The sequence below is a fragment of the Vitis vinifera genome, chromosome 1 (genome assembly GCF_030704535.1).
Source record: "Vitis vinifera cultivar Pinot Noir 40024 chromosome 1, ASM3070453v1".
Lineage (NCBI taxonomy): Eukaryota > Viridiplantae > Streptophyta > Magnoliopsida > Vitales > Vitaceae > Vitis > Vitis vinifera.
This window is the reverse complement of record NC_081805.1, coordinates 18456246-18600424: the sequence shown is the minus strand read 5'-3', so window position 1 is coordinate 18600424 and position 144179 is coordinate 18456246.

The window sequence follows — 144179 nt, the reverse complement described above, 5'->3', positions numbered from 1 at the left end:
CTATACAATGGATAACCTTAAGTATGCAATGCTATGTGTTAAACCAATTATTTGCTTTATTATAGGAATAATGAGTGGATATTGGTTTATTTCCTAATTAAAGCTTTGATAGGATGTTAAACATATACTCTAGTATCTTTGGAGAATGAGGGATTATATGTTTGTGAGACTTTGTGATGATTTAGTACTCCTTTTGTACCAAGAAATTGGACTTTAGTCTAATAAGGACTCTCATAGGTCTACCTTTGGGGGTATATGTACACTTTAAGTGGTCTTTTGTTGTTTCCATAGCAATAAAGAAAGCCTTTTAGCTTATGGGTAGTTCCCTTGGCTATATCATCTAAGATGTTGTTATGTGATAACAATGGGATAGTGGAATGGTCTAAAGAACTGAAGTACCATTAGAAGAAGAAACGCATAAAGAGAAAGTGTTGCCTTATTGTGAGATGGTACAAAGAGGTGATATGACTATGAAGCATATTCTTTTTGTAGTGCCCAGTCTACTTTTAGAGCTAGTGAGAGTTTCTTGGGAATGAGCCCCTAAAAGTAAAACATGATGTAACGAAGTTAGACTTAACTACCCTCTTGCTATCCCTTTGGTGTATTGACATTTATTTGAGCATTCCACCCATGTCTCTTACATTGTACATGACTTAGGTGCATTAGGAGTTGGACAAAAGAGTCATGGGTTCCTTGTAAGTAGATAAGTTGTCCACAGTTGGTTCATGGATTTGGGTAATCCAGTAGAGACTGTAGTGCACCACCTCCTAATTTGACTTGTCTTGGTTGTCGAGATGGATTTTCCATGGTGAGTGTACTAGTGTATGTGATGCACATTGGACATAACCTATAGTGAATCATTATGCAAGGCTATTAATTGTCATGATCCACCAAGCGATTATACTGCATGGACTCTCAACCTTGAGAGGATATTGAGCCTATGCTAAAATCAATAGGAGGCTTTGACCTATGGGTGAGACCCTAAAATGGTCATATATTCCTATGGATTTGGTTACTATTGATGGAGGCTGGTGGTAATAGGTATTCTCAATAAAGGCACCATGATATCTCATGGGATTAAGATAGTGTGTCCCCTTGGGTGATCCAAAGGACATGTGATCATGAAATCTATGGCCACAATAATTCCTTTAATGGAATTTGACATACGCTCCTTGGGGCTAGAGTATGTCATTTGATCACATAATGTGAGATCTGTAACTCAAGGATTTGAGAGGTAATCTTGATAGGTGATAGCACTACCTTGTTAGATTATGGAAACCAGTTCATAAGGAGTTTGCATGCAGTGGATAATAGGTCACGAACCTAAACACTTAGTGTCTTGTTGTAATATACATAAGGTACTGAGTGTAATTAACTCTTTATAATGGGATGTTGAGTCAATTTTAGAATTTGATTTTGAGAAATCCAGTACTCCTATGGGTCCTAATGGTCCTCGCTTTGAGCTCATATTCCTTGGTGTCACAACTTATGAGGGTTAGATGGGTTTTTAGTTCATTTTTGTGAATAAGGACATTTTGGTAATTACATAATATTGCACAGGGATAAGTGGGTAATATCTTTGGACTGGGTTAATTGATTAATTAGGCCTTATATGGTTAATTAATCAATTAAAAACATTTTTCGGCCAGATTAAGTGACCTAAGCCCATGAGACCGTACACTGTCCGATTGATCTTGATAGTTTAGTATCGTATTCTGTAGAGATCAAACTTGTACAATCGGTCACGTCGTTGTCTTGTTTACTTTTCATGATAGACCGCATCCTGTCTGATTGGTCATGAGAGTTCAATTTTAATTTATGCGTAGATCGCATCGGTACAATCAATCACGTCATTGTCCTATTTAGTCTTTGTCATAGATTGTACTTTAGTGGAATGATAGTTTAATTTCATTTTCGACATAGAGTGGACCTGTACTATCAGTCACGTCATTGTCATGTCTCGTCTTCATCATAGTCCGCACATTATCCGATCGATCTTGATGGTTTAGTATCTTATTCTTCAGAGAACATACCTATATGATCGGTCATGTCATTATACTGTCTGGTTTTCGTGATAGACCGTATCCTATCTAATTGGTCATGACAGTTCAGTTTTGATTTTGATTTAGACCACACTAGTATGATCAGTCATATCATTGTCTTGTTTGGTCTTCATCCTATATGGTACCCTATCAGATTAATCATGACAGTTTAGTTTCATTTTCACTGTAGAGCGGACTTGCATGACTGATCACGTCATGGTCCTATCTTGTCTTCATCATAGACCACACATTGTCTTATCGATCTTGACAATTTAGTACCATATTCTACAAAGATCAAACTTTTTCAATCTGCCACGTTGTTGTCTTTTCTGCTTTTCATGATAGACCGTATGTTGTCCAATTAATCATAACAGTTCAATCCCAATTTCGACATAGATCACATTTGTATAATTAGTCATGTCGCTATCCTATCTAGTTTTCATCATAGACCGTACCCAATCGAATCTATCATATCAATTTAGTTTTGTTTTCGGCTTAGAGTATACTTATACGATTGGTCACGTCATTGTCCTGTCTCTTCTTCAACATAGACTGCACACTGTCTGATCGGTCTTAACCATTCAGTAGCGCATTCTATGGATATCAAACATGTACGATTAGTCAAGTCATTATTGTGTTTGTTTTTCGTGATAGATTGCATCTTGTCCAATTAGTCATGACAATTCAGTTTTGATTTCTATGTAAATCATGCTTGTGCAATTAGTGACATCATTATCCTCTTTGGTCTTCATCATAGACCATACCCTGTCAGATTAGTCATGATAGTTCAATTTCTTTTTCGGCGTAGACCGGACCCATATGATTGACCACGTCTTTGTCCCGTCTTATCTTTGTCATAGACTGCATATTGTCTTATCAGTCTTTACAATTTAGTATTATATTATGGGGAGATCACACCTCTACAATCGGTCGCATCGTTGTCTTATCTGCTTTTCATGATAGACTACATCCTGTCAGATTGGTCAAGATAGTTCAATTCCGATTTTGGCATAGACCACACTTGTATGATTAATCATGTCGTTGTCTTATCTGGTCTTCATCATAGACCGTACCCTATCGGATTGATCATAACGATTCACTTTCGTGTGCAGCGTAGAGTAGACCTGTATGATTGGTCACATTGTTGTCCATGTGTCATCTTTGTCATAGACTGCACACTATTCGATCTGTCTTGACAGTTTAGAATCATATTCTACAGAGATCACACTTGTATGATCAGTCCCATCATTATCCTGTTTGCTTTTCATTATAAATCGCATCCTTTCTGATCAATCATGAGAGTTTAGTTCTGATTTCTGCGTAGACCACACCTGTATGATCAGTTGTTTCGTTGTCCTATATTGTCTTTGTCATAAACCATACCCTGTTGGATAGGTTAAGACAATTCAGTTTCATTTTCAATGTAGACCAGATCTGTACAATTGGTCTTGTTGTTATCCTGTCAATTCTTCATCATAAACTACACATTGTTTGATCAATCTTGATAGTTTATTATCATGTTCTATGGAGATCACACTTATATGATTGGTGATGTCATTGTCTTGTCTACTTTTTGTGATAGATCGCATCTTATCTGATCGATCATAATTATTAAGTTCTGGTTCCAGTGTAGACCGCACTTATACAATCAGCCATGTTGTTGTCTTGTCTGGTCTTCATCGTAAATTGTACCCTATCAGATTGGTCATGATAGTTCACTTTCCTTTTTGGCTTAAAGGGGACTTGTACCACTGGTCACATTGTTGTCTAAGTCTTATCTTTGTCATAGACCGCACACTGTCTGATCGATCATAACAGTTCAATATCGTATTCTATGGAGATCAAACCTATACGATGGGTCATGTTGTTGTCTGATTACTACTCAAAAAGTGCTATTTGATAGCTTGTTATTAACTCTTTTAAACACTTTTGAGTAGTAGTTATTACCTTTTAACTCAATTAACATATTAAGGACCTTTGCAATCATTTCTAATCAAATTGTGTAAGTTTTGGTGTTTTTGATAGTAATTTGATTACCAAAGCAATCCAAGATTGAGGAGAGTTCTTTGGAATCCATGGCAAAGCAATGGGAAGCTCAGTAACATGAAGAACAAAAGCTTTGAAGCTTTATAATCCTTTGCTATAAGCAAATCATTAATGCAAGGAGGGAAAGCAAAGAGAGAAATCTAACATGAAGCATTCAAGAGGATAGCAACTGTCAGCCACTTTTGGAGTACTTCCTGGAGCTCAATTTATGTATACTATATGTCGTTTCGAAGCTTGGGAAGTCAGCAATCCAACGCTTCAAACGATGTGCGATTCAGAGTTGAATTGAAGGAGTTAGAGCCATTGGAAATCGATCACACCAAGTTGAAGGCTAATTTCGCGGGCTACGAAATAAGCCTTTGGCTGCAAAATCACAAGAGGATGGCTGCGAAATCAGCCTTTGGCTGTGAAATGGTATCCTTCAGGTTGTGAAATTTCGCAGCCATCTTGCACGCCTGCGAAATTCTCCTGAGTGCTTCCCGATATTTGCGACCGACATTTTTAGATTTTTTGCTCTAGATATTTGATGTCTAAATCCCCATTCTCTCCTTGTAATCCACCTATCATAGGATTCCTTAGTTATTAAGCAAGAACAAAGGGTAAATAACCTCATATATATTGTTTGTAATTTCCATTACAGTGAGAGGTCGGGGAGCTTGTTCTCAGACACAACTTTTGTATAGTTTTGAAAGGAAGTAAAATACAAAGCTTTGCTCTGCCTTACCTACTTCTTTTGATTGTATTTATATTTTTCTTACTAGCCAAACAAGCTCTTAGGATGTTTCCTCAGAGAATGAGTGGCTAGACTTTTAGTTCCTTGGAGCTAAGGTAGCCGAGTAAGGCCCCAAATGCAAGAATTGGTAGTTCTGTTGTTTCAACTGTTAATAAAGAGAAAGTGTGACCCAAGAATGATTTCTATGTTTTTAGTTAACTTAAAACGCCTTCAATTCACTTGGGCCAACACTTGGTAAGGCGAGTGATCTTCGTCCATGGAGATGCATTAGTTTATCTCTTGTGAGCCTTTGAGAGGTGACTTGAAGGTAGGATTTTCTAGAATTGCCAACACTTGGTAAGCTTTTGAACTCTAAGGAGACATCCATTAGTTATCTCTTGCGAGCTTGAGAAGGGAAGTCCAAGGTTAATGATCACCTTGAATGGGAAATGCTAGGTGAGAGGCACGAGCCATTGCAAGTTGCATCAGTGAGAGGGAATTAGTGCTTAAATCTATTAAAGGGAAACATCTATACAACACCGGTTAGAGAATTAACTATATGTTAATTCTCTAATGCGAGGAAAAGATTCAAGTGACCGGAGCTTTATTTTTGCATGAGGAGACTCCCCAGTGAACCTAAAACTCCAAGGAACGCTTTTCTTCATAAGTAATTCCCATTACTTTCTTTTTAGTTAGATTAAAACAAATCCTTTTTCAATCAAAGTTTATGTTTTCTTCTTAAGCTAACCTTGAAATGAAAGAGCACCAATTCAACTTTGAATTGGTATCAATTGTAAGTTGAAAACCCTTCCCAGTGAACGATCCTAGAGCCACTTTGCTATATTAGCTAAGGCTATCCTAGTGCATGGTGATATAGGTTATAAATTTTGTTGATTACTCCCGTTTGAGGACCAAACTCATGATACAGCAATTGGGAACGAATCAAATGGTGTCGTTGCCGGGGAAGGTGCCAACTTCACAGTGATATTATTTCATATTACTTGTGATTTTCATCACAAGTTTGATGATTTTTCTTTCATTTTACTAACTCTTTTAATTGTTTCTTTTACTTGTCCATATTCTAACATATCTTTTAATTTAGTTTTAGTTAATCTAAGTCTTTTTGTAGTCTTGTTTTCTTTTGTTTTTGTTTTTGTTACAGTTGATACTAGTTGTGTATGCCAAATTGGATACGAGATAGTGGAGGAAGGCATGTTAAACATGAAACACCTCATAACAAGGAATTGGAATTGAGCTTGAATATCATGGAAACTACACCTGAAGATCAACATGGTCACCATGGTCATCAGGACAATCCTAATGAATTCAGATCAATGAGGGACCGCATGCATCAACCTCATATGAGTGCATCATCATGTATAGTGCCCCTTACAGAGTAGCTAGTGATCAGACCACATATTGTTCCACTTCTACCAACTTTCCATGGGATGGAAAGTGAGAATCCCTATGCACATATCAAGGAATTTGAAGATGTTTGTAATACATTCCAAGAGGGAGGAGCTTCAATCGACTTGATGAGGCTTAAGCTATTTCCTTTTACTTTAAAGGATAAGGCTAAGATTTGGCTTAATTCTTTAAGGCCAAGGAGTATCCGTACTTGGACTAATTTACAAGCTGAATTCCTTAAGAAGTTCTTTCCTACTCATAGAACAAATGGCTTGAAAAGGCAAATTTCAAACTTCTCAACTAAAGAGAATAAGAAATTCTATGAGTGTTGGGAAAGATACATGGAAGCCATCAATGCTCGTCTTCACCATGGTTTTGATACATGGTTGTTGGTGAGTTATTTCTATGATGGGATGTCTTCCTCAATGAAGCAACTCCTCGAGAAAATGTGTGGGGGAGATTTCATGAGTAAGAATCCGGAGGATGTTATGGATTTCTTGAGTTATGTGGCTGAAGGTTCAAGGGGATCGAATGAACCAAACAAGGGAGAAGTGGGGAAGATGAAGTCTCAACGGAATCCTTTCAATGCTAAGGCTGGGATGTACACCTTGAATGAAGATGTTGATATGAAAGCAAAATTTGCAGCTATGACAAGAAGATTGGAGGAGCTAGAACTAAAAAAGATACATGAAGTGCAAGCTGTTGCTGAAACACCAGTGCAAGTAAAGTCATGTTCTATTTGTCAATCTTATGAACACTTGGTGGAGGAATGCCCTACAATTCCAGTTGCTAGAGAAATATTTGGAGATCAAGCAAATGTCATTGGACAATTCAAGCCCAATAGCAATGCTTCGTATGGAAACACTTACAACTCAAGTTGGAGGAACCATCGAAATTTTTCATGGAAGCCAAGAGCACCTCAATACCAACAGCCGGCTCAAACATCTCCACAAGTTTCAAGTCTTGAACAAGCAATAGTGAATCTCAGCAAGGTTGTGGGAGATTTTGTTGGAGACCAAAAATCCATCACTGCTCAACTTAGTCAAAGAATTGACAGTGTAGAGAATACATTGAATAAAAGGATGGATGAGATGCAAAATGACTTATCTCAAAAGATAGATAATCTCCAATACTCAATCTCAAGGCTCACTAATTTGAACACAATGCAAGAGAAGGGTAGATTTCCTTCTCAACCTCACCAAAACCCCAAGGGTATCCATGAAGTGGAAACTTATGAGGGAGAATCTTCACAGGTGAGAGATGTCAAAGCCTTGATCACTCTAAGGAGTGGTAAAAAGGTTGAGTTGCCAACACCCAAGCCACATGTTAAAGAGGAAGAAGAAGAAGAGACAAAGAAGAGGGAGGAAATCAAAGGAAAGAAGAAAGATATCAGTGAAGGGAAAAAAGACCATGATTCAACAATGAATGCAAATCTGGAGAAAGAGCTTATTGATTCGTGCCCAATTGGTGTCTTAGCTGATTCATGTCTAGCTAGTGCTCCTTGATTGAGGGAGTAATCAACAAAATTTATAACCTATTACACCATGAACTAGGGTAGCAAAGACAAAGCTACTATAGCATAATGGCTCTAGGATCGTTCATTGGGATGGGTTTTCACTTCACAAATGATATTAATTCAAAGTTGAATTGGTGCCTTTTCATTCAAGGTTAGCTTTAAAAGAAAACATAAACTTGAGTTGGAAAAGGTTTGGTTTTAAACTAACCACAAATAGTAACTGATTTTACTTACAAAGAAAAGTGTTTCCTGGAGTTCAAATCACTAGGCTCAGGTTCCTCATACAAAAAGGAGAGTTCCGGTCACTTGTTTCTTTTCCTCGCATTAGAGAATTAACATATAGTTCCTTCTCCAACCGGTGTTGTACAGATGCTTCCCATTAATGGGTTCAAACACTAAATCCCTCTCACTGATACACCTTGCAATGGCTCGTGCCTCTCACTTAGCACTTGCCATTTAAGATGATCTTTAACCTTGGATTACCCGTCAAAAGCTCGCAAGAGATAAACTAGTGCATCTCCATGGACAGAGATCACTTGCCTTACCAAGTGTTAGCCCAGGTGATTTAAAGGTGTTTTAAGTTAACTAAAAAGATAAAAACCATTAACGGGTCACACTTTCTCTTCATTAAAAACTAAAACAACAAAACTTCCAATTTATGCATGTGGAAACTTACCCGGCTTTCTTCACTCCAAGAGACAAAGAGCTTAGCCTCTCATCCTATGAGGAAAAATCCTCAGATTTTGGTTGGCTAGAAATAAAAAGTAAATAATATACAATACAATCAAAACGAGAAGGTAAGGCAGAGCAAAGGCTTTGTATTTTACTTCCTTGCAAAACTGTACAAAGGATGCGTCGTCCTCCTTCCTTCCTCCCGAGAACAGGCTCCCGAGAGCTATTTATATGAAAATTACAATAATCATAATTATATGGTTATTCACCCTTTTTCCAAACTTAATAACTAAGGAATCCTATAATTGGTGGGTTACAAGGAGAAAATGGGGATTTAGACATCAAAAATCTGAAGCAAAATATCCAAAAGTGTCGGTCGCAAATATCGGGAAACTTTAGGAGAAATTTCGTTGCACTGTGCAAAATGGCTGCAAAATCATTTCGCAGCAAAAGGGTGATTTCGTCGCCGTGCAAAATTCTTCCTTCAATTTGGAGTGATCGGCTTGTAATGGCTGTAACTCCTTCATTTTAACTCCAAATTGCACACCGTTTGAAGCATTGGATTGTTGACTTCCTGAGATTCGAAACGACATATAGTATGCATAAATTAGACTCCAGGAAGTACTCCAAAAGTGGCTGACATGACTGTCATCAAGAATGCTTCATGGCAGATTTCTCTTTGCTTCCCCTCCTTGCATTCCGGATTTGCTTATGGCAAAGGACTTCAAAGCTTCTGTTCTTCATGTTTCTAAGCTTTCCATTGCTTTGCCATGGATTCCAAATAACTGTCCTCAATCTCAGATTGCTTTGGTGATCAAAAAGCTATCAAAACACCAAAACTTAACACAATTTGATTAGAATTGATTGCAAGGGTCCTTAACATGCCAATTGAGTTAAAAGGTAATAACTACTACTCAAAAGTGTTTAAAAGAGTTAATTACAAGCTATGAAATAGCACTTTTTGAGTAGTAATCACTTATTAAGGAATAAATGATGAAGAAACACATCTCTCCACCTTTTCCTCAAGCTTTGCATGGGAAAAAGGGGATTAGAAACGCATCAGAAATCCTTGAAGTATTGAGACAAGTGAAATTAAATATTCCATTGCTAGATATGATTAAACAAGTTCCAACACATGCAAAATTCCTAAAGGACTTGTGTACTATCAAAAGAGGGTTGAATATGAACAAGAAAGCCTTCTTGACTGAGCAAGTAAGTGCTATCATACAATGCAAGTCTCCTTTGAAGTACAAAGATCCAAGATGTCCTACCATTTCAGTCATGATTGGGGGAAAGGTAGTGGAGAAAGCTTTGTTAGACTTGGGAGCAACTGTGAATTTGCTACCATACTCTGTCTACAAGCAATTGGGACTTGGTGAATTGAAGCCAACATCAATCACTCTATCTTTAGCTGATAGATCAGTGAAAATTCCAAGAGGGATAATTGAAGATGTCTTAGTTCAAGTTGATAATTTTTACTATCCAGTATATTTTGTTGTTCTTGATATGGACCCCTTTGTTAAGGAATCTAATTATGTTCCTATCATCCTTGGAAGGCCATTCCTTACTACCTCAAATGCAATCATCAATTCTAGGAATGGACTTATGCAACTCACAAGTGTCAACAATATCTTTTATTTGTCCAAAAAGCTAATCACTCCAGAAGAAGAAGAAGGTCCAAAAGAGGTATGCATTATTGACACTCTAGTGGAGGAGCACTATGATCAGAATATGCAAGACAAGTTGAATGAAAGTCTTGGGGATCTTGAAGAAGGGTTGTCTGAACCCTCTGATGTGGGTGCTACTCTACAAGGTTGGATTAGGAGATAAGAGATCCTACCTTTGTTCAATAAAGAGGAGGCACAAGAAGCTGCTAAGGAAGAGATGCCAAAGCTCAATTTGAAACCTCTGCCCATGGAGTTGAAATACACGTACCTAGAAGAAAATAAACAATGCCCTGTTGTTATTTCTTCATCTCTTACTACTCATCAGGAGATTTCTCTACTTGAAGTTCTTAAGAGGTGTAAGAAAGCAATAGGATGGCAAATATCTGACTTGAAAGGCATCAATCCTTTGGTTTGTACACATCATATATATATGGAAGAAGAAGCTAAACCAATTCGTCAACCTCAAAGAAGATTGAATCCTCATTTGCAAGAGGTGGTGCGAGCTGAGGTGCTGAAGCTAGCAGGTATTATTTATCCCATATCTGACAGGCCTTGGGTGAGTCCTACTCAAGTGGTACCAAAGAAGTCAGGGATTACTGTGGTTCAAAATGAAAAGGGAGAAGAAATTGCCACACGCCTCACTTCAGGTGGGAGGGTGTGTATTGATTATAGGAAATTGAATGCCATGATAAGGAAAGATCATTTTCCACTGCCATTTATTGATCAAGTGTTGGAGAGAGTCTCTGGCCATCCTTTCTACTGTTTCTTGGACGGGTACTCAGGGTATTTTCAAATTGAAATTGATGTTGAAGATCAGGAGAAGACCACTTTCACATGTCCATTTGGAACATACACCTACAGAAGAATGCTTTTTGGTTTATGCAATGCACCTGTAACATTCCAAAGATGTATGCTTACTATCTTCAATGATATGGTGGAGCGAATTATGGAGGTTTTCATGGATGATATCAGTATATATGGAGGTACATTTGAAGAATGTTTAGTCAACTTGGAAGCGGTTCTTAACAGATGCATTGAAAAGGACTTGGTGCTCAACTGGGAGAAATGCCACTTTATGGTACATCAAGGAATTTTCCTTGGCCATATCATCTCCAAGAAAGGCATTGAAGTTGATAAAGCAAAGGTGGAACTTATTGTCAAATTGCCATCCCCAACAACTGTAAAAGGAGTAAGGCAATTCCTTGGCCATGCAAGGTTCTACAAGAGATTTATAAAAGACTTCTCTAAGCTTTCAAAGCCTCTTTGTGAACTTTTAGCTAAGGATGCTAAGTTTATATGGGATGAAAGATGTCAAAAATTTTTTGATCAATTGAAGCAATTCTTGATAACTGCTCCAATAGTGAGGGTTCCCAACTAGCAACTACCCTTTGAAGTAATGTGTGATGCCAGTGACTTTGCTATAGGAGTTGTGCTTGACCAAAGAGAAGATGGGAAGCCCTATGTGATCTACTATGCAAGCAAGACATTGAACGAAGCTCAAAGGAACTACACAACTACAGAGAAAGAATTGTTAGCTGTGGTGTTTGCCTTAGACAAGTTTCGTGCTTATCTAGTAGGGTCTTTCATCATTGTTTTCACTGACCATTCAGCCTTGAAGTATTTATTGACGAAGCAAGATGCAAAAGCAAGGTTGATTAGATGGATTCTTTTATTACAAGAGTTCGATCTCCAAATCGGAGACAAGAAAGGAGTGGAGAGTGTGGTAGTTGACCACCTTTCAAGGTTGGCTATAGCACACAATTCTCATGTCTTACCTATTAATGATGACTTTCCTGAGGAATCACTCATGTTGCTAGAGAAAACTCCTTGGTATGCTCATATTGCTAACTATTTGGTTACTGGTGAAGTTCCAAGTGAGTGGAAAGCACAATACAGGAAGCACTTCTTTGCAAAGATTCATGCTTATTATTGGGAAGAGCCTTTTCTTTTCAAGTATTGTGTAGACTCTTTGATGTTTGGGGTATTGACTTCATGGGACCTTTCCCAATGTCTTTTAGTAACTCTTATATCTTGGTGGGGGTGGACTATATTTCTAAATGGGTTGAGGCAATCCCCTGTAAACACAATGATCACAGGGTGGTTCTTAAGTTTCTTAAGGAGAACATCTTCTCAAGATTTGGGGTGCCTAAGGCCATAATCAGTGATGGAGGTACTCATTTTTGCAACAGACCTTTTGAAACCCTATTAGCCAAGTATGGAGTGAAGCATAAGGTAGCTACACCTTATCACCCTCAGACTTCCGGACAAATTGAGCTATCAAACAGGGAAATCAAGAACATATTGATGAAGGTGGTGATTACGAGCAGAAAAGATTGGTCTATTAAGCTTCATGATTCGCTATGGGCATATAGAACAACTTACAAGACTATTCTTGGCATGTCTCCCTCTCGCCTAGTATATGACAAAGCATGCTATCTCCCTGTGGAAGTTGAACATAAGGCTTGGTGGGTAATCAAGAGGTTAAAGATGGACTTGATAAGAGCCAGGGCAAAGAGGTGCTTAGACCTTAATGAGATGGAGAAATTAAGAAATGATACTTACATCAATTCCAAAGTTGCAAAACAGAGGATGAAGAGGTGGCATGATCAATTAATCTTCAACAAAGAATTCCGGAAAGGACAAAGAGTCTTACTTTATGATTCAAGGCTCCATATCTTTCCTGGGAAGCTCAAGTCAAGGTGGATAGGCCCTTTAATTATTCACCAAGTACATCTCAATGGAGTGGTGGAATTACTGAATTCCAATAGCACTGACACTTTTAAAGTCAATGGTCATCGTCTCAAGCCATTCATTGAGCCATTCAAGCAAGAAAATGAGAAAATCAACCTCCTTGAGCCACAAAAAGCTTAATCAGAAAAGGGTTAGATGGACTTGGTTTCACCAAAGTCCATATTTTTTGTTTAATTGTGTTAACTTATAAGATTTATAAATTGTTTTGATTTTAATTTTGGTCTTAAATTATCTTATTTATATGTAACTTTATCTTTTTGAATGATCAAAATCAGGAGGAATTGCAAAGAAATTGAAAGAAGGTATCTAGGAATCAAGAGGAGCTCAAAAGCAAGGAAAATCCATGGTCTGCGAAATTTCACAGCTTAAAAAGGGCCCCTACGAAAATGGCCCTTGGCTATGAAATAATTTTGCAGCCCCCAGCTAGCCGCTACAAAAACGCCCATTTTGTAGCCTCATACCCCCCTCTACGAAAATTTTCGCAGCTGTGAAACACCCCTTTGGCACACGAGTGCCATTTCACAGACCCCCCCCCCCCCTTTCTCATTTCGCAGCTGCAAAATGCTTGCGAAATCCTCCACACCTAAAAATTCCCATTTTCGTAGCCGAACCCCCATTTCGCAGGTGGTTTCGCAGCTGCGAAACCACCCCTTGGCACATGAGTGCCATTTCGCAGCCCTCCACCCCTATTTCACAGCTGAAAAATGGGTTGCGAAATGGCTACGAAAATGTCCCTCCTCTGCGAAATCTGTCTCCTGCTGTGAAATTACCCATCTGCTGCGAAAATGAAAAGCGTCCCTTGGCATCCTTTTTAAACATTATAAATTCTCTATTTCATTTTTTAACCGGTCATTTGAACTTCAAATAGGTGCCAAGAGGAGCCAAACCAGAGCAACTCTCTGTCTAACCCCTCCACCTGAGCCAAGCCGCGCGCACCTCTGGTCGCCTTCTCTGAGACAGCCATGGCTAGAACCCGAGGAGTTAAGTCCTCATCCCCATCATCTCACCTAAGAATCCCAAGAGAGACCCCTATCCATGTTGCCACACCCGAGCCTCCGTGGCCACCAATCGTCTCACCTCTGATTGAGGACGCACCCATGAGTCCTCCTGTGAGGCGCTATCAGACACAGAGGTCACTCACCATGGCCGAAGCCAGCTCTTCCCAAGCCCAAAAGTCGGGTAGCGGTCCCTTAAAGAAGAAAGCCAAGGTATCAGAGCCAATTGATTTAACAGAGCTATCTTCAGAGCCTGAATCAGAGCCTCGCCCATCTTAATCACCTATCCAAAAGCATCAACTGTCTCAGCCACCAACCAACGAGTCTCAGATTCCCTCAAGCATGACTCCTGAGGTAGTTATCAAACGTCTCATGGTTACTCAACCACCAATTGAGGGTAATTTGAATTGCAGGGCAAGGCCATTCCACTCCGAGCTCTATTTTGACACAACCACTTTCAGACTTCAGCCTGAGCTTAAGGATTCCTTCCATCTACTACAAAGGTACCATATCGAGCACTTGTTGACTCCCAGGGATTTTTTCTATCCCCACGTGGCATTGGACTTCTATCAGTTCATGACTAAACACCAAGTCCGGGATCCTATAGTCATCCACTTCACCATAGACGGATGCCATGGTATTCTGGGAGCCCGACATATAGCAGAGGCACTCCGTATTCCTTATGAGCCAACACGTCCAGAGGATTTTCGAGTTTGGACTCATCCTACACAGAGCGACATAGTTCATATTCTGTCCAGAGGGGCATCCTCACGCCAGTATTCGTTGAGGAAGGAACTCCCTCCCAACATGTTCTTCATTGATGCACTCCTGCGCCATAACATCTTCCCACTTCAGCATTGGGTGCAGAGAAGAGGAGTTTTGCTGGAGGCATTGTTCAGGATATCTGAGGGATACTTCTTTGGCCCTTATCATCTCATCATGGCCGCTCTTCTGTACTTTGAAGAGAAGGTCTATAGGAAGAAGCTACTCCGAGCGGATGCTATTCCACTTCTCTTTCCCAGATTGTTATGCCAGATTTTGGAGCACTTGGGATACCCAGCAGAGTCTCAACTTGAGCGTAGACGCATTTGTCGAGAGATATTCACTCTCAAAAAATGGACGAGTATGACAGCCTATGGTGCAGACCAGGGAGCCCCAGTTGGACCAGAGCATCTAGACCAGCCAAAGGAGCTAGTTGAGACACCAACTAGGCACGCAATCAAATGGCGTTGTTGCTGGGGAACAGTGGCATTTGATTCATTCCCAATTGGTGCATCATGAGTTTGGTCCTCAAACGGGAGTAATTGATTACTACTCAAAAAGTGCTATTTGATAGCTTGTAATTAACTCTTTTAAACACTTTTGAGTAGTAGTTATTACCTTTTAACTCAATTGGCATGTTAAGGACCCTTGCAATCAATTCTAATCAATTTGTGTTAAGTTTTGGTGTTTTGATAGCTTTTTGATCACCAAAGCAATATGAGATTGAGGAGAGTTATTTGGAATCCATGGCAAAGCAATGGAAAGCTCAAAAACATGAAGAACCAAAGCTTTGAAGTCCTTTGCCATAAGCAAATCCGGAATGCAAGGAGGGGAAGTAAAGAGAATATCTGCCATGAAGCATTCTTGATGACAGTCATTTAAGCCACTTTTGGGGCACTTCCTGAAGTCCAATTTATACATGCTATATGTCGTTTCGAAGATCAGGAAGTCAACAATCCAATGCTTCAAACAGTTCACAAATCGGAGTTGAAATGAAGAAGTTAGAGCCATTGGAAGCAGATCACTCCAAGCTGAAAGCCAATTTCGCAGGGCTGCGAAATCAGCCTTTGGCTACGAAATGATTTTGCAGCCATCTTGTTTGTCTGCGAAATTTCGCAGCCATTTTGTGCGCCTGCGAAATTCTCCTGAAGCTTCCCGATAGTTGCAACCGACACTTTTGGATATTTTTCTTCAGATATTTTTGTATAAATTTTCATTCTTCTCCTTGTAACCCACCAATTATAGGATTCCTTAGTTATTAAGTTTGGAAAAGGGGTGAATAACCTCAGATATTTTTTTTTGTAATTTTTTTTATATATAGCTCTCGGGAGCTTGTTCTAAAAAAAATCATGTAATCCAACGGAATATATAGATAGATAAATATATAGAATATAAAGAGCCTTGCTCTATTTTTCCTTCTCTTTCATTTTCATTTCTTTTTATTTCTAGCCAACCAAACTCTGAGGATTTTTCCTCAGAGGATGAGAGCCTAGGCTCTTTGTCTCTTGGAGTGAAGAAAGCCGGGTAAGTTTCCGAATGCATAAATTGGAAGTTTTATTGTTTTAGTTTTTAATGAAGAGAAAGTGTGACCCGTTAATGGTTTTTATCTTTTTAGTTAACTTAAAACGCCTTTAAATCACCTGGGCTAACACTTGGTAAGACAAGTGATCTCCGTCCATGGAGATTCACTAGTTTATCTCTTGCGAGCCTTTGGGAGGTGGTTTGAAGGTAGGATTTTCTAGAATAGCCAACACTTGGTAAGCTTTTGGACTCCAAGGAGACATCCATTAGTTATCTCTTGTGAGCTTTTGACGGGTAATCCAAGGTTAAAGATCACCTTGAATGGCAAATGCTAGGTGAGAGGCACGAGCCATTGCAAGATGCATCAGTGAGAGGGATTTAGTGTTTGAACCCATTAATGGGAAGCATCTGTACAACACCGGTTAGAGAATTAACTATATGTTAATTCTCTAATGCGAGGAAAAGAAACAAGTGACCAGAACTCCCTTTTTGTATAAGGAATCTGAGCCTAGTGATCTGAAACTCCAAGAAACATTTTTCTTTGTAAGTAAAATCAGTTACTATTTTTGGTTAGTTTAAAACCAAACCTTTTTCATTCAAAAATCTTTATGTTTTCTTTTAAAGCTAACCTTGAAATGAAAAGGCACCAATTCAACTTTGAATTAATATCATTTGTGAAGTGAAAACCCATCCCAGTGAACGATCCTAGAGCCACTATACTATAGTAGCTTTTTCTTTGCTACCCTAGTATATGGTGTAATAGGTTATAAATTTTGTTGATTACTCCCTCAATCAAGGAGCACCAGTTGGACACGAATCAGCTGAGACACCAAGTGGGCACGAATCAGTAATCAACAAAATTTATAACCTATATCACCATGCACTAGGATAACCTTAGCTAATATAGCATAGTGGCTCTAGGATTGTTCACTGGGAAGGGTTTTCAACTTACAACTGATACCAATTCAAAGTTGAATTAGTGCTTTTTCATTTCAAGGTTAGCTTAAGAAGAAAACATAAACTTTGATTGAAAAAGGATTTGTTTTAAGGTAACTAAAAAGAAATGGGAATTACATATGAAGAAAAGCATTCCTTGGAGTTTTAGGTTCAATGGGGAGGCTTCTCATCCAAAACTAGAGCTTCGATCACTCGAATCTTTTCCTCGCATTAGAGAATTAACATATAGTTAATTCTATAACCGATGTTGTACAGATGTTTCCCTTGAATGGATTTTAGCACTAATTCCCTCTCACTGATGCAACTTGCAGTGGCTCGTGCCTCTCACCTAGCATTTGCCATTCAAGGTGATCATTAACCTTGGACTTCCTTTCTCAAGCTCGCAAGAGATAACTAATGGATGTCTCCTTAGAGTCCAAAAGCTTACCAAGTGTTGGCAATTCTAGAAAATCCTACCTTCAAGTCACCTCCCAAAGGCTCGCAAGAGATAAGCTAATGCATCTCCATGGACGTAGATCACTTGCCTTACCAAGTGTTGGCCCAGGTGAATTGAAGGCGTTTTAAGTTAACTAAAAACATAGAAATCATTAATGGGTCACACTTTCTCTTCATTAACAGCTGAAACAACATAACTACCAATTCTTGCATTCGGGGCCTTACCTAGCTACCTCAGCTCCAAGGAACTAAAAGCTTAGCCACTCATTCTCTGAGGAAACATCCTCAGAGCTTGTTTGGCTAGTAAGAAAAATATATATACAACCAAAATGAGTAGGTAAGGCAAAGCAAAGCTCTGTATTTTACTTCCTTTCAAAACTATACAAAAGTTGTGTCTGAGAACAAGCTCCCCGACATATCACTGTAATGGAAATTAAAAACAATATATATGAGGCTATTTACCCTTTGTTCTTGCTTAATAACTAAGGAATCCTATGATAGGTGGATTACAAGGAAAGAATGGGGATTTAGACATCAAATATCTAAAGCAAAAAATCTAAAAATGTCGGTCGCAAATATCAGGAAGCACTCATTAGAATTTCGCAGGCGTGCAAGATGGCTACGAAATTTCGCAACCTGAAGGACACCATTTCGCAGCCAAAGTCTGATTTCGCAGCCATCCTCTTGTGATTTCGCAGCCAAAGGCTGATTTCATAGCCCGCAAAATTGGCCTTCAGCTTGGTGTGATCGGTTTCCAATGGCTCTAACGCCTTCATTTCAACTCCGAATCGTGCACTGTTTGAAGCGTTCGATTTTTAACTTCCCGAGCTTCGAAACGACATATAGTATGTATAATTTGAGCTCCAGGAATTGCTCCAAAAGTGGAATTTATCCCAGTTGAGCACCAAGTCCTTTTCAATGCATCTGTTAAGAACCGCTTCCAAATTGACTAAGCATTCTTCAAATGTACCTCCATATATGGTGATATCATCCATGAAAACCTCCATAATTCACTCCACCATATCACTGAAGATACTAAGCATACATATTTGGAATGTTGCAGGTGCATTGCATAAACCAAAAGACATTCTTCTGTAGGCGTACGTTCCAAATAGACATGTGAAAGTGGTCTTCTCCTGATCTTCAACATCAATTTCAATTTGAAAATACCCTAAGTACCCATCCAAGAAACAATAGAAAGGATGGCCAGAGACTCTCTCCAATACTTGATCAATAAATGGCAGTGGAAAATGATATTTCCTTGTCATAGCATTCAATTTTCTATAATCAATACACACCCTCCAACCTGAAGTGAGGCGTGTAGCAATTTCTTCTCCATTTTCATTTTGAACCACAGTAATCCCTGACTTCTTTGGTACCACTTGAGTAGGACTCACCCAAGGGCTGTCAGATATGGGATAAATAATACCTGCTAGCTTCAGCACCTCAGCTCGCACCACCTCTTGCAAATGAGGATTCAATCTTCTTTGAGGTTGACGAATTGGTTTAGTTTCTTCCTCCATATATATATGATGTGTACAAACCAAAGGACTGATGCCTTTCAAGTCAGATATTTGCCATCCTATAGCTTTCTTACACCTCTTAAGAACTTCAAGTAGAGAAATCTCCTGATGAGTAGTAAGAGATGAAGAAATAACAACAGGGCATTGTTTATTTTCTTCTAGGTACGTGTATTTCAACTCCATGGGCAGAGGCTTCAAATTGAGCTTTGGGATCTCTTCCTTAGCAGCTTCTTGTGCTTCCTCTTTATTGAACAAAGGTAGGATCTCTTATCTCCTCCTCCCACCTTGTAGAGTAGCAACCACATCAGAGGGTTCAGACAACCCTTCTTCAAGATCCCCAAGACTTTCATTCAACTTGTCTTGCATATTCTGATCACAGTGCTCCTCCACTAGAGTGTCAATAATGCATACCTCTTCTGGACCTTCTTCTTCTTCTGGAGTGATTAGCTTTTTGGACATATAAAAGATATTGAGCTCAAGTGTCATGTTACCAAAAGTGAGTTGCATAAGTCCATTCCTAGAATTGATGATTGCATTTGAGGTAGCAAGGAATGGCCTTCCAAGAATGATAGGAACATAATTAGATTCCTTAAAAAAGGGGTGCGTATCAAGAACAACAAAATCTACTGGATAGTAGAAATTATCAACTTGAACTAAGACATCTTCAATTATTCCCCCTTGGAATTTTCACTGATCTATCAGCTAAAGATAGTGTAGACAAAGTATGGTAGCAAATTCACACTTGCTCCCAAGTCTAACAAAGTTTTTTCCACTACCTTTCCTCCAATCATGACTGAAATGGTAGGACATCCCTGATCTTTGTACTTCAAATGAGACTTGCATTGTATGATAGCACACACTTGCTCAGTCAAGAAGGCTTTCTTATTCACATTCAACCCTCTTTTGATAGTACACAAGTCCTTTAGGAATTTTGCATATGTTGGAACTTGTTTAATCATATCCAGCAATGGAATATTTACTTTCACTTGTCTCAATACTTCAAGGATTTCTGATGCATTTCTAATCCCCTTTTTCCTATGCAAACTTGAGGAAAAGGTGGAGAGATGTGTTTCTTCATCATTTCTTCCTTAATAAGCTCTTTCTTCGGATTTGCATTCACTGTTGAATCATGGTCTTCTTTGCCTTCACTGATATCTTTCTTCTTTCCTTTGATTTCCTCCCTCTTCTTTGTCTCTTTTTCTTCTTCCTCTTCAACATGTGGCTTGGGTGTTGGCAACTCAACCTTTTTACCACTCCTTAGAGTGATCAAGGCTTTGACATCTTTCACTTGTGAAGATTCGCCCTCATGAGTTTCCACTTCATGGATACTCTTGGGGTTTTGGTGAGGTTGAGAAGGAAATCTACCCTTCTCTTGCACTGTGTTCAAATTAGTGAGCCTTGAGATTGAGTATTGGAGATTATCTATCTCCTGAGATAAGTCATTTTGCATCCCATCTATCCTCTTATTCAATGTATTCTCTACACTGTCAATTCTTTGACTAAGTTGAGCATTGATGGATTTTTGGTCTCCAATAAAATCTCCCACAACCTTGCTAAGATTCACTATTGCTTGTTCAAGGCTTGAAACTTGTTGAGATGGTTGATTCGGCTGTTGGTATTGAGGTGCTCTTGGCTTCCATGAAAAATTTGGATGGTTCCTCCAACTTGAGTTGTAAGTGTTTCCATACGAAGCATTTTTATTGGGCTTGAATTGTCCAATGACATTTGCTTGATCTCCAAACATTTCTCTAGCAACTGGAATTGTAGGGCATTCCTCCACCAAGTGTTCATAAGATTGACAAATAGAACATGGTTTTACTTGCACTGGTGTTTCAGCAACGGCTTGCACTTCATGTATCTTTTTCAGTTCTAGCTCCTCCAATCTTCTTGTCATAGCTGCAAATTTTGCTTTCATATCAACATCTTCATTCAAGGTGTACATCCCAACCTTAGCATTGAAAGCATTCGGTTGAGACTTCATCTTCTCCATTTCTCCTTTGTTCGGTTCATCCCATCCCCTTGAGACTTCAACCACATAACTCAAGAAATCCATAGCTTCCTCTGGATTCTTACTCATGAAATCTCCCCCACACATTGTCTCGAGGAGTTGCTTCATTGAGGAAGACATCCCATCATAGAAATAACTCACCAACAGCCATGTATCAAAACCATGGTGAGGACAAGCATTGATGGCTTCCATGTATCTTTCCCAACACTCATAGAATTTCTCATTCTTTTTAGCTGAGAAGTTTGAAATTTTCCTTTTCAAGCCATTTGTTATGTGAGTAGGAAAAAAATTCTTGAAGAATTCAGCTTGTAAATCAGTCCAAGTACGCATACTCCTTGGCCTTAAAGAATTAAGCCAAATCTTTGCCTTATCCTTTAAAGTAAAAGGAAATAGATTAAGCCTCATGAAGTCGATTGAAGCTCCTCCCTCTTGGAATGTATTACAAACATCTTCAAATTCCTTGATATGTGCATAGGGATTCTCACTTTCCATCCCATGAAAAGTTTGTAGAAGTGGAACAATATGTGGTCTGATCACTAGCTGCTCTATAGGGGGCACTATACATGATGGTGCACTCATACGAGGTGGATGCATGTGGTCCCTCATTGATCTAAATTCATTGGGATTGTCCTGATGACCATGGTGACTATGCTGATCTTCAGGTGTAGTTTCCATGATATTCAAGCTCAATTCCAATTCCTTGTTATGAGATGTTTCACGTTTAACAAGCCTTCCTCCACTATCTCGTATCTAATTTGGCATACACAACTAGTATCAACTGTAACAAAAACAAAAAGAAAACAAAACAAAACTACAAAAAGACTTAGATTAACTAAAACTAAATTAAAAGATACCAACTGACATGAGAGCACCAGCCCATGTAGCCCTTGTAGTGGCCTCTCCAGAGCCTAGTCCTGAGGTTGCACCCTCTGCTCCTCAGGCCACACCATGCACTCCTCCTGTTATTCCACCCATATCAAAGCCATCTCCTTCATCTGAGCCAAGGATTGCTATACCCATTATTGAGTATAGAGGCCTATGCCACACCTTCTAGGCATTGGCCACTTCTCAGAGCATCCTCACTCAATAGATCACAGCTTTTAGTGCTCATCAGGAGCAGATTATCGGCACTTAGACCGAGTACACTGCCATCCTGAGGTAGATTCAGCACCATTTGGGTATTATATCACCTCTTGAGCACCCCATTCCTATCCCACCAGAGCCATCACAGGCCCCTCCTTTCGTACATCAGACTATGCCTCCTGAGGAGCCAACTACAGGAGAGGCAGAGGGAACTTAGCCATCATCTCCACGTCATCCTCCAGCCACCATCTGATCATTTGCATAGTTTCCTTTATATATTTTGTTTATGTATTTCCCTTATGTTTTCCCTAGTTTAGTAGCACTTATAATCCCATGCTTTTGATATATTATATATTGGGATTAGTTGTATTACTTGTTCTCTTTTTGTACTTTCATGAAATGAAGTAATACAAATCTACCAATTTGAGTACTCTTAGCATTATTTTATCCTAATTCCTCTACTCATATCTTTTATTGTTTTTGAAACATGTGGTTTCTCCAATCAATACTCGAAATTTATATCACTCAGGAGGTACCACTTCCTTCCTATAATCTCAATCGCTCATGCCACATTGAGGACAATGTTCAGCTTGGTTGAGGGGAGAGTTGAGGAAGGAAGTTTTTGTTATTTATACTAAGTTATTTTGGTAATTTAGTTGATTTTTTTTTAATTCTAAAATTTTTTAAAGTTTTTTATTCTACTCTCCATGGTTATTAAGGAAAAATTTTCAAATTGAAATGGGAGAAATTTAGAGTTTGTATTATGCTTACTAAAGTTGATGTATTGCTGAAACTTCTATTGAATTCAAGCTTAGTTCTTCCACTTTAAGCTATTCACACACTGTGCACAATAGGTTCCGATTACAAGATGAGAAACTATTTCCCTCTTGACTTAGGAAAATTTAGACTTGGTACCTTTGACCTTATTTTAATAGTGTTGGGACACCTTATAAAATGCCAATGAGCCTTTGAAAAAGAAAAGAAAAGAAAGAGAAAAATGTTTGCTTACCTTGAAACCTGAGCAAGGTATGAGGGGTATATGGTGAAAATCTTTAAAACCTAGTGCCCTAAGCCTTCGTTGGTTGGGAGTCACTGACCTCAATGCTCGTTACAAGGGTGAATAGGTGAAGTTTAACATACTGTAGGTGCTTGGGTATTAAAATTCATTCTCAAAAGTCGAGGGTAAAATCCGAGGAGTTAGTGGTTGAAAGATCCTTAAAGCTTGATGCCCTAAACCTTAATTAGTTGGGTGTCATCGATGGACCCCCGTTACATGGACAATTTAGAAAAGAATACCCTTAAGCCTTGTACTCCTACAATGAAAAAAATTGTGAAACAAAAGGGTGCGTTCTTAGCCTATTAAATTTGGTCAGTTTGCTAAGTGTTGAAAAAGAACTAGGTTGGGGGGAGAGATTAGTTTAGCATACTATATTGGGAAACTATCAACTAACACTTAGATTTTTATGGAAGAGTAAGGTTTGGTCCTTTGGACGTGGAAATGATTTTAAAGCTTCAATTTGCATAATGTCTTCTCTTCATGAATTGTGATTAGCAAGATTTTTTATAACTTTTGTTGAAATTTGAGTTTATATTTCTTTAATGTTCCATTTGAGAGTTTGATCATCATGCCACTTAAAATTTTTTGGAAGTGATAAGCATGATCTTGTAAAGTATATTACTTTTTAGTTTACTTTTTCTCTCCTTTATTACTAAGGGACTAGCAATATGTTGGTTGGGGGGAGTGATTACTACTCAAAAAGTGTTATTTGATAGCTTGTAATTAACTCTTTTAAACAGTTTTGAGTAGTAGTTATTACCTTTTAACTCAATTAACATATTAAGGACCTTTGCAATAATTTTTAATCAAATTGTGTAAGTTTTGGTCTTTTTGATAGTAATTTGATTACCAAAGCAATCCAAGATTGAGGAGAGTTCTTTGGAATCCATGGCAAAGCAATGGGAAGCTCAGTAACATGAAGAACCAAAGCTTTGAAGCTTTATAGTCCTTTGCTATAAGCAAATCATGAATGCAAGGAGGGAAAGCAAAGAGAGAAATCTAACATGAAGCATTCAAGAGGACAGAAACTGTCAGCCACTTTTGGAGAACTTTCTGGAGCTCAATTTATGCATACTATATGTTGTTTCGAAGCTTGGGAAGTCAGCAATCCAACGCTTCAAACAGTGCACAATTCGGAGTTGAATTGAAGGAGTTAGAGCCATTGGAAGCCAATCACACCAAGCTAAAGGCCAATTTCGCGGGCTGCGAAATCAGCCTCTGGCTACGAAATCACAAGAGGATGGCTGCGAAATCAGCCTTTGGCTGCGAAATGGTGTCCTTCAGGTTACGAAATTTCGCAGCCATCTTGCACGCATGCGAAATTCTCCTGAGTGCTTCTTGATATTTTCGACCGACATTTTTAGATTTTTTGCTTTAGATATTTGATGTCTAAATCCCCATTCTCTCCTTGTAATCCACCTATCATAGGATTCCTTAGTTATTAAGCAAGAACAAAGGGTAAATAGCCTCATATATATTGTTTGTAATTTCCATTGCAATGAGAGGTCGGGAAGCTTGTTCTCAGACACAACTTTTGTATAGTTTTGAAAGGAAGTAAAATACAGAGCTTTGCTCTGCCTTACCTACTCGTTTTGATTGTATTTATATTTTTCTTACTAGCCAAACAAGCTCTGAGGATGTTTCCTTAGAGAATGAGTGGCTAGGCTTTTCGTTCCTTAGAGCTAAGGTAGTCGGGTAAGGCCCCAAATGCAAGAATTGGTAGTTTTGTTGTTTCAGTTGTTAATAAAGAGAATGTGTGACCCAATAATGATTTCTATGATTTTAGTTAACTTAAAACGCCTTCAATTCACCTGGGCTAACACTTGGTAAGGCAAGTGATCTCCGTCCATGGAGATGCACTAGTTTATCTCTTGCGAGCCTTTGGGAGGTGACTTGAAGGTAGGATTTTCTAGAATTGCCAACACTTAGTAAGCTTTTGGACTCTAAGGAGACATCCATTAGTTATCTCTTGTGAGCTTGAGAAGGGAAGTCCAAGGTTAATGATCACCTTGAATGGCAAATGCTAGGTAAGAGGCACGAGCCATTGCAAGTTGCATCAGTGAGAGTGAATTAGTGCTGAAATCCATTAAAGGGAAACATGTGTACAACACCGGTTAGAGAATTAACTATATGTTAATTCTCTAATGCGAGGAAAAGATTCAAGTGACTGGAGCTCTGTTTTTGCATGAGAAGCCTCCCCAGTGAACCTAAAACTCCAAGGAACGCTTTTCTTCATAAGTAATTCCCATTACTTTCTTTTTAGTTAGCTTAAAACAAATCCTTTTTTCAATCAAAGTTTATGTTTTCTTCTTAAGCTAACCTTGAAATGAAAAAGCACCAACTCAACTTTGAATTGGTATCAGTTGTAAGTTGAAAACCTTTCCCAGTGAACGATCCTAAAGCCACTATGCTATATTAGCTAAGGCTATCCTAGTGCATGGTGATATAGGTTATAAATTTTGTTGATTACTCCCGTTTGAGGACCAAAATCATGATACACCAATTGGGAACGAATCATTGTCTTGTCCGCTTTTTATGATAAATTGCATCCTATACGATTGGTCATGACAGTTCAATTCCTATTTCGACGTAGACCACACCCATACAATCAGTCACGTCATTGTCCTGTCTAATCTTCATCATAAATTGTACCCTATCATATAGATAATGACAATTTACTTTCGTTTTCGACGTAGATCAAACTTGTAAGATCAATCACATCATTGTATTGTCTATTTTTCATGATAGACCGCATCCTATCTGATCGATCATGGCAGTTCAGTTCCAATTTCGGTGTAGACCTCATTTGTATGATCTATCATGTTGTTGTCTTGTCTAGTCTTCATCATAGGCCATACCTTGTCAAATCTATCATGACAATTCAATTAAATTTTCGACACAGAGCGAACATGTATGATCGGTCATGTCGTTGTACTATCTCATCTTTATCGTAGACCCCACACTATTTGATGGGTCTTAAAAGTTCAGTATCACATTCTACGTAGATCACACCTATACGATCAATTACGTCATTTTCCTACTTGCTTTTCATGATAGGCAACATGTTGTCCGATCGGTCATGACAATTCAGTTCTAATTTTAGTATAAACAACACCTGTACCATCAGTCATGTCATTGCCCTATATGGTCTTTGTCATAGATTGTACCTTATCTGATCAGTCATGATAGTTCAGTTTCATTTTCGGCATAAAGTGAACCTGTATGATTGGTCACGTCATTATTCTATGTGCTTTTCGTGATAGAACGCATCACATCTGATTAGTAATGATAGTTGAGTTTTGATTTTCATGTAGACCGCACTTGTACAACCAGTCATGTCGTTTCCTTTTCATCTTCGTTATAGACCGCACACTACCCGATTGGTCTTGACAGTTTAGTATAGTATTCTATGGACATCAAACCTGTATGATCGATCACGTCGTTGTCATGTCTTATTTTCTTGATAGACCACATCCCATCTGATCAGTCATGACAGTTCATTTTTTATTTCCCCCTACATCGCACTTATTCGATCAGTCACGTCATTCTCTTCTTTGGTCTTCGTCATAGACCATACCCTATCGAATCAATCATGATAGTTTAATTCCGTTTTCAACGTAGAACGGACCTATACGATTAGTCACGTCATTGTCATGTCTCATCTTTGTCGTATACTGCACACTGTCTTATCGATCTTGACGGTTCAATATCGTATTCTGTAGAGATCACACTTGTACAATTGGTCACGTCGTTGTCGTTGTAGACATACAAGTTTTAGTGGATTAAATTACCACTAATTTGGTCTTTAAAATAAATAAATAAATATCCTTTTATGGATAAGTTTCCTAAGAAAAAGGAAACTAATATCTAATTATAGAAAGGATAATAATAAGAAAAATATTATTATTATTATTATTATCTTGTTGATAAAACCTCCGGGAAAAGAAAAGTTGTTAAAATCAAGGAACTAAATCCCTTGAATTAAGCAACTAAAATAAGGGAATTCAAAATTCAATCCCTGCATTCACCTATAAATAGAGGTAACTTCCTTTTACAATGGGGAGGAGAAAAATCTAGAAAGGAAAATCCTAAAGAGAAAATCCAGAGGCAACTTCGCACGGGAAAAGTGGTTTTACAAGAAAAGAAAAAGCTTCATCAAATCTCCCTACAAGTTTGGTAAATAGCAAAAGGACTACACATGTGTTCTTCGCCATTCAACAAGTTCATTCGGGAAAAAGCCATTTAGGCTCTTAATTGATCTTCCAATTCAAGGAAACAAGTTTGTCATTGTTCTTCAAGTTGTGGTCGAAATGAAGGAATCAGAGGGAAAATATTCTTTTGTAAAGAATATTATATTTGAGGTTGTACCCCATAATATTTTAATTTCAATAAATATTTTGTTTGTATTATTTTTGCTATTGTTTTACTTACATTGAAAGACCTTTACGAAATTTATGTATACAATTTTTTGGCATGCCCGATGCGACATATTTGCCTCTCATCTCTTTCTTTAGAAGACTAATCATTACTATGTCGATAACATCCAAAAGAATTCAAGTTATGCATCTCAACAAGGGTAGTGACAAGATCGTCATTGTGCAATCGATGCACAACACCGTTACGGGTCTCATGACTCATAACAAAGCAAAATTAACATCTTCACTTTCGAGAAAACAAACAAGTGAGTTTGCTTGTTCGTTAAAACCAGTAAGGACATGTGATGAGCACCAACCATTCATCAATTTGGCCTCTCCAGGGACAAAGAGCCATAGTCCTTGTAGTAGGGGAAAACTCCCTTCAGCACTAAAAGACTTTGGGGATAAGTCCCCTTGCTCTATTACCAATGCCAACTCTAGCACTAACTCACACTCAGGATCGGCAATTAAAATGTCAAATGATGAAAACTACTCCAATTGTTCCAACTCTTTTACTTCTTTTTCGATGACTATGCCAATAATGGCAGCTAGCACTACATCCGTAAAGGAACAATTGGCAGAGATGGTTGGCATCATTGCCAAACTCACCAAGATGGTTGAGGAGAAGGATATGTAGATAGCCTCCCTCATAAACAAGGTTGAGGCACAAGTACAAAATACAGGTGAGTCAAGTTAAAGACTCAACCACCTTCTTAATGTTGCATCTCCTCTCAATGATGCACCACATGCGTCTAGGACAGTGCAAGTGATTACTACTCAAAAAGTGCTATTTGATAGCTTGTAATTAACTCTTTTAAACACTTTTGAGTAGTAGTTATCACCTTTTAACCCAATTAACATGTTAAGGACCATTGTTGCTTCTCATTTTCATCATTGACTGCACTTATATGATCAGTCACATCATTGTCCTCTCGGCTTTTCGTGATAAACCGCATCCTGTTCAATCGATCATGAAAGTTTAGTTTTGATTTTTGTGTAGACGATACTGATTACTACTCAAAAAGTGCTATTTCATAGCTTGTAATTAACTCTTTTAAACACTCTTGAGTAGTAATTATTACCTTTTAACTCAATTGACATGTTAAGGACCCTTGCAATCGTTTCTAATCCAATTGTGTTAAGTTTTGGTGTTTTGATAGCCTTTTGATCACTAAAGCAATCCGATATTGAGGAGAGTTATTTGGAATCCTTGGCAAAGCAATGGAAAGCTCAAATTCATGAAGAACCAAGCTTTGGAGCTCCATAGCCCTTTGCCAAAGTCGTTCAAAGTATGCAAGGAAAGAACAATGGAGAGAGGAAAAACAGAGTGAAGAAAATAGAGGACAGCAGCTGCAGTCTTCTTGCGCAATTTTGGAGCAACTTCTGAATTCGAATTGATGCATTCTATATACCATTTCAAAGCTCAGGAAGTCAAAAATCCAATGCTTCAAACGGTGAACAATTCGGAGTTGAAACGAAGAAGTTACAGCCATTGCAAGTCAATCACTCTAAGCTGAAGGAAGCATTTTGCAAAGTGTTGCAAAATCACCCTTTTGTTGCGAAGTGATTTCGCAACCTTTTTGTACAGTGTGGTGGATTTCCTCCTGAAGTTGCCCGATATATGCGACAAGTTGGAAGCTGAGAACCTAAAGATGGAAGCCAACTTCGCAGCCCTACGAGAATAGCCTTTTGTTGCGAAGTGATTTCGCAGCCCTTTTTGTGCGTCTGCGAAATCTCGCGACCTTGTTTTCACCTATGAAATGGTCCTTAGTGCTTCCCGATATTTTTGCACCGACTCTTTTAGATATTTTCTTCAGATATTTTTGTATAAATTTCCATTCTTCTCCTTGTAATCCACCAACCATAAGATTTCTTAGTTAGGAAGGTTGGAAAAACGTCTCTATATATAATCCCTTGCATCCACTGTAATAGATATAGAAGTATGTAATATATATATATATATCATATATAGAATCAACGAACAGAGCACTTGCTCTATTTTTCTTATATATTCTTGTTTTCTCATTAGTTTTCTTTCTAACCAATCAAACTCTGAGGATTTTTCCTCAGAAGATGAGAGGCTAGGCTCTTCGTCTCTTGGAGTGAGGACATCCGGGTAAGTTTCCACATGCATAATTTGGAAGTTTTCTTGTTTTAGTTTTTAATGAAGAGAAAGTGTGACCCGTTAATGGTTTTTATCTTTTTAGTTAATTTAAAACGCCTTTAATTCACTGGGCCAACACATGGTAAGGCAAGTGATCTCCGTCCATGGAGATTCACTAGTTTATCTCTTGCAAGCCTTTGGGAGGTGGTTTGAAGGTAGGATTTTCTAGAATAGCCAACACTTGGTAAGCTTTTGGACTCCAAGGAGACATCCATTAGTTATCTCTTGCGAGCTTTTGACGGGTAATCCAAGGTTAAAGATCACCTTGAATGGCAAGTGCTAGGTGAGAGGTATGAGCCATTGTAAGGTGCATCAGTGAGAGGGATTTAGTGTTTGAACCCATTAAAAGGGAAGCATCTGTGCAGCACCGGTTAGAGAATTAACTGTATGTTAATTCTCTAATGCGAGGAAAAGAAACAAGTGACCAGAACTCCCTTTTTGTATGAAGAATCTGAGCCTAGTGATCTGAAACTCCAAGAAACACTTTTCTTTGTAAGTAAAATCAGTTACTATTTTTGGTTAGTTTAAAACCAAACTTTTTTTCATTCAAACATCTTTATGTTTTCTTTTAAAGCTAACCTTGAAATGAAAAGACACCAATTCAGCTTTGAATTAATATCATTTGCAAAGTGAAAACCCATCCCAGTGAACGATCCTAGAGCCACTATGCTATAGTAGCTTTTTCTTTGCTACCCTAGTATATGGTGTAATAGGTTATAAATTTTGTTGATTACTCCCTCAATCAAGGAGCACCAGCTGGACACGAATCAGCTGAGACACCAATTGGGCACGAATCAAATGGCGCCGTTGCCGGGGATGGTGTCACTTTACAGTGATATCACCTTTTCAGAGTACTTGTGATCTTCATCACAAGTTTGGTGACTTTTCTTTTCCTTTTACTAACTCTTTTTATTTCTTTATTGTTCATATTTTAGTATACCTTTTATTTAGTTTTTAGTTTACCTTAATTTTTTTTCTTTGCATTGTTTTTCTTTTGTTTTCTTTTGTTTTCTCTGTTTTTAATTCACAAATTGCTAGTTGTGCATGCCATATTGAATATGAGATAGCAGAGGAAGCCATGAACTTTGATCTTCCCACATGCAAGCTAGAGCATAAGGTAGAGAGTGAAACAGAGAAAGAAAAGAGGGAGGAAATCAAAGGAAAGAAAAAGGGGAAAAGCATAGAGAAAGATGGCTATGATGTTAATGTACAAAGAGAACCACAGAGGATAGTCATCAAGGAAGAAATCATGAAACACATGCCTCCACCTTTTCTCCAAGCTTTGTATGGGAAAATCATACAAACCAAGTCTCAAGTGAAGGATGCAAACTTCATATGGGATCCGGGCAAGCTAAATTAGGAGCAAATTTTTTGATGGACTTAGTCTTTTTAAAGACTAGCTAGTCCATATCTTTTTGTTTTGTTTTTTTACTTGTTTTAATTTTGATTTTAATGCTTTAATTTTGATTTCAATGCTTTAATTTTGATTTCAATGCTTTAATTCTAATTTGTTTTGATGTAATATAGGTTTTTGGATGATCAAAATCAGGAGGAATTGCAAAGAAATTGAAAGGAAGTCTTTTGGAGCAAAAACGGGTCAAAAACAGGGCAAAAACAGGGGAAAAACAGGGGTCTGCGAGATTTCGCAGCCTCTGCGAAATCGGCACTTTGCTGCGAAATCAGTTCGCAGCCACAAGCCCGTCTCTGCGAATATTTTCGCAGCTGCGAAACCACTTTTGGCACACGAGTGCCATTTCGCAGCACAGTGACTGTCATTTCACAACTGCGAAACGACTGCGAACCACCAAAGCATGAAAGATCCCATTTTCGCAGGGAAAGCTCCATTTCGCAGAGGATTTCGTAGCTGCGAAGCCACTTTTTGGCACACGAGTGCCATTTCGCAGAATAGTGACCCCCATTTTGCAGCTGCGAACCGGCTGCGAAGCATAAAAACTCCCAATTTCGCAGCTAAAGCCCCATTTCGCAGGGTGTTTTGCAACTGCAAATCGGTTGCGAAGCGTAAAAACTCCCAATTTTCGCAACCAAAGCCCCATTCCGCAGGGTGTTTCTCAACTGCGAAACCACTTTTTGGCACACGCGTACCATTTGGAAGCCCCGTACACTCATTTCGCAACTGCGAAATGAGCTGCGAAATCACTTTTAGGCTGCGAAATGGTCTACGAAAATGCCACTTTGCTGCGAAATGATCTTCAAGCGTTAAAATGGCTGCGAAATCACCTCCAAGCTTAGAAATGGCCTTCAAATTGTGAAATTGACTTGCGAAATGGAGGAAGATTTACAAAAACACCTTGCAAAGCCAAGGGAAGCTGCTAAAGTGCCATCAGAGCCCCGCGACCATGCATCTGAAGATGAGAGCCCCGCGCACCGTGGGATCACACACACTAAGCCTCTCACTCCATTTCTGACCTCCTTAAACCATCAGAGCCCATAGCTTCAGCCGAAGAGACTATGCCACCTAAGGAGACTACCAGAACAGAGGCCAAAGTCCTGATCCAACCCATTCAAGAGGCCACCACAGACGCATCAGCTCCACAGGACCTTACCATTACTTGATCATCTCTTTACTTTTGTCTTTACATATTATATTAGTGTAAATAATTTCATATTTTGATGTCTTATATTCTGGGATTGGATGTATTACTGATGATGCATCATATATAGACATCAATTTTTGTTTAAACTTGGCATTTTTCTATTTCCTCTACTCACTAACTCTTATGTTTTCTTTGAAACATGTGGTTTCTCCTATACGACTCAGACTCCATGTCACTCAGGAGGTACCACTTCCTCCCTATTTTTCAATCGCTTTTGTCACATTGAGGACAATGTTCAGCTTGGTTGGGGGGAGAGTTGAGGAAGTAAGTATTGTTAATAATGCTAAGTTATTTTGGTGATTTAGTTGCTTTTTGCTTAATTTAATTTTTTTTTAGTTTTTATTCTACTCTCCATGGTTATTAAGGAAAAATTTTCAAACTAAAATAGGAGAAATTGAATTTTTGTCTTTTTACTTGACTTAGATTTTGTATTATGCTTATTAAAGTTGATGAATTGTTGAAACTTCTATTGAAGTCAACCTTAGTTCTTCCACTTTAAGCTATTCACACACTGTGCATAATAGGTTCCGATTATAAGATGAAAAACTATTTCCTTCTTGACTTAGGAAAATTTTAGACTTGGTACCTTTGACCTCATTTAATAGTGTTGGGACACCTTGTAAAAGGCCAATGAGTCTTTGAAAAAAAAAGAAGAAAGAAAGAAAAATGTTTGCTTGCCTTGAAACCCGAGCAAGGTCTGAGGGGTATATGGTGAAAATCTTTAAAACCTGGTGCCCTAAGCCTTCATTGGTTGGGAGTCACCGACCTCAATGCTCGTTACAAGGGTGGATAGGTGGAGTTTAACATATTGTAGGTGCTTGGGTATTAAAATTCATTCTCAAAAGTCCGGGATAAAATTCGAGGAGTTAGTGGTTGAAATATCCTTAAAACTTGATGCCCTAAACCTTAATTGGTTGGGAGTCATCGATGGACCCCCGTTACATGGACAATTTAAAAAAAGAATAACCTTAAGCCTTGTACTCCTACAATGAAAAAAAATTGTGAGAAAAGAGGTGCGTTCTTAACCTATTGGAGGTTGATCAGTTTGCTAAGCTTTGAAAAAGAACTAGGTTGGGGGGAGAGATTTGTTCAACATACTATATTCGGAAACTAATAAATAACACTTAGATTTTTGTGGAAGAGTAAGGTTTGGTCCTTTGGAAGTGGAAATGATTGTAAAACTTAAATTTGCATAATGTCTTCTCTTTAAGAATTGTGATTAGACAAGTTATTTGATAACTCTTGTTGAAGTTTGAGTTTTATTTCTTTAATGTTCCATGTGAGAGTTAGATCATCATGTCACTTGAAACTTGTTTTTTGATCAACATGATGTTGTAAATTATAGTACTTTTTATTTTTATTTTTCTCTCCTTCATTGCTAAGGGACTAGCAATATGTCGGTTGGGAGGAGTGATTACTACTCAAAAAGTGCTATTTCATAGCTTGTAATTAACTCTTTTAAACACTCTTGAGTAGTAATTATTACCTTTTAACTCAATTGACATGTTAAGGACCCTTGCAATCGTTTCTAATCCAATTGTGTTAAGTTTTGGTGTTTTGATAGCCTTTTGATCACCAAAGCAATCCGAGATTGAGGAGAGTTATTTGGAATCCTTGGAAAAGCAATGGAAAGCTCAAATTCATGAAGAACCAAGCTTTGGAGCTCCATATCCCTTTGCCAAAGTCGTTCAAAGTATGCAAGGAACGAACAATGGAGAGAGGAAAAACAGAGTGAAGAAAACAGAGAACAGCAGCTGCAGTCTTCTTGCGCACTTTTGGAGCACTTTCTGAAGTCCAATTGATGCATGCTATATACCATTTCAAAGCTCAGGAAGTCAAAAATCCAATTCTTCAAACGGTGCACAATTCGGAGTTGAAACGATGAAGTTACAGCCATTGCAAGTCAATCACTCTAAGCTGAAGGAAGCATTTTGCAAAGTGTTGCGAAATCACCCTTTTGTTGCGAAGTGATTTCGCAGCCTTTTTGTACAGTGTGGTGGATTTCCTCCTGAAGTTGCCCGATATATGCGACAAGTTGGAAGCTGAGAACCTAAATATGGAAGCCAACTTTGCAGCCCTGCGAGAATAGCCTTTTGTTGCGAAGTGATTTCGCAACCCTTTTTGTGCGTCTGCGAAATCTCGCAGACCTCGTTTTCACCTGCGAAATGGTCCTTAGTGCTTCCCGATATTTTTGCACCGACTCTTTTAGATCTTTTCTTCAGATATTTTTGTATAAATTTCCATTCTTCTCCTTGTAATCCACCAACCATAAGATTTCTTAGTTAGGAAGGTTGGAAAAACGTCTCTATATATAATCCCTTGCATCCACTGTAATAGATATAGAAGTATGTAATATATATATATATATATCATATATAGAATCAACGAACAGAGCACTTGCTCTATTTTTCTTATATATTCTTGTTTTCTCATTAGTTTTCTTTCTAACCAATCAAACTCTGAGGATTTTTCCTCAGAAGATGAGAGGCTAGGCTCTTCGTCTCTTGGAGTGAGGAAATCCGGGTAAGTTTCCACATGCATAATTTGGAAGTTTTCTTGTTTTAGTTTTTAATGAAGAGAAAGTGTGACCCGTTAATGGTTTTTATCTTTTTAGTTAACTTAAAACGCCTTTAATTCACCTGGGCCAACACTTGGTAAGGCAAGTGATCTTCGTCCATGGAGATTCACTAGTTTATCTCTTGCGAGCCTTTGGGAGGTGGTTTGAAGGTAGGATTTTCTAGAATAGCCAACACTTGGTAAGCTTTTGGACTCCAAGGAGACATCCATTAGTTATCTCTTGCGAGCTTTTGACGGGTAATCCAAGGTTAAAGATCACCTTGAATGGCAAGTGCTAGGTGAGAGGTATGAGCCATTGCAAGGTGCATCAGTGAGAGGGATTTAGTGTTTGAACCCATTAAAAGGGAAGCATCTGTGCAGCACCGGTTAGAGAATTAACTATATGTTAATTCTCCAATGCGAGGAAAAGAAACAAGTGACCGGAACTCCCTTTTTGTATGAAGAATCTGAGCCTAGTGATCTGAAACTCCAAGAAACACTTTTCTTTGTAAGTAAAATCAGTTACTATTTTTGGTTAGTTTAAAACCAATTTTTTTTTCATTCAAACATCTTTATGTTTTCTTTTAAAGCTAACCTTGAAATGAAAAGACACCAATTCAGCTTTGAATTAATATCATTTGCAAAGTGAAAACCCATCCCAGTGAACGATCCTAGAGCCACTATGCTATAGTAGCTTTTTCTTTGCTACCCTAGTATATGGTGTAATAGGTTATAAATTTTGTTGATTACTCCCTCAATCAAGGAGCACTAGCTGGACACGAATCAGCTGAGACACCAATTGGGCACGAATTAGATACTTGTACAATCAGTCATGTTATTGTCTTGTTTGGTCTTCATCATACACCGTACCTTGTCAAATTGGTTATGACAATTCAGTTTCATATGCAGCGTAGAGCAAACCTGTACGATTGATCACGTCATTAGCCTATATTATCTTCATCATAGATCGCACATTGTCTAAACCATCTTTAAATTTTAGTATTGTATTTTGTGGAGACCAAACATGTACAATCGATCACTTTGTTTTCTTGTTTGCTTTTCGTGATAAACCGCATCTTGTTCGATCGATCATGATAGTTCAATTTCATTTTTCGCATAGATCACACCTGTATGATCAGTCACATCATTGTCTTGTCTGGCCTTTATCATACATCATACCCTGTTGGATCGTACATGACATTTAAGTATCATATTCGACATAGAGTGGACTTGTACAATCAGTCACGTTGTTGTCCTATATTGTCTTCTTCATAGACCGCACATTGTAGGATTAGTCTAAATAGTTTAGTATCATATTCTACGGAGATCATACTTGTATAATCAATCATGTTGTTGTCCTGTTAGGTTTCATGATACCCAATCAGATCAATCATGAAAGTTCAGTTCCAATTTTGACATAAACCATAACTGTACGATCCTTGACGACGTTATCCAATTTGTTCTTCATCATAGTCCGTACCTTGTCGGATCAGTCATGACAACTCAATTTCATTTTTAGCGTGGAACATACTTGTACAATCGATCACATTGTTGTTCTTTTTCATTTTCATCATAGGTCGCACCGGTACGATCAGTCACGTCGTTGTCTTGTCTACTTTTTGTGATAGACCTTGTCCTTTCCAATCGGTTGTGATAATTTAGTTATGATTTTCACGCACCTTATCAAATTGGACATGACAATTTAGTTTCATTTTCGGTGTAGGGTGAACCTGTACAATTGGTCATGTCATTGTCTTGTCTTATTTTTTTCATATACCGCACACCATCTAATCGGTCTTTACAGTTTAGTATCGTATTCTATAGAGATCACACCTGTACGTCATTCACATCATTGTCCTGTCTAGTTTTTGTGATAGATCGCATCTTCTCTGATCAATCTTGACAATTTAGTTCTGATTTTGACATTGACTAAACTTGTAGGATTAGTCGTGTTGTTGTCTTGTTTGGTCTTTGTCATAGACCATACCCTATCAGATCAGTCATGACAGTTTAGTTTCGTTTTCACCGTAGAGCGGACCTGTATGATCAATTATGGTGTTGTCATGTCTCATTTTGTCATAGACCACACCTGTGTGATCAATCACGTCATTGTCTTGTTTGGTTTTCCTGATAGACCACATTTTATTCAATCAATCATGATAGTTTAGTTCTAATTTCAACGTAGTTCGCACTTGTACAATTAGTCATGTCGTTGTTTTGTCTATATTCATTAGAGATCGTACCTTGTCGAATCAGACATGATAGTTCAATTTCCTTTTTAGCATAAAGATGACTTGCACGATCAATCATGTCATTGTCCTATATCATCTTCAACATAGACCACACACTATTTGATTGGTTTAGACAATTCAGTATCATATTATGTGGAGATCACAAATGTACGATCAATCATGTTGTTGTCATTTCTCACATCATCATAGACCACATTCTATTCAATCGATCTTTCCAATTCAGCATCATATTCTGCTAAGATCACACCTGTACGATTGGTCATGTCATTATCCTATCTGGTGTTCATCATAAACCATACTTTCTTAGATCGATCATGATAATTTAGCTTCATATTCGGCGTAGAACGAACCTGTACAATTGATCGCATAATTGTCCTATCTCGCCTTCATCATAGATCGAACACTACTTGATCAACTTTATAGTTCGGTATCATATTTTACGGAGATCATTCCTATACGATCGGTCACATCCTTATATCTCTATCTGCTTTTCATGATAAACCACATCCTGTCCCATCGGTCATGAAAGTTTAGTTTTGATTTCGACGTAGACCGTACTTATATGATCAATCACATCCTTATCCTATTTGGTCTTCATCATAAACCGTATCCTTTCAAATTGGACATGACAGTTTTGTTTCATTTTAGTTGTAGAGCGGACTTGTATGATTGGTCACATCGTTGTCCTATCTCGTCTTCATCATAGACCACACACTATCAGATCGGTCTTTATAATTCAAGATCATATTCTACTGATATCACACTTGTATTATTGGTCACATCTTACTCCTATCTGCTTTTCGTGATAGATTGCATCCTGTCTAATCGATCATAAAAGTTGAGTTTCGATTTCAACATAGACTGCACCTATACGATTAGTCACATCGTTGTCCTATTTGGTCTTCATCATAAACCGTATCCTATCTAATATGTCATGACAAATTAATTTCTTTTTCGACGTAGAGCGGACTTGTACGATCTATCACGTCATTTTCGCTTCTCATTTTCATCACAGACCACACCTGTATCATCAATCATGTCGTTGTCCTGTCTGCTTTTTATGGTAGACCACATCTTGTCCAGTAGATCAAAATAGTACAATTTCGATTTAGGTGAAGATCACACCTATACAATTGATCATGAAAGTTCGGTTTCATATTTAACATAGAGTAGACCTGTACAATTGGTCACGTCAATGTCCTGTCTTATCTTCATCATAGGCCACACACTATCCAATCGATTTTGATAATTCAATATCATATTCTGCGGAGGTCACACCTGTACTATTGGTCACAACATTGTCTTGTCTCATCTTCATCATAGATCGCACACTGTTCAATCTCTCTTGACAATTTAATAACATATTCTACTGAGATCACACCTATATGATTGGTCATGTCTTTATCCTGTTTACTTTTTGTGATAAATCGTATCCGATCTAATTAGTTATAACAATTCAAATTTGATTTTGACGTATACTACACCTGTACTATCAATCATGGCATTTCTTGTTTGGTCTTCGTCATGCATCGTACTTTGTTAGGTCAGTCATGACATTTCAGTTTCATATTATGTGTATAGTGGACCTGTACGATTGGTGATGTCATTGTCTTGTCTCATCTTCGTAATAGAACACACACTATCTGATCGGTAGTTACAGTTCAATATTATATTATGTTGCAATCACACATGTATGATCAATCACGTTGTACCCTGTTGAATTAGACATGATAGTTCAATTTCCTCTTTGGCATAAAGTGAACTTGTATAATCAGTCACATCATTATCCTGTCTCATCTTCATCATAGACCACACACTATCTGATCGGTCTTAACAATTTAGTATTGTATTATGTGAAGATCACACCAATATAATCGGTAACGTCGTTATCTTGTCTCATCTTTCTCATAGACTACACACTATCTGATCGGTCTTGATAATTCAGTATTGTATTGTGCTAAGATAAGGCCTGTATGATCGATCACGTTGTTGCCCTATCTCATCTTTAAGGTAAATTACACACTATTCAATCAATCTTCATAGTTTAGTATCGTATTTTATGAGGATCACACTTGTGTGATTAGTCACATCATTCTACTACCTGCTTTTATGATAGACCGTATCATGTCCGATCGATCATGATAATTCAGTTTTGATTTCTACGTAGACCAAACTTGTACAATCAGTCGCACTGCTATCCCATCTCATATTTGTCGTAGACTGTACCCTGTTGGATCGTTCATGATGGTTCAATTTTAATTTTAGTGAAGAGCAGACTTGTATGATCAGTCACATTGTTATCTTGTCTCATCTTTGTCATAGACCTCACACTATTTAATCGGTCTTGATAGTTTAATATCATATTCTGCAAAGATCACACCTCCACAATCGGTCACGTCATTGTGCTGTCTAGATTTTGTGATAAACCGTATCTTGTTTGATTGGTCATGACAATTCAATTTAGATTTTAGCGTAAACCTTACCTGTATGATTAGTGATGTCGTTGTCCTATCTGGTCTTTGTCGTAGATTGTACCCTATCAAATTAGACAGGACATTTCAATTTCGTTTTCAACGTTAAGCGGACCTGTACAATTAGTCACGTCATTGTCCTGTCTCATATTCATCATAAACCACACACTATCTGATTGGTCTTAACAGTTGAGTATCATATTTTGCGGAGATCATAATTGTACAATCGGTCATGTCATTGTTCTATCTCGTCTTCATGATAGACTAATCACTATCCAATCTGTCTTAAGAATTACGTATTGTATTCTGCTGAGATCACACCTATATGATTAGTGACATCATTGTTCTGTCTGCATTTTGTGATAGACTAAATCCCATCTGATTAGTCATAACAATTCAATTATGATTTTAGCGTATACTGTACCTATATAATGAGTCACGTTGCTATCTTATTCGGGCTTCGTCATGCACTGTACCCTATTAGTTAATTGTCACATCATGATAATTCAATTTCATATTCGACGTAGAGTAGACTTGTACGATCGGTCACATCATTATCCTATCCCATCTTCAACATAGAGCACACACTATTCGATTAGTCTTGATAGTTCAGTATCGTATTATGCGGAGATCACACCTATACGATCGGTCACGTCGGTGTCCTATCTACTTTTCGTGATATACCACATCCTATCTAATTGGTCATGTCAATTCAATTTCCATTTCCACATAGATCACACCTGTATGATGATTCCCGTCGTTGTCCTTTCTAGTCTTCATCATAGATCATTTCTTGTCGAATCAGTCATGAAAATCCAAATTTGTTTTCAACTTATAGTGGACTTATATGATCGATCACGTCGTTGTCCTATCTCCTCTTTATCATAGATCGCACACTATGCAATCAGTCTTGACAATTCAATATCGTATTTTGCTGAGATCACACTTATACTATCAGTCACGTCGTCGTCTTGTTTGATTTTCGTGATAGACCACACCTACACAATTAGTCACGTATTTGCCTTATCTAGTCTTCTTCATAAACCATACCCTATTGAATTGGACAAGACAGTTGAGTTTCTTTTTTGGTGTAAAGCAAACCTGTACGATTGATCACATCGTTGTCCTATCTTATCTTCATCATAAAGCACTCACCATCTTATTGATATTGATAGTTCATAATCGTATTCTACAGAGATCACACCTGTACAATCGATCATGTCATTATCATATTTCATATTTGTCATAGACTGCACATTGCCTGATCGGTCTTGACAATTCAGTTTCATATTCTTCTGAGATCATACCTATAATGTCAATCATGTTGTTGTCATGTTTGCTTTTTCAGTCCAATCGGTCATAATGGTTCAAATTCGATTTCAGCATAGACCACACCTGTATGAATAGTCACGTTGTTGCCTTGTTTGGTCTTCGTCATACATCGTACCTTATTAGATCAATCACAACTTTTCAGTTTCATATTTGGGGTAGAATGGACTTGTACAATTGGTAATGTCATTATCCTATCTCATCTTTATGATATATTGCACATTCTCTAATCAATTGTTATAGTTCAGTATTGTATTATTTAGAGATCACACTTGTATGATCGGTTACGTCATTGTCCTCTTTCCTTTTCGTGATAGACCACATCTTGTCTGATCGATCATCACAATTCAATTCCAATTTCATCGTAGATCGTACCTATATGATTAGTCACCTCATTGTCTTGTCTGGTATTTATCATAGACTATACCCTGTCAAATTAGATATGACATTTTAGTTTCATTTTTTGGCATAGAGTGGACCTGTACGATTGGTCGCGTTGTTATCTTGTCCCATCTTTATGATAGACCACACACTATCTGATCAGTCTTGACAATTGAGTATTGTATTATGCAAATATCACACCTATACGATCGGTCACATAGTTGTCTTGTTTGTTTTTAGTGATAGACTGCATCCTTTCCAATCAGTCATGACAATTCAATTTTGATTTCTTCGTAAACTACACCTGTACAATTAGTCACGTTGTTATCCTATCTGGTCTTCATCATAGATCATACCTTGTCAGATTGATCATGATAGTTCAATTTCGTTTTCACCATTGAGCGGACATATATGATCGGTCATGTCGTTGTCCTGTCTCATTTTTGTCATAGATTGCACATTGTTTGACTGGTCCTAACAATTCAGTATCATGTTATTTGAATATCACACCTCTATGATCGGTCATATTGTTATCCTATCTTGTTTTCATGATAGACGACATCTTATCCCATCGATTTTCACATTTCAGTTTCGATTTCGATGTAGATCGCACCTATACGATCAATCACATCATTGTCCTATCTAGTCTTCGTCATTCACCGTAACTTGCCAAATAAGGCATGACAATTCATTTTTCTTTTCAACGTAGAGCAAACTTGTACAACCAAACACGTCTTTATCTTGCTTTATCTTCATCATTGACCACACATGATACTAGTCAATCTTAACTCAATATGATATTCTACGAAGATCACACCTATACAATTGGTAACATCCTTGTCATGCCTCGTCTTTGTCAAAGATCGCACATTGTCAAATCAATCTTGAAAATTCAGTATTGTATTGTGCTGAGATAACACCTGTATGATCAATTATGTCGTTATCTTGTCTCGCCTTCATGATAAACCACACGGTATCCAATTAGTCTTGGTAATTCAGTATCGTATTATGTGGGGATCATATGTATATGATCGATCACGTCGTTTTACTATCTATTTTTCATGATCGGCTACGTCTTGTTCGATCGATCGTGACAATTCAATTTCAATATTTGGGTAGACCGCACCTGTACGATTAGTCATGTTCAGGTGCTATCTGGGCTTCATCATAGACCTTATTAGATTGGTCATGATAGTTCAATTTCATTTTCGGCATTGAGCGGACATGTATGATCGATCATGCCATTATCTTTTCTTGTCTTTATCATAGACCGCACATTGTCCGACTAGTCTTGATAGGTCAATATCGTATTCTTCAGATATCACACCTCTATGATCGCTCAAGTTGTTGTCCTGATTTATTTTTCATGATAGACCACATCCTGTTTGATCAGTCATGACAGTTCAGTTCCAATTTAGGTGTAGACCGCACTTGTACAATCAATCACATCATTGTCTTGTCTTATCTTTGTCATACACTATAACTTGTCGAATCAGACATGACAATTCAGTTTCCTTTTCGGTGTAGAGTGAACCTTAACGATCTATCATGTCTTTGGCCTGTTTCATCTTCATCATAGACAACACATTATCTAATCAATCTTGACTCAATATCATATTCTACAAAGATCACACCTCTACAATCAGTAACATCGTTATCCTTTTTTTTTTGTCTTCGTCATACATCGTACCCTGTCGGATCGGTCATGATAGTTTAGATTCATATTCAGCATAAAGTAGACTTGTATGATCGTTCACATTGTTGTCTTGTCTCGTCTTCGCCATAGACCGCCCATTATCTGATCGGTCTTTACAATAAAACATTGTATTTTATAGAGACCACACTTATACGATTGATCACATCGTTGTCTTGTCTACTTTTCGTGATAGACCACATCATGTTTGATAGATCATGACAATTTAGTTTCCATTTGCATGTAGACTACACCTGTATTATCAATCACATCATTGCCCTATTTAGCCTTTGTCATAGACCATACCGTTGATAGGAAAAACTCAGATCTCTCCATTTCCCACGTCCAGATCAGGTAAGGAACATGTATAACTATCCTAAGCCTTTTCTCAATCCTACGCACAATGGAAAAATAACATTTTTAAACTTTAAAAAGATTCAAAAAGTTCTAACAAAAACCATACCTCGGATTTGGATGTTCCCAAATCAAATCCACATGGTGAAGATGAAGAATTAAATTGTAAAAGTCTCATAAACCCATAGTCTTCAGCACATTATGTTCAGTCTCCCCATGAACTGGTGTCCGTAGTTTAACAAGTTGAAAGCTATCAACCTTTCAAGATTACCTCTACTATTCTTGAGTTATAAATCCTCCTTTTGTGTGCTCAATTAACATATCTTAGCTCTCAAAGAGCCTATGTCAAGTTCCACTTAAGGAATTACTAAGGCCATGGTTTCAATGAACACACTTCCTTAGGATCACCCAAGGGAATACACTTTCTCAATCCCAAGAGATATCATGGTGCCTTTATTGAGAATACCTATTGCTATCGGCTTTCATCAATAGTGAAATTGGAATAAGGATAGATAAAAGTGAAATTGGAACATCATTAAATAAATAATGAATTCCAAATTTATTACATCATATCATGTTTTTAAGGGCTCTATCCTAACAACCATGTTGGTTTGGTCATAACAACTCAGTTTTGTTTTCAAAGTATAGTGGACTTGTATAATCAATCATGTCATTGTCCTATCTCATCTTTGTCATAAACCACACATTGTCTGATCGGTCTTGATAGTTCAATTTCATATTCAGAGTGCAATAGACTTGTACGATTAGTCACATTGTTGTTATTTCTCGTCTTCATAATTGATAACATACTATTCTATCGGTCTTCATACTTCTTTATCATATTTCATGGATATGACATATGTATGATCAGTCATGTCGTTGTCGTATCTCGTCTTTGTCATAAATCACACATTGTTCTATTAGTCCTGATAATTCAATACCATATTCTGTTGAGATCACACCTTTATGATTGGTCGCGTCGTTGTCCTATCTACTTTTTGAGATGGACCGTATCTTATTTGATTGGTCATAATAGTTTAGTTCTAATTTTGGCATAGATCACACCTATATGATCAGTCATGTTGTTGTCTTGTCTGGTCATCGTCATACATCATACCCTATCGAATCGGTCATGACAATTAAGTTTCATATTTGTGGTTGAGAAAACCTTTACGATCACTCACGTTGCATAAAAGTGAACCTAGAGCCAATCTGACCCTCATAATCCATGCCAACAAGGTATATGAGTTTAGAGCAAGGACCACTGGGACCTATAGGAATACTGGCTCCCTCATAATCCAATTCTAAATTTGATTCAACATCCTACTACAGAGAATCAACTGAACACCAATATTCTATGTAAATTAACAACGAGACACCAAGTGCTTGGGTCTGTGACCTGTTATCCATTGTGTTCAGTCCCCCCATGAACTGGTGTCTATAGTCTAATAAGGTGAAAGCTATAAATCCTCCTATTGTGTGTTCAGTTAACATATCTTAGCTCTCAAAGAACCTATGTCCAGTTCCACTTAAAGAACTATTATTGTCATAGTTTCCATGAATAGACTTCTTTAGGATCACCCAAGGGAACACACTTTCTCAATCCCAAGAGATACCATGGCTCCTTTATTGAGAATAATTATTGCCATCAACTTCCATCAATAGTGAAATAGGAATAAGGATAGATAAAAGTGAAATTGAATTATCATTAAATAAATAATGAATTCCAAATTTATTACATCATGTCATGCTTTTAAGGGCTCTATCCTAACGACCTTGACGATTCAGTCATGACAATTTAGTTTCATTTTCAGTGTATAGTGGACCAATATAATCAATCCTATCATTATCCTATCTCGTCTTTGTCATAGACCCACACATTATCTAATCGGTCTTAATAGTTCAGCTTCATATTTGGTATGGAGCAGACCTATACAATTGGTCACATTGTTGTTCTTTTGTGTCTTCATAATAGACAACATACTATTCTATTGGTCTTCATAGTTCTTTATCGTATTTCATGAATATGATTGATTCGTGCCCAATTGGTGTATCAGCTGATTCATGTCCAGCTGGTGTTCCTTGATTGAGGGAGTAATCAACAAAATTTATAACCTATTACACCATATACTAGGGTAGCAAAGAAAAAGCTACTATAGCATAGTGGCTCTCGGATCGTTCACTGGGATGGGTTTTCACTTCACAAATGATATTAGTTCAAAGTTGAATTGGTGCCTTTTCATTTCAAGGTTAGCTTTAAAAGAAAACATAAACTTGAGTTGGAAAAAGTTTGGTTTTAAACTAACCACAAATAGTAACTGATTTTACTTACAAATAAAAGTGTTTCTTGGAGTTTCAAATCACTAGGCTCAGATTCCTCATACAAAAAGGGAGTTCCGGTCACTTGTTTCTTTTCCTCGCATTAGAGAATTAACATATAATTAATTCTCTAACCGGTGTTTTACAGATGCTTCCCATTAATGGGTTCAAACACTAAATCCCTCTCACTGATGCATCTTGCAATGGCTCGTGCCTCTCACCTAGCATTTGCCATTCAAGGTGATCTTTAACCTTGGATTACCCATCAAAAGCTCGCAAGAGTTAACTAATGGATGTCTCCTTGGAGTCCAAAAGCTTACCAAGTGTTGGCTATTCTAGAAAATCCTACCTTCAAGTCACCTCCCAAAGGCTCGCAAGATATAAACTAGTGAATCTCCATGGACGGAGATCACTTGCCTTACCAAGTGTTGGCCCAGGTGATTTAAAGGCGTTTTAAGTTAACTAAAAAGATAAAAACCATTAACGGGTCACACTTTCTCTTCATTAAAAACTAAAACAACAAAACTTCCAATTTATGCATTCGGAAACTTACCCGGCTTTCTTCACTCCAAGAGACAAAGAGCCTAGCCTCTCATCCTCTGAGGAAAAATCCTCAGAGTTTGGTTGGCTAGAAATAAAAAGAAATGAAAATGAAAGAGAAGGAAAAACAGAGCAAGGCTCTGTATATTCTATATATTTATCTATCTATATATTCCGTTGGATTACATGATGCCCTGAGAACAAGCTCCCAAGAGCTATATATAAAGAAAATTACAAAACAAAATATCTGAGGTTATTCACCCCTTTTCCAAACTTAAATAACTAAAGAATCCTATAATTGGTGGGTTACAAGGAGAATAATGGAAATTTATACAAAAATATCTGAAGAAAAATATCCAAAAGTGTCGGTCGCAACTATTGGGAAGCTTCAGGAGAACACCCGTGCACTGTGCAAAATGGCTACGAAATTCTCGCAGCAAAAGGCTGATTTCGCAGCATTGCAAAAATCTTCCTTCAGCTTGGAGTGATCGGCTTCCAATGGCTGTAACTCCTTCATTTCAACTCTGAATCGCACACCGTTTGAAGCATTGGATTGTTAACTTCCTGAGCTTTGAAATGACATATAGTATGCATAAATTGGACTTCAGAAAGTGCTCCAAAAGTGGCTGACATGACTGTCATCAAGAATACTTCATGGCAGATTTCTCTTTGCTTCCCCTCCTTGCATTCCGGATTTGCTTATGGCAAAGGACTTCAAAGCTTCGGTTCTTCATGTTTTTGAGCTTTCCATTGCTTTGTCATGGATTCCAAAGAACTCTCCTCAATCTTGGATTGCTTTGGTGATCAAAAAGCTATCAAAACACCAAAACTTAACACAATTTGATTAGAATTGATTGCAAGGGTCCTTAACATGCCAATTGAGTTAAAAGGTAATAACTACTACTCAAAAGTGTTTAAAAGAGTTAATTACAAGCTATCAAATAGCACTTTTTGAGTAGTAATCAATGACACATGTATGACCAATCACATCGTTGTCTTATCTAGTCATCATCATACACTATACCCTATTGGATCGGTCATGACAATTTAGTTTCATATTCATCGTTGAGTAGACCTTTACGATCATTCATTATCCTGTCTGTTTTTTTTTATAGACCACATCTAGTCTGATTGGTCATGACAGTTCAGTTTTGATTTTGGCATAGACCACACTATATGATCAATGACATCATTGTCATGTCGGCTTTTCATGATAGATCGTATCCTATCTGATTGGTCATGATAGTTCAGTTTTATATTTGTTGTAGAGTAGACCTGCATGATCGGTCACGTCCTTGTCATGTCTTATCTTCATTATAGACCGCAAATTGTTCCATTGGTCTTTATAGTTGAGTATTGTATTCTACGGAGATCACACCTATAAGATTAGTTATGATGTTGTCCTGTCTACCTGTCATGATAGCCGCATCTTGTCTAATTGGTCATGACAGTTCAGTTTCGAATTTGGTGTAGATCGTACTTGTATAATCAATCATATCGTTGTCTTATTTGGTCTTTGTCATAGGTTATACCTTGACAAATCAATCATGACAGTTCAATTTCATTTTTGGCATATAGCAAACCTTAAGATAGGTCACGTCGTTATCCTATCTTGTCTTTATGATAGACCACACACTATCTGATCAGTCTTGATAGTTCAGTATTGTATTCTACAAAGATCATACCTATTCGATCGATCACGTTGTTGTCCTGTTTGGTCTTCATCATAGACCGTACCCTATTGGATTGATTATATGGTTCAATTTTGTTTTCAGCGTAAAGTGAACCTATACAATTGGTCACATTGTTGTCCTTTCTCATCTTTGTCATAGACTACACACTTTCTGATTGTATTAAGAATTCAATATTGTATTATGTTCATATCACACCTACACGATTGGTCAAGTGATTGTCTTGTCTACTTTTCATGACAGACTGCATCCTATTTGATCGGTCATAACAATTGAGTTTAGATTTTGGCATAGACCACACTTGTACATAGAGTCATGTCATTATCCTATCTAGTCTTTGCATAAATCGTACCCTGCTAGATTGGTCATGATAGTTCAGTTTCATATTCAACATAGACTGGACCTGTACGATCGATCAAGTCATTGTCCTGTCTCATTCTCATCATCAATCGCACACTATATGATCGATTTTTATAGTTTAGTATCGTATTCTACGAAGATCACACCGGTACGATCAATTTTGTCTACTTTTTTTATACACCATATTTAGTCGGATCAGTCATGACAGTTTAGTTTAGATTTCGAAGTAAACCGCACCTGTACGATTAGACAAGTCGTTATCCTATTTGGCCTTCATCATAGACTACTATCGAGAATCAGACATGAAAATTTAGTTTCCTTTTTGAAGTATAGCAAACCTTTACGATTAGTCACATCATTGTCCTATCTCATCTTCATCATAGACCACACATTATCTTATCGATTATGATTGTTCAATATCATATTCTATAGAGATCACACCTATACAATCAATCACATTGTTGTTCTGTCTCGTCTTCATCATAGTCTGCACATTATTGTATTGATCTTGACAATTCAGTATCGTATTCTACTAAAATCACACCTATACTATGGGTTAGGTCTTTGTCCTGTCTACTTTTCGTGATAGACTACATCCTGCCTGATCGGTGGTAACAATTCAACTCCGATTTTATCATAAACTATACCTTTATAATCAGTCACATCGTTGTCCTATCTAGTCTTCGTCATACACTGTACCCTATCAAATCAGTCATGACAGTTCAATTTCATATTCGACATAGAGCAAACATGTACGATTGGTCACGTTGTTGTCTTATCTCGTCTTCATCATAGACCACACACAATGTGATTGGTCTTGATAGTTCAATATTGTATTCTATGGAGATCACGCCTATATGATCACTCACGTCATTGTCCTGTCTTGTTTTCATTATAAATTGTACACTGTCCGATTGGCTTTTACAATTTAATATCATATTTTGTAGAGATCATATTTTTATGACTAGTCACGTCATTATCCTGTCTGCTTTTTGTGATAGACCGCATCTTGTCCGATTGGTCATAACAACTAAGTTTAAATTTCAACATAGATCGCACCTGTATAATCAATCATGTCATTGTCTAGTCTGGTCTTTGTCATACACCGTACCCTATCGAATCATTGATGATAGTTTAGTTTCATATTCGGCATAGAGTGGACCTGTACAATTGGTTATGTCATTATCCTATCTCATCTTCATCATAGACCGCACACTATTCGATCAATCTTTATAGTTCAATATCGTATTCTATGAATATCACACATGTACGATCTATCACATCATTGTCTTATCTTCTTTTCATGGTAGTCACATCCTGTCTAATAAGTCATGAGAGTTCAGTTTCAAATTTAGCGTAGACTGTACCTGTATGATCAGTCACGTCGTTGTCCTATCTGGTCTTCATCATAAACCATACCCTATAGGATTGGTCATGACAGCTCAGTTTCATTTTCGGTGTAGAGTGGACCTATATGATCGGTCACATCATTGTCCTGTCTCATTTTCTTCATAGACCGCACCTATATGATCAGTCACGTTGATGTCATGTCTAGTTTTTGTGATAGACCCCATTTTGTCTAATTGGTTATTACCATTCAGTTTAGATTTTGGCATAGACCACACCTATACAATTGATCAGGTTATTGCCCTATTTAGCTTTCATGATAGATCACATCTTGTATGATAAGTCGCATCCTTGTTTTGTTTGGTCATCATCATAAACTGTACCTTATCAAATTGGGCATGATAGTTCAATTTCATTTTCAGCGTAGAGCGGACCTGCATGATCGACCTCATCGTTGTCTTATCTCGTCTTTGTCATAAATTGCACACTATTTGATCAGTCTTGACAGTTTAGTATCATATTCTTTGAAGATCACACCTATACGATCGTTCATGTCATTGTGCTGCCAACTTTTTGTGATAGACTGCATCATGTCTGATGGCTCATGATAGTTCAATTCGGATTTTGGTGTAGATCACACCTATACAATCAATCATCTTTGTCCTGTCTGGTCATCATCATAAACGGTACCTTATTAGATCGGTTACGAGCATTCAGTTTCATATTTGTCCTAAAGCGAACTTGTACGATTTGTCACATCATTGTCCTGTTTGGCTTTTGTGATACACCACATTCTACACGATCAATCACATCATTGTCTAGTTTGGTCTTCATCATAGACCATACATCTTGGATTGGTCATGACAGTTCAATTTTGTTTTCAGTGTAGAGCGGACCTATACAATCGATCACGTCGTTATCCGGTCTCGTCTTCATCATAGACCATGCACTATTTGATCGATCTTAAAATTTCAATATCGTATTAAGTGGAGATCACACCTGTATGATCAGTCATGATAGTTTAGTTTTGATTTCAGTGTAAAATGCACTTGTACAATCAGTCACGTCGTTGTTCTGTCTGGTCTTCTTCATAGATCATACACTGTTCGATTGATCATGATACTTTAGTTTTCTTTTCAACGTGGAGTGGACCTATACGATCAGTTATGTTGTTGTCCTGTCTTCTCTTCGTCACAGACTGCACATTATTTGATCAATCTTGACAGATTCTACGGAGATCATAGTTGTACGATCGATCATATCATTGTCTTGTTTTTTTTTTCATCATAGACCTCATCCTCTCTAATTGGTCATTACAATTTAGTTTTGATTTTGGCATGGACCACATCTGTACTATTAGTCACGTCGTTTTCTTCTCTTCGTCATTGATCGTACCCTGTTGAATCGGACATGACAATTTAGTTTTGATTTCGACATAGACTGAACTTGTATGATCAATCTCATCATTGCCCTGTCTTGTCTTTGTCATAGACCAAACCCTATCGGATTGGTCATGACAATTCAACATCATTTTCATTGTAGAGCAAACCTGTACGATCGATTACGTCATTGTCTTGTCTAATTTTTGTTGTAAACTACACCCATAGGATTAATCACGTTGTTGTCTTGTCAAATTTCAACATAGACTGCACCTATATGTTCAGTCACATTGTTGTCCTATCATAGACCATACCCTTTCAGATTGGTCATGATAATTCAATTTCATTTTTTACGTAGAGTAGAGTTGTACGATGGGTCACGTCATTATCATGTCTCATCTTTGTCATAGATTGCACACTATACAATTGGTCTTAATAGTTTAGTATCGTATTTTGTTGAGATCACACCTATGCCAAGGTCAAGTCATTGTCCTATTTGGTTTTCGTGATAGACGACATCCTATCTGATCGGTCATGACAATTCAATTTTGATTTCATCATAGACCGTACCCTATTGAATTGGTTATGATAGTTCAATTTCATTTTCGGAGTAGAGTGGACCTACACGATCGATCGCGTCATAATCTGATCCTGTCTTCGTCATAGACCACACACTATCTCATTGGTCTTGATAGTTCAATATCATGTTCTATGGAGATCACACATGTACGATCGATTACTTCATTATCCTGTCTCATCTTCGTCATTAATTGCAACACTGTATGATCAATCTTGGCAGTTCAGTACTAATTTTGACGTAGACCTCACCTATACGATTAGTCACGTTGTTATCCTGTCATAGACCATACCCTTTCGGATTGGTCATGATAGTTCAACTTCATTTTCGGCATAGAGCGGACCTATATGATCAGTCACCTCGTTTTTCTATCTCGTTTTTGTTATATACCAAATATTATTTGATCGATCTTAACAATTTAGTACCGTATTCTTCTGAGATCTCACTTGTATGATTGATCAAGTCATTATCCTATTTGGTTTTGGTGATAGACCATGTCCTATTTGATCGGTCATAATAGTTTTGTTTCAATTTCAACGTAGACTGCACCTATACGACCAGTCATGTTGTTGTCCTTTTTGGACTTCATTATAAATCATGTCCTTTCGAATTGGTCATGACAGTTTAATTTTGTTTTTGGTGTAGAATGGACTTGTATGATTTATCATCCGTTGTCTTATCTCATTATATGTCATAGATTGCACACTATCCAATCAGTCTTGACAGTTCATATCATATTCTGCCAAAATCACACCCACATAATCGGTCACATTATTGTCCTATCTAGTTTTACTGATAGACTGAATCCTATCCGATTAGTCAGAATAGTTCAATTTCGATTCCAGAGTATACCGTACCTATACGATCAGTCACTTCATTGTCCTATTTGATCTTCGCCATAGATCGTACCTTATCGAATCGGTCATGAAAGTTCAATATCATAATCTATAGAGATCACACCTATACGATCGATTATGTCGTTGTCCTATCTTATTTTCATAATAGACCTCACTTGTAAAATCAATCACATCATTATCCTATCTGGTTTTCTTGATAGATCGCACACGATTCGATTGATCTTAACAGTTCAATATTATATTATATTGAGATCACACATTGTCCTGTTTGGTTTTCGTGATAGACCTTATTTTGTACGATCGGTCATGATAGTTCACTTCCAATTTCGACATAGACCACACTTGTACGATCAATCATGTCGTTGTCCTATGTGGTCTTCGTCATAGATTGTACCCATTTGGATTTGTCATGATAGTTCAGTTTCACATTCGACGTAGTGTGGACCTATATGATTAGTCACATCATTGCCATGTCTCGTCTTCGTCTTAAACCACACACTATTCAATCACTCTTGACAATTCATTGTCATATTCTAGGGAGATCACACCTATACAATCAATTAAGTCATTGTCTTATTTGGTTTTCATGATGAAGTGTATTTTGTTTGATCGGTCATGATAGTTCAATTTCAATTTTGACAAAGATCGCATGTGTATGATAATTCAATTTCATTTTCAATGAACAATGGACTGATACAATCGGTCACGTCATTGACTTCTCTTGTATTCATCATAGACCACACACTATTCGATAGGTCTTGGCCCTTTTGTATCATATTCTACAAAGATTACACATATATGATCGATCACATCGCTATCATGTCTGCTTTTCATGATAGACTGCATCTTGTCCAATCGACCATGACTATTCAGTTCCAATTTCAAGATTGACCGAACCTATCTGATTGGTCATGTCATTATCCTATTTAGTCTTCTTCATATGCCATACCTTGTCGGATTGGTTATGACAGTTCTGTTTCACATTTGACATAGAGTGAACATGTACAATCAGTCACATTGTTGTCCTGTTTTGTCTTCATCATAGACTACACACTATCCGTTCGGTCTTGATAGTTCATCATCGTATTCTACCGAGATCACACTTGTACGATCGATCACTTCATTCTCCTATCTGCTTTTCATGATAGACTACATCCTATTTGATCAATCATGACAATTCAGTATTGATTTCGACATAGATTGCACTTGTATAATTGGTAATGATAGTTCAATTTCGTTTTCAGTGTAGAGTGGACTTGTACAATTAGTCACGTCGTTGTCTTGTCTCATCCTATCATAGACCACATACTATCCGATCGATCTTAATAATTCAGTATCGTATTCTATAGAGATCACACCTGTATAATTAGTCACGTCATTGTCCTACCTCGTTTTTATGATAGATCGCATTCTATCTGATCACTCATGAGAATTCAGTTTCAATTTTGGCGTAGATCGAACATGTACGATTAGTCACATTATTGTCTTCTCTAGTCTTTGTCATAGACCGTACCCTATTGAATTGGTCATGATAGTTTAATTTTGTTTTTGGCATAGAGCAAACCTGTATGATTAGTCACGTCGTTGTCTTGTCTCATCTTTGTCATAGACTGCACACTATTTGATATGTCTTGAAAGTTTAATATCGTATTCTTTGAAGATCACACTTGTATGATTGATCACATCGTCGTCTTGTCTGTTTTTTGTGAGAGACTGCATCTTGTCAAATCAGTTTTGATTTTGACATAAACCACACTTGTATAATCAATCATATATCTTGTTTGGTCTTCATCCTAGACTATACCTTGTCGAATCAAACATGACAATTCTATTTTTTTTGGCTTAGAGTGGAACTGTACGATTAGTTATATCATCATCTTGTTGGGTCTTCATAATAGACTGCACACTGTCTGATTGGTCTTGACATTTTAGTATCATATTCTATAGAGATCATACCAATATGATTGGTGACGTCATTATCTTGTCTCATTTTCATGATAGATAACATCCTGTCAAATCTATCATGACAGTTCAGTTAGGATTTTAGCGTAGACCACATCTATATGATTAGTCACATCATTGTCTTGTCTGGTTTTTTCCATATACCGTACCTTGTCAAATCGGACATGATAGTTCAGTTTCATTCTTTACGTAAAGCCGACATGTACAATCTATCACGTCATTGTCCTAAATTTTCTTCATCATAGATCGCACATTATCTGATTGGTCTTGACGATTCAGTATCATATTTTACGAAGATCACACTGGTATTATCGATCATGCCATTGTCCTACTTATTTTTTTATGATAGATCGCATCTTATCCAATCAGTCATGACAACTCAGTTTCAATTTTTACATATACCACATCTAGATAATCACTCATGTCGTTGTCCTATCTAGTCTTTGTCCTAAACCGTACCCTATCAAATCAGACATGACAGTTCAATTTCGTTTTCAATGTAGAGTGGACTTATAGTCATTGTCTTGTCTCATCTTCGTCATAGATCGCACACTATTTGATAGGTCTTGAAAGTTTAATACTATATTCTATGGACATCACACTCGTACAATTAGTCCATCCTATCTACTTTTCGTGAGAGACTGCATCCTACCTAATCAATTATGACAAATTAGTTTTGATTTTAGCATAAACCGTACTTATACAATCAATCACATTGTTCTCTTATATGATCTTAGTCATACACCGTACCTTGTCGAATCAGACATGATAATTCTGTTTCATTTTTGGTGTAGTGTGAAACTGTACGATCTGTTACATCATTGTCCTGTCAGGTCTTTGTCATAAACTGCACAGTCTAATCAGTCTTGACAATTCAGTATTGTATTCTATAGATATCACACTTGTATGATCGATCACGTTGTTGTCTTGTCTAGTTTTCATGATAGACAACATCCTATTGGATCAATCATGATAGTTCAATTCGGATTTTGGCCTAGACTGTACCTATACGATTAGTAACATCATTGTATTGTCTGGTTTTTATCATAGACTATACCTTGTCGAATCGAACATGATAGTTCAATTTCGTTTTTGATGTAGAGTGGGCCTGTACAATCAGTCATGTCATTGTCTTAAATCATCTTCATCATATATCACAAACTATTTAATTAGTCTTAACAGTTTAGTATTGTATTTTTTGGACCGATATTATCAGTCACGTTTTTTTCTTGCCTGCTTTATGTGATAAACTGCATCCTATTCAATCAGTCATGATAGTTCAATTTTGATTTGTGCGTAGGTCGCATCTAAATGATCAGTCATGTCGTTGTCCTATCTGGTCTTCATCATAGACTGTACCCTTTCGAATCAAACATGACAATTTAGTTTCATTTTCAACGTAGAGGGAACTTGTACGATTAGTTGCGTCGTTGTCTTGTCTCATCTTTGTCATGAAATGCTCACTGTTCGATAGGTCTTGAAATTTTAATATCATATTCTATGGATATCACACTTGTACAATTGGTCACATCGTTGTCCTGTATGCTTTTCATGAGATACTACATCCTATTTGATCAGTTATGACAAATCAATTTTGATTTCGGCATAAACCACACCTATATGATTAATCACATCGTTTTCTTGTCTAGTCTTCAACATAGACCGTACCTTGTCGAATCAGACATAACAATTTTGTTTCCTTTTCATTGTAGAGCGGAACTAAACGATCGGTTACATCATTGTCCAGTCAGATCTTCATTATAGACCACATAGTATCTGATTAGTCTTAACAATTCACTATCGTATTCTACGGAGATCACAACTGTATGATTGGTCATGTTGTTGTTATGTCTGGTTTTCGTGATAGACAGCATCCTATCAGATTAGTCATGATAGTTTAGTTCAAATTTTAGTGTAGACCACACTTGTACGATTAGTCACATTGTTGTCTTGTCTGGTTATCATCGTAGACCATTGATTACTACTCAAAAAGTGCTATTTTGTAGCTTGTAATTAACTCTTTTAAACACTCTTGAGTAGTAATTATTACCTTTTAACTCAATTGACATGTTAAGACCCTTGCAATAATTTCTAATCAAATTGTGTTAAGTTTTGGTGTTTTTGATAGCTTTTAGCTACACCAAAGCAATTCAAGAATGAGGGAGAGCTGTATATAGTTTATGGAAAAGCTTTTGGTAGCTCAAATTCATGAAGAACCAAGCTTTGGAGCTCCATAGCTGTTTCGACTCATGGTAGTTTAGCTTTAAAGGCGTATCAACAAAATTTATACCTTAAATACTATTACTAAAGTAGCCAAGCTACTATAGCATAGTGGTTCTAGGATCGTTCACTGGGAAGGGTTTTCGCAAACACAAGTGATATTCAAATTAGGAAAATAGGTGATTTTCTTATGAATGTTAGCTTTAAAAGAAGATGTAAATGTTTTAGAAAGATTTAAACTAATCTAAGCTAACATTAAAGACTAAAATGAAAGGGTGTAAAAACAAGTTTCTCAAAGATAGGATAGCTATGCTCTGGCTCTTATGCAAATTGGAAATCTCAGGATAGGCTCCTCGAGTTAGGGTTGCAACTATGGTGATGCTTGCTTCCCGAACCGGTATGGATTTAGCAAATCAAGTTTTAATCCTTTAAAATGGCAAAACAGATGGTAGTGAATTTCATCAATGGTTATTCACCTTAGACTTCCTTTGAATGGCTTGTAAGAGATAACTAATGGTCTAAAGCCAAAAGCTTACCAAATATTGGCAACTCAAAGTCATTCCAAGTGATAAACTCACCTTTCAATGGCCATTGAAATTGGTTCTAACAGATTAATGCAAAACTTGGAATTGAAAACCTCACCTTCCAATAGCTTGTAGGAGATAACTAATGGATAGAAATCCAAAAGCTTATCAAGTATTGGCCGTTGGAAGTTGTCCACAGGAAATAAAAACCAAACTTTGCATTAATGAACCTTTAATGAAAAACGACTACCTTACGTTCCGGGTGCGAGAAATTTCCATGGGATTGCATCCAAGTCATCACATAACATCCATACTTTGAGAAACTAAAAGTTTTAGCCAATCATCCTCTGAGGAAAAGCCCTCAGAGACTGTTTGGCTACTAAGAAAATAGAAATGGGGAAGAGAAAAGATAAATGAGAGAGCTCCGTATATCACTAAGTGTAAAACGTAACACACGTGTTCTCTATTTCAAGAGGTGATTTCCACCCCTTATATAGTCTTTACAAAAGCAAAAGCTTGTGATTGGTTAGTTACAAGGATAAGAAAGGAAATTACATCACAAAATACGAAGGAAAATATCTAAAGTGGAGTCGGCAAAAACAGAGGAAAATTCGCACCACGCATGGGTTATGCGAATTTTGAAGGTGTTATGCGAATTTCGCATAACACCTTGTGTCGTGCGAAATTTTCGCACAACCTGGATCAGTTGGCTTCCGAAGACCATATCTTCCTCATTTCAGCTCCAAATCATACACAGTTTGAAGCGTTGGATTCTTGACTTCTAGAGCTTTGAAATAGTATATAGCATGTAAAAAATGGACTTCGGGAAGTGCTCCAAAAGTGCGAAAGAAGACTGCAGCTGCTGTCCTCTGATTTTTTCACTTTGCTTCTCTTTGCTTCTCTCCTTTGCTTGACTTGTCTTAATGATCCAAAAAGCTGTCAAAACATTAAAACTAGCCACAAATATGATTAAAAGACATTGCTAGGTCCTTAACATGCCAATTGGACTAAAGATGGAGAACTACTACACAAAAGTGCTTAAAACATAATGCATTATAGGTGTAAAATAGCACTTTTTGGGTAGTAATCAATAGCCCTTTGCCAAAGTCGTTCAAAGTATGCAAGGAAGGAACAACGGAGAGAGGAAAAACAGAGTGAAGAAAATAGAGGACAGCAGCTGCAGTCTTCTTTCACACTTTTGGAGCACTTCCCGAAGTCCATTTTCTACATTCTATATACCATTTCAAATCTCAGGAAGTCAAGAATCCAACGCTTCAAACGGTGTATGAATTGGAGCTGAAATAAGGAAGATATGGCCTTCGCAAGACAACTGCATCCAGTTGAAGGACAAATTCGCATCTTGCGAATTTGGAACTCCAACGTGCGAAATTAAAGCCCAACTTGCGAAAGTGATTTTGCAACTTTCGAACTTGGAGCTCAACGTGCGAAAATGGATTCCAAGTTGCGAAATCAACTTGCGAGATTTTCGCAAGTCACCATGCAACGTGCGAAATCTACATGCAAACTGGGATATTTGTGCATCGACTCTTTTAGATATTTTCTTCATATATTTTTGTATAAATTTCCATTCTTCTCCTTGTAATCCACCAACCATAAGATTTCTTAGCTAGGAAGGTTGGAAAAACTTCTCTATATATATTCCCTTGCATCCTTTGTAAAATATATACAGATATAGATAGAGATATATAAATATTTAGAATATACAAAGTCTTGCTCTGTTTTTCCTTCTCTTTCATTTTCATTTTCTTTTTTCTTTCTAGCCAACCAAACTCTGAGGATTTTTCCTCAGAGGATGAGAGGCTAGGCTCTTCGTCTCTTGGAGTGAGGAAAGCCGGGTAAGTTTCCACATGCATAAATTGGAAGTTTTGTTGTTTTAGTTTTTAATGAAGAGAAAGTGTGACCCGTTGATGGTTTTTATCTTTTTAGTTAACTTAAAACGCCTTCAATTCACCTGAGCCAACACTTGGTAAGGCAAGTGATCTCCGTCCATGGAGATGCACTAGTTTATCTCTTGCGAGCTTTTGGTAGGTGGTTTGAAGGTAGGATTTTCTAGAATAGCCAATATTTGGTAAGCTTTTGGATTCCATGGATTCTTATTGCTTGCAATCTTGCTCCATGGAGGTCTAATTGTTATCTCTTGTTCGCTTTTGATGGGTAATCCAAGGTTAAAGATCACCTTGAATGGCAAGTGCTAGGTGAGAGGTATGAGCCATTGCAAGGTGCATCAGTGAGAGGGATTTAGTGTTTGAACCCATTAATGGGAAGCATCTGTACCACACAGGTTAGAGAATTAACTATATGTTAATTCTCTAATGCGAGGAAAAGAAGCAAGTGATCGGAACTCCCTTTTTGTATGAGGAATCTGAGCCTAGTGATCTGAAACTCCAAGAAACACTTTTCTTTGTAAGTAAAATCAGTTACTATTTTTGGTTAGTTTAAAACCAAACCTTTTCCAACTCATCTTTATGTTTTCTTTTAAAGCTAACCTTGAAATGAAAAGGCACCAATTCAACTTTGAATTAATATCATTTGTGAAGTGAAAACCCATCCCAGTGAATGATCCTAGAGCCACTATGCTATAGTAGCTTTGTCTTTGCTACCCTAGTATATGGTGTAATAGGTTATAAATTTTGTTGATTACTCCCTCAATCAAGGAGCACCAGCTGGACATGAATCAGCTGATACACCAATTAGGCATGAATCAACCATATCCTGTTGAAGTAGACATGATCGTTCATTTTCGTTTTCAACATAAAGTGGACTTGTACCATCAGTCATGTCATTGTTCGAAATTGTCTTTATCATAGACTACACACTATCTGATCGGTCTTAACAGTTCATTATTGTATTCTATAAAGATCACACCAATATGATCAATCACGTCGTTGTCCTGTGTAGTTTTTGTGGTAGATAGCATTGATTACTACTCAAAAAGTGATATTTTATAGCTTGTAATTAACTCTTTTAAACACTTTTAAGTAGTAGTTATTACCTTTTAACTCAATTGGCATGTTAAGGACCCTTGCAATCGTTTTTAATCAAATTGTGTTAAGTTTTGGTGTTTTTGATAGCTTTTTGATCACCAAAGCAATCTAAGATGAGGGAGAGTTTTATATAATCCATGGGAATGCAAATGGAAGCTCATTTACAAGAAGAATCCAAGCTTTGGAGGTTTGTAGTCCTTTGCCAAAAGCAAATCATGAATGCAAGGAGGGAAAGCAAAGAGATAAATCTAACATGAAGAATTCAAGAGGACAGCAACTGTTGGACACATTTCAAGTATTTACTAGAGTCCATTTCATGCATACTATATGTCGTTTTGAATCTCGGGAAGTCAGGAGTCCAATGCTTCAAATGGTATGCAAATTGGAGTTGAAATGAAGAAGTTATGGCCATTTGAAAACAACCACGCAAAGTTGAGCGAAAATTTCGCAGCTACGAAATGAGCTGCGAAATGAAATCCACTTGTGAAATTTCGCAAGGTGTTTCGCAGCTGTGAAACCACCTGCAAGCACACACGTGTGCCACTTCGCAAGTTGAAACTCCATTTTCGCAGCTATAAACCACGTTGCAAAATCACCTCCAAGCTGGGAATCAAGTTGCAAATCATCTCCAAATTGCGAAATCATCTCCAAGTTGCGAAATCACAAATTCAACTTGCAAAATCAAAGTTCAAACTTGCAAAATGGATAATTCAACGTGTGAATTACCTTGCGAAATCCACCTATGCAATCTCAGGTATTTGCAACCGACTCAGTTAGATTTTTTCTCAAGATATTTTGTAAATTTCTATTTTCTCCTTGTAATCAGTCAAAGATATTATTGGGATATTTCTTAGAAAATATCTTCTCTGTATATATCTTTGAACCAATGTAAAGGAAAAAGGAATATATCATAGATCCGATATATGTAATCCGACGAGAGGAGGATCATAGTAAGAAATATATTTTACAGAGCACTTGCTCTGCTTTTCCTTCATATTTTTGTTTTCTCATTATTTTTATTTCTAGCAAATCAAACTTTGAGGATGTTTTCTCAGAGGATGAGTTGCTAGGGTCTTTGTCTCTTGGAGTGAAGAAAGTCGGGTAAGTTTCCACATGCAAAAATTGGAAGTTTTGTTGTTTTAGTTTTTAATGAAGATAAAGTGTGACCCATTAATGGTTTTTATCTTTTTAGTTAACTTAAAATTCCTTAAAATCACTTGGGCCAACACTTGGTAAGGCAAGTGGACTCCGTCCATTAAGTTACAGTAGTTTATCTCTTACTGGCCTTTGAAAGGTGGTTTAAAGGTAGGATTTTCTAGAATAGCCAACACTTGGTAAGCTTTTGCCCTCCAAGGAGACATCCATTAGTTATCTCTTACGAGCTTTTGAAGGGTAATCCAAGGTTAAGGATCACCTTGAATGGCAAATGCTAGGTGAGAGGCATGAGCCATTGCAAGATGCATCAATGAGAGGGAATTAGTGTTTGAACCCATTAAGGGGAAGCATCTGTACCACACCGGTTCGGGAAATAACTATATGTTAAATCCCCAATGCAAGGAAAAGAAACAAGTGACCGGAACTCTCTTTTTGTATTAGGAACCTAAGCCTAGTGATCTGAAACTCCAAGAAACACTTTTCTTTATAAGTAATTTCCGTTTATTTTTTGTTAGCTTAAAACCAACCTTTTCAAACATCTTTATGTTTTCTTTTAGAGCTAACCCTGAAATGAAAAAGCACCAATTCAACTTTGAATTAATATCAATTGTGAAGTGAAAACCCATCCTAGTGAACTATCCTAGAGCCACTATGCTATGCTAGCTAAGGCTATCCTAGTACATGGTGTAATAGGTTATAAATTTTGTTGATTACTCCCATCTGAGGACCGCAATCAAGGTACACCAGTTGGGCACGAATCAAATGGCACTGCTGCCGGGGACCATTGAGAGGACATGAATCAGCGGATACACCAATTGGGAACGAATCAAGCATCGTGTCGGATCAGTCATGACAGTTTAGTTTGGATTTCGACGTAGACCGCTATAAGATCAATTGCATCGTTGTATTGTCTTGTTTACGCCATAGATTGTACCCTATCAAATCATACATAATAGTTTAGTTTCGTTTTCGATGTAGAGCAGACCTATATGATCGATCTTAACAGTTCAACATCATATTTTATGGGGATCACACTCGTATTATCAGTCATGTCATTGTCCTGCCCGCTTTTTATGATAAACCGTATCCTGTCCAATTGCTTATGATAGTTTAATTTTGATTTTTGTATAGGCCACATCTAGACGATAAGTTGCGTCATTGTCCTATTTGGCTTCATCATATACTGTACCCTATCGAATCGAACATGACAATTTAGTTTCATTTTCGACAAAGAGTGGATTTGTACGATTAACCATGTCGTTGTCTTCTCTCATCTTCATCATAGATCACACACTATTTGATAGGTCTTGAAAGTTTAATATCGTATTCTACAAATATCACACCTGTACGATAAATCACGTCATTGTCCAATCTGCTATTCGTGAGAAACTAAATCTTATTTGATTGATTATGACAAAAAAAGTTTTAATTTTGACATAGACCACACCTATAAGATTTTTCACGTTGTTCTCTCGTCTGGTCTTCATCATAGGTCATATCCTATCAAATCGGACATGAAAATTCTGTTTCGTTTTCGACGTAGAATGGAACTATATGATCGGTTATATCATTGTCTTATCGGGTCTTCATTATAGACCACACATTGTCTCATCGATCTTGATAGTCCAATATCGTATTCTATGGAGATCACACTTGTATCATTGGTCACGTTGTTGTTATGTCTGGTTTTTGTGATAGATCGCATCTTGTCGAATCGGTCATGATAGTTCAGTTCATATTTCAATATAGACTGCACCTATACAATTAGTCACATCGTTGTCTTGTCTAGTTTTTGTCATAGATCATACCCTATCGAATTAGATATGATAGTGCAATTTCGTTTTCAATGTAGAGCAGACCTGTACAATTGGTCACATCATTGTCCTGAATCATCTTTGTCATAGACCGTACACTATCTAATCGGTCTTGACAGTTCAATATCACATTCTACGGAGATCACACCAATATGATCGATCACATTGTTGTCTTATTTAGTTTTCATGATAGACAACATATGTCAGATCAATCATGATAGTTTAATCTCATTATTGTATTGTCTGGTTTTTGTCATAAATCGTACCTTATCGAATCAGACATGATAGTTCAGTTTCATTTTTTATGTAGAGCATACCTGTACAATCAATCATGTCATTGTCCTAAATCGTCTTTGTAATAGATCACACACTTTCTAATTAGTCTTGAGAGTTTAGTATTGTATTTTACGAAGATTACATCGGTATTATCAGTCACATCGTTGTCTTGCCTGCTTTTTGTGATAAACCGCATCTTGTCCAATTGGTCATGATAATTCAATTTTGATTTTTACATAGGCCACATCTAGACAATTAGTCACGTTGTTGTCCTATCTGGTCTTCATCATAAACCATACCTCGTTGAATCAGACATGACAGTTAAGTTTCGTTTTCGACATAGAGCAGACTTGTACGATTAGTCAAGTCATTTTCTTGTCTCGTCTTCATCATAGACTGCACAATATTCGATAGGTCTTGAACGTTTAATATCATATTCTATGGAGATCACACCTGTATAACTAGTCACATCATTGTCTTGTCTACTTTTCGTGAGAAACTGCATTGTCTTATTGGTTATGACAAATTGAGAAAATAAAGGGCTAATCTTAAAGGATAAAAACACCCAAGAGGGGGTTGAATTGGAGTTTTAAAAAAATATTTTTAAACACAATAAAATTAAGCACAAGAAGCACAAATATAAAGAGATAAGGATATAGAAAGAAACTCAAATTTATAGTGGTTTGACACTCCCTTGCCTACATCCACTCTCTTCAAGCTCCTAACCGAGTGAGGGCTCCACTTATACTTGAAACTTTAACCAAGCTTCTAATCACTTTTTACACTTGGATTCCAGCTCCAATGGGCTCTTACACAATCTCTTCAAGTCTCTACTCTCTTGAAGGCTTTAACACTCAATTAACAAATATGAATATCTCAACCTAGCTCAATAATGGCTCAAATACAACTCAAAGGCTAGGATGAATCACAAGGTTGCACTAAAGAATATGCAAATGAAGATTTGATGCACCAAGAAAAGAATGAGAGCTTTTATGGCAAGAACAAGTAGGTAAACAAATAAATGTAGGTGTTCTCTTGCTCATAAATGAAGTCGAGCTCTAAATTTATAGGTTTCTAATCTTAGGAGCCAAAAAACCAAAAAGTAGCCTCGACTGATCGAGCTGGCGGTCGACTGGTTCACTAGCCATTGGAGCATTTAATTCTTGGCAAGTGACCGATACCTTCGATCGAACATTGACCGAACCTTGACTTGACCTCAATCGGGAAGGCAAGGCTACTGGAAGAGAGAGAGTGTGTTTTTTGCATTTCTCGACCGAACCTCGACTAGAAAGGGGTAACCGATTGATTGGTACCCTAGTTGATTGAGCCAATTTGGCTAATGCCTCGACTAATTCACCATTGTTGGCCTGAAAACCTATCTCTTTTTTTTGTTTTTTTGCTTCTAGCACTTAGGTAAGGTCTTTGGGTAAAATAATATGCCAATTTTGAAATGTTTTGCTTAAGGTTCATTTGATAGAACTCGAATTTTGATGGCAATGTAACTTTAAAGTATAAACCAAGCTTTTTAAAGATGCATGAAATGATATATGTAAATCCTAAGTGCACCCATGCATTCATCTTACATATGTTTCCTATGATTGAAAGGTCTGTCAAAAGTCTTGATCTTGTATCTATTAGGTCCTTTGATGAATTTACAAACTAACACCTGAAATTCTTTATAATTTAATCCAATTAGTAACTTAACTATGGTTTGTTATCATTAAAACATGATTAGGAGAACCCATGGGCTAACAATCTCTCCCTTTTTATGATGACAAACCTTGGTTATCTAGGAGAAGAAGAATCTCCCCCTCAAACCAATCATGGATCAACAATCAAAATTTAAGAACTTAAAAACAAGATGATCAAGACATATTATAGAGAAAATGCAACAAGAGACAATGTAAGTCATCAAATATATAGGCATATCATATATCATAAGTCAATTGAATCACTGTCCAATATGTACTATCTAAACAAAAAGATATGCATGTGTGAGTCTCCTATATCTAGTCTCCTAGATCAAAAAAAATATCTCCCCCTTTTGGCAACATCAAAAAGGAAGAAGGGGGGTCTCTAATGAATCAAGGTTGAGGTGGTGGAGATGGAAACATAGAACATAGATAAGTCATCATCTCCTCATGTTGACGCTTCAAGCGATCCTTAATATGCTCAATCCTCTATTGGAGATACTCAAACTACGAAGTGAAGCCGACCTGATACTGATTCATACGATCCTCCATTGAGTAGAAACGTGTATCACTAACAATAGAAAGCTCCTCCATGCGAGTGCCAAGAGAGCTAACTTGAGCAGAAAAATCCATCCATGGATCATGATCAAGAGTGAGAGGTGCCTGAGGAGGTAGTATCTCAATATGAGTAGGCTCAGTGAATGCAAGTTTAGAGTAGGAAGGCCTAGTGTATGATGGTTGAGTAGATGGACCCTCTATAAATGTCAGCTCAGTCTTCATCGACTCAGAGAAGGTAGCCTCAAATTGAACACCCTCAATCTAAAGTGGGGGAATGTCAAGCTCGAGCCCTCTTTGCTAATAGCCACTCTGAGGGTCTACTCCATCCTCCATCTCTCGAATCTCTGCCTCCTCCTTAACTCTAGGATGCACTTGTCCTTGTCTTCGGGCCTATGTTGGTGCTCTCTTTGCTTTTCTCACACAAGAACCATCTAGGGCCTTCTTAAATTTCATCCTCCCCATGGATTAATTATCATAAGTATCATATGTGCTAAGGGCCTTAAAATTTGTCTCTCTACTTAGGTTGACACCAACATCCTTGAATACTTTAGTAATGAAGTGTCCATAGGGGAGTACACGAGTCGTGCTCTTGCAACATGCGATCAAGTGCATCATCATCAAATATCCCAAGTGGATCCGTCTCCCAATCAGAATGGAGTCTAAAGGAATGCCTCATAATAAGAGACCTCATCTTGATGTCCACCCCATGGTAAAAAAATAGAGCACAACATATGATGTAGTACTCTACTAATGACTGTCAAGCTATGTGCTGAGGGTTTGCCCATCCCATGGGCATTTGCAAGTCCACAAATCCTTTAAATGGCCTCTTTAGGCTTAAATCCCGGCACAGTAGGCCACATCTTGGATTCATATACTCTGAGTCCAACCAAAGCAATATCAAAGATAGGATAGATGCTCTCCGGGTCCAGACGAATCTCAACTCCTCTAACAGTAGAAGTGATCGGGCCACCCAAGTCGTGAGTCATCCTCGAGTAAAAATCTCACACCAATGTCGGGAAAACCGGCTCAGAAACAATAACCGCAGACAACCAGCCCATCCTAGTGAATAATCCCTTGAATCTGAAGTGTTAAAGTTGGGGAAAATTAATATTTCTCCGAAGAACTACTCTTCTTTAAGCAAAGCGTTGTTTGTACTACTGGTAGTCCTCCACATAACTAAATAAGGTAGTGTCAAACTGTACCTTTTGGCATGCCTCCGGCTGAGACGTCTCAGTTGGGCGCTTGTCCTATGCCCTAGAGGCTGCAGGCTCTCACTTAGGGGCCATAAAAGATGAAGACTAAGCAAGATGAAGAAAGAGAGCTGGTAGAGGCTCACACCTAAAACCCTAACGAATTGAAATAGAGAGGGAACAATGCTAGAGCTAACTGTGACATACCTAAGGAAGAGAAGACCACTTAAAACGGAAACCCTAGCCTTCAAAGTCTTCAAAACTCTCTCAAAATCAGGTCAATCGGTCCAAAATGCACTAAAATAAGTCTCTAGAAGCCAAAACTAGAAAAACCCTGAAGAATTGAAGGAGAAAGGTGTAGAAAAAAGAACGCGAGAGACTCTTAATATTCCCAAACCCCGACGATCGGTCGACTGGTCCTCATCCGGTCGATGCATGGTCAACGTGGTCAACGATTTTGGCTTTTCAATTTTTGTGCACTTTTTCATTTTGTGATCCTCTCCCTACCCTTTATAGTTGAAATCCCCAATTTTTTTATGCCTAATGCCAAGGAAATTTTGATTTTTTGGTCAAAATTTGACCATTATATAAGTATATGTCTATATGATGCACATGCCATGAAATTTATGCAATCAAAAGTTATATTCATCAAGCATTCATTAAGCAAAAATTTGATCATAATGAAATCACCCCTAATTGTCTTCTAATATCAACAAATTGTTCTTCACTTAGAGGTTTTGTAAAGATATCGGCAAGTTGATCTTTAATGCTTATAAATTCAAGTGTTATGTCACCCTTTTGTGCATGATCTCTAAGAAAGTGTTGCACGAGATTTTTTGATATACTTATGGCATGGGTATTATCACATTTAATGGGAACATGCTCAAAAGATAAATCAAAATCACTAAGTGTTGTTTCATCCAAAGGATTTGTGCATAACATAAATCGGTTGCTATGTATTCGGCTTCCGTTATTGACAAAGCTACCGAATTTTGCTTCTTACTATGCCATGAAACAAGTGAGTGTCCTAAGAAATGAAAAATGCCACTAGTGTTTTTTCTTTCAACCTTACAACTAGCAAAATCAACATCTAAAAAACCAATTAATTCAAAGTTATCACTCTTAGGATACCATAACCCTATGTCCATTATCCCTTTTAAATATTTGAGGATTCTTTTTACAACACTTAAGTGAGATTCTTTAGGACAAGATTGAAATCTAGCACACAAGCATACATTATACATAATGTTGGGTCTATTAGCAGTCAAGTATAGTAAAGAACTTATCATGCCTCTATACATAGTAGAGTCGACGGATTTACCTTTCTCATCCTTATCAAGCTTGATGAATGAGTGATTCGTTCCCAATTGGTGTATCAGCTGATTCATGTCCTCTCAATGGTCCCCAACAACGATGCCATTTGATTCGTGTCCAGCTGGTGTCCCTTGATTTTGGTCCTTAGACGGGAGTAATCAACAAAATTTATAACCTATTACACCATGTACTAGGATAGCCTCAGCTAGCATAGCATAGTGGCTCTAGGATCGTTCATTGGGATGGGTTTTCACTTCACAATTGATATCAATTCAAAGATGAATTGGTGCTTTTTCATTTCAAGGTTAGCTTTAAAAGAAAACATAAACTTTGGTTAAAAAAGGCTTCGTTTTAAGTAACCAAAAATAGTAGTAACTGAAATTACTAATAAAGAAAAGCGTTTCATAGAGTTTCATATTACTAGGCTCAGGTTCCTCATACAAAAAGGAAGTTTCGGTCACTTGTTTCTTTTCCTCGCATTGGGGATTTAAAATATAGTTATTTCCCAAACCGGTGTGGTATAGATGCTTCCCATGAATGGGTTCAAACACTAAATCCCTCTCACTAATGCATCTTGTAATGGTTCATACCTCTCACCTAGTATTGGCCATTCAAGGTGATCCTTAACCTTGGATTATCCATCAAAAGCTCGCAAGAGATAACTAATGGATGTCTCCTTGGAGTCCAAAAGCTTACCAAGTGTTGGCTATTCTAGAAAATCCTACCTTCAAACCACCTCCCAAAGTCTCGCAAGAGATAAAATAGTGCATCTCAATGGATGGAGATCACTTGCCTTACCAAGTGTTGGCCTAGGTGATTTAAAGGCGTTTTAAGTTAACTAAAAACATAGAAACCATTAACGGGTCACACTTTCTCTTCATTAATAATTGAAACAACAAAACTTCCAATTTTGTATTCGAAAACTTACCTGGCTTTCTTCACTCCAAGAGACAAAGAGCCTAACCACTCATCCTCTGAGGAAACATCCTCAGAGTTTGATTTGCTAGAAATAAAAATAACGAGAAAACAAAAATATGAAGAAAAAACAGAGCAAGTTCTCTGCAAAATATATTTCTTCCTCTCGTCGGATTGCATCTATGATATATCATATCATTCTTTACATTGGTTCAAAGATATATATAGAGAAGATATTTTCTAAGAAATATCCCAATAATATCTTTGACTGATTACAAGGAGAAAATATCTTGAGAAAAAAATCTAACTAAGTCAGTTGCAAATATCTAAGATTGCACAGGTGGATTTCGCAAGGTGATTCGCACGTTGAATTGTCCATTTTGCAAGTTTGAACTTTGGTTTTGCAACTTGGAGGTGATTTCACAATTTGGAAATGATTCCGCAACTTGGAGATGATTCGAAACTTCATTCGCAGCTTGGAAGTGATTTCTCAATGTGGTTCACAGCTGCGAAGATGGAGGCATGGGCTGCGAAATGGCACTCATGTGCCAAAGGTGGGTTTCGCAGCTGCGAAATGAGCTTTAGGCTCCGAAATTTCCGCTCAGCTTTGCTTGGTTGTCTTCAAATGGACATAACTTCTTCGTTTCAACTTCAATTTGCATACTGTTTAAAGTGTTGGACTTCTGACTTCCTGAGCTTCGAAACGACATATAGTATGCATGAAATGGACTCCACGAAGTACTCGAAATGTGTCTTACAGTTTCCGTCCTCTTGAATTTCTTCATGTTAGATTCCTCTCTTTGCTTCTCCTCCTTGCATTCTTGATGTGCTTTTGGAAAAGGACTACAAAGCTCCAAAGCATGGATTCTTCTTGTAAATGAGCTTTCATTTGCTTTGCCATGGATTATATAAAGCTCTCCCTCATCTTAGATTGCCTTGGTGATCAAAAAGCTATTAAAAACACCAAAACTTAATACAATTTGATTAGAAATGATTGCAAGGGTCCTTAACATGCCAATTGAGTTAAAAGGTAATAAATACTACTCAAAAGTGTTTAAAAGAGTTAATTACAAGCTATAAAATAGCACTTTTTGAGTAGTAATCAATGAGCTCATTAGAGTCTTCATGTTTTGGCTTCCTCTATGTTGAACCTTTTGAGAAGATCTCTTATATACTTTGCTCGATTGATGAAGGTTTTTTACTTTAGTTGCTTGATTTGAAGTCTAAGGAAGAAGTTGAGTTCTTTCATTATGCTCATTTCAAACTCACTATGCATGCACTTAGCAAATTCTTTACAAAGAGAGACATTAGTAGCACAAAAAAATGATATCATCAACATATGTGAGAACCAAGAGCATATCATTTTCTTTGGTTTTTATGAAAAGAGTTGTGCAAATTTTTCCCATTTTAAAACCATTTTCCAAAAGAAAATTACTCAATCTTTCATACCATGCTCTAGGTGCTTGTTTCAAACCATAAAGTGCCTTTTTAAGTTTAAAAACATGGTTAGGAAAGTTGAAACTTTGAAAGTCGGGTGGTTGTTCAACATTTAATTCTGCATTTATAAAACCATTTAAAAAAGCACTTTACAAATTCATTTGATATAAAACAAAGTCTTTAAAACATGCAAAGGCAAGTAGCATCCTAATGGATTCCAACCTAGCTGTGGGGGTAAAGGTTTCTTCATAATCTATCCCTTCTTCTTGATTAAAACCTTGGGCTACCAACCTTGCTTTGTTTCTAACAATTATGCCATTTTCATCCATTTTATTTTTAAAGACCCATCTAATTCCAATAACACTTTAATTTGAAGGTCATGGTACTAATTCCTATACTTCACTTCTTTCAAATTGATTTAACTCTTCTTGTATAGCAATCATCCAATTTTCATCATCTAAAGCATTATTTATATTTTTAGGATCAATTTGAGATATAAAAGCTAGATTATTGTAAATGTTTCTAAGAGAGGATCTAGTTCTTACCCCACTAGATGAATTACCTATGATTTGATCTTGTGGGTGATTGATGATAAACTTCCATTCTTTATGAAGGTCTTGGCTTGATTCACTTTGCACTTGTTGAGGAGGGGGTAGTGTCAATGGTGATTCTTGTTTCTTAGGATCCTCTCCATTTTCTTCTTGTTGTCTTCTATCATCAATTTTCAATCTTCCCCTGTAGGTCTCTAAACCTAAACCATCATCAACACTTTCTCTTTCTCGGAGAGAATTGTTAGATTCATAAAAAATAACATGGATGGACCCCTCTACAACCCTGGTTCTTTTGTTGAAAACTCTAAAGGCTTTACTTAAAGATGAGTAACCAAGAAAAAATTCAACTTCTGATTTTGCATCAAATTTTCCAAGGTTATCTTTGGTGTTCAATATAAAACTTTTGCATCCAAAGACTTTGAAATAACTAATGTTGGGTTTCTTGTTTTTCCAAAGCTCATAGGGAGTTTTCCTAAGTATGGGCCTCAATAATACTCTATTTAAAACATAACAAGATGTGTTAACTGCTTTGGCCCAAAAATATTTTGGTACGTTGTTTTCATTTACCATGGTTCTTGTCATCTCATGAAGGGTTTTATTTTCCTTTCAACTACCTCATTTTGTTAAGGAGTTCTAGGAGCCGAAAAATTGTGGTTAATTCTATGCTCATTGCAATAATCTTCAAAATCAATATTTTCAAATTCTCTCCCATGATCACTTCTTATACAAGTAATTGCAAAACTTTTTTCATTTTGAACCTTATTGCAAAACTTTGAAAACTCATAAAAGGCTTCATTCTTTTGACTTAAAAACAAGACCCATGTGTATCTAGAGAAGTTGTCCACAATAACATATGCATAAGACTTTCCTCCAAGACTTAGTGTCCTAGAGGGACCAAATAAATCCATATACAGTAACTCAATTGGTCTAGATGTGGAAATGAAGTTTTTGTTTTTAAAAGAGTTTTTTATTTTCTTTCCCACTTGACAAGCTTCAAAAATTTTATCTTTCTAAAAATTTATTTTGGGAAGGCTTCTAACAAGCTCATCTTTGTTGAGTTGGGAAATGAGGTCCATGTTAGCATGTCCCAACCTCCTATGCCACGACCAACTTTGATCATGCATGCTTGTAAAGCATCTATCATGGTCATCATATTTTGAAATATTTATAGTGTAAACATTATCACATATATGGCCCATGAAGATGGTTTTATCATTTTGAATATCACAAAGTTGACTAATGCTTAAAAGGTTATGTTTTAAACCATCTACTAATAAAACACTTTCAATGAGAGACGATGTGTCATTACCAATGTTGCCTTGACCAATGATCTTTCCTTTTTCATTGTCTCCAAAAATAACATATCCTCCATTTTTCTTTGTAAGAAAAGCAAACTTGGATTCATCTCCGGTCCTATGTCTTAAGCATCCACTATCCAAGAACCACTTATCCTTCTTTGAACTGTACAACATAAAACTCAAGTTAATTTAGGTACCCATATCTTTTTGGGCCTTGAGGGTTAGTGACCTTGTATTTTTCAATCCAAATCTTTTTAGCTTTTGCATTTGAATTATTTTGAGAACCATTTCTTAAAGGGCATGTACTACTAATGTGTCCTCCTCTTCCACAAAAGTTGCAAGTAGTAGAAGGACTTGCACTTGTGGATTCCTTTACAAAATAGTTTTGAAAATACTTTTGATTTTTGGAAGATTTGAATCCTAGCCCTTGTTTATCAGAAACACATTTTTGGCTAGCTAGAATCATTTCAAAAGATTTTTGTCCACAAGAAAATATTGAAAGAGAAGAGGTCAACCATTCATTTTTCTTTCTTAGAATCTCATTCTTGTTTTCAAGATGAGTTTTAGAAACTTCAACATTTGAAAAAAATTTCTTTTACTTCTCCAAGTTCTTTTTCAAGTTGATGAACTTTCTTTTTGAGAGAAATATTTTTCAAACTAAGTTTTTCAAAATCCTTATACAATTCTTCAAAAGCATCATGTATCTTCATCACTAAGGTTAGAGTTTACCTCATCAAGTTCATCTATTGTCATGAAGCATATGATTGCCACTTCTTTCTCATTTTCTTATTTGGAGGATTCATCTTCACTTTCACTCCAAGTGGTCATCATTGCCTTCTTTTTTTCTCTTCTTAGCTTCACTTTTGTAGAGAAGACAATCATATTTAATGTGCCCCAGTTTCTTGCACTTGAAACACACCAAGTCTCTTTTCTCTTCCTATCTCTCCTTGTCACCATGAGATGAAGATTCCTTTTTAGAAATGTCTCTTCTAGAAGTGAACCTTCCTTTAAACCTTTTACCCCTCATGAATTTGTTGAACTTTCTTGTGATGAGGGCTAAGTCTTAATCTTCTTCACTTTGTTTTTCTTCTTCAACTTCTTCTACTTCCTTAGTTATAGCTTTGAGAGCTATGCTCTTCTTCCTTTTGTCTTCCCATTCTTGTTGCTTCTTTTCCAAATTGATCTCTTATGTCATCAATGACCCTATGAGTTCCTCCAAAGGTAGCTTGGTCAAGTCTTTGGCTTCTTGAATTACGGTGACCTTTGTATGCCACTTTAATGGAAGTGACCTCAAGATCTTCACCATTTTTTCAGATTCCTTATAGGTCTTTCCCAAGGATTCAAGACCATTGACAATGTCAGTGAACCTAGTGATCATCTCAACAAAAGTTTCAATATCTTTCATGAAAAATAATTCATAGCTATGAACAAGTAAATTGATTTTTGACTCTTTAACTTGATTTGTTATTTCATGAGTTATTTCAAGTAATCTTCAAATTTCTTTAGCCGATTTGCACTGACATATTTTATTATATTCATTTCTATCCATAGAGCATTGCAAAGTATAAACGACCTTAGCATTTACTTGAAAATTTATTCTGTCATGCTCATCCCATTCTTGCTTGGGTTTTGGAACCATGACTCCATCAACTAGTTTTGAAGAGCCAAGCGCTCGTAGTTGGGGTAGGTGGGGAAGTTCTTATCTTCCTTCCATTTGTATAACCGGCTACGTCAATCGAACTACTCGATTCCTTTGGACTGAGTACTAACTGAGCAAGGGATGAGATCGTTCTTGACTTGCTTTCTTTAAAGAAACTAAAAAAAAAAAAAAGAGAATATGAACAACAACCAAATACTTTAAAATGAGAGAAATCAAGGATGCTTCCAGCAAGAACTTAGACGGTATGCAATTGATCAAGTATGTTGCGTTCAACATAGCTTCTACCCAAACGAGGTACATTCATCCCAAACATCAAGTTGGGCCATCTTCAATAACGTCCCATACGTTTAAATCGGTTGATTGTAAAAACCAAGTCATTTTAGTTTTCCAATGGGGATAATCGGTTCCCACAAAAAATGGAGGTCTATTGGTTGTAAAACTTTCAATGTAAGATGAGCTTGATGGATTAGCCATTTCCTCTTATACTATTAAATCTTAAACAAAAGGCCTAGCTCTGATACCAATTGAGAAAATAAAGGACTAATCTAAAAGGATAAAAACACTTAAGAGAAGGGTGAATTGGAGTTTAAAAAAAATTCTTTTTAAACATAATTAAATTAAGCACAAGAAGTACAAATATAAAGAGATAAGAATACAGAAAGAAACTTAGATTTATAGTGGTTCGACACTTTCTTACCTACATTCACTCTCCTTAAGCTCCTAACCGAGTGAGGCTTCCACTTATACTTTAAGCTTCAACCAAGCTTTTAATCACTTTTTACACTTGGATTCCCACTCCAATGGGCTCTTACACAATCTCTTCAAGTTTCTACCCTCTTGAAGGCTTTAACACTCAATTAACAAATATGAATCTCTCAACGTAACTCAAAAATGGCTCAAATACAACTCAAAGGCTAGGATGAATCACAAAGGTGCACTAAAGAATATACAAATGAAGATTTGATGCACCAAGAAAAGAATGAGAGTTTTTATGGAAAGAACAAGTAGGTAAACAGATAAATGTAGGTGTTCGCTTGCTCATAAATAAAGTGAAGCTCTCAATTTATAGGTTTCTAACCTTGGGAGCCAAAAAACCAAAAAACCAACCTTGACTAGTCGAGCTGGGGGTCGATCAGTTCACTTACCATTGGAACATTTAATGCTTGGCAAGTGTCCGTTACCCTTGACTGGACCGTGACCAAACCTTGATAGGACCTCGACCAAACCTTGACAGGACCTCGACCAAACCTCGACAGGACCTCGATCGGGAAAGAAAGGCTATTGGAAGAGAGAGTAGTTTTTGAATCTCTTGACTGGACCTCGATCGGGAAGGGGTAACCGGTCAACTAGTACCTTAGCCGATTAAGCTGGTTTAGCCAATGCTCGACTAGTTCACCATTTTTTGCCCAAAAACTTTCTTTTTTTGGTCTTTTTGCTTCTAGCACTTAGGCAAGGTCTTTGGATAAAATAATATGCCAATTTTGAAATGTTTTGCCTAAGGTTCATTTGATAGAACTCGGATTTTGATTGAAATGTAACTTTAAAGCATAAACTGATTTTTTTAAAGATGCATGAAATGATATGTAAATCCTAAATGCACCCATGCATTCATCTTACATATGTTTCCTATGATTAAAAGGTCTTTCAAAAGTCTTAATCTTTCATCTATTAGGTCCTTTGATGAATTTCCAAACTAACACCTGAAATTCTTTATAATTCAAACCAATTAGTAACTTAACCATGGTTTGTTATCATCAAAACATGATTAGGAGAATCCTTGGGCTAACACAAATCAATTTTGATTTTGGCGTAGACCTCACCCATACAATCAGTCAGGTTGTTCTCTTGTCTGGTCTTCGTCATAAACCATACCCTGTCAAATTGGGTATGATAATTATATTTTATTTTCGACGTAGATTGGAACTGTATGATCGGTTGCATCATTGTCCTATTGGACCTTCGTCATAGACCACACACTGTTTGATTAGTCTTAACAGTTCAGTATCGTATTCTATGGAGATCACACCTGTATAATCGGTCACGTCATTGTTCTGTCTAATTTTCTTGATAGACAACATCCTATCTAATTGTTCATGATAATTTAATTCAAATTTCAGCGTAAGCCGCACCTATACGATCAATCACATCGTTGTCTTATCTGGTTTTTGTCATAGACCGTACCTTGTTAAATTAGACATGACAGTTCAGTTTCATTTTCGACGTAGAGAGAACCTATACGATCAGTCATGTCATTGTCTTGAATCGTCTTCATCATAAATCACATATTGTCTGATCGGTCTTGACAGTTTAATATCGTATTTTATGGATATCACAACGGTATTATCAGTCACGTCGTTATCTTGCCTGCTTTTTATGATAGACTGCATTCTGTCTAATCGGTCATGATAGTTCAATTTCAATTTTTGCGTAGGCCACATCTAGATGATCAGTCACATTGTTGTCCTATTTTTTCTTCGTCATAGACCGTACCCTATTGAATCGATCATGACAGTTCAATTTTGTTTTTGGCGTAGAGAGGATTAGTACGATTAGTCTGGTTTTCGTGATAAACAACATCATATTGAACTGATCATGATAGTTCAGTTCAGAATTTGGCATAGACCGCACCTGTACAATCAATTACATCATTGTCTTGTCTTGTCTTCGTCATAGACCATACCCTGTCAAATTGGACATTACAGTTTTGTTTTTTTTTTAGCATAGAGTGGAATTGTACGATCAATCATGTCGTTGTCCTGTTTGGTCTTCATCATAAACTACACACTATCCTATCGGTCTTGTTAGTACAATATCGTATTCTACGAAGACCATACCTGTATGATCAATCATGTCATTGTCCTATCTAGTTTTCGTGATAAACTACATCTTTTTTAATCATTCATGATAATTCAATTCTGAATTCGATGTAAATCACACATGTATAATTAGTCATGTTATTGCCCTGTCTGGACTTTGTAAAAAACCATACCCTTTCAGATTGTTCATGACAATTCAGTTTTGGTTGCGAGGTAGTTCGGACCATTACGATCGTTCACGTCATTGTCTTCTATCATTTTCATCATAGACTGCACATTGTCCGATTAGTCTTGATAGTTCAGTATCGTATTTTGTGGAGATCACCCCTATACAATCGATCACATCGTTGTCCTATCTACTTTTCGTGATAGACCACATCCTGTCTGATTGGTCATGAAAGTTTAGTTTCAATTTCGGCATAAACCACACATATATGATTAGTCACATCATTGTCCTATCTGATCTTTTTCATAAACTGTACCTTATCAAATCATTAATGACAATTCTGGTTATTTTTTGTCATAGAGCGGACTTGTATGAACGATCACATTGTTGTCCTATCATGTCTTTGTCATAGACTACACATTATCTGATCAATCTTGAATGTTCAATATTATATTCTATGGAGAGCACACCTATACGATTGGTCATGTCATTGCCTTGTTTTCTTTTCATGATAGATTGCATCCTATCCGATTGGTCATAAAAGTTCAGTTCCAATTTTGACGTAGACCGCACCTGTACAATCAGTCATGTCATTGTCCTTTCTAAACTTTGTCATAAATTGTATACCCTATCGAATTGGTTTTAACAATTTGATTTCATTTTCGATGTAGAGCGAACTTGTACAATCATCCATGTCGTTGTTCAATCTTGTCTTGGTCATGGCTTGCACACTGTCTGATCGATTCTGACAGTTTAGTATCATATTCTGTGGAGATCATACCTCTATGATCGGTCACATCGTTATCTTACCTGCTTTTCATAATAGACCACATCTTGCCTGATCAATCATGATAGTTCAGTTCCAATTTCAGCGTAGATTGCACTTGTACGATCAATAACGTCATTTTCCTATCTGGACTTCATCATATATCGTACCCTATCGGATTTGTCATGATAGTTCAATTTTGTTTTAACGTAAAGCGAACCTATATGATTAGTCACATCATTGTTCTATCTCGTCTTTGTCATAGACCACACATTGTCCAATCGGTCTTGATAGTTCAGTATCATATTCTATTGAGATCACACGATCACGTCGTTGTCCTGTTTGGTTTTCGTGATGGATGGCATTCTGTCTGATTGGTCATGATAGTTCACTTCTAATTTAGGCATAGACCACACTTGTACGATTAGTCACATCGTTGTCCTATGTGGTCTTTACATTGTTCTCATGCCTTGGATTGAGTAAGGTGCATGCAAATCTATCCTAGGCTCTCTAAATCTATTGCAACAAATACAAGTATTAAAAAACAATATGGATACCATAGAAAATATAGATCTAAAGAATAAAGTTGCGTACCTTTGATTTGAATGTTACCCGATCAATTCCAATTGATGTAGATAGCTCCAAAGTCATAATGGATATAGTAAACACCATGATCTTCCTTAGGATGACTCTTCCTTGTGTTTAGGTATTGAGATAGTGGAGATCTCAAGGGTGGAGGTTAGGGTTCTCTTCCTAGACTGGAGGAGATAATGTCAAGACTTGGAAACCCTAACCCCTAAATGGGTATTTATAGGTTTCCTACTAGGCTTAAATGACTTAAGCCCATCATGGGCTTAGGTTATTAGTCTAGCCCAAAAAGGTTGCTAATTGATTAATTAATCATACAAAGCCTAATTAATTAATTAGCCCAGTCCAGAGATACCAATCACTTATCCTTGTGCAACCTTACATTATTATTAAAACTTCCTTATGCACAAAAGTGAACTAAAAACCCATCCAACCCTCACAAGTCGTGCCAACAAGGAATATGAGCTCAGAGCGAGGACCATTAGGACCCATAGGAGTATTAGCTTCCTCATAATTAAATTTTGAAATTGACTCAACATCCCACTATAGAGAATCAACTAAACTCCAATACCCTATGTATATTACAGTGAGACACCAAGTGCTCAAATCCGTGACCTACTATCCATTGCATGTAGACTCCCCATGGACTAGTGTTCGTAATCTAACAAGGTAGTGTTATCACCTATCAAGATTATCTCTCAAATCCTTGAGTTATAAATCTCACTTATTATGTGATTAATTGACATACTCTAACTTCAACGAGCATATGTCAAATTCCACTAAAGAAATTACTATGGCCATAGATTTCATGATCACATGTCCTTTGGATCACCCAAGGGAACACATTATCTCAATCCCATTAGATATCCTGGTGCCTTTATTGAGAATGCCTATTACTACTAGCCTCTATCAATAATAACCCAATCCAAAAGGATATATGACCACTTAGGGTCTCACCCATAGATCAAAGTCTCTTGTTGATTTTAGCATAATCTCAATATCCTCTCAAGGTTGAAAGTCCATGCAGTATAGTAGCTTGATGAATCATGAAAATTGATAGCCTTGCATCATGATTTACTATAGGTCATGTCTAGTGTGCATCACATACACTAGTACACACCATGGGAAACCCATCCCAATGTCCAAGACAAGCCATCCTTCCAATTAGGAGGTGGTGCACTACAATCTTTATTAGATTTCCTAAATCCATGAACCAACTATGGACAACTTATGTACTTACAAGGAACCCATGACTTGTATCTTTTGTGCAACTCTTAATGCACCCAAGTAATATACAATGTAACAGACATGGGCTAAATGATTAAATCAATGTCAATACACCAAAAGGATAGAAAAAGGATAGTTAAGTCTAACTTTGTTACATTATGTCTTACTTTTAAGGGCTCAATCTTAACAAGTTCAGTTTCACATTCGACGTAGAGCAAACCTATATGATTGGTCACGTTGTTGTCATGTCTTGTCTTCGTCATAGATCGCACACTATCTGATTAGTCTTAATAGTTTAGTATCATATTTTACGGATGTCACACTTGTACGATTAGTCACATCATTGTCATGTTTACTTTTCATGATATACCCCGCATCTTGTCTTATCAGTCATGACAATTCAATTTTGATTTCAGTGTAGACTGCCCCTCTACGATCAATCAAATCATTGTCACGTCTAGTTTTCATCATAGATTGTACCCTATCGCATTGGACACTACAATTCAAATTCATTTTCGACGTAGAGCGAACCTACACGATTGGGCACATCATTGCCTTGATTCATTTTCATCATACACCGCACACTATCTAATCGGTCTTGAAAGTTCACTATCGTATTTTACAAAGATCACACCTACATGATCAATCACATCATTGTCCTGTCTGCTTTTTGTGATAGACCACATCTTGTCCGATCGATCATGATAGTTCAGTTTCGGTTTTGGCATGGACCGCACTTATACAATCAATAACATCATTGTCTTGTCTGGTCTTCGTCCTAGACCGTATCCTATTGAAATGGTCATGATAGTTCAGTTTCATTTTTAGCGTAGAGAGAACCTATATGATTGATCACATCGTTGTCCTGTCTCATATTTTTCATAAACTGCACACTATTCGATCGATCTTGACAGTTCAATATTGTATTCTACGAAGATCATACTTGCATGATCAGTCACGTTATTATCCTGCCTTGTTTTTGTAATAGATCGCATTATGTTTGATCGGTCATGATAGTTCAGTTTCATTTTTGGTGTAAAGCGTACTTGTATGATTGGTCACGTCGTTGTCCTATCTCATCTTTGTCATAAACCTCACACTATTTGATCAATCTTGACGGTTAAATAGCATATTCTACGAAGATCACACCTGTATGATTAGTCACGTTGTTGTCCTGTTTGGTTTTCGTGATAGACTTCATTCTATTTGATTGGTCATGACAATTTAATTTTGATTTTGGTGTAAATCACACATGTATGATCAGTCACATTGTTGTCTTGTCTAGACTTCATCATAGAACTTACCATGTCGAATTTGTCACGACAGTTCAATTTCGTTTTCGATCGATAACATTATTGTTCAATCTCGTCTTTGTCATAAATTGCACACTATCCAATATGTATTAACAGTTCAATATCGTATTATTCTACAATCACACCTAAATGATCGATCATGTCGTTATCATATCTACTTTTCATGATAAACTGCATTTTGTCCGATCAGTCATGACAATTCAATTTTGATTTTAAGGTACATTGAACTTGTACAATCAATTGTATCGTTGTCCTATTTGGTCTTTGTCATATGTCGTACGTTATCGGATTCCTAATGATAGTTTAGTTTCACGTTCTACAAAAAATGAACTTATACGATTGGGTCATGTCTAGTTTTTGTCATAGACCGCACACTATTAGATCAGTTTTGACAGTTCAATATTGTATTCTGCGAATATCATACTTGTATGATCAGTTACATTGTTGTCCTATCTCATTTTGGTGATAGATTGCATCTTGTATGATCAGTCATGATAGTTCATTTTCGATGTAGATCGCACCTGTATGATCAGTCATATCGTTGTCTTGTTTGGTTTTCACCATAAACCGTATCTTATCAAATCAGACATGACATTTCGGTTTTGTTTTCAATGTAAAGCAAACCTCTACTAGTGGTCAAATCGTTGTCCCGCCTCATTTTCACCATAGACTGCACAATGTCTGGTTGGTCTTGACAGTTCAGTATTGTATAAATCACTCTTGTACAATCAGTTATGTTGTTGTCCTAGTTGCTTTTTATGATAGATTGCATCCTGTCCAATCAGTTATGATAATTCATTTCCAATTTTTGTGTAGATCGCATTTGGATGATCAATCATGTTGTTCTCCTATCTTATATTCACCATAGACCGTACCCTGTCAAATCGATCATGACAGTTCAGTTTCATTTCTACCATAGAGTGGACCTATACGATTGGTCACGTTATTGTCTTATCTTGTCTTCATCATAGACTGCACACTATCCGATCGGTCTTGATAGTTCAGTATCATATTCAATTGAGATCACACCTATACGATCATTCATGTCGTTGTCTTGTTTGCTTTTCATGATAGACTGAATCATGTTTGATCGGTCATGATAGTTTAGTTTAGTTTCTAACATAGAGTGGACTTGTATGATGAGTTACGTCATTGTCCTATCTCGTCTTGACCATATAGCACACTATCCAATCGATCTTGATAATTCAGTATCATATTCTACTAAGATCACACTTGTATGATTGGTCACGTTGTTCTCCTATTTGCTATTCGTGAAAGATCGTATCCTCTTCGATTGGTCATGACAATTTAGTTTCATTTTCGGTATAGATCGTGCTTGTATAATTAGTCATGTCGTTGTCTCATCTGGTCTTTATAATAAACCACACCTATATGATCAGTCACATCATTGTCCTATCTAATTTTCATCATAGACCGTATCCTATCGGATTGGTCATGATAGATCGATTTCTATTTTAACATAGAGCAGACTTGTGCGATCGATCACATTGTTATCCTATTTTGACTTCATCATAGACCGCACATTGTCTGATTAGTCTTAACAATTCACTATCATATTCTGCAGAGATGACACCTGTACGATATGTCATGTCATTATCTTGCCTACTTTCTATGATAGACCACATCTTGTTCGATCGATCATAATAGTGTAGTTTTGATTTTAGCATGGACCACACCTATACGATCAATCACATCATTGACCTATCTAATCTTCATCCTAGACTGTACCCTATCAAATTGATCATGACAATTTAGTTTCGTTTTTGGCATAAAGTGTACCTATACAATTGGTCACATTGTTGTCTTGTCTCGTCTTCGTCATAGACCTCACACTATCTGATTGGTCTTAATAGTTCAATATCGTATTATATGGAGATCACACTTGTACAACCAATCATGTTGTTATCCTATACTGTTTTCATGATATACCACATTCTGTCTTATTGGTCATAACAGTTCAATTTCTTTTTAAGCATAGAGTGGGCCTGTTCAATCGGTCATGTTGTTATCTTGTCTCATTTTCATCATAAACTACGCACTATTGAATCATTTTTAGTGGTTTGATATCGTATTATATGGAGATCACACCTATATGATCAGTCACGTTGTTGGTCATGATAGTTTAGTTCTCAATTTTGGTGTAGACTACACATGTATGATCAGTCATGTCATTGTCTTATCTAAACTTCATCATAGACCTTACCATGTCGGATTGGTCATGATAGTTCAATTTCATTTTCGGCAAACAGCGGACTTGTACGATCGGTCACACCCTTGTCCGATCTCGTCTTCATCATAAACAACACACTATCTGATAGGTTTTGACAGTTCAATATCATATTCTACGGTGATCACACTTGTACAATCAGTCATGTCGTTGTCATGTTTGCTTTTCATGATAGCCCGCATCTTGTTCGATCGATCAGGACAGTTCAGTTCTGTTCTGATTTCAAGGTAGACCAAACATGTACGATCAGTCATGTCATTGTCTTGTTTGGTCTTCCTCATATGTCATACCCTTTTGGATCAGTAATGATAGTTTAGTTTCACATTCGACATAGAGCGGACCGATAAGATTGGTCAGATCGTTGCACTATCTCATATTTGTCATAGACTGCACACTATCTGATCGGTCTTGACAATTTACTAAAGTGTTATGAGGAGATTGCACCTTTTATGACCAATCATGTTGTTGTCCTGTCTGCTTTTCATGATAGATCGCATCATGTTCGATCGATCATGATAGTTCAATTTCATTTTTGGCATAGGACGGACCTATATGGTCGATCACGCTATTGTCTTATCCCATCTGCATCATAGACCACCCATTATCCAATCAGTCTTGATAGTTCAGTATCGTATTCTATGGAGATCACACTTATACGATCAGTCACGTCATTGTCCAGTCTGGTTTTCATGATAAACTGTATTTTGCCTTATCAATCATGATGGTTGAGTTTCACTTTTGATGTAGAGTGCACCTGTACGATTAATTTCATCGTTGTCTTATGTGGTTTTCGTCATAGACCACACAAATCAGACATGACAATTTAGTTCTGCTTTTAACGTACATCAAACATGTATGACCAATCACATCATTGTCTTGTCTAGACTTCATCATAGACCATACCCTATCAAATCAATCATGATAGTTTAATTTCGTTTTCGGCGTAGAACGGACCTATACGATTAGTCATGTCGTTGTCTTGTCTCACCTTCATCATAGCCCGCACACTATTTAATAGGTCTTCATAGTATAATATTTTATTCTATAGAGAACACACTTATATGATAGGTCACGTTGTTGTCCTGTCTATTTTTCATGAGAGACCGCATCCTGTCCAATCGATTATGATAATTTAGTTTCTATTTCGATGTAAATCACACTTATACAATTATTCTCATCGTTGTTGTGTCCAGTCTTCATCATAGACCATACCCTATCAAATAGAACATGAAAGTTTTGTTTTGTTTTTGGTGTAGAGTGGACCTGTACGATCAGCCACGTCATTGTCATGTCTGATCTATGTCACAAACTACACACTATCTTATTGGTCCTAATAGTTTAGTATTATATTATGTGGAGATCACACTTGTATAGTTGGTGACATTGTTATCATGTCTTGTTTTGGTGATAGAGCGTATCTTGTCTGATAGGTCATGATAGTTCAGTTCTGATTTCGGTGTAGACCACACTTGTACGATCAGTCACATTGTTGTGTTCTCTTGTGTTCATCATAAACCATACCCTATCGAATCGAACATGATAGTTCAGTTTCGTCTTCAACGCAGAGTAGACTTGTGCGATTGGTCACATCATTGTGCTATCTTATTTTCGTCATAAACAGCACACTGTCGGTCTTGATAGTTTAGTATCGTATTCTATGGAGATCACTCTTATATGATCGGTCACATCGTTGTCCTACGTGCTTTTTGTGATAGACTGCATCCTGTTCAATCACTTATGATAATTCATTTTCAATTTTTGTATAGACCACATTTGGACGATTAGTCACGTTGTAGTCCTATCTTATCTTTGTCATAGATCGTACCATGTCAAATCGGTCATGGTATTTTAGTTTCATTTCTAGCAAAGAGTGGACCTGTATGATAAGTCATATCGTTTTCCTATCTCGTCTTTGTCATAGACTGCACACTATCCAATTAGTCTTGATAGTTCAATATCATATTCAATTGAGATCACACCTGTACAATCAATCACATCGTTCTCCTATCTGCTATTCAGGATAGATAGTATCCTGTTCGATCGGTCATGATAGTTCAGTTTCGTTTTTGGCATAGACCGCACTTGTATAGTTAGTCATGTCATTGTCTTGTCTAGTCTTCGTAATATACGGCACATGTACAATCAGTCATGTTGTTGTCATGTCTAGTTTTCATCATAGACCATACCTTGTCGAATCGATTATGATAGGTTAATTTCTATTTCGATGTAAAGCAGACCTATGCGATTGATCATGTCATCGTCCTGTCTCGACTTCATCATAAACTGCAAACTATTTGATTAGTCTTGATAGTTTAATATCATATTTTGCAGAGATCACACTTGTATAATCGATCAATCACATTGTTATCCTATCTAGTTTTTATCGTAGACAACATCCTATATGATCGATCATAACAGTTCAGTTTTGATTTCAGCATAAACTGCACCTATATGATTAGTCATATCATTGTCTTTTCTGGTCTTCGTCAGTGACCAACCCTGTTTGATCAATCAAGACAGTTCGATTTCTTGTTCTACATAGAGAAGACTTATACAATTGATCACATTATTGTCTTTTCTCATTTTATCATAGGCCGCACACCATCTGATTGATTTTAACAATTTAACATCATACTAAGATCACACCTATATGATCGGTTATGTCATTGTCCTATCTAGTTTTCATGATAGGGTGCATCCTATCTTATCGGTCATGATAGTTCAATTTTGATTTCAGTGTAGATTGTAGTTGTATGATAAGTCACATCATTGTCTTGTCTAGTCTCAATCATAAATTGTACCTTGTCGAATCGATCATAACAGTTTAGTTTCATTTTTGGCGTGGAGCAAACCTATATGATTAGTCACGTTGTTGTCCTGACTCGTCTTTGTCAAAGACTGCATCTTGTCCACTCGATCATGACAGTTCAATTCCTATTTTGGCATAGACTACACTCGTATGATCAGTTATGTCATTGTCTTGTCTAGATTTCGTCGTAAACCGTACCCTATTAGATTGGTCATGATAGTTCAATTTATTTTAGGTGTAGAGTGGACCTGTATGATTAGTCATGTTGTTGTCCTATCTCGACTTCGTCATAAGTATTGTATTCAAAGGAGATCACTCGTAGACAATCTGCCATGTCATTGTTGTATCGGCTTTTCGTTATAAACTGCATCTTGTCTAATCGGTCATCATAGTTTAGGTTTGATTTTTGTGTAAAACGCACCTATACGATTAGTCACGTTGTTTTTTTATCTAGTCTTTGTCATACACCATACCCTATTAGATTAATCATGGTAGTTCATTTCCTGTTTTTAGCATAGAGCATACATGTATGATCGGTCATGTTGTTATCCTTTCTTATTTTTGTCATAGACCACACTCGTACGAGATATCATGTCTTTGTCCTATCAGCTTTTCATGATAGACCACATGTTGTCTAATTGATCATGTCAATTTGGTTCCGATTTAAGCATAGACCACACTTGTACCATCAATCACATCATCTCCTATCTGGACTTTGATTCATGCCCAATTGGTGTCTCAGCTGATTCGTGTCCACCTGGTGCTCCTTGATTGAGGGAGTAATCAACAAAATTTATAACCTATTACACCATATGCTAGGGTAGCAAAGAAAAAGCTACTATAGCATAGTGGCTCTAGGATCGTTCACTGGGAAGGGTTTTCAAATTACAAATGATACCAATTCTAAGTGAATTGGTGCTATTTCATTTCAAGGTTAGCTTAAGAAATAAAACACAAAATTTGGTTGAAAAAGGTTTAGATTTAAACTAACGGCACAGCAAATAATGGAAATTACTTATGAAGAAAAACATTCCTTGGAGATTTAGGTTCACAGGGGAGGTTCCTCATGCAAAAACATAGCTCTGGTCAGTTGGTTCATTTCCTCGCATTAGAGAATTAACATATAGTCAATTCTCTAACCGATGTTGTACAGATGCATCCCTTAATTGGATTTCAGCTCTAATTCCCTCTCACTAATGCAACTTGCAATGGTTCGTGCCTCTCACTTAGCATTTACCATTCAAGGTGATCTTTAACCTTGAACTTCCCTTCTCAAGCTCGCAAGAGATAACTAATGGATGTCTCCTTGGAGTCCAAAAACTTACCAAGTGTTGGCAATTCTAGAAAATCCTACCTTCAAGTCACCTCCCAGAGGCTCGCAAGGGGTAAACTAGTGCATCTCCATGGACAGAGATCACTTGCCTTACCAAGTGTTGGCCCAGGTGACTCCAAGGCGTTTTAAGTTAACTAAAAATATAGAAATCCCTAAAGGATCACACTTTCTCTTCATTCATGGCTAAAACCACAAAGCTACTAATTCTTGCACTTGGAACCTTTCCCGGCAACCTTAGCTCCAAGGAATTAAAGGTTTAGTTACTCATTCTCTGGGGAAACTTCCTCAGAGAGTGCATAACTAGTAAATGAAAAATACAATCAAAGTGAGAAGGTAAGGCAGAGCAAAGGCTCTGCATTTTACTTTCTTTCAAACTTTTACAAAAGGTCCGTCGTCCCCCCCCCCCTTTGAGAACAGGCTCCCGAGAGCTATTTATATGAAAATTACAATAATAATTATTACATGGGTATTTACCCTTTTTCCTAACTTAATAGCTAAGGAATCCTATAATTGGTGGCTTACAAGGAGAGTTTGGGGATTTAGACAAAAAAAATCTAAAGAAAAATATCTCAATGTGTCGGTCGCAAATATTGGGAAGCATTAAGGACCATTTCACAAGTGAAAACGAGGTCTGCGAGATTTCGCAAACGCACAAAAAGGGCTGCGAAATCACTTCGCAGTAAAAGGCTGATTTCGCAGCGCTACGAAGTTGGCTTTCAGCTTGCGGTGTTCGGCTTCCAACGGCTGTAACTCCTTCATTTCAGCTCCGAATTATGCACCATTTGAAGCATTGGATTTCTGACTTCCTAAGCTTTGAAACAACATATAGCATGCATAAATTAGACTTCAGAAAGTGCTCCAAAAGTGGCGACATGACTGTCATCAAAAATACTTCATGGCAGATTTCTCTTTACTTCCCCTCCTTGTATTCCGGATTTGCTTATGGCAAAGGACTTCAAAGCTTTGGTTCTTCATGTTTCTGAGCTTTCCATTGCTTTGCCATGGATTCCAAATAACTCTCCTCAATCTCATATTGCTTTGGTAATCAAAAAGCTATCAAAACACCAAAACTTAACACAAATTGATTAGAAGTGCTTGCAAAGGTCCTTAATATGTTAATTGGGTTAAAAGGCAATAACTACTACTCAAAAATGTTTAAAAGAGTTAATTACAAGCTATGAAATAGTACTTTTTGAGTAGTAATCAGACTTCATCATAAACCATACCCTATTGAATTGCTCATGACAGTTTGATTTCTTTTTTATGTAGAAAAGACCTTTATAATTAGTCACGTCAGTATCCTGTCTCATCTTCTTTGTAAATCGCAAAATGTCTAATTGGTCTTGATAGTTTATTATCGTATTTTGTAGAGATCACACTTGTACGATCAATCACATTGTTGTCTTATCTGGTTTTTGTCATAGACGACATCCTATCAGATTGATCATAACAATTTAGTTCTGATTTTGGCGTAGACCACACCTGTACGATCAATCACATCGTGGTTTTTTTTGTCTTTGTCATAGGTCGTACCCTATCAGATCGGTTTTGACAATTCAGTTTCTTGTTCGGTGTAAAGTAGACCTATACGATCGACCAAGTTATTGTCCTTTCTCATTTCACCATAAAACCGCACACTATTCTATTAATCATAATAGTTCAACATTGTATTCTACTAAGATCACACATTTACAATCAGTTATGTCATTGTCCTATTTGGTTTTCATGATAGGCTGCATCCTGTCGATCAATCATGATAGTTCAGTTTCAATTTTGACGTAGAACACAACTGTATGTTCAATCATGCCATTGTCTTGTTTGGTCTAAGTCATAGACTATGCCCTATCAAATCGTTTATAATAGTTCTGTTTCATTTTTGGTGTAGAGCAAACCTTTATAATCGATGACATCATTGTCCTGGCTCATCTTCATCATAGGTCTCACATTGTAAGATCGATCATATCGTTGTCATGTCTGTTTTTTGTTATAGACCGTATTTAGTTCGATCAGTCACCATATTTAAGTTCCAATGTCTACATAGACTACACCTGTAAGATTAGTCATGTTGTTGTCTTGTCTGGTCATCGTTATAGATCATTCCCTGTTAGATCAGTAATGATAGTTCATTTTCATTTTCGACATAAAGCGGACTTATATGATCGGTGACATCTTTATGCTTACTAATTTTTGTCATAGACCACACTTGTACAATTGGTCACGTCGTTGCCTTGTCTTTTTTTCATGATATACCATATGATGTTTGATCGGTCAGATAGTTCAATTTCAATTTCGGCATAGATTGCACTTGTACAATCAATCACGTCATTGTCCTGTCTGGACCATACCCTGTTAGATTAGTCATGACAATTCAATTTCTTTTAGGCATAGAGTGGACCTGTACGATCGGTCATGTCATTGTCTTGTCTTATCTTTATCGTAGACCACATAATGTTCAACCGGTCTTGACAATTCAGTATCATACTTTATTGAGATCATATTTATACAATCAATCACGTCATTGCTAGTTTGTTTTTCATCATAAACCGTATTCTGTCTAATCAATCATAATAGTTCAGTTCTGATTTCAGCATAGATTGCATATATACAATCAGTCTAGTTATTGTCTTGTCTAGTCTTTTTCAAAGACCGCACACTATTTGATCGGCCTTGATTGTTCTGTAACATATTATATTAAATCATACCTCTACAATCGGTCACATAGTTGTTCGGTCTGGTTTTTATGATAGGTCACATCTTGTCTGATTGGTCCTGACAGTTTAGTTTCAATTTTTGTGTAAACGGCACCTATACGATTAGTCACGTAGTTGTCTTGTCTACTCTTCGTCATAGACTGTACCTTATCAAATCGCTCATGATAAGTCAATTTCATTTTTAGCGTAGAGTGAACCTATATGATCAGTCATGTCATTGTCGTGTCTCAACTTTGTCATAGATCACACATTGTTCGATCGGTATTGACAATTTAGTATCATATTTTGCAGATATCACACCTGCACGATCCGTCATGTCGTTGTCCTATCAGCTTTTTGTTATAGACCGCATCCTATTTGATCGATCATCATAGTTCATTTTTTATTTCTATGTAAACCGCACTTATACAATCAGTCAAGTTGTTGTTCTATCTAGTCTTCGTCATACATCATATCCTGTCAGATTGATCATGACTATTCATTTTCGGTTTCGATATAGGGTAGACTAGTACGATCGGTCACATCATTGTCCTTTCATATTTTCATCTTAGACCGATCCTGTATGATCTATCACGTCGTTGTCCTGTCTACTTTTCATGATAAACTGCATGTTGTGCGATAAGTCATGACAATTCAGTTCTAATTTCAATATAGACCACACTTATATCATCAGTCACGTTGTTATCTTATCTGGACTTCATCATAGACCGTACCTTGTCAAATTGATCATGATAGTTCAATTTCTTTTCAACATAGAGAGGACCTTTACTATCTATAACGTTGTTATCTAGTCTCATTTTCGTTGTAGGTCGTAAACTATTGATTTGGTCCTGACAGTTCAATATCTTATTTTGCAGAGATCACACCTATATGATTGGTCATGTCATTGTCTTGTCTGGTTTTTGTCATAGACAACATCTTGTCTTATTGATCACAACGGTTCAGTTTTGATTTCTACGTAAACTGCACCTATATGATCAATCATGTCATTGTCTTTTTCTAGTCTTTGTCATAAATCGTACCTTATTGGATCAATCATGACAATTCAATTTCTTGTTCGACATAGAGCAGACTTGTACGATCAGTCACATTGTTGTCCTTTCACGTTTTGTCATAGACTACACACTATTTGATCAGTTTTAATAGTTTAACATCATATCCTACTGAGATCACACCTGTACGATCGGTTATGTCATTGTCCTATATGGTTTTTATGATAGGTTACATCCTATCCAATCGACATGACAGTTCAGTTCTGATTTTGGTGTAAACCGTACCTATATGATCAATCACATTGTTGTCTTGTATGGTCTAAGTCATAGACCATACCTTGTCTAATTAGACATAACAATTTTGTTTTATTTTTGGCGTGGAATGGACTTATACAATTAGTGACATCATTATCATGGCTCATCTTCATCATAGACCACACACTATAAGATTGATCTTGATAGTTCATTATCGTATTTTATAGAGATCACACATATACAATCAGTCACTCATTGTCTTGTCTACTTTTTGTTATAGACCGTATCCGGTTTGATCGACCATTGTAATTCAGTTCTGATGTCTACACAGACTGCACCTATAAGATCAAACATGTTATCCTGTTTGATGATGGCACAACTAACAAATGGAATGCAAATCCTATTTAAGTTCTAGTTGGTCCGGTTACAAGGGCTCGAGCTAAAAAGTTCAAGGAAACTCTCAATGGACTGATTCAAAACATTTAGGTTAAGGTGAATTCATGGAGGCCCAAGGAAGATGGTCTACATATTCCACAAGGTTGGATTTCCATTATTCAAGCTTTGAAATAATCTAAAAGAATCCCTTAAAGAGAACAACTCACAAATTGTGTGGATTGAATGAAGTTTCCTAAATTGGTGATTACCCAATTTTTTACTCATCAATGAGATTAACTAGTGTAATCTAAAGTAATCTTTCAGGATTTCTTATTTATTATTATATTTTAATTTTCAAATTTTATGGGGAAGTAATAAATTAGAAATTCACTTGTTTCTATTTTACTTTGGGGTAGGCATGATTTTAGGAAATAATGGATTCAATTTTTAGAATCCAAATTAGGATACTTTAGTTTCCTTTTTCTAGCTATCTATGAATCCTAGGCAAAATATCTGGGGATTTTCTAATTGCCAAATTTGTGGACCTCTTTGTATTTAAATAGCCATCAACTTATTGAAAAAAATATATATAGATTTCATTCATAATTTTGTGAGAGAAAATTCTCTTTGGTTCTTTTAGAACTCTTTGAACTTATCGAAAAGATTTTTGTGGCACTCTCCTTTGACTTATCAATCAATCCTTCCATAATTGATTGTGGCGTCTTCATTATACCAAGGTTCTTGCTTTCATATAAGCAACAGGTCGCGATTTCATATAAATCTACTTCTAAACTATCTTGGAGTCATTCTTGATCTACAAGTTTCTCAATTTTGTGGTGTGGATTGTATTAATTGGTATCAGAACTGGGCACTAGTTTCAGGTTTTCCTTTTTAAAAAAAAAAACAAAATTGGAAAAAAAATTGAAGAAAAAAAAAGTGATATTGCGATTCAACTCTTGTAATTCTTATTTCAATTTTACATCATTGTGTTCCTTTTCGATTCCATAAATCCAAATTTCTTGCTCCAAACAAACCTTAAATATGTATGCTTAAAAGAATTGATTCTTTTGTGCAAATTTTGAAACCCTTAAATCCCTAACACAACCTTGCTTTGCTAAGCCCTTAAATCTGAATTTCTCTTGGCGAGTCCTTAGTGAATTGTTGCTGAAAATCTTGATATTTATTGATTAGTTTAATAAGAACCTATAAAGGATTAATACGAATGGAAAAAGGCAAGAGTGGTGAGCACATAAGAGGGTAAAAGCCAATATGATTTTGTGTGAAAACATGAGTGAAAGTTGAGTGAATCATTCTTTGAGTGAAACACATGAGGGAGTGTGCAAGGTTTTTTTTTTTTTTTTTTCTAACTTTGTTTTTCAGCAAACATGTCATACAAAAATGATAAAAATACTTTTGGGAATGCATTAGAAGAGGTTGATATAAAGTTTCTCATGGAAGCTTTAATGGGTGAGATGAGAAGAGTGTTGAGAATGGAGATGGAGTAGGTTCATGAATAGATAGATCAAGTAGAGAATGCACATATGGAGCAGCCACAAAACATCCTAATGTGTGTAGGAGAGAGAGAGAGAGAGAGAGAGAGTTCAACTTAGGGAAGTGAGAGTTGAAGATGAGTATTTTGGGGGCGGTTTTGATGAAGAAGATGATTGGGATTCAATTGTTAGCAATAGAAGATATGGTAGGCAGTTTAAAGAGGCTAGGAATCAATAATATAATAACTTGGGTAGTATTAAGATGAAGATTCTATCGTTTCAAGGCAAAAACAATCTCGAAGCTTACCTTGAGTAAGAGAAGAAATAGAATTAGTATTTGATTGTCATAATTATTTCGAGCTTAAAAAGGTAAAACTTACAGCCATTGAATTTTCCTATTATGCAATTATTTGGTGGGATCAACTAGTATTAAACAAGTGGAGAAATAAAGAGAATCCAATAGAAACGTGGGAGGAGATGAGAACTGTGATGAGAAGACGGTTTGTTCCAAGCCATTACTACCGTGAGTTGTATCAAAAATTGCAAAGTCTTACACAAAGTAATCAAAGTGTGGAGGATTATTATAAGGAGATGGAAATTGATATGATCTAAGAGGATGTAGAGGAGGACTAAGAAGCTACTATGGCTAGGTTCTTAGTTGGTTTGAATTGGGAAATTGGTAATTTGGTGGAATTGCAATATTATGTGGAGTTAGAAGATATGGTGCACATGGCTATCAAAATTGAGAACCAACTCAAGAGGAGGGGCAACAGTACACGGCCAAACCCTAGCTCGGGATCATCATGGAAGCCACCAAATTTTGTGAAGAAAAATGAGAAGCTAGCCATTGCCAAGCCTAAAATCAAGCAAAAAAAGAAGTCACTAGCCATGGAAATCAAGGTAAATCTGATTCTTCCACCACTCGGAATCGTGATATTAAGTGTTTTAAATTCCAAGGGAGTGGTCACATAGTGAGCTAATGTCCAAATAAAAGAGTTATGATATTATGAGATAATGGTGAGATTGAATCCAATGATAAAGATGACATTGAATCTATGCCATCATTGGAAGACGTGGATGATGAGAAATATGCTGCCCAAGGAGAATTGTTGGTTGTAAGGAGAGCTCTAAGTATGCAGGTCAAAGAAGATGACAAAGTACAGCGAGAAAACATCTTTCATACTAGATGTCACGTGCAAAACAAGGTATGTAGTGTGATTATTGATGAAGGTAGTTGTATTATTGTTGCTAACACTACAATGGTGGAGAAATTAGGGCTACCAACAATTAAACATCCCCGGCCTTACAGATTGCAATGGCTCAATGATAGTGGTGAGGTGAGGGTTACTAAACAAGTTTTGGTATCCTTCCGTATCAAGAAATATGAAGATGAAGTTTTATGTGATGTAGTTCTAATGCAAGCTAGACACTTGTTACTAAGTCGACCATGACAATTTGATCAACATGTTAAGCATGGTGGTTTTGAAGGAAAAAAACCTGGATCTCTCTGTTTCCTAAGCCCGGATTAGGTTAAGAACATGCATAACTATCCTAGGCTTTTTCTAAATCCTATGCACAGCGAAAAAATAGCATTTTTATATTTTAAAAGGATTCAGAAAGTGCTAATGAAAACCATACCTTAGATTTAGATGTTCCCGAATCAAATCCAAATGGTGAAGATGAAGAACGAAATCGCAGAAGTCTTATAAACCCACAATCTTTCACTCAATGCCTCGAACCTTGATTTTGGCACACTTTCGATGGGGAGCAAAAGAAGGTGAAGGCTATGGCTCTTTATCTATCTGGATGGTGGAAGATAAAAGTTATGGAAACCCTAACCCCTAGGGGGTATTTATAGGAAGGGCTTAAGTGACTTGAGCACACATGGGCTTGGGTCAATTAATCTGGTCCAAAATAGGTCTAATTGATTAATAAACCTAATAGGGCCTACTAATTAATCAATTGGCCCAATCTAGAGACCTTGTTCACTTACCTCTATGCAACCTTGCATAATTACCAAAACACCCTTATGCACAAAAGTGAACCTAGAGTCAATCTGACCCTTATAACCCATGCTAACAAGGTATATGAGCTCAAAATCAAGACCATTGGGACCCATAGGAATACTGGCTCCCTCATAATCCAATTCTAAAGTTGATTCAACATCCCACTATAGAGAATCAACTAAACTCTAGTATCCTATGAAAGTAACAAGAAGACAGCAAGTGCTCAGGTCCGTGACTTGCTATCCATTGTGTTTAGTCTCCCCATGAACTGGTGTTCGTAGTCTAACTAGGTGAAAGCTATCAACCTTTCAAGACTACCTCTACCATCCTTGAGTTACAGATCCTCCTATTGTGTGTTCAATTGACATATCTTAGCTCTCAAAATAGCCTACGTCAAGCTCCACTTAAGGAACTACTATGACCATAGTTTCCATGAACACATCTTCTTAGAATCACCCAAGGTGATACACTGTCTCAATCATAAGAGATATCACGGTGCCTCTATTGAGAATACCTATTGCTATTGGCTTCCATAAAAAATGACTCAATCCATAGGGAATATATGATCAACTTACGATCTCACCCGTTGCTCAAAGTCATTAATAACTTTAGCACAACTCAATATTCTCTCAAGGTTGAGAGATAACACAATGAAGCAACTTGGTGAGGTCATGAATACTTGATAGCCTTAAGTCATGACTCACCATAGGTCATGTCCAATGTGTAACCATACACACTAGTGCACTCACCATGGGAAACCCATACGATGCCAGCTGTGAGAGAAATGTTTGGGGATCAAGCAAATGTTATTGGAAAATTTAAGCCCAATAACAATGCTTCATATGGCAACACTTACAATTCAAATTGGAGGAACCATCCGAATTTCTCTTGGAAGCCAAGGGCACCTCAGTACATGCGACCTGGCCAATGATTACTACTTAAAAAGTGCTATTTTTTAGCTTGTAATTAACTCTTTTAAACACTTTTGAGTAGTAGTTATTGCCTTTTAACCCAATTAACATGTTAAGGACCCTTGCAATCAATTCTAATCAAATTGTGTTAAGTTTTGGTGTTTTGATAGCTTTTTGATCACCAAAGCAATCCGAGATTGAGGAGAGTTATTTGGAATCCATGGCAAAGCAATGGAAAGCTCAGAAACATGAAGAACCAAAGCTTTGAAGTCCTTTGCCATAAGCAAATCCGGAATGCAAGGAGAGGAAGCAAAGAGAAATCTGCCATGAAGCAATTTTTTATGACAGTCATGTCAGCCATTTTTGGAGCACTTCCTGGAGTCCAAATTATGTATGCTATATGTCGTTTCGAAGCTCAGGAAGTCAACAATCCAATGCTTCAAACGGTGTGCAATTCGGAGTTGAAATGAAGGAGTTACAGCCATTGCAATCTGATCACTCTAAGCTGAAGGAAGAATTTTGCACAGCGCTGCGAAATCACCCTTTTGTTGCGAAATGATTTCGCAGCCTTTTTGTACAGTGCTGTGGATTTCCCCCTGAAGTTTCCCGTCACGTTGGAAGCCGAACACCGCAAGCTCAAAGACCACTTCGCAGCGATGCAAAATCAGTCGTTTGCTGCAAAGTGATTTCGCAGCCCTTTTTGTGCATCTGCGAAATTTCGCAAACCTCGTTTGCACCTGCGAAATGGTCCTTAGTGCTTCCCGATAGTTGCGACCGACACTTTTGGATATTTTGCTTCAGATTTTTTATGTCTAAATCCCCATTTTCTCCTTGTAACCCACTAATTATAGGATTCCTTAGTTATTAAGTTTGGAAAAGGGGTGAATAACCTCAGATATTTTGTTTTGTAATTTTCTTTATATATAGCTCTCAGGAGCTTGTTCTCAGGGCATCATGTAATCCAATAGACATATAGATATATAAAAATATAGAATATACAGAGCCTTGCTCTATTTTTTTTCCTTCTCTTTCATTTTCATTTTCTTGCTAGCCAAACAAACTCTGAGGATTTTTCCTCAGAGGATGAGAGGCTAGGCTCTTCGTCTCTTGGAGTGAGGAAAGCCGGGTAAGTTTCCAAATGCATAAATTGGAAGTTTTGTTGTTTTAGTTTTTAATGAAGAGAAAGTGTGACCCGTTAATGGTTTTTATCTTTTTAGTTAACTTAAAACACCTTTAAATCACTTGGGCCAACACTTGGTAAGGCAAGTGATCTCCGTCCATGGAGATTCACTAGTTTATCTCTTGCGAGCCTTTGGGAGGTGGTTTGAAGGTAGGATTTTCTAGAATAGTCAACACTTGGTAAGCTTTTGGACTCCAAGGAGACATCCATTAGTTATCTCTTACGAGCTTGAGACGGGTAATCCAAGGTTAAAGATCACCTTGAATGGCAAGTGCTAGGTGAGAGGTATGAGCCATTGCAAGGTGCATCAGTGAGAGGGATTTAGTGTTTGAACCCATTAATGGGAAGCATCTGTACAACACCGGTTGGAGAAGGAAGTATATGTTAATTCTCTAATGCGAGGAAAAGAAACAAGTGATCGGAACTCTCCTTTTTGTATGAGGAACCTGAGCCTAGTGATATGAACTCCAAGAAACACTTTTTCTTTGTAAGTAAAATCAGTTACTATTTTTGGTTAGTTTAAAACCAAACCTTTTCCAACTCATTTTTATGTTTTCTTTTAAAGCTAACCTTGAAATGAAAAGGCACCAATTCAGCTTTGAATTAATATCAATTGTGAAGTGAAAACCCATCCTAGTGAACGATCCTAGAGCCACTATGCTATAGTAGCTTTGTCTTTGCTACCCTAGTATATGGTGTAATAGGTTATAAATTTTGTTGATTACTCCCTCAATCAAGGAGCACCAGCTGGACACGAATCAGCTGAGACACCAATTGGGCACGAATCAGCCAAGCACCCCACCCCCCCGCAAGCCTCAAATCTTGAACAAGCCATTGTGAATCTTAGCAAGGTCATGAGAGATTTTGTTAGAGACCAGAAATCCATCAATGCTTAGCTCAGGCAAGAAATTGCCAATCTAGACAAAAAGATGGATGGAAAGGTGAATGATCTGTCTCAGAAGATAGATAATCTCCAGTACCAGATCTCAAGGCTTACTAATATCAACACAATGCAAGAGAAAGGAAAATTTCCTTCTCAACCTCATCAAAATCCCAAGAGTATCCATGAAATGGAGACTCGGGAGGGAGAATCTTCAAAGTTGAGGGAAGTCAAAGTAGTGATCACTCTAAGGAGTGGTAAAGAGGTACATCCCAGCCAGAAGAAGAACCAAAGAATGAAGCAGAGAAATAGAAGAGTGAGGAAATCAAAGGAAAGAGGAAAGGGAACAGTACAAAGAAGGAGGACCTTGAAGCTAATGTGAATGAAAGACCGTAGAGGACCTTCAACCAAGAAGAAATGATAAAGAAGCACATGCCTCCACCATTACCACAAGCTTTGCATGGCAAAAAGGGAATCAACAACGCATCAAAAATTCTTGAAGTGTTGAGGCAAGTGAAAGTTAATATCCCTTTGCTAAACATGATCAAACAAGTTCCAACTTATGCAAAATTCTTGAAGGACTTATGCACTATAAAAAGAGGGTTAAATGTGAGTAAGAAGGCCTTCTTAACTGAGCAAGTAAGTTCCATTATACAGTGCAAGTCTCCAGTGAAATACAAAGATCCAAGCTATCTTACCATCTCAGTGATGATTGAAGAGACATGTGTGAAGAAAACTTTGTTGGACTTGGGAGTAAGTGTGAATTTGCTACCCTACTCTGTTTATAAGCAATTGGGACTTGGAGAGTTGAAGCCAACATCGATCACTCTATCTCTAGCAGATAGATTTGTGAAAATTCCAAGAGGTATGATTGAAGATGTCCTAGTTCAAGTTGACAAATTCTACTACCCAGTGGATTTTGTTGTTCTTGATATGGACCCGGTCGCCAAAGGAACTAATTGTATTCCTATCATACTTGGAAGACGATTCCTAGCTACATCAAATGTTATCATAAATTGTAGGAATGGAGTCATGCAACTTACATTTGACAACATGACGTTAGAGCTGAATATCTTCTATATGTGCAATAAATAATTCTATCCGGGAAAAGAAGAAAGACCAAAAGAGGTGTGCATGACTGACAACTTAGTGGAAGAGCATTGTGATAAGAAGATGCTAGAAGATTTGAACGAGAGTTTTGGGGATCTTGATGAAGGGTTACTTGAACCCTTAGATGTGCTTGCTACTCTGCATCCTTTCAAGATGAGGGAATAAATTCATTCTTTATTCAATGAGGAGGAGACACAAGAAGCCGTTAAGAAGGAGCCCCCAAAGCTTATTCTGAAGCCATTACCCACGGAGTTGAAGTATGCATACCTGGAGGAGGACAAGCAGAGCCCTGTTTATATTTCTTCATCTCTTACCACTACTTAGGAGGATTATCTACTTGAAATCCTCAGGAGATGTAAGAAGGTGATAGGGTGGAAAATTTCTGATCTGAAAGGGATCAACCCTTTAGTCTGTACTCATCATATATACATGAAAGAAGAAGCTAAGCCAGTTCGTCAACCCTAGAGAAGGTTGAACCCTCACATGCAAGAGGTGGTGCAAGCTGAAGTGCTTAAGCTACTTCAGGTCGGTATTATCTATCCTATATCAGATAGCCCATGGGTGAGTCCTACACAAGTCATGTCAAAGAAATCAGGGATCATAGTGATGAAAAATGATAAGAGAGAGGAAGTTTCTACACGCCTCACTTCAAGTTGGAGGGTGTGTATTGATTATAGAAAGCTGAATGTTGTAACAAGGAATGACCACTTCCCGTTGTCGTTTATTGATCAAGTGCTTAAGAGGGTCTCAGGCCATCCATTCTATTGTTTCTTAGATGGCTACTCTGGGTATTTTCAAATAGAAATTGCTGTTGAAGACCAGGAGAATACCACTTTCACTTGTCCATTTGGAACTTATGCATACAGAAGAATGCCTTTCGGCTTATGTAATGCACTAGCAACATTCCAAAGATGCATGTTAAGCATTTTTAGTGATATGGTGGAGCGTATTATGGAAGTCTTTATGGACGATATCACTGTATATGGAAGTGCGTTTGACGAATGCTTAGTCAACTTGGAAGTTGTGCTGAACTGATGCATTGAGAAAGACTTGGTGCTTAACTGGGAGAAATGCCATTTCATGGTACCCCAAGGGATTGTCCTTGGGCTTATTATCTCCGGCCAAGGCATTGAAGTGGACAAAGCAAAAGTTGAACTGATTGTCAAGTTGCCATCTCCAACAACTGTCAAATGAGTAAGGCAATTCCTCGGCCACGCTGGGTTCTATAGGAGGTTTATCAAAGATTTCTCTAAACTTGCAAGGCCTCTTTGTGAGCTATTGGTAAAGGATGCTAAATTTGTATGGGATGATTGATGTCAATGGAGTTTTGAAGAATTGAAGTTATTGCTGACAACCGCTCCAATAGTGAGAGATCCCAACTGGCAATTGCCCTTTGAAGTGATGTGCGATGCCAATGACTTTGCTATAGGAGCTGTTCTTGGGCAAAAAGAAGATGGAAAGCCCTATGTGATCTACTATGCAAGCAAAACGTTGAATGAAGTGCAAAGAAACTACACAACCACAAAGAAAGAATTGTTGGTTGCAATTTTTGCCTTAGACAAATTCTGCGCTTACTTAGTGGGGTCTTTCATTATGGTTTTCACTTACCACTCAGCCTTGAAATATCTACTAACTAAACAAGATGCAAAAGCAAGGCTAATTAGATGGATTCTCTTGCTTCAAGAATTCAATCTTCAGATCAAAGACAAGAAAGAAGTGGAGAATGTGGTAGCTGACCATCTGTCAAGGCTAGCCATCGCACATAATTGCCATAGTTTGCTAATTAATGATGATTTTCTAGAGGAGTCACTTATGTTGATAGAAGCCGCTCCTTGGTATGCTCATATTGCTAACTATCTAGTTATCGGAGAAGTTCCAAGTGAGTCAAAAGCACAAGATAAGAAGCACTTCTTTGCAAAAATTCATGCCTACTATTGGGAAGAGTCATTCCTATTCAAATATTGTGTGGATCAAATAATACGGAAGTGCGTCCCTGAGCAAGGGCAATAGGGGATCCTCAGTCATTCCCATGAAAGCGCATGTGGAGGCCACTTTGCTTCTCAGAAGATAGCTATGAAGGTATTGCAATCAGGTTTTTGTTGGCCATCACTTTTCAAAGACGCCCTCACCATGTGTAGGAGCTGTGATAGAATCCGGGCGAGTACCGGGAAAAGGTAGAATCCGTGCGATTACTGAAAAACTGTCTGAACGAGTACCGAAAATTGGTAGAATCAGGGTCAGTACCGAAAAATGATAAAATCCGGGCGAGTCCGGGAAAAGGAAGAATCCGTGCGATTACCAAAAAACTGTCCGAACGAGTACCAAAAAATAGTAGAATTAGAGTCAGTACCGGAAAATGATAGAATCCGGGCGAGTACCGGGAAAATGTAGAATCCGTGCGATTACCAAAAATATGTCCGAACGAGTACTGAAAAATGGTAGAATCAGGGAATTATCGAAAAATGATAAAATCCGGGCGAGTACCTGGAAAAGGTAGAATCGGTGCGATTACGGAAAAACTGTCCGAGCGAGTATCGAAAACCGGCAGAATCAGGGTCAGTGTCGAAAAATGTTAGAATCCGGGCAAGTACCGGGAAAAGGGAGAATTCGTGCGAGTACCAAAAAATGTCCGAACGAGTACCGAAAAATGGTAGAATCAGGGTCAGTACCGCAAAAGGTAGAATCCGTGCGAGTACCGAAAAATTGTCCGAACGAGTACCGAAAAATGGAAGAATCAGGGTCAGTACTGGAAGATGATAGAATTTGGACGAGTACCAGGAAAATGTAGAACCGGTGCGAGTACCGAAAAACTGTCCGAACGAGTACCGAAAATTGGTAGAATCAGGGTCAGTACCGGAAAATGATAGAATCTGGGCAAGTCCGGGAAAAGGTAGAATCCGTGCGATTACCGAAAAACTGTCCGAACGAGTACCGAAAAATGGTAGAATTAGAGTCAGTACCAAAAAATCATACAATCCGGGCGAGTACCGGGAAAAGGTAGAATCCGTGCGATTACCGAAAAACTGTCCGAACGAGTACCGAAAAATGGTAGAACAAGGGTCAATACAGGAAAATGAGAGAATCCGGGCGAGTACCGAGAAAAAGTAGAATCCGTGCGAGTACCAAAAAGCTGTGCGGACGAGTACCGAAAAAAGGTAGAATCCGGGTCAGTACCGGAATATGATAGAATCCGCGGGAGTACCGAGAAAAGGTAGAATCCGTGCGACTACCAAAGAACTGTTCGGACGAGTACCGAAAAATGGTAGAATCCGGGTCAAGACTGGAAATTGATAGAATCTGCGGGAGTACCAGGAAAAGTTAGAATTCGTGCGACTACGAAAAAACTGTCCGAACGAATACCGAAAAATGGTAGAATCAGGGTCAGTACCAGAAAATGATAGAATCCAGGCGAGTATCGGGAAAGGGTAGAATCCGTGCGAGCACCGAAAAAATTTTCGGACGAGTATCGAAAAATGGCAGAATCAGGGTCAGTACCGAAATATGATGGAATCCGAGCGAGTATCGGGAAAATGTAGAATCCGTGCGAGTATCGAAAAACTGTCCGAACGAGTACCGAAAAATGCTAGAATTCGGGCAAGTACCGAGAAAAGGTAGAATCGATGCGATTACCGAAAAAATGTCCGGACGAGTACTGAAAAATGGTAGAATAAGGGTCAGTACCAGAAACTGATAGAATCAGGGCGAGTATCGAGAAAAGGTAGAATCTGTGCAGTACTAAAAAACTATTCGGACGAGTACTGTAAAATGGTAGAATCAGGGTCAGTACCGGAAAATGATAAAATCCGGACCAGTACCGACAAGAGGTAGAATCCATGCGAGTACCGAAAAACTGTTTCGACGAGTACCGAAAAATGATAAAATCCGGGGAAGTACCAGGAAAAGTTAGAATTCGTGCGAGTACGAAAAAACTGTCCGAACGAGTACCGAAAAAAGGTAGAATCAGGGTCAGTACCGAAAAATGATAGAATCCGGGCGAGTACCAGGAAATGGTAGAATCCGTGTGAGTACCGAAAAACATTTCGGACGAGTATCGAAAAATGGTAGAATCAGGGTCAGTACCGAAAAATGATAGAATTCGGGCGAATACCGAGAAAATATAAAATCCGTACGAGTATCGAAAAGCTGTTCGAACGAGTACCGAAAAATGGTAGAATCAGGGTTAGTACCGGAAAATGATAGAATTCGGGCAAGTACCGGGGAAAAGGTAGAATCGATGTGATTACTGAAAAACTGTCCGGACGAGTACCGAAAAATAGTAGAATCAAGGTCAGTACCGGAAAATAATAGAATCCGGGCGAGTACCGGGAAAATGTAGCATTCGTGCGAATACCGAAAAACTGTCAGAACGAGTACCGAAAATTGGTAGAATCAGGGTCAGTAACGGAAAATGATAGCATCCGGGCGAGTTCGGGAAAAGGTAGAATCCGTGCGATTACCGAAAAAATGTTCGAACAAGTACCGAAAAAGGGTAGAATCAGGATCAGTACCGGAAAATGATAAAATCCGGGCGAGTACAGGGAAAAGGTAGAATCCGTGCGAGTACCGAAAAACTGTTCGAACGAGTACCGAAAAATGGTAGAATCAGGGTCAGTACCGAAAAATGATAGAATCCGGGCGAGTACCGGGAAAAGGTAGAATCCGTGCGATTACAGAAAAACTGTACGAACGAGTACCGACAATTGGTAGACTCAGGGTCAGTACCGGAAAATGATAGATTCCGGGCGAGTCCGGGAAAAGGTAGAATCAGTGCGATTACCGAAAAACTGTCTGAACGAGTACCGAAAAATGGTAGAATTAAAGTCAGTACAGGAAAATGATAGAATCCGTGCGAGTACGGGGAAAATGTAGAATCCGTGCGATTGCCGAAAATATGTCCGTACGAGTACCAAAAAATGGTAGAATCAGGGAATTACCGGAAAATGATAGAATCCGGGTAAGTGCCTGGAAAAGGTAGAATCGGTGCATAGAATCCGGGAGACTACCGGGAAAGGGTAGAATCCGTGTGAGTACCAAAAAACTGTTCGGACGAGTACCAAAAAATGGTCGAATCAGGGAATTACCGAAAAATAATAGAATCCGGGCGAGTACCTGGAAAAGGTAGAATCGGTGCGATTACGGAAAAACTGTCCGAACGAGTACCGAAAAATGGTAGAATCAAGGTCAATACCGAAAAATTATAGAATTCGGGCGAGTACCGGGAAAAGGTAGAATCGGTGCAATTACCGAAAAACTGTCCGGACGAGTACTGAAAAATGGTAGAATCAGGGTCAGTACCGGAAAATGATAGAATTCGGGCGAGTACCGGAAAAAGGTAGAATCGGTGCTATTACCGAAAAACTTTCCAAAGGAGTACCAAAAAATGGTAAAATCAAGGCCAGTACCGGAAAATAATAGAATCCGGGAGACTACCGGGAAAAGGTAGAATCCGTGTGAGTACCGAAAAACTGTTCGGACGAGTACCAAAAAATGGTCGAATCAGGGAATTACCGAAAAATAATAGAATCCAGGCGAGTACCTGGAAAAGGTAGAATCGGTGCGATTACGGAAAAACTGTCCGAACGAGTACCAAAAAATGGTAGAATCAAGGTCAATACCGAAAAATGATAGAATTCGCGCAAGTATCGGGAAAAGGTAGAATCGGTGCGATTACCGAAAAATTGTCCGGACAAGTACTGAAAAATGGTAGAATCAGGGTCAGTACCGGAAAATGATAGAATCCGGGCGAGTTCGGGAAAAAGTAGAATCCGTACGATTACCGAAAACCTGTCCGAACGAGTACCGAAAAATGGTAGAATCAGAGTCAGTACCACAAAATGATAAAATTCGGGCGAGTAGTGGGAAATGGTAGAATCCATGCGAATACAGAAAAACTGTTCAGACGAGTATCGAGAAATGGTAGAATCAGGGTCAGTGCCGAAAAAATAATAGAATCCAGGCGAGTACCGGGAAAAGGTAGAATCCGTGCGAGTACCGAAAAAATGTTCGAACGAGTACCGAAAAATGGTAGAATCAGGATCAGTACCGGAAAATGATAGAATTCGGGCGAGTACCGGGAAAAGATAGAATCGGTGCCATTACCGAAAACCTTTCCAAAGGAGTACCGAAAAATGGTAAAATCAAGGCTAGTGCCGGAAAATAATAGAATCCGAGTGAGTACAGGGAAAAGGAAGAATCCGTGCGAGTTTCGAAAAACAGTTCGGACGAGTATCGAAAAATGGTAGAATCAGGGTCAGTGCCGAAAAATAATAGAATCCAGGCGAGTACCGGGAAAAGGTAGAATCCATGCGAGTACCGAAAAACTATTCAGACGAGTATCGAAAAATAGTAGAATCAGGTTCAGTAGCGAAAAATGATAGAATCCGAGCGAATACCAGGAAATGGTAGAATCCGTGCGACTACCGAAAAACTGTCCGAACGAATACCGAAAAATGGTAGAATCAGGATCAGTACCGAAAAATGATAGAATTCGGGCGAGTACCGGGAAAAGGTAGAACCGGTGCGATTACCGAAAAATTGTCCCAACGAGTACCGAAAAATGGTAGAATCAGGGTCAGTACAGGAAAATAATAGAATCCGGCCGAGTACCGGGAAAGGGTCGAATCCGTGCGACTACCAAAAAACTATCCGAACGAGAACCGAAAAATGGTAGAATCAGGGTCAGTACCGAAAAATTATAGAATTCGGGCGAGTACCGGGAAAAGGTAGAATCGGTGCGATTACGAAAAAACTGTCCGACAGAGTACCGAAAAATGGTAAAATCAAGGTCAGTACCGGAAAATAATAGAATCCGGGCGACTACCGGGAAAAGGTAGAATCCGTGCGAGTACCGACAAACTGTTTGGACGAGTACCGAAAAATGGTCGAATCAGGGAATTACCAAAAAATAATAGAATCCGGGCGAGTACCTTGAAAAGGTAGAATCGGTGCGATTATGGAAAAACTGTCCGAACGAGTACCGAAAAATGGTAGAATCAAGGTCAGTACCGAAAAATGATAGAATTCGGGCAAGTACCGGGAAAAGGTAGAATCGGTGCGATTACCGAAAAACTGTCCGGACGAGTACTGAAAAATGGTAGAATCAGGGTTAGTATCGGAAAATGATAGAATCCGGGCGAGTCCGGGAAAAAGTAGAATCCGTACGATTACCGAAAACCTGTCCGAACGAGTACCGAAAAATGGTAGAATCAGAGTCAGTACCACAAAATGATAGAATTCGGGCGAGTACCGGGAAATGGTAGAATCCGTGCGAATACAGAAAAACTGTTCAGACGAGTATCGAAAAATGGTAGAATCAAGGTCAGTGCCGAAAAAATAATAGAATCCGGGCGAGTACCGGGAAAAGGTAGAATCCGTGCGAGTACCGAAAAATTGTCCGAACGAGTACCGAAAAATGGTAGAATCAGGATTAGTACAGGAAAATGATAGAATTCGGGCGAGTATCGGGAAAAGGTAGAATCGGTGCGATTACCGAAAAACTTTCCAAAGGAGTATCGAAAAATGGTAAAATCAAGGCCAGTACCGGAAAATAATAGAATCCGGGAGACTACCGGGAAAGGGTAGAATCCATGCGAGTACCGAAAAACTGTTCGGACGAGTACCGAAAAATGGTCGAATCAAGGAATTACCGAAAAATAATAGAATCCGGGCGAGTACCTGGAAAAGGTAGAATCGGTGCGATTACGGAAAAACTGTCTGAACGAGTACCGAAAAATGGTAGAATCATGGTCAATACCGAAAAATGATAGAATTCGGGCAAGTACCGAGAAAAGGTAGAATCGGTGCGATTACCGAAACACTGTCCGGACGAGTACTGAAAAATGGTAGAATCAGGGTCAGTACCGGAAAATGATAGAATCCGGGCGAGTCCGGGAAAAAGTAGAATCCGTACGATTACCGAAAACCTGTCCGAACGAGTACCGAAAAATGGTAGAATCAGAGTCAGTACCACAAAATGATAGAATTCGGGCGAGTACTGGGAAATGGTAGAATCCATGCGAATACAGAAAAACTGTTCAGACGAGTATCGAGAAATGGTACAATCAGGGTCAGTGCCGAAAAAATAATAGAATCCAGGCGAGTACCGGGAAAAGGTAGAATCCGTGCGAGTACCGAAAAAATGTTCGAACGAGTACCGAAAAATGGTAGAATCAGGATCAGTACCGGAAAATGATAGAATTCGGGCGAGTACTGGGAAAAGATAGAATCGGTGCCATTGCCGAAAACCTTTCCAAAGGAGTACCGAAAAATGGTAAAATCAAGGCCAGTGCCGGAAAATAATAGAATCCGAGTGAGTACAGGGAAAAGGAAGAATCCGTGCAAGTTTCGAAAAACAGTTCGGACGAGTATCGAAAAATGGTAGAATCAGGGTCAGTGCCGAAAAATAATAGAATCCAGGCGAGTACTGGGAAAAGGTAGAATCCATGCGAGTACCGAAAAACTATTCAGACGAGTATCGAAAAATAGTAGAATCAGGTTCAGTAGCGAAAAATGATAGAATCCGAGCGAATACCAGGAAATGGTAGAATCCGTGCGACTACCGAAAAACTGTACGAACGAGTACCGAAAAATGGTAGAATCAGGATCAGTACCGGAAAATGATAGAATTCGGGCGAGTACCGGGAAAAGGTAGAACCGGTGCGATTACCGAAAAACTGTCCCAACGAGTACCGAAAAATGGTAGAATCAGGGTCAGTACAGGAAAATAATAGAATCCGGCCGAGTACCGGGAAAGTGTCGAATCCGTGCCACTACCAAAAAACTATCCGAACGAGAACCAAAAAATGGTAGAATCAGGGTCAGTACCGGAAAATTATAGAATTCGGGCGAGTACCGGGAAAAGGTAGAATCGGTGCGATTACGAAAAAACTGTCCGACAGAGTACCGAAAAATGGTAAAATCAAGGTCAGTACCGGAAAATAATAGAATCCGGGCGACTACCGGGAAAAGGTAGAATCCGTGCGAGTACCGACAAACTGTTTGGACGAGTACCGAAAAATGGTCGAATCAGGGAATTACCAAAAAATAATAGAATCCGGGCGAGTACCTTGAAAAGGTAGAATCGGTGCGATTACGGAAAAACTGTCCGAACGAGTACTGAAAAATGGTAGAATCAAGGTCAGTACCGAAAAATGATAGAATTCGGGCAAGTACCGGGAAAAGGTAGAATCGGTGCGATTACCGAAAAACTGTCCGGACGAGTACTGAAAAATGGTAGAATTAGGGTCAGTACAGGAAAATGATAGAATCCGGGCGAGTCCGGGAAAAAGTAGAATCCGTGCGATTACCGAAAACCTGTCCGAACGAGTACCGAAGAATGGTAGAATCAGAGTCAGTACCACAAAATGATAGAATTCGGGCGAGTACTGGGAAATGGTAGAATCCGTGCAAATACAGAAAAACTGTTCAAACGAGTATCGAGAAATGGTAGAATCAGGGTCAGTGTCGAAAAAATAATAGAATCCGGGCGAGTACCGGGAAAAGGTAGAATCCGTGCGAGTACCGAAAAATTGTCCGAACGAGTACCGAAAAATGGTAGAATCAGGATCAGTACAGGAAAATGATAGAATTCGGGCGAGTACCGGGAAAAGGTAGAATCGGTACGATTACCGAAAAACTTTCCAAAGGAGTATCGAAAAATGGTAAAATCAAGGCCAGTACCGAAAAATAATAGAATCCGGGAGACTACCGGGAAAGGGTAGAATCCGTGCGAGTACCGAAAAACTGTTTGGACGAGTACCGAAAAATGGTCGAATCAGGGAATTACCGGAAAATAATAGAATCCGGGCGAGTACTGGGAAAGGGTAGAATCCGTGCGAGTACCGAAAAACTGTTCGGACGAGTATCGAAAAATGGTAGAAACAGGGTCTGTGCCAAAAAATGATAGAATCCGGGCAAGTACCGAAAAACTATGCGAACGAGTACCGAAAAATGGTAGATTCAGGGTCAGTACCGGAAAATGATTGAATTCGGGCGAGTATCGGGAAAAGGTAGAATCGGTAAGATTACGGAAATACTGTCCGGCGGAGTACCGAAAAATGTTAAAATCAAGGTCAATACCGGAAAATAATAGAATTTGGGCGAGTACCAGGAAAGGGTAGAATCCGTGCGACTACCGAAAAACTATTCGGACGAGCATCGAAAAATGGTAGAATCAGGGTTAGTACCGAAAAATGATAGAATCTGGGCGAGTACCGGGAAAGGGTAGAATCCGTGCGACTACCGAAAAACTGTCCTAACGAGTATCGAAAAATGGTAGAATCAGGGTCAGTGCCGAAAAATAATAGAATCCGGGTGAGTACCGGGAAAGGGTAGAATCCGTGCGACTACCCAAAAACTGTCCCAACGAGTACCGAAAAATTGTAAAATCAGGGTCAGTACCGGAAAATGATAAATTCGGGCGAGTACCGGGGAAAGGTACAATCGGTGTGATTACTGAAAATTGGTCCAAAGGAGTACCGAATAATGGTAAAATCAAGGTCCGTACCAGAAAATAATAGAATCCGGGCGAGTACCGGGAAAGGCTAGAATCCGTGCAAGTATCGAAATACAGTTCGGACGAGTATCGAAAAATGCTAGAAATAGGGTCTGTGCCGAAAAATGATAGAATTTGGGCGAGTACCGGGAAAGTGTAGAATCCGTGCGAGTACCGAAAAATTGTTCGGACGAGTATCGAAAAATGGTAGAATCAGGGTCAGTGCCGAAAAATGATAGATTCCGGGCGAGTACCGGGAAAGTGTAGAATCCGTGCGAGTACCAAAAAACTATCCGAACGAGTACCGAAAAATGGTAGAATCAGGGTCTGTACCGGAAAATGATAGAATTCGAGCGAGTACCGGGAAAAGGTAGAATCAGTGCGATTACGGAAAAACTCTCAAACGGAGTACCGAAAAATTTTAAAATCAAGGTCAGTACCGGAAAATAATAGAATTCGGGCGAGTACCAGGAAAGGGTACAATCCGTGTGACTACCGAAAAACTGTTCGGACGAGCATCGAAAAATGGTAGAATCAGGGTCAGTACCGAAAAATGATAGAATCCGGGAGAGTGCCGGGAAAGGGTAAAATCCATGCGACTACCGAAAAACTCTCCGAACGAGTATCGAAAAATGGAAGAATCAGGGTCAGTGTCGAAAAATAATAGAATCCGGGCGACTACCGGGAAAGGGTAGAATCCGTGCGACTACCGAAAAACTGTCCCAACGAGTACCGAAAAATTGGAAAATCAGGGTCAATACCGAAAAATGATAAATTCGGGCGAGTACCGGGGAAAGGTAGAATCGGTGTGATTACCGAAAATTGGTACAAAGGAGTACCGAAAAATGGTAAAATCAAGGTCAGTACCGAAAAATAATAGAATCCGGGCGAGTACCGGGAAAGGGTAGAACCCGTGCGAGTACCGAAAAACTGTTCAGACGAGTATCGAAAAATGGTAGAATCAGGGTCAGTGCCGAAAAATGATATAATCTGGGTGAGTACTGGGAAAGTGTAGAATCCGTGCGACTACCGAAAAGCTATCCGAATGAGTACCGAAAAATGGTAGAATCAGGGTCAATACCGAAAAATGATTGAATTCGGGCGAGTACCGGGAAAAGGTAGAATTGGTACGATTACGGAAAAACTGTCCGGTGGAGTACCGAAAAATGGTAAAATCAAGGTCAGTACCGAAAAATAATAGAATCCGGATGAGTACCGGAAAGGGTAGAATCGATGCGATTACGGAAAAACTGTCCGACGGAGTACCGAAAAATGGTAAAATCAATGTCAGTACCGGAAAATAATAGAATCCGGATGAGTACCGGGAAAGGCTAGAATCGGTGCGATTACGGAAAAACTGTCCAGCGGAGTACCGAAAAGTGGTAAAATCATGGTCATTACTGGAAAATAATAGTATCCGGCCGAGTACTGGGAAAGGGTAGAATCCGTGCGAGTTCCGAAAAACTGTTCGGACGAGTATCGAAAAATTGTAGAATCAGAGTCACTGCCGAAAAATGATAGATTCCGGGCGAGTACCGGGAAAGTGTAGAATCCATGCGACTACCGAAAAACTATCCGAACGAGTACCGAAAAATGGTAGAATCAGGGTCAGTACCGGAAAATGATAGAATTCGGGCGAGTACCGGGAAAAGGTAGAATCGGTGCGATTACCGAAAAATTGTCCAAAAGAGTACCGAAAGATGGTAAAATCAAGGTCAGCACCGGAAAAAAAATAGAATCTGGGCAAATGCCGAGAAAGAGTAGAATCCGTGCGAGTACCGAAAAACATTTCGAACGTGTGTTGAAAAATGGTAGAATCAGGGTCAGTGCCGAAAAATGATAGAATCTGGGAGAGTACCGGGAAAGGGAAGAATCTGTGCGACTACCGAAAAACTGTCTGAACGAGTTCCGAAAAATTGTAGAATCAGGGTCAGCACTGGAAAATGCTATCATTCGGGCGAGTATTGGGAAAATGTAGAATTAGTGCGATTACCGAAAAACTGTCTGGCGGAGTACCGAAAAATGGTAAAATCAAGGTCAGTACTGGAAAATAATAGAATCCGGGCGATTACCGCGAAAGGGTTGAACCCGTGCGAGTTCCGAAAAACTGTGCGGACGAGTATCGAAAAATGGTAGAATCAGGGTCAGTGCCGAAAAATGATAGAATCCGGGCGAGTACCAAGAAAGGGTAGAATCCGTGCTACTACCGAAAGACTGTCCGACCGAGTACCGAAAAATGGTAGAATCAGGGTCAGTACCGGAAAATGATAGAATTCGGGCGAGTACTGGGAAAAGGTAGAATCGGTGCGATTACCGAAAAATTGTCCAAAGTTGTACCGAAAAATGGTAAAATCAAGGTCAGCACTGAAAAAGAATAGAATCCGGGCAAGTACCGGGAAATAGTAGAATCCGTGCGAGTTCCGCAAAACTGTTCAGACGAATATCGAGAAATGGTAGAATCAGGGTCAGTGCCAAAAAATGATAGAATCCGGTGAGTACCGGGAAAGGGTAGAATCCGTGCGACTACCGAAAAACTGTCCGAACGAGTTTCGAAAATAGAAGAATCAGGGTCAGTACCGGAAAATGATAGAATCCAGGCAAGTATCGGGAAAGGGTAGAATCCGTGCGAGTACCGAAAAACTGTTCGGACGAGTGTCGAAAAATGGTAGACTCAGGGTTAGTGGCCAAAAATGATAGAATCCAGGCGAGTACCGGGGAAGGGTAGAATCCGTGCGACTACCGAAAAACTGTTCGACCGAGTACCGAAAAATGGTAGAATCAGGGTCAGTACCGAAAAATGATAGAATTCAGGCGAGTACCGGGAAAATGTAGAATCGGTGCGATTACCGAAAAACTGTCCAAAGGAGTATCGAAAAATGGTAAAATCATGATCAGTACCGGAAAATAATAGAATCCGGGCGAGTACCGAGTTCCGAAAAACTGTTCGGACGAGTATCGAAAAATGGTAGAATTAGGGTCAATGCCCAAAAATGATAGAATCCGACGAGTACCGGGAAAGGGTAGAATCCGTGCGACTATCGAAAAACTGTCCGAACGAGTACCGAAAAATTGTAGAATCAGGGTCAGCACCGAAAAATGCTATAATTCGGGCGAGTATTGGGAAAATGTAGAATCAGTGCGATTACTGAAAAACTGTCTGGCGGAGTATCGAAAAATGGTAAAATCAAGGTCAGTACAGGAAAATAATAGAATCCGGGCGATTACTAGGAAAGGGTTGAATCCGTGCGAGTTCGGAAAAACTGTTCGGACGAGTATCGAAATATGGTAGAATCAGGGTCAGTGCTGAAAAATAATAGAATTCGGGCGAGTACCTGGAAATGATAGAATCCGTGCGAGTACCGAAAAAATGTTCGGACGAGTATCAAAAAATGGTAGAATCAGGGTCAAATCCCAAAAATGATAGAATCCGGGCGAGTACCGGGAAAGGGCAGAATCCGTGCGACTACCGAAAAACTGTCCCAACGAGTACCGAAAAATGGTATAATCAGGGTCAGTGCCGAAAAATGATAGAATCCGTGCGAGTACCGGGAAATGGTAGAATCTGTGCGACTACCGAAAAACTGTTCGAACATATACCGAAAATTGGTAGAATCAGGGTCAGTACTGGAAAATAATAGAATGCGGGCGAGTACCGGGAAAAGGTAGAATCCGTGCGACTACCGAAAAACTGTTCGGACGAGTATCGAAATATGGTCGAATCAGGGTCAGTGCTGAAAAATAATAGAATCCGGGCGAGTACCGGGAAATGATAGAATCCGTGCGAGTACCCAAAAAATGTTCGGACGAGTATCAAAAAATGGTAGAATCAGGGTCAAATCCAAAAAATGATAGAATCCGGGCGAGTACCGGGAAAGGGCAGAATCCGTGCGACTACCGAAAAACTATCCCAACGAGTACCGAAAAATTGTATAATCAGGGTCAGTGCCGAAAAATAATAGAATCTGGGCGAGTAGCGGGAAATGGTAGAATCCGTGCGAGTACCGAAAAATTGTTCGCACGAGTATCGACAAATGGTGGAATCAGGGTCAATCCCCAAAAATGGTAGAATCCGGGCGAGTACCGGGAAATGGTAGAATCCGGGCGACTACCGAAAAACTGTCCGAACGAGTACCGAAAAATGGTAGAATCAGGGTTAGTACCGGAAAATAATAGAATCTGAACGAGTACCAGGAAAAGGTAGAATCCGTGCGAGTTTCGAAAAACTGTTTGGACAAGTAACGAAAAATCGTAGAATTAGGGCCAGTGCCGAAAAATAATAGAATCCGGGCAAGTACCGGGTAAGAGTAGAATCCGTGCGAGTAACGAAAAACTGTTCGAACGAGTATCGAAAAATTGTAGAATCAGGGTCAGTGTCGAAAAATAATAGAATCCCGGTGACTATCGGGTAAGGGTAGAATCCGTGCAAGTACTGAAAAACTGTTCGGACGAGTATCGAAAAATGGTAGAATCAGGGTCAGTGCCCAAAAATGATAGAATCCGGGTGAGTACCGGGAAAGGGCAGAATCCGTGCGACTACCGAAAAACTGTCCCAACGAGTACCGAAAAATTGTATAATCAGGGTCAGTACCGAAAAATAATAAATTCGGGCGAGTATCGGGAAAAGGTAGAATCGGTGTGATTACCAAAAAACAGTCCAAAGGAGTACCGAAAAACGGTAAAATCAAGGTCAGTGCCGGAAAATAATAGAATCCGGGCGAGTACCGCGAAAGTGTAGAATCCGAGCGACTATCGGAAAACTATCCGAACGACTACCGAAAAATAATAAAATCAGGGTCAGTACTGGAAAATTATAGAATTCGGGCGACTACCAGGAGAAGGTAGAATCGATGCGATTGGGGAAAAACTGTCCGGACGAGTACCGAAAAATGGGAAAATCAGGGTCAGTGCCGGTAAATAATAGAATCCGGGTGAGTACCGGGAAAGGGTATAATCCATGCGAGTACCGAAAAACTGTCCCAACGAGTATCGAAAAATTGTAAAATCAAGGTTAGTACCGAAAAATGATTAATTCAGGCGAGTACTGGGAAAAAGTAGAATCTGTGCGAGTACCAAAAAACTGTTCAGACGAGTATCGAAAAAATGGTAGAGTCATATTCAGTGCCGAAATATGATAGTATCCGGGCGAGTACCGGGAAAAGGTAGAATCCGTGCGACTACCGAAAAACTTTTCGAACGAGTACGAAAAATGGTAGAATCAGGGTCAGTACCGAAAAATAATAGAATCCGGGCGAGTACCGGGAAAATGTAGAATCTGTGCGAGTTTCGAAGAACTGTTTGGATGAGTACCGAAAAATGGTAGACCCAAAGTCAATGCCGAAAAATAATAGAGTTCGGGTGAGTACCCGGAAAGGGTAAAATCCGTGCGAGTACCGAAAAACTGTTCGGACGAGTATCGAAAAATGATAGAATCAAGGTCAGTGCCCAAAAATGATAGAATCCGGGCGAGTACCGGGAAAGGGCAGAATCCGAGCGACTACCGAAAAACTGTCCCAACGAGTACCGAAAAATTGTAAAATCAGGGTTAGTACCTGAAAACGATAAATTCGGGCGAGTACTGGGAAAAGGTAGAATCGGTGTGATTACCGAAAAACAGTCCAGAGGAGCACCGAAAAATGGTAAAATCAAGGTCAGTACCGAAAAATAATAGAATCCGGGCGAGTACCGGGAAAAGGTAGAATTCGTGCGACTAAGGAAAAAGTGTCAGAACCAGGACCGAAAATTGGTAGAATCAGGGTGAGTACCGGAAAATGATAGAATCCGGGCGACTATCGGGAAAAGGTAGAATCCGTGCGAGTACCGAAACACTGTTCGAATGAGTATCGAAAACTGGTAGAATCCAGGTGACTACCGGGAAAAGGTAGAATCCGAGAGAGTACCGAAAAAGTGTCCGAACGAGGACCGAAAATTGGAAGAATCAGGGTCAGTACTCGAAAATGATAGAATCCGGGCGACTACCGGGAAAAGGTAGAATCCGTGCGACTACCGAAAAAGTATCCTAACGTGGACCCAAAATTGGTAGAATCAGGGTCAGTACCGAAAAATAATAGAATCCGGGCGAGTACCGGGAAAGGGTAGAATCCGTGCAAAATCCGAAAAACTGTTCGGACCAATATCGAAAAATGGTATAATCAGGGTCAGTGCCGTAAAATGATAGAATCCGTGCGAGTACCGGGAAATGGTAGAATCTGTGCGACTACCGAAAAACTGTTCGAACGAATACCGAAAATTGGTAGAATCAGGGTCAGTACCGAAAATAATAGAATGCGGGCGAGTACCGGGAAAAGGTAGAATCCGTGCGACTACCGAAAAACTGTTCGGACGAGTATCGAAAAATGGTAGAATCAGGGTCAAATCCCAAAAATAATAGAATCCGGGCGAGTACTGCAAAATGGTAGAATCCGTGCAAATACCGAAAATTTGTCCGAACGAGTACCGAAAAATGGTAAAATCAGGGTCAGTACAGGAAAATGGTAGAATCCGGGCGAGTACGGAAAAAGTATCAGAACCAGGACCGAAAATTGGTAGAATCAGGGTGAGTACCGAAAAATGATAGAATCCGGGCGACTATCGAGAAAAGGTAGAATCCGTGCGAGTACCGAAAAACTGTTCGAACGAGTATCGAAAACTGGTAGAATCAGGGTCAGTACCGGAAAATGATAGAATCCGGGCGACTACCGGAAAAAGGTAGAATCCGAGAGAGTACCGAAAAAATGTCCGAACGAGGACCAAAAATTGGTAGAATCAGTGTCAGTACCCGAAAATGATAGAATCCGGGCGACTACCGGGAAAAGGTAGAATTCGTGCGACTAAGGAAAAAGTGTCAGAACCAGGACCGAAAATTGGTAGAATCAGGGTGAGTACCGGAAAATGATAGAATCCGGGCGACTATCGGGAAAAGGTAGAATCCGTGCGAGTACCGAAACACTGTTCGAATGAGTATCGAAAACTGGTAGACTCCAGGCGACTACCGGGAAAAGGTAGAATCCGAGAGAGTACCGAAAAAGTGTCCGAACGAGGACCCAAAATTGGTAGAATCAGGACCAGTACCGGAAAATTATAGAATCCGGGCGAGTATCGGGAAAAGGTAGAATCCATCCAAGTACCGAAAAACTGTCCGAACGAGTACCGAAAAATTGTAGAATCGGGGTCAGTACAAGAAAATGATAGAATCCGGGCGAGTACCTGGAAAAGATAGAATCCGTCCGAGTACCGAAAAATTGTCCGAACGAGTACCGAAAAATGGTAGAATCAGGGTCAGTACCGAAAAATGATAGAATCCTAGCGACTATCGGGAAAAGGTAGAATCCGTCCGAGTACCGAAAAATTGTCCGAACCAGTACCGAAAAATGGTAGAATCAGGGTCAGAAACGGAAAATGATAGAATCCGGGCGACTATCGGGAAAAGGTAGAATCCGTGCAAGTACCGAAAAATTGTAGAATCAGGGTCAGTACAGGAAAATGATAGAATCCGCGAGAGTACCTGGAAAATGTAGAATCCGTCCGAGTATCGAAAAATTGTCCGAACTAGTACCGAAAAATGGTAGAATCAGGGTCAGTAACGGAAAATGATAGAATCCGGGCGACTATCGGGAAAAGGTAGAATTCGTGCAAGTACCGAAAAATTGTAGAATCAGGGTCAGTACAGGAAAATGATAGAATCCGGGCGAGTACCTGCAAAATGTAGAATCCGTCCGAGTACCGAAAAATTGATCGAACGAGTACCGAAAAATGGTAGAATCAGGATCAGTACCGGAAAATGATAGAATCCGGGCGAGTACCTGGAAAATGTAGAATCCGTCCGAGTACCGAAAAATTGTCCGAACCAGTACCAAAAAATGATAGAATCCGGGCGACTATCGGGAAAAGGTAGAATCCGTGCAAGTACCGAAAAATATTAGAATCAGGGTCAGTACAGGAAAATGATAGAATCCGGGCCAGTACTTGGAAAAGGTAGAATCCGTTCGAGTACCGAAAAATTGTCCGAACCAGTACCGAAAAATGGTAGAATCAGGGTCAGTAACGGAAAATGATAGAATCCGGGCGACTATCGGGAAAAAGGTAGAATCCGTGCAAGTACCGAAAAATTGTAGAATCAGGGTCAGTACAGGAAAATGATAGAATCCGGGCGAGTACCTGGAAAATGTAGAATCCGTCCGAGTACCGAAAAATTGATCGAACGAGTACCGAAAAATGGTAGAATCAGGATCAGTACCGGCAAAATGATAGAATCCTAGCGACTATCGGGAAAAGATAGAATCCGTCCGAGTACCGAAAATTTGTCCGAACGAGTACCGAAAAATGGTAGAATCAGGGTCAGTACCGAAAAATGATAGAATCCTAGCGACTATCGGGAAAAGGTACAATCCGTCCGAGTACCGAAAAATTGTCCGAACCAGTACCGAAAAATGGTAGAATCAGGGTCAGTAACGGAAAATGATAGAATCCGGGCGACTATCGGGAAAAGGTAGAATCCGTGCAAGTACCGAAAAATTGTAGAATCATGGTCAGTACAGGAAAATGATAGAATCCGTGCGAGTACCTGGAAAATGTAGAATCCGTCCGAGTACCGAAAAATTGATCGAACGAGTACCGAAAAATGGTAGAATCAGGATCAGTACCGGAAAATGTTAGAATCCGGGCGACTACCGGGAAAAAGTAGAATCCGTGCGAGTACCCAAAAATTGTCCGAACGAGTACCGAAAAATTGGAGAATCAGGGTCAGTACAGGAAAATGATAGAATCCGGGCGAGTACCTGGAAAAGGTAGAATCCGTCCGAGAACCGAAAAATTAACCGAACGAGTACCGAAAAATGGTAGAATCAGGATCAGTACCGGAAAATGATAGAATCCGGGCGACTATCGGGAAAAGGTAGAATCCGTGCGAGTACCCAAAAATTGTCCGAACGAGTACCGAAAAATTGTAGAATCTGGGTCAGTACAGGAAAATGATAGAATCCGGGCGAGTACCTGGAAAATGTAGAATCCGTCCGAGTACCGAAAAATTGACCAAACGAGTACCGAAAAATGGTAGAATCAGGATCAGTACCGGAAAATGATAGAATCCGAGCAACTATCGGGAAAAGGTAGAATCCGTGCGAGTACCCAAAAATTGTCCGAACGAGTACCGAAAAATTGTAGAATCAGGGTCAGTACAGGAAAATGATAGAATCCGGGCGAGAACCTGGAAAATGTAGAATCCGTCCGAGAACCGAAAAATTAACCGAACGAGTACCGAAAAATGATAGAATCAGGATCAGTACCGGAAAATGATAGAATCCGGGCGACTATCGAGAAAAGGTAGAATCCGTACGAGTACCCAAAAATTGTCCGAACGAGTACCGAAAAATTGTAGAATCAGGGTCAGTACAGGAAAATGATATAATCCGGGCGAGTACCTGGAAAATGTAGAATCCGTCCGAGTACCGAAAAATTGACCGAACGAGTACCGAAAAATGGTAGAATCAGGATCAGTACCGGAAAATGATAGAATCCGGGCGACTATCGGGAAAAGGTAGAATCCGTGCGAGTACCCAAAAATTGTCCGAACGAGTACCGAAAAATTGTAGAATCAGGGTCAGTACAGGAAAATGATAGAATCCGGGCGAGTACCTGGAAAATGTAGAATCCGTCCGAGTACCGAAAAATTGTCCGAACCAGTACCAAAAAATGGTAGAATCAGGGTCAGTAACGGAAAATGATAGAATCCGGGCGACTATCGGGAAAAGGTAGAATCCGTGCAAGTACCGAAAAATTGTAGAATCATGGTCAGTACAGGAAAATGATAGAATCCGTGCGAGTACCTGGAAAATGTAGAATCCGTCCGAGTACCGAAAAATTGATCGAACGAGTACCGAAAAATGGTAGAATCAGGATCAGTACCGGAAAATGTTAGAATCCGGGCGACTACCGGGAAAAAGTAGAATCCGTGCGAGTACCCAAAAATTGTCCGAACGAGTACCGAAAAATTGGAGAATCAGGGTTAGTACAGGAAAATGATAGAATCCGGGCGAGTACCTGGAAAAGGTAGAATCCGTCCGAGAACCGAAAAATTAACCGAACGAGTACCGAAAAATGGTAGAATCAGGATCAGTACCGGAAAATGATAGAATCCGGGCGACTATCGGGAAAAGGTAGAATCCGTGCGAGTACCCAAAAATTGTCCGAACGAGTACCGAAAAATTGTAGAATCTGGGTCAGTACAGGAAAATGATAGAATCCGGGCGAGTACCTGGAAAATGTAGAATCCGTCCGAGTACCGAAAAATTGACCGAACGAGTACCGAAAAATGGTAGAATCAGGATCAGTACCGGAAAATGATAGAATCCGGGCGACTATCGGGAAAAGGTAGAATCCGTGCAAGTACCCAAAAATTGTCCGAACAAGTACCGAAAAATTGTAGAATCAGGGTCAGTACAGGAAAATGATAGAATCCGGGCGAGTACCTGGAAAATGTAGAATTTGTCCGAGTACCGAAAAATTGTCCGAACCAGTACCAAAAAATGGTAGAATCAGGGTCAGTAACGGAAAATGATAGAATCCGGGCGACTATCGGGAAAAGGTAGAATCCGTGCAAGTACCGAAAAATTGTAGAATCATGGTCAGTACAGGAAAATGATAGAATCCGTGCGAGTACCTGGAAAATGTAGAATCCGTCCGAGTACCGAAAAATTGATCGAACGAGTACCGAAAAATGGTAGAATCAGGATCAGTACCGGAAAATGTTAGAATCCGGGCGACTACCGGGAAAAAGTAGAATCCGTGCGAGTACCCAAAAATTGTCCGAACGAGTACCGAAAAATTGGAGAATCAGGGTCAGTACAGGAAAATGATAGAATCCGGGCGAGTACCTGGAAAAGGTAGAATCCGTCCGAGAACCGAAAAATTAACCGAACGAGTACCGAAAAATGGTAGAATCAGGATCAGTACCGGAAAATGATAGAATCCGGGCGACTATCGGGAAAAGGTAGAATCCGTGCGAGTACCCAAAAATTGTCCGAACGAGTACCGAAAAATTGTAGAATCTGGGTCAGTACAGGAAAATGATAGAATCCGGGCGAGTACCTGGAAAATGTAGAATCCGTCCGAGTACCGAAAAATTGACCAAACGAGTACCGAAAAATGGTAGAATCAGGATCAGTACCGGAAAATGATAGAATCCGAGCAACTATCGGGAAAAGGTAGAATCCGTGCGAGTACCCAAAAATTGTCCGAACGAGTACCGAAAAATTGTAGAATCAGGGTCAGTACAGGAAAATGATAGAATCCGGGCGAGAACCTGGAAAATGTAGAATCCGTCCGAGAACCGAAAAATTAACCGAACGAGTACCGAAAAATGATAGAATCAGGATCAGTACCGGAAAATGATAGAATCCGGGCGACTATCGAGAAAAGGTAGAATCCGTACGAGTACCCAAAAATTGTCCGAACGAGTACCGAAAAATTGTAGAATCAGGGTCAGTACAGGAAAATGATATAATCCGGGCGAGTACCTGGAAAATGTAGAATCCGTCCGAGTACCGAAAAATTGACCGAACGAGTACCGAAAAATGGTAGAATCAGGATCAGTACCGGAAAATGATAGAATCCGGGCGACTATCGGGAAAAGGTAGAATCCGTGCGAGTACCCAAAAATTGTCCGAACGAGTACCGAAAAATTGTAGAATCAGGGTCAGTACAGGAAAATGATAGAATCCGGGCGAGTACCTGGAAAATGTAGAATCCGTCCGAGTACCGAAAAATTGTCCGAACCAGTACCAAAAAATGGTAGAATCAGGGTCAGTAACGGAAAATGATAGAATCCGGGCGACTATCGGGAAAAGGTAGAATCCGTGCAAGTACCGAAAAATTGTAGAATCATGGTCAGTACAGGAAAATGATAGAATCCGTGCGAGTACCTGGAAAATGTAGAATCCGTCCGAGTACCGAAAAATTGATCGAACGAGTACCGAAAAATGGTAGAATCAGGATCAGTACCGGAAAATGTTAGAATCCGGGCGACTACCGGGAAAAAGTAGAATCCGTGCGAGTACCCAAAAATTGTCCGAACGAGTACCGAAAAATTGGAGAATCAGGGTTAGTACAGGAAAATGATAGAATCCGGGCGAGTACCTGGAAAAGGTAGAATCCGTCCGAGAACCGAAAAATTAACCGAACGAGTACCGAAAAATGGTAGAATCAGGATCAGTACCGGAAAATGATAGAATCCGGGCGACTATCGGGAAAAGGTAGAATCCGTGCGAGTACCCAAAAATTGTCCGAACGAGTACCGAAAAATTGTAGAATCTGGGTCAGTACAGGAAAATGATAGAATCCGGGGGAGTACCTGGAAAATGTAGAATCCGTCCGAGTACCGAAAAATTGACCGAACGAGTACCGAAAAATGGTAGAATCAGGATCAGTACCGGAAAATGATAGAATCCGGGCGACTATCGGGAAAAGGTAGAATCCGTGCAAGTACCCAAAAATTGTCCGAACAAGTACCGAAAAATTGTAGAATCAGGGTCAGTACAGGAAAATGATAGAATCCGGGCGAGTACCTGGAAAATGTAGAATTTGTCCGAGTACCGAAAAATTGTCCGAACCAGTACCAAAAAATGGTAGAATCAGGGTCAGTAACGGAAAATGATAGAATCCGGGCGACTATCGGGAAAAGGTAGAATCCGTGCAAGTACCGAAAAATTGTAGAATCATGGTCAGTACAGGAAAATGATAGAATCCGTGCGAGTACCTGGAAAATGTAGAATCCGTCCGAGTACCGAAAAATTGATCGAACGAGTACCGAAAAATGGTAGAATCAGGATCAGTACCGGAAAATGTTAGAATCCGGGCGACTACCGGGAAAAAGTAGAATCCGTGCGAGTACCCAAAAATTGTCCGAACGAGTACCGAAAAATTGGAGAATCAGGGTCAGTACAGGAAAATGATAGAATCCGGGCGAGTACCTGGAAAAGGTAGAATCCGTCCGAGAACCGAAAAATTAACCGAACGAGTACCGAAAAATGGTAGAATCAGGATCAGTACCGGAAAATGATAGAATCCGGGCGACTATCGGGAAAAGGTAGAATCCGTGCGAGTACCCAAAAATTGTCCGAACGAGTACCGAAAAATTGTAGAATCTGGGTCAGTACAGGAAAATGATAGAATCCGGGCGAGTACCTGGAAAATGTAGAATCCGTCCGAGTACCGAAAAATTGACCAAACGAGTACCGAAAAATGGTAGAATCAGGATCAGTACCGGAAAATGATAGAATCCGAGCAACTATCGGGAAAAGGTAGAATCCGTGCGAGTACCCAAAAATTGTCCGAACGAGTACCGAAAAATTGTAGAATCAGGGTCAGTACAGGAAAATGATAGAATCCGGGCGAGAACCTGGAAAATGTAGAATCCGTCCGAGAACCGAAAAATTAACCGAACGAGTACCGAAAAATGATAGAATCAGGATCAGTACCGGAAAATGATAGAATCCGGGCGACTATCGAGAAAAGGTAGAATCCGTACGAGTACCCAAAAATTGTCCGAACGAGTACCGAAAAATTGTAGAATCAGGGTCAGTACAGGAAAATGATATAATCCGGGCGAGTACCTGGAAAATGTAGAATCCGTCCGAGTACCGAAAAATTGACCGAACGAGTACCGAAAAATGGTAGAATCAGGATCAGTACCGGAAAATGATAGAATCCGGGCGACTATCGGGAAAAGGTAGAATCCGTGCGAGTACCCAAAAATTGTCCGAACGAGTACCGAAAAATTGTAGAATCAGGGTCAGTACAGGAAAATGATAGAATCCGGGCGAGTACCTGGAAAATGTAGAATCCGTCCGAGTACCGAAAAATTGTCCGAACCAGTACCAAAAAATGGTAGAATCAGGGTCAGTAACGGAAAATGATAGAATCCGGGCGACTATCGGGAAAAGGTAGAATCCGTGCAAGTACCGAAAAATTGTAGAATCATGGTCAGTACAGGAAAATGATAGAATCCGTGCGAGTACCTGGAAAATGTAGAATCCGTCCGAGTACCGAAAAATTGATCGAACGAGTACCGAAAAATGGTAGAATCAGGATCAGTACCGGAAAATGTTAGAATCCGGGCGACTACCGGGAAAAAGTAGAATCCGTGCGAGTACCCAAAAATTGTCCGAACGAGTACCGAAAAATTGGAGAATCAGGGTTAGTACAGGAAAATGATAGAATCCGGGCGAGTACCTGGAAAAGGTAGAATCCGTCCGAGAACCGAAAAATTAACCGAACGAGTACCGAAAAATGGTAGAATCAGGATCAGTACCGGAAAATGATAGAATCCGGGCGACTATCGGGAAAAGGTAGAATCCGTGCGAGTACCCAAAAATTGTCCGAACGAGTACCGAAAAATTGTAGAATCTGGGTCAGTACAGGAAAATGATAGAATCCGGGCGAGTACCTGGAAAATGTAGAATCCGTCCGAGTACCGAAAAATTGACCGAACGAGTACCGAAAAATGGTAGAATCAGGATCAGTACCGGAAAATGATAGAATCCGGGCGACTATCGGGAAAAGGTAGAATCCGTGCAAGTACCCAAAAATTGTCCGAACAAGTACCGAAAAATTGTAGAATCAGGGTCAGTACAGGAAAATGATAGAATCCGGGCGAGTACCTGGAAAATGTAGAATTTGTCCGAGTACCGAAAAATTGTCCGAACCAGTACCAAAAAATGGTAGAATCAGGGTCAGTAACGGAAAATGATAGAATCCGGGCGACTATCGGGAAAAGGTAGAATCCGTGCAAGTACCGAAAAATTGTAGAATCATGGTCAGTACAGGAAAATGATAGAATCCGTGCGAGTACCTGGAAAATGTAGAATCCGTCCGAGTACCGAAAAATTGATCGAACGAGTACCGAAAAATGGTAGAATCAGGATCAGTACCGGAAAATGTTAGAATCCGGGCGACTACCGGGAAAAAGTAGAATCCGTGCGAGTACCCAAAAATTGTCCGAACGAGTACCGAAAAATTGGAGAATCAGGGTCAGTACAGGAAAATGATAGAATCCGGGCGAGTACCTGGAAAAGGTAGAATCCGTCCGAGAACCGAAAAATTAACCGAACGAGTACCGAAAAATGGTAGAATCAGGATCAGTACCGGAAAATGATAGAATCCGGGCGACTATCGGGAAAAGGTAGAATCCGTGCGAGTACCCAAAAATTGTCCGAACGAGTACCGAAAAATTGTAGAATCTGGGTCAGTACAGGAAAATGATAGAATCCGGGCGAGTACCTGGAAAATGTAGAATCCGTCCGAGTACCGAAAAATTGACCAAACGAGTACCGAAAAATGGTAGAATCAGGATCAGTACCGGAAAATGATAGAATCCGAGCAACTATCGGGAAAAGGTAGAATCCGTGCGAGTACCCAAAAATTGTCCGAACGAGTACCGAAAAATTGTAGAATCAGGGTCAGTACAGGAAAATGATAGAATCCGGGCGAGAACCTGGAAAATGTAGAATCCGTCCGAGAACCGAAAAATTAACCAAACGAGTACCGAAAAATGATAGAATCAGGATCAGTACCGGAAAATGATAGAATCCGGGCGACTATCGGGAAAAGGTAGAATCCGTGCGAGTACCCAAAAATTGTCCGAACGAGTACCGAAAAATTGTAGAATCAGGGTCAGTACAGGAAAATGATATAATCCGGGCGAGTACCTGGAAAATGTAGAATCCGTCCGAGTACCGAAAAATTGACCGAACGAGTACCGAAAAATGGTAGAATCAGGATCAGTACCGGAAAATGATAGAATCCGGGCGACTATTGGGAAAAGGTAGAATCCGTGCGAGTACCCAAAAATTGTCCGAACGAGTACCGAAAAATTGTAGAATCAGGGTCAGTACAGGAAAATGATAGAATCCGGGCGAGTACCTGGAAAATGTAGAATCCGTCCGAGTACCGAAAAATTGTCCGAACCAGTACCAAAAAATGGTAGAATCAGGGTCAGTAACGGAAAATGATAGAATCCGGGCGACTATCGGGAAAAGGTAGAATCCGTGCAAGTACCGAAAAATTGTAGAATCATGGTCAGTACAGGAAAATGATAGAATCCGTGCGAGTACCTGGAAAATGTAGAATCCGTCCGAGTACCGAAAAATTGATCGAACGAGTACCGAAAAATGGTAGAATCAGGATCAGTACCGGAAAATGGTAGAATCCGGGCGACTACCGGGAAAAAGTAGAATCCGTGCGAGTACCCAAAAATTGTCCGAACGAGTACCGAAAAATTGTAGAATCAGGGTCAGTACAGGAAAATGATAGAATCCGGGCGAGTACCTGGAAAATGTAGAATCCGTCCGAGTACCGAAAAATTGACCAAACGAGTACCGAAAAATGGTAGAATCAGGATCAGTACCGGAAAATGATAGAATCCGAGCAACTATCGGGAAAAGGTAGAATCCGTGCGAGTACCCAAAAATTGTCCGAACGAGTACCGAAAAATTGTAGAATCAGGGTCAGTACAGGAAAATGATAGAATCCGGGCGAGAACCTGGAAAATGTAGAATCCGTCCGAGAACCGAAAAATTAACCGAACGAGTACCGAAAAATGATAGAATCAGGATCAGTACCGGAAAATGATAGAATCCGGGCGACTATCGAGAAAAGGTAGAATCCGTACGAGTACCCAAAAATTGTCCGAACGAGTACCGAAAAATTGTAGAATCAGGGTCAGTACAGGAAAATGATATAATCCGGGCGAGTACCTGGAAAATGTAGAATCCGTCCGAGTACCGAAAAATTGACCGAACGAGTACCGAAAAATGGTAGAATCAGGATCAGTACCGGAAAATGATAGAATCCGGGCGACTATCGGGAAAAGGTAGAATCCGTGCGAGTACCCAAAAATTGTCCGAACGAGTACCGAAAAATTGTAGAATCAGGGTCAGTACAGGAAAATGATAGAATCCGGGCGAGTACCTGGAAAATGTAGAATCCGTCCGAGTACCGAAAAATTGTCCGAACCAGTACCAAAAAATGGTAGAATCAGGGTCAGTAACGGAAAATGATAGAATCCGGGCGACTATCGGGAAAAGGTAGAATCCGTGCAAGTACCGAAAAATTGTAGAATCATGGTCAGTACAGGAAAATGATAGAATCCGTGCGAGTACCTGGAAAATGTAGAATCCGTCCGAGTACCGAAAAATTGATCGAACGAGTACCGAAAAATGGTAGAATCAGGATCAGTACCGGAAAATGTTAGAATCCGGGCGACTACCGGGAAAAAGTAGAATCCGTGCGAGTACCCAAAAATTGTCCGAACGAGTACCGAAAAATTGGAGAATCAGGGTTAGTACAGGAAAATGATAGAATCCGGGCGAGTACCTGGAAAAGGTAGAATCCGTCCGAGAACCGAAAAATTAACCGAACGAGTACCGAAAAATGGTAGAATCAGGATCAGTACCGGAAAATGATAGAATCCGGGCGACTATCGGGAAAAGGTAGAATCCGTGCGAGTACCCAAAAATTGTCCGAACGAGTACCGAAAAATTGTAGAATCTGGGTCAGTACAGGAAAATGATAGAATCCGGGCGAGTACCTGGAAAATGTAGAATCCGTCCGAGTACCGAAAAATTGACCGAACGAGTACCGAAAAATGGTAGAATCAGGATCAGTACCGGAAAATGATAGAATCCGGGCGACTATCGGGAAAAGGTAGAATCCGTGCAAGTACCCAAAAATTGTCCGAACAAGTACCGAAAAATTGTAGAATCAGGGTCAGTACAGGAAAATGATAGAATCCGGGCGAGTACCTGGAAAATGTAGAATTTGTCCGAGTACCGAAAAATTGTCCGAACCAGTACCAAAAAATGGTAGAATCAGGGTCAGTAACGGAAAATGATAGAATCCGGGCGACTATCGGGAAAAGGTAGAATCCGTGCAAGTACCGAAAAATTGTAGAATCATGGTCAGTACAGGAAAATGATAGAATCCGTGCGAGTACCTGGAAAATGTAGAATCCGTCCGAGTACCGAAAAATTGATCGAACGAGTACCGAAAAATGGTAGAATCAGGATCAGTACCGGAAAATGTTAGAATCCGGGCGACTACCGGGAAAAAGTAGAATCCGTGCGAGTACCCAAAAATTGTCCGAACGAGTACCGAAAAATTGGAGAATCAGGGTCAGTACAGGAAAATGATAGAATCCGGGCGAGTACCTGGAAAAGGAAGAATCCGTCCGAGAACCGAAAAATTAACCGAACGAGTACCGAAAAATGGTAGAATCAGGATCAGTACCGGAAAATGATAGAATCCGGGCGACTATCGGGAAAAGGTAGAATCCGTGCGAGTACCCAAAAATTGTCCGAACGAGTACCGAAAAATTGTAGAATCTGGGTCAGTACAGGAAAATGATAGAATCCGGGCGAGTACCTGGAAAATGTAGAATCCGTCCGAGTACCGAAAAATTGACCAAACGAGTACCGAAAAATGGTAGAATCAGGATCAGTACCGGAAAATGATAGAATCCGAGCAACTATCGGGAAAAGGTAGAATCCGTGCGAGTACCCAAAAATTGTCCGAACGAGTACCGAAAAATTGTAGAATCAGGGTCAGTACAGGAAAATGATAGAATCCGGGCGAGAACCTGGAAAATGTAGAATCCGTCCGAGAACCGAAAAATTAACCAAACGAGTACCGAAAAATGATAGAATCAGGATCAGTACCGGAAAATGATAGAATCCGGGCGACTATCGGGAAAAGGTAGAATCCGTGCGAGTACCCAAAAATTGTCCGAACGAGTACCGAAAAATTGTAGAATCAGGGTCAGTACAGGAAAATGATATAATCCGGGCGAGTACCTGGAAAATGTAGAATCCGTCCGAGTACCGAAAAATTGACCGAACGAGTACCGAAAAATGGTAGAATCAGGATCAGTACCGGAAAATGATAGAATCCGGGCGACTATTGGGAAAAGGTAGAATCCGTGCGAGTACCCAAAAATTGTCCGAACGAGTACCGAAAAATTGTAGAATCAGGGTCAGTACAGGAAAATGATAGAATCCGGGCGAGTACCTGGAAAATGTAGAATCCGTCCGAGTACCGAAAAATTGTCCGAACCAGTACCAAAAAATGGTAGAATCAGGGTCAGTAACGGAAAATGATAGAATCCGGGCGACTATCGGGAAAAGGTAGAATCCGTGCAAGTACCGAAAAATTGTAGAATCATGGTCAGTACAGGAAAATGATAGAATCCGTGCGAGTACCTGGAAAATGTAGAATCCGTCCGAGTACCGAAAAATTGATCGAACGAGTACCGAAAAATGGTAGAATCAGGATCAGTACCGGAAAATGGTAGAATCCGGGCGACTACCGGGAAAAAGTAGAATCCGTGCGAGTACCCAAAAATTGTCCGAACGAGTACCGAAAAATTGTAGAATCAGGGTCAGTACAGGAAAATGATAGAATCCGGGCGAGTACCTGGAAAATGTAGAATCCGTCCGAGTACCGAAAAATTGACCAAACGAGTACCGAAAAATGGTAGAATCAGGATCAGTACCGGAAAATGATAGAATCCGAGCAACTATCGGGAAAAGGTAGAATCCGTGCGAGTACCCAAAAATTGTCCGAACGAGTACCGAAAAATTGTAGAATCAGGGTCAGTACAGGAAAATGATAGAATCCGGGCGAGAACCTGGAAAATGTAGAATCCGTCCGAGAACCGAAAAATTAACCGAACGAGTACCGAAAAATGATAGAATCAGGATCAGTACCGGAAAATGATAGAATCCGGGCGACTATCGAGAAAAGGTAGAATCCGTACGAGTACCCAAAAATTGTCCGAACGAGTACCGAAAAATTGTAGAATCAGGGTCAGTACAGGAAAATGATATAATCCGGGCGAGTACCTGGAAAATGTAGAATCCGTCCGAGTACCGAAAAATTGACCGAACGAGTACCGAAAAATGGTAGAATCAGGATCAGTACCGGAAAATGATAGAATCCGGGCGACTATCGGGAAAAGGTAGAATCCGTGCGAGTACCCAAAAATTGTCCGAACGAGTACCGAAAAATTGTAGAATCAGGGTCAGTACAGGAAAATGATAGAATCCGGGCGAGTACCTGGAAAATGTAGAATCCGTCCGAGTACCGAAAAATTGTCCGAACCAGTACCAAAAAATGGTAGAATCAGGGTCAGTAACGGAAAATGATAGAATCCGGGCGACTATCGGGAAAAGGTAGAATCCGTGCAAGTACCGAAAAATTGTAGAATCATGGTCAGTACAGGAAAATGATAGAATCCGTGCGAGTACCTGGAAAATGTAGAATCCGTCCGAGTACCGAAAAATTGATCGAACGAGTACCGAAAAATGGTAGAATCAGGATCAGTACCGGAAAATGTTAGAATCCGGGCGACTACCGGGAAAAAGTAGAATCCGTGCGAGTACCCAAAAATTGTCCGAACGAGTACCGAAAAATTGGAGAATCAGGGTTAGTACAGGAAAATGATAGAATCCGGGCGAGTACCTGGAAAAGGTAGAATCCGTCCGAGAACCGAAAAATTAACCGAACGAGTACCGAAAAATGGTAGAATCAGGATCAGTACCGGAAAATGATAGAATCCGGGCGACTATCGGGAAAAGGTAGAATCCGTGCGAGTACCCAAAAATTGTCCGAACGAGTACCGAAAAATTGTAGAATCTGGGTCAGTACAGGAAAATGATAGAATCCGGGCGAGTACCTGGAAAATGTAGAATCCGTCCGAGTACCGAAAAATTGACCGAACGAGTACCGAAAAATGGTAGAATCAGGATCAGTACCGGAAAATGATAGAATCCGGGCGACTATCGGGAAAAGGTAGAATCCGTGCAAGTACCCAAAAATTGTCCGAACAAGTACCGAAAAATTGTAGAATCAGGGTCAGTACAGGAAAATGATAGAATCCGGGCGAGTACCTGGAAAATGTAGAATTTGTCCGAGTACCGAAAAATTGTCCGAACCAGTACCAAAAAATGGTAGAATCAGGGTCAGTAACGGAAAATGATAGAATCCGGGCGACTATCGGGAAAAGGTAGAATCCGTGCAAGTACCGAAAAATTGTAGAATCATGGTCAGTACAGGAAAATGATAGAATCCGTGCGAGTACCTGGAAAATGTAGAATCCGTCCGAGTACCGAAAAATTGATCGAACGAGTACCGAAAAATGGTAGAATCAGGATCAGTACCGGAAAATGTTAGAATCCGGGCGACTACCGGGAAAAAGTAGAATCCGTGCGAGTACCCAAAAATTGTCCGAACGAGTACCGAAAAATTGGAGAATCAGGGTCAGTACAGGAAAATGATAGAATCCGGGCGAGTACCTGGAAAAGGTAGAATCCGTCCGAGAACCGAAAAATTAACCGAACGAGTACCGAAAAATGGTAGAATCAGGATCAGTACCGGAAAATGATAGAATCCGGGCGACTATCGGGAAAAGGTAGAATCCGTGCGAGTACCCAAAAATTGTCCGAACGAGTACCGAAAAATTGTAGAATCTGGGTCAGTACAGGAAAATGATAGAATCCGGGCGAGTACCTGGAAAATGTAGAATCCGTCCGAGTACCGAAAAATTGACCAAACGAGTACCGAAAAATGGTAGAATCAGGATCAGTACCGGAAAATGATAGAATCCGAGCAACTATCGGGAAAAGGTAGAATCCGTGCGAGTACCCAAAAATTGTCCGAACGAGTACCGAAAAATTGTAGAATCAGGGTCAGTACAGGAAAATGATAGAATCCGGGCGAGAACCTGGAAAATGTAGAATCCGTCCGAGAACCGAAAAATTAACCGAACGAGTACCGAAAAATGATAGAATCAGGATCAGTACCGGAAAATGATAGAATCCGGGCGACTATCGAGAAAAGGTAGAATCCGTACGAGTACCCAAAAATTGTCCGAACGAGTACCGAAAAATTGTAGAATCAGGGTCAGTACAGGAAAATGATATAATCCGGGCGAGTACCTGGAAAATGTAGAATCCGTCCGAGTACCGAAAAATTGACCGAACGAGTACCGAAAAATGGTAGAATCAGGATCAGTACCGGAAAATGATAGAATCCGGGCGACTATCGGGAAAAGGTAGAATCCGTGCGAGTACCCAAAAATTGTCCGAACGAGTACCGAAAAATTGTAGAATCAGGGTCAGTACAGGAAAATGATAGAATCCGGGCGAGTACCTGGAAAATGTAGAATCCGTCCGAGTACCGAAAAATTGTCCGAACCAGTACCAAAAAATGGTAGAATCAGGGTCAGTAACGGAAAATGATAGAATCCGGGCGACTATCGGGAAAAGGTAGAATCCGTGCAAGTACCGAAAAATTGTAGAATCATGGTCAGTACAGGAAAATGATAGAATCCGTGCGAGTACCTGGAAAATGTAGAATCCGTCCGAGTACCGAAAAATTGATCGAACGAGTACCGAAAAATGGTAGAATCAGGATCAGTACCGGAAAATGTTAGAATCCGGGCGACTACCGGGAAAAAGTAGAATCCGTGCGAGTACCCAAAAATTGTCCGAACGAGTACCGAAAAATTGGAGAATCAGGGTTAGTACAGGAAAATGATAGAATCCGGGCGAGTACCTGGAAAAGGTAGAATCCGTCCGAGAACCGAAAAATTAACCGAACGAGTACCGAAAAATGGTAGAATCAGGATCAGTACCGGAAAATGATAGAATCCGGGCGACTATCGGGAAAAGGTAGAATCCGTGCGAGTACCCAAAAATTGTCCGAACGAGTACCGAAAAATTGTAGAATCTGGGTCAGTACAGGAAAATGATAGAATCCGGGCGAGTACCTGGAAAATGTAGAATCCGTCCGAGTACCGAAAAATTGACCGAACGAGTACCGAAAAATGGTAGAATCAGGATCAGTACCGGAAAATGATAGAATCCGGGCGACTATCGGGAAAAGGTAGAATCCGTGCAAGTACCCAAAAATTGTCCGAACAAGTACCGAAAAATTGTAGAATCAGGGTCAGTACAGGAAAATGATAGAATCCGGGCGAGTACCTGGAAAATGTAGAATTTGTCCGAGTACCGAAAAATTGTCCGAACCAGTACCAAAAAATGGTAGAATCAGGGTCAGTAACGGAAAATGATAGAATCCGGGCGACTATCGGGAAAAGGTAGAATCCGTGCAAGTACCGAAAAATTGTAGAATCATGGTCAGTACAGGAAAATGATAGAATCCGTGCGAGTACCTGGAAAATGTAGAATCCGTCCGAGTACCGAAAAATTGATCGAACGAGTACCGAAAAATGGTAGAATCAGGATCAGTACCGGAAAATGTTAGAATCCGGGCGACTACCGGGAAAAAGTAGAATCCGTGCGAGTACCCAAAAATTGTCCGAACGAGTACCGAAAAATTGGAGAATCAGGGTCAGTACAGGAAAATGATAGAATCCGGGCGAGTACCTGGAAAAGGTAGAATCCGTCCGAGAACCGAAAAATTAACCGAACGAGTACCGAAAAATGGTAGAATCAGGATCAGTACCGGAAAATGATAGAATCCGGGCGACTATCGGGAAAAGGTAGAATCCGTGCGAGTACCCAAAAATTGTCCGAACGAGTACCGAAAAATTGTAGAATCTGGGTCAGTACAGGAAAATGATAGAATCCGGGCGAGTACCTGGAAAATGTAGAATCCGTCCGAGTACCGAAAAATTGACCAAACGAGTACCGAAAAATGGTAGAATCAGGATCAGTACCGGAAAATGATAGAATCCGAGCAACTATCGGGAAAAGGTAGAATCCGTGCGAGTACCCAAAAATTGTCCGAACGAGTACCGAAAAATTGTAGAATCAGGGTCAGTACAGGAAAATGATAGAATCCGGGCGAGAACCTGGAATATGTAGAATCCGTCCGAGAACCGAAAAATTAACCAAACGAGTACCGAAAAATGATAGAATCAGGATCAGTACCGGAAAATGATAGAATCCGGGCGACTATCGGGAAAAGGTAGAATCCGTGCGAGTACCCAAAAATTGTCCGAACGAGTACCGAAAAATTGTAGAATCAGGGTCAGTACAGGAAAATGATATAATCCGGGCGAGTACCTGGAAAATGTAGAATCCGTCCGAGTACCGAAAAATTGACCGAACGAGTACCGAAAAATGGTAGAATCAGGATCAGTACCGGAAAATGATAGAATCCGGGCGACTATTGGGAAAAGGTAGAATCCGTGCGAGTACCCAAAAATTGTCCGAACGAGTACCGAAAAATTGTAGAATCAGGGTCAGTACAGGAAAATGATAGAATCCGGGCGAGTACCTGGAAAATGTAGAATCCGTCCGAGTACCGAAAAATTGTCCGAACCAGTACCAAAAAATGGTAGAATCAGGGTCAGTAACGGAAAATGATAGAATCCGGGCGACTATCGGGAAAAGGTAGAATCCGTGCAAGTACCGAAAAATTGTAGAATCATGGTCAGTACAGGAAAATGATAGAATCCGTGCGAGTACCTGGAAAATGTAGAATCCGTCCGAGTACCGAAAAATTGATCGAACGAGTACCGAAAAATGGTAGAATCAGGATCAGTACCGGAAAATGGTAGAATCCGGGCGACTACCGGGAAAAAGTAGAATCCGTGCGAGTACCCAAAAATTGTCCGAACGAGTACCGAAAAATTGTAGAATCAGGGTCAGTACAGGAAAATGATAGAATCCGGGCGAGTACCTGGAAAATGTAGAATCCGTCCGAGTACCGAAAAATTGACCAAACGAGTACCGAAAAATGGTAGAATCAGGATCAGTACCGGAAAATGATAGAATCCGAGCAACTATCGGGAAAAGGTAGAATCCGTGCGAGTACCCAAAAATTGTCCGAACGAGTACCGAAAAATTGTAGAATCAGGGTCAGTACAGGAAAATGATAGAATCCGGGCGAGAACCTGGAAAATGTAGAATCCGTCCGAGAACCGAAAAATTAACCGAACGAGTACCGAAAAATGATAGAATCAGGATCAGTACCGGAAAATGATAGAATCCGGGCGACTATCGAGAAAAGGTAGAATCCGTACGAGTACCCAAAAATTGTCCGAACGAGTACCGAAAAATTGTAGAATCAGGGTCAGTACAGGAAAATGATATAATCCGGGCGAGTACCTGGAAAATGTAGAATCCGTCCGAGTACCGAAAAATTGACCGAACGAGTACCGAAAAATGGTAGAATCAGGATCAGTACCGGAAAATGATAGAATCCGGGCGACTATCGGGAAAAGGTAGAATCCGTGCGAGTACCCAAAAATTGTCCGAACGAGTACCGAAAAATTGTAGAATCAGGGTCAGTACAGGAAAATGATAGAATCCGGGCGAGTACCTGGAAAATGTAGAATCCGTCCGAGTACCGAAAAATTGTCCGAACCAGTACCAAAAAATGGTAGAATCAGGGTCAGTAACGGAAAATGATAGAATCCGGGCGACTATCGGGAAAAGGTAGAATCCGTGCAAGTACCGAAAAATTGTAGAATCATGGTCAGTACAGGAAAATGATAGAATCCGTGCGAGTACCTGGAAAATGTAGAATCCGTCCGAGTACCGAAAAATTGATCGAACGAGTACCGAAAAATGGTAGAATCAGGATCAGTACCGGAAAATGTTAGAATCCGGGCGACTACCGGGAAAAAGTAGAATCCGTGCGAGTACCCAAAAATTGTCCGAACGAGTACCGAAAAATTGGAGAATCAGGGTTAGTACAGGAAAATGATAGAATCCGGGCGAGTACCTGGAAAAGGTAGAATCCGTCCGAGAACCGAAAAATTAACCGAACGAGTACCGAAAAATGGTAGAATCAGGATCAGTACCGGAAAATGATAGAATCCGGGCGACTATCGGGAAAAGGTAGAATCCGTGCGAGTACCCAAAAATTGTCCGAACGAGTACCGAAAAATTGTAGAATCTGGGTCAGTACAGGAAAATGATAGAATCCGGGCGAGTACCTGGAAAATGTAGAATCCGTCCGAGTACCGAAAAATTGACCGAACGAGTACCGAAAAATGGTAGAATCAGGATCAGTACCGGAAAATGATAGAATCCGGGCGACTATCGGGAAAAGGTAGAATCCGTGCAAGTACCCAAAAATTGTCCGAACAAGTACCGAAAAATTGTAGAATCAGGGTCAGTACAGGAAAATGATAGAATCCGGGCGAGTACCTGGAAAATGTAGAATTTGTCCGAGTACCGAAAAATTGTCCGAACCAGTACCAAAAAATGGTAGAATCAGGGTCAGTAACGGAAAATGATAGAATCCGGGCGACTATCGGGAAAAGGTAGAATCCGTGCAAGTACCGAAAAATTGTAGAATCATGGTCAGTACAGGAAAATGATAGAATCCGTGCGAGTACCTGGAAAATGTAGAATCCGTCCGAGTACCGAAAAATTGATCGAACGAGTACCGAAAAATGGTAGAATCAGGATCAGTACCGGAAAATGTTAGAATCCGGGCGACTACCGGGAAAAAGTAGAATCCGTGCGAGTACCCAAAAATTGTCCGAACGAGTACCGAAAAATTGGAGAATCAGGGTCAGTACAGGAAAATGATAGAATCCGGGCGAGTACCTGGAAAAGGTAGAATCCGTCCGAGAACCGAAAAATTAACCGAACGAGTACCGAAAAATGGTAGAATCAGGATCAGTACCGGAAAATGATAGAATCCGGGCGACTATCGGGAAAAGGTAGAATCCGTGCGAGTACCCAAAAATTGTCCGAACGAGTACCGAAAAATTGTAGAATCTGGGTCAGTACAGGAAAATGATAGAATCCGGGCGAGTACCTGGAAAATGTAGAATCCGTCCGAGTACCGAAAAATTGACCAAACGAGTACCGAAAAATGGTAGAATCAGGATCAGTACCGGAAAATGATAGAATCCGAGCAACTATCGGGAAAAGGTAGAATCCGTGCGAGTACCCAAAAATTGTCCGAACGAGTACCGAAAAATTGTAGAATCAGGGTCAGTACAGGAAAATGATAGAATCCGGGCGAGAACCTGGAAAATGTAGAATCCGTCCGAGAACCGAAAAATTAACCAAACGAGTACCGAAAAATGATAGAATCAGGATCAGTACCGGAAAATGATAGAATCCGGGCGACTATCGGGAAAAGGTAGAATCCGTGCGAGTACCCAAAAATTGTCCGAACGAGTACCGAAAAATTGTAGAATCAGGGTCAGTACAGGAAAATGATATAATCCGGGCGAGTACCTGGAAAATGTAGAATCCGTCCGAGTACCGAAAAATTGACCGAACGAGTACCGAAAAATGGTAGAATCAGGATCAGTACCGGAAAATGATAGAATCCGGGCGACTATTGGGAAAAGGTAGAATCCGTGCGAGTACCCAAAAATTGTCCGAACGAGTACCGAAAAATTGTAGAATCAGGGTCAGTACAGGAAAATGATAGAATCCGGGCGAGTACCTGGAAAATGTAGAATCCGTCCGAGTACCGAAAAATTGTCCGAACCAGTACCAAAAAATGGTAGAATCAGGGTCAGTAACGGAAAATGATAGAATCCGGGCGACTATCGGGAAAAGGTAGAATCCGTGCAAGTACCGAAAAATTGTAGAATCATGGTCAGTACAGGAAAATGATAGAATCCGTGCGAGTACCTGGAAAATGTAGAATCCGTCCGAGTACCGAAAAATTGATCGAACGAGTACCGAAAAATGGTAGAATCAGGATCAGTACCGGAAAATGGTAGAATCCGGGCGACTACCGGGAAAAAGTAGAATCCGTGCGAGTACCCAAAAATTGTCCGAACGAGTACCGAAAAATTGGAGAATCAGGGTCAGTACAGGAAAATGATAGAATCCGGGCGAGTACCTGGAAAAGGTAGAATCCGTCCGAGAACCGAAAAATTAACCGAACGAGTACCGAAAAATGGTAGAATCAGGATCAGTACCGGAAAATGATAGAATCCGGGCGACTATCGGGAAAAGGTAGAATCCGTGCGAGTACCCAAAAATTGTCCGAACGAGTACCGAAAAATTGTAGAATCTGGGTCAGTACAGGAAAATGATAGAATCCGGGCGAGTACCTGGAAAATGTAGAATCCGTCCGAGTACCGAAAAATTGACCGAACGAGTACCGAAAAATGGTAGAATCAGGATCAGTACCGGAAAATGATAGAATCCGGGCGACTATCGGGAAAAGGTAGAATCCGTGCAAGTACCCAAAAATTGTCCGAACAAGTACCGAAAAATTGTAGAATCAGGGTCAGTACAGGAAAATGATAGAATCCGGGCGAGTACCTGGAAAATGTAGAATTTGTCCGAGTACCGAAAAATTGTCCGAACCAGTACCAAAAAATGGTAGAATCAGGGTCAGTAACGGAAAATGATAGAATCCGGGCGACTATCGGGAAAAGGTAGAATCCGTGCAAGTATCGAAAAATTGTAGAATCATGGTCAGTACAGGAAAATGATAGAATCCGTGCGAGTACCTGGAAAATGTAGAATCCGTCCGAGTACCGAAAAATTGATCGAACGAGTACCGAAAAATGGTAGAATCAGGATCAGTACCGGAAAATGTTAGAATCCGGGCGACTACCGGGAAAAAGTAGAATCCGTGCGAGTACCCAAAAATTGTCCGAACGAGTACCGAAAAATTGGAGAATCAGGGTCAGTACAGGAAAATGATAGAATCCGGGCGAGTACCTGGAAAAGGTAGAATCCGTCCGAGAACCGAAAAATTAACCGAACGAGTACCGAAAAATGGTAGAATCAGGATCAGTACCGGAAAATGATAGAATCCGGGCGACTATCGGGAAAAGGTAGAATCCGTGCGAGTACCCAAAAATTGTCCGAACGAGTACCGAAAAATTGTAGAATCTGGGTCAGTACAGGAAAATGATAGAATCCGGGCGAGTACCTGGAAAATGTAGAATCCGTCCGAGTACCGAAAAATTGACCAAACGAGTACCGAAAAATGGTAGAATCAGGATCAGTACCGGAAAATGATAGAATCCGAGCAACTATCGGGAAAAGGTAGAATCCGTGCGAGTACCCAAAAATTGTCCGAACGAGTACCGAAAAATTGTAGAATCAGGGTCAGTACAGGAAAATGATAGAATCCGGGCGAGAACCTGGAAAATGTAGAATCCGTCCGAGAACCGAAAAATTAACCAAACGAGTACCGAAAAATGATAGAATCAGGATCAGTACCGGAAAATGATAGAATCCGGGCGACTATCGGGAAAAGGTAGAATCCGTGCGAGTACCCAAAAATTGTCCGAACGAGTACCGAAAAATTGTAGAATCAGGGTCAGTACAGGAAAATGATATAATCCGGGCGAGTACCTGGAAAATGTAGAATCCGTCCGAGTACCGAAAAATTGACCGAACGAGTACCGAAAAATGGTAGAATCAGGATCAGTACCGGAAAATGATAGAATCCGGGCGACTATCGGGAAAAGGTAGAATCCGTGCAAGTACCCAAAAATTGTCCGAACAAGTACCGAAAAATTGTAGAATCAGGGTCAGTACAGGAAAATGATAGAATCCGGGCGAGTACCTGGAAAATGTAGAATTTGTCCGAGTACCGAAAAATTGTCCGAACCAGTACCAAAAAATGGTAGAATCAGGGTCAGTAACGGAAAATGATAGAATCCGGGCGACTATCGGGAAAAGGTAGAATCCGTGCAAGTACCGAAAAATTGTAGAATCATGGTCAGTACAGGAAAATGATAGAATCCGTGCGAGTACCTGGAAAATGTAGAATCCGTCCGAGTACCGAAAAATTGATCGAACGAGTACCGAAAAATGGTAGAATCAGGATCAGTACCGGAAAATGTTAGAATCCGGGCGACTACCGGGAAAAAGTAGAATCCGTGCGAGTACCCAAAAATTGTCCGAACGAGTACCGAAAAATTGGAGAATCAGGGTCAGTACAGGAAAATGATAGAATCCGGGCGAGTACCTGGAAAAGGTAGAATCCGTCCGAGAACCGAAAAATTAACCGAACGAGTACCGAAAAATGGTAGAATCAGGATCAGTACCGGAAAATGATAGAATCCGGGCGACTATCGGGAAAAGGTAGAATCCGTGCGAGTACCCAAAAATTGTCCGAACGAGTACCGAAAAATTGTAGAATCTGGGTCAGTACAGGAAAATGATAGAATCCGGGCGAGTACCTGGAAAATGTAGAATCCGTCCGAGTACCGAAAAATTGACCAAACGAGTACCGAAAAATGGTAGAATCAGGATCAGTACCGGAAAATGATAGAATCCGAGCAACTATCGGGAAAAGGTAGAATCCGTGCGAGTACCCAAAAATTGTCCGAACGAGTACCGAAAAATTGTAGAATCAGGGTCAGTACAGGAAAATGATAGAATCCGGGCGAGAACCTGGAAAATGTAGAATCCGTCCGAGAACCGAAAAATTAACCAAACGAGTACCGAAAAATGATAGAATCAGGATCAGTACCGGAAAATGATAGAATCCGGGCGACTATCGGGAAAAGGTAGAATCCGTGCGAGTACCCAAAAATTGTCCGAACGAGTACCGAAAAATTGTAGAATCAGGGTCAGTACAGGAAAATGATATAATCCGGGCGAGTACCTGGAAAATGTAGAATCCGTCCGAGTACCGAAAAATTGACCGAACGAGTACCGAAAAATGGTAGAATCAGGATCAGTACCGGAAAATGATAGAATCCGGGCGACTATCGGGAAAAGGTAGAATCCGTGCGAGTACCCAAAAATTGTCCGAACGAGTACCGAAAAATTGTAGAATCAGGGTCAGTACAGGAAAATGATAGAATCCGGGCGAGTACCTGGAAAATGTAGAATCCGTCCGAGTACCGAAAAATTGTCCGAACCAGTACCAAAAAATGGTAGAATCAGGGTCAGTAACGGAAAATGATAGAATCCGGGCGACTATCGGGAAAAGGTAGAATCCGTGCAAGTACCGAAAAATTGTAGAATCATGGTCAGTACAGGAAAATGATAGAATCCGTGCGAGTACCTGGAAAATGTAGAATCCGTCCGAGTACCGAAAAATTGATCGAACGAGTACCGAAAAATGGTAGAATCAGGATCAGTACCGGAAAATGTTAGAATCCGGGCGACTACCGGGAAAAAGTAGAATCCGTGCGAGTACCCAAAAATTGTCCGAACGAGTACCGAAAAATTGGAGAATCAGGGTCAGTACAGGAAAATGATAGAATCCGGGCGAGTACCTGGAAAAGGTAGAATCCGTCCGAGAACCGAAAAATTAACCGAACGAGTACCGAAAAATGGTAGAATCAGGATCAGTACCGGAAAATGATAGAATCCGGGCGACTATCGGGAAAAGGTAGAATCCGTGCGAGTACCCAAAAATTGTCCGAACGAGTACCGAAAAATTGTAGAATCTGGGTCAGTACAGGAAAATGATAGAATCCGGGCGAGTACATGGAAAATGTAGAATCCGTCCGAGTACCGAAAAATTGACCAAACGAGTACCGAAAAATGGTAGAATCAGGATCAGTACCGGAAAATGATAGAATCCGAGCAACTATCGGGAAAAGGTAGAATCCGTGCGAGTACCCAAAAATTGTCCGAACGAGTACCGAAAAATTGTAGAATCAGGGTCAGTACAGGAAAATGATAGAATCCGGGCGAGAACCTGGAAAATGTAGAATCCGTCCGAGAACCGAAAAATTAACCAAACGAGTACCGAAAAATGATAGAATCAGGATCAGTACCGGAAAATGATAGAATCCGGGCGACTATCGGGAAAAGGTAGAATCCGTGCGAGTACCCAAAAATTGTCCGAACGAGTACCGAAAAATTGTAGAATCAGGGTCAGTACAGGAAAATGATATAATCCGGGCGAGTACCTGGAAAATGTAGAATCCGTCCGAGTACCGAAAAATTGACCGAACGAGTACCGAAAAATGGTAGAATCAGGATCAGTACCGGAAAATGATAGAATCCGGGCGACTATCGGGAAAAGGTAGAATCCGTGCGAGTACCCAAAAATTGTCCGAACGAGTACCGAAAAATTGTAGAATCAGGGTCAGTACAGGAAAATGATAGAATCCGGGCGAGTACCTGGAAAATGTAGAATCCGTCCGAGTACCGAAAAATTGTCCGAACCAGTACCAAAAAATGGTAGAATCAGGGTCAGTAACGGAAAATGATAGAATCCGGGCGACTATCGGGAAAAGGTAGAATCCGTGCAAGTACCGAAAAATTGTAGAATCATGGTCAGTACAGGAAAATGATAGAATCCGTGCGAGTACCTGGAAAATGTAGAATCCGTCCGAGTACCGAAAAATTGATCGAACGAGTACCGAAAAATGGTAGAATCAGGATCAGTACCGGAAAATGTTAGAATCCGGGCGACTACCGGGAAAAAGTAGAATCCGTGCGAGTACCCAAAAATTGTCCGAACGAGTACCGAAAAATTGGAGAATCAGGGTCAGTACAGGAAAATGATAGAATCCGGGCGAGTACCTGGAAAAGGTAGAATCCGTCCGAGAACCGAAAAATTAACCGAACGAGTACCGAAAAATGGTAGAATCAGGATCAGTACCGGAAAATGATAGAATCCGGGCGACTATCGGGAAAAGGTAGAATCCGTGCGAGTACCCAAAAATTGTCCGAACGAGTACCGAAAAATTGTAGAATCTGGGTCAGTACAGGAAAATGATAGAATCCGGGCGAGTACCTGGAAAATGTAGAATCCGTCCGAGTACCGAAAAATTGACCGAACGAGTACCGAAAAATGGTAGAATCAGGATCAGTACCGGAAAATGATAGAATCCGGGCGACTATCGGGAAAAGGTAGAATCCGTGCAAGTACCCAAAAATTGTCCGAACAAGTACCGAAAAATTGTAGAATCAGGGTCAGTACAGGAAAATGATAGAATCCGGGCGAGTACCTGGAAAATGTAGAATTTGTCCGAGTACCGAAAAATTGTCCGAACCAGTACCAAAAAATGGTAGAATCAGGGTCAGTAACGGAAAATGATAGAATCCGGGCGACTATAGGGAAAAGGTAGAATCCGTGCAAGTACCGAAAAATTGTAGAATCATGGTCAATACAGGAAAATGATAGAATCCGTGCGAGTACCTGGAAAATGTAGAATCCGTCCGAGTACCGAAAAATTGATCGAACGAGTACCGAAAAATGGTAGAATCAGGATCAGTACCGGAAAATGTTAGAATCCGGGCGACTACCGGGAAAAAGTAGAATCCGTGCGAGTACCCAAAAATTGTCCGAACGAGTACCGAAAAATTGGAGAATCGGGGTCAGTACAGGAAAATGATAGAATCCGGGCGAGTACCTGGAAAAGGTAGAATCCGTCCGAGAACCGAAAAATTAACCGAACGAGTACCGAAAAATGGTAGAATCAGGATCAGTACCGAAAAATGATAGAATCCGGGCGACTATCGGGAAAAGGTAGAATCCGTGCGAGTACCCAAAAATTGTCCGAACGAGTACCAAAAAATTGTAGATTCTGGGTCAGTACAGGAAAATGATAGAATCCGGACGAGTACCTGGAAAATGTAGAATCCGTCCGAGTACCGAAAAATTGACCGAACGAGTACCGAAAAATGGTAGAATCAGGATCAGTACCGGAAAATGATAGAATCCGGGCGACTATCGGGAAAAGGTAGAATCCGTGCAAGTACCCAAAAATTGTCCGAACGAGTACCGAAAAATTGTAGAATCAGGGTAAGTACAGGAAAATGATAGAATCCGGGCGAGTACCTGGAAAATGTAGAATTTGTCCGAGTACCGAAAAATTGTCCGAACCAGTACCAAAAAATGGTAGAATCAGGGTCAGTAACGGAAAATGATAGAATCCGGGCGACTATCGGGAAAAGGTAGAATCCGTGCAAGTACCGAAAAATTGTAGAATCATGGTCAGTACAGGAAAATGATAGAATCCATGCGAGTACCTGGAAAATGTAGAATCCGTCCGAGTACCGAAAAATTGATCGAACGAGTACCGAAAAATGGTAGAATCAGGATCAGTACCGGAAAATGTGAGAATCCGGGCGACTACTGGGAAAAAGTAGAATACGTGCGAGTACCCAAAAATTGTCCGAACGAGTACCGAAAAATTGGAGAATCAGGGTCAGTACAGGAAAATGATAGAATCCGGGCGAGTACCTGGAAAAGGTAGAATCCGTCCGAGAACCGAAAAATTAACCGAACGAGTACCGAAAAATGGTAGAATCAGGATCAGTACCGGAAAATGATAGAATCCGGGCGACTATCGGGAAAAGGTAGAATCCGTGCGAGTACCCAAAAATTGTCCGAACGAGTACCGAAAAATTGTAGAATCTGGGTCAGTACAGGAAAATGATAGAATCCGGGCGAGTACCTGGAAAATAAAGAATCCGTCCGAGTACCGAAAAATTGACCAAACGAGTACCGAAAAATGGTAGAATCAGGATCAGTACCGGAAAATGATAGAATCCGGGCAACTATCGGGAAAAGGTAGAATCCGTGCGAGTACCCAAAAATTGTCCGAACGAGTA